We start from the raw sequence: 144,179 nt of genomic DNA, 5'->3' as shown, positions 1-144,179 counted from the left end.
TATGCTGGTCTCAAACCTGGTGTGGGCTTCCCTGGTAGCTCAGACGGTAAAGCGTCTGCCTACAACGTGGGAGACCCGGTTCGATAACTGGGTCGGGAAGATACCCTGGAGAAGGAAAGAGCAACCCACTCCAGTATTCATGCCTGGAAAATCCCATAGACCAAGGAGCCTGGTGGGCTACAGTCCATGGGGTCGCAAAGAGTCGTACATGACTAACCGACTTCACTTTCACTTTCAAACCTGGTATAAATAGTGATCTTGTACTGAGCAGAGTTTTCTCGCCTGTTTCTGTTGTCAACTCAGAGGCAACATGGAATATGGGCCCACAGGTTAGATCACCATCATGAGAGCCAGTAACCTGTAATCCAGGCTCACTGTGCCAAGTGATTTATAATGTGCTGTCCCATATATTCAACCACAACCACTCTATGGGATGGTCATTATAATTTCCATTTTATGATCAAGCAAACTGAACTTGATAAAGATGAAGAAAACCTGCTCAAAGACACTTCCAACAAAGGTTAGTCTGAGTCCAAAGCTGTGTTCCTACATTCTTATACTTTCTCCTAGACAAGCCATTCGTCCTTGGATCATGTGGCGAATCCTGGAAGAGAAGACCAGGCTTTACGTGCATGCATGTGCACACACACACAAGCACACACACACACCCTGTAGTCTAGCTTTGCTCCCAATCAGACAAGGGATTAGTGCTTGTAGAGCTGACTGAAGGGCGTCTCTGCTCTGCTTAAGGCATCAGATCTCTCCAAGACACAGCTCTTCCTTGATGCCTCACATGGTGATAGGCAGCATTAACGAGCAGTTTTGTTGAAGCCAATTCTCCATCTCAAGAAAGGAACTTTGCCTCTACTCCAACCACCTAAGGACCACTCTCCAAAAGAGAGGCTAAGACAGCTCTGTAAAGGCAGGGCATGAAGGATGCCTCTTTGGACAGGATGGAAGACATGTTTCCCGTTCTATTTTCCTGTCATGTGAAGGCTTGATATGGTGTGTAAGAGAAACTTCCTTAAGAGGACAGTCTCCTTTGTCAGTGATGGCTTCACTTTACCTACTTGACATATAAGATGGGCCCTCCTTACCAAATTCCTCTCTGTAGTAAAGAATGTTGTGAAGTTCCAGTCTACATTTAATAAATTTTCAAAGCAGTCTCTCCTCCAACCAAAGTCAGGAAACTCAGACAAGTAGCCATTTCTATAATACTGTTTTTTTCATTCATCCAGCAAGTATTTATTGAGCTCCAATTATGTACTAAGTACTATGTTAGATATGATTTTTTATAGCAAAACAGTCATTTGGTGCAAATTTTCTAAGAGATCTTTACAGTCACTTTTGATTAACCAGTTTGGTCTGAACTGTGCAATTTGGGAGACCTGAGTTCAATCCCTAGGTTGGGAAGAACCCCTGGAAGAGGGGATGGCAACCCACTCCAGTATTCTTGCCTGGAGAATCCCCATGGACAGAGGTTCCTGGTGGACTACAGTTCATGGGGTCTCAGAGAGTCAGACACCTCTGAGCAACTAAGAACAGCACACTGGACTGGACTGTACTATGAAAGTGAAAGTCATTCAGTCATACCCAACTCTTTGCCACCCTGTGAATTATAAAGTCCATGGAAATCTCCAGGCCAGAAGACTGGAGTAGGTAGCCATTCCCTTCTCCAGGGGATCTTCCTGGAGGGAAGATGGGGTGGCAAAAAGTCGGACACAACTGAGTGACTTTAACTGGAGTGGGTTGCCATCCCTTCCTCCAGGGGATCTTCCCAACCCAGGGATTGAACTCAGGTCTTCCGCATTGTGGGCAGATTCTTTACTGTCTGAGCCACTGGGGAAGCCCAAGAATACTGAAGTGGGTAGCCTATCCCTTCTCCAGGGTATCTTCCCAACCCAGGAATCGACCTGGGGTCTCCCGCATTGCAGATGGATTCTTAACCAGGGAAGCCCTATGGGGTCGCAAAAGAGTAGGACATAACTTGGGGACTAAACAACAACAGCAAATAGATTTATGGTTGTTGTTGTCCAGTCGCTCAGTTGTGTCTGACTCTTTGTGACCCTATGGACTGCTGCACGCCAGGCTTACCTGTCCATCACCAACTCCCAGAGTTTGCTCAAACTCATGTCCATTCAGTCAATGATGCCATTCAGCCATCTCATCCTCTTTCATCCCTTTCTCCTCCTGCCTTCAATCTTTCCCAGCATCAGGGTCTTTTCTAATGAGTTGGCTCTTTGCACCAGGTGGCCAAAGTATTGGAACTTCAGCGTCAGTCCTTTCAATGAATGTTCAGGACTGATTTCCTTTAGGATTGACTGGCTTGATCTCCTTGCAGTCCAAGGGACTCTCAAGAGTCTTCTCCAACACCACAATTCAAAAGCATCAATCTTTGGCGCTCAGCTTTCTTTATAGTCCACCTCTCACGTCCGTACATGACTATAGTCCAACTCTCACATCCTTCTTTTGGAGGAACTTCCTTAGATATGAGCTTACACCTGTTTGCTGCTTAGTCGGTGGCTTGGTCTGCAAGGTGTAAACAGAAAATCAAAATGGAGTCAGTGTGGCCAAGACAGCTCTCTAAAATGGAGCCCAAGTTCATTGAGGAAGTATAATTTATGCACATCTCAGCACGAATGGAATCTGACCTTGTGACCACTTATTGTCTTAATGCAGGAATCCAGAATATCTGTCCAATGTTCCAGAAACTCAAGATACTTATCAGACCCTGACCCTAAAACAGCTCACCACAGCCTATCCCTTCAGGGCAAATATTTCCTTTCTTGTGATAGAAAACAGTCTCATGGTTTTTGCCTTTATAAGGTCCTGACTCTTTCTCTTATTCTAAATATTCTTTCAGTTTTACTTGAATCTGTCTTCCAAATTGCAGTTATTAAGACCTCAAATATACTCTTTTCTTATTTGCAACCTTTGTTTTTCTTGGACAACATTCCGTGGTGTCAGACAAATGGGATGTGGAATGACCAACCCCCTCATCCAGCACCGTCACAAATTTAAGTAAGGTACCGACAAAATTCATTGTGCTCTGTTGTCTTCTGGGCAGCTCCAGGTCAAGATGGTGAGTCCTGCTGTACCCCAAAATTTGTCTCAGTAGAGGTTATAGTTCATTTGAATGTCCTCTGTTGGAAGATTCTGTTCTTAGGACTTCATTTCCCATTTTGTTCTGGTGAGTACTTAGTCTGAGAATAGTGGGAGATGTACTTTTTAAAGATAAGTTGACAGAGCAGCTTCCTTCTGGAACTTCTCATGATTTTATGTACAAGAACTACAGGCCAGCCCTCCTCCTGTAAATATTTGTCTCGCTGAACTTTGATTACCTGGAATGATTTATGTTAAGTTGGCCAACTTGGGTTCCTCTGTAATTCCAAAATTAGTCTGTCTAGTCGGTTAGCAAAAAGTTGTAAGAAAACAAGAACAAGAAACATATGTCAAATGGTATTTTGAAGCCTCCAAACATAATAATTAATCTACTTTTGCTCCCTTAGAGAAACTAATTCACAATTATCTCAAAGGATTTCTATATTGGAAAAATCCTCTGAGGCTTCTGAGAACTCTCTCTCTCTCTCTCCAGGCCCCTCTGTTCCTTCTTTCTCCTCAGTATGTTCACTGTAATGCTCTTCTCCTTGCTATCCTTCCTTTTTGCTATCCTATCTCTTGCTATCCCTCCTTGCTAAACTTTCTTTTTATAACATGGAGATTGATCCCATGTAGAAAGCTAGTCATACTGCCTCCACCCCTACCTCATCACCTCCCATAATAGCCTCTTTTTTTTTTTTTTTTTTTTTTTGATAGCCTCTTTTAAAACAAGGGGTAACATAGCTGGATGAGTAGACTAGCCTATGACGTCATTTAGGTAACATCTTACAAACCTTTGCAAAACTGGAAATCCAGCCCTACAGGCAGTTAAAATTCCATCCATTCCATACACAGATCCCCACACCTCCCCTATTTATCTAAAAAAAAAAATTGTAACCTGTCTGGGAACTCTGATCTAGACCATTTCCAATTCCTAAGATAAAAAAGAAAGAAAGAAAGAAGGAAAGAAAAGAGCCCACTTTAAACACAACTTACTAAAAGGACTCTCTTGCTCAAACAGCTTTCTTAAATTTCTTGTCGAGGGTCAATAAAGATATCAAAAATCTCCTGAGTGAGTAGTCTTAATTTTTTCCATTTGTTTCTTATAAGCTAATGAGCTTTATGTTATATCTGATTCATGAATAAAGATTTAAAATGAAAATTACTAGATCTTTGTGTTTACCTGTATGTATGTAGGTCTATGTATGCACATTATAGACAGGGATTTTTCTGTCTCTGGATGGTATTGCCAAAATTAGTTTGTGAAAGAGCTCTACTTAATTGGCTTAAAAAAGCAAGTGCCTATATAAAACTCTCAGAAACATTTTAGAAACTAACTCAAAGGAATTTCAGGTTAATGTGATCTAGGAAAGTATTTGGTATTAAAGTTAGTAAGTTTGTTGGTTTAATTAATACAGACATGTCTTTAGAATTATCAACTTTAAGTATAATACTTTTATTTTACCTAGGTTTACTAAAAGTCAAACAAGTTTATATTATCTCTTATAAAATTTGTCTACAAGAAAAATAACTTGGTATGATGAATTATCATAGGCAAATTAAATGTAAATGGATAAGAACTTTCAAATGAACTCTTTAACGACAATTATGTTTTATTATACATCTACTTAGAAATAGTTTTCCCAAATCTTTTTGGTAACTTTAAGCTTCAGAGTTTTGCTAAGTTAAGATAAATGATGGGAATTCATTGATTATCTAGATCATTTCCAAATAAGATAAAATACTGAAATATTAGTTGGTAAACAAGTCTAAGGTTATCTACTTTTGACCTCTTATTTCATAAAGACTAAATATGCATGGGTCTATTAGTAGATGTGAGTAGAAATGTATACATGTGTTTATGTGTACTCAGTCATGTCTGACCCTTTGCAACCCCATGGACTGTAGCTCATCAGGCTCCTCTGTCTAGAAGATTTTCCTGGCAAGAATATTGGAGTTGGGTGCCTTTTCCTTCTCCAATAAACATGTGTACCTTGTGCATTATTGAAAGATTGCAGCATGAAGCAGCATAAGTTTCTAAAAAGTATAAAATTTATAAGTTCTCCAAGCCACAAAATGTTAATACATTAACAAATGTTTGCTTCTTTATTGTCACTAATAAAGTAAGATTTCAAAGGATTAAGATTTCTAAACAATATAGGTAATTAAAGCTACTAGAATTAATCAGAAAAATCTTCCAGGCAAGGAAAATTTTTTAAAGGTATAAGGAATAGAAATTGATTTTATTAAAGGAAAAGAAGGTAAATTTGTCCCAAAGCTGGTAAATTCTAAATGGGAAAGAAAACAAGGGATAAATAAATGGCCATAGAAAGTTGTGAAAGATTTGGGGGAAAAAAGGGAATCTTTAGAGAGGAATTTTGTGTGTAGTCAGAACTGGCTAAAATTAGAATAAATTTAATGCAGTAAAAGAGTTTTAATATCAAAAGTAAGCTGGTATGAACCTTAAATTTGATTTTTATCTTTGCTTTTTTCATGTTGGCCTGCTTTTGACAATAAGAAATTATGAAAGGTTTTTTTCCCCCCTTTGAGTAATATAACTCAAAAAAAAAAAAAAAAAAAGAAAGAAAGAAACAGCAAAGATTTTATATCTTGTCAAGTTAATCTCTTCTGTTCTATGTTTTTTTATCAGATCTTTGACTACTTTAGTAAACTTTGTCCTCGATATTCAAAGAGCTAAGATTTCCTCAGAACTGTATCTTGAACTTTCTATATTTGTCTATGAGGTCTTTAATTGTTATTTTGGTTAAACAGATAACTAAGCATTGTTTCACAGTGATCTATGATCCTATTTGACCAAGTGTTTTTTAAAACTTTTGATATTTTTAACAAATGTCCTCAAATCGAATTCTAAATTAGGTTGTTTTGACTTAGAACTAATTTTGAGATATGAGATGCTTCAGAGGGCTCTGGAAATATCTCAAAGATTGCTCTCTCTTTATGGAAAGAGAGATTTTAAACTGATTAGGCTTATTTGATATGTTAAATTACATGGAAAGCATTGTCAAATTAGAAATAATACTAAGCCTTCTTTATGTTGTGTCTGTAAAGGTATATTAGTGTTTCAGGAACTATGTGAAATTCCTAAAAACCTGATAAATTCTTATATAATATTACCAGCTACAATTCTAGTTGTTATTTTTAAATGTTGTATACTACAGAAATAATTAAATTTTCCTGTCAATTGCACTGTAACCAAATCTTTAACTGTGTCATTTTAAGTCTTTTAGCATATATAAGCAGTTATTGTTTTACTCTGATGCTTTTGCAAAAATGCTTCATCTTTGAGAAAATTCAAAGAAAGGACATTTTGATAAATATAGGTTTCTGATAATATTCAGATCATACCACTAAACTGGGTAAAAATAACTATATATGTCTAATGGAAAATCTGATGGCTTCAAAAAACTGCTAACAAAAGGTCAAGGTTAAGAACTAATTATAACTACAATGATTTTTTGTTTTACACATTGCTGGTTCTTTTTTTAAATTAATTAATTAATTAATTTTACTTTACAATATTGTATTGGTTTTGCCATACATTGACTTGAATCCGTCATGAGCGTACATGTATTCCCCATCCTGAACTCCCCTCTCACCTCCCTCCCCATCCCATCCCTCTGGGTCATCCCAGTGCACCAGTCCCAAGCACCCTGTATCATGCATCAAACTGGGACTGGCAATTTGTTTCACATATGATATTTTACATGTTTCAGTGCCGTTCTCCCATATCATCCCGCCCTCACCCTCTCCCACAGAGTCCAAAAGCCTGTTCAAGACATCTGTGTCTCTTTTGTTGTCTCGGATACAGGGTTATCGTTACCATCTTTCTAAACTCCATATATATCCATTAGTATACTGTATTGGTGTTTTTCTTTCTGGCTTACTTCACTCTGTATAATAGGCTCGAGTTTCATCCACCTCATTAGAACTGATTCAAATATATTCTTTTTAATGGCTGAGTAATATTCCATGGTGTATATGTACCACAGCTTCCTTATCCATTCATCTGATGATGGGCATCTAGGTTGCTTCCATGTCCTGGCTATTGTAAACAGTGCATGTGTCTCTTTTGATTCTGGTTTCCTCAGTGTGTATGCCCAGCAGTGGGATTGCTGGGTCATATGGCAGTTCTATTTCCAGTTTTTTAAGGAATCTCCACACTGTTCTCCATAGCGGCTGTACTAGTTTGCATTCCCACCAACAGTGTAAGAGGGTTCCCTTTTCTCCACACCCTCTCCAGCATTTATTGCTTAAACTTTGCTGGTTCTTTTGTGTTTTGCTTTTCCAGATTTAAGGAATCTTTTTCTTTCAAACTATGATTTGCAGCAATTTGGTACAGTATACCTTTGTAAACAAAGATGAAGCATTTATCTTTTTCTCTCTACCTGACCCCTCCAGAATTCAGAAACTTAACTATTCTTATTTTAATGGCAATATAGTATTTGTAGAAGTAAAACAAAAATCCATTCTCTTCATAATGAATAACATTACCCAATCTGACACGGTCAGAAATATTAACTATGTCACCAAGGCTTTGACTTTAGAGTATACGTAAACTCAGATATGATCATGTGACTTTAAGGAACTAAGATTGACTTTATAGAACTAATAAAGCCCCTTGGGAAGGCAGCCTGGCTCCTTGCTTGCAAGATTCCTGGCATCCTAACTAAGTGAGTAAGGAAGGTCACTTCCTGGCAGGTGGAGGAATCTCAAGATATTTGGGATACCTGAAGAAGAGAGTGGACTTTCCTGGTGGCTCATATGGTAAAGAAGCCACCTGCAACGCAGGAGACCTGGATTTGATCCCTGGGTTAGGAAGGTTGGGCCTTGCAACCCACTCCAGTATTCTTGCCTGAGGAATCCCCATGGACAGAGGAGCCCGGCGAGCCGCAGTCCATGGGGTCACAAAGAGCTGGTCATGACTGAGTGACTAAACACACAATAAGAGAGTAATTCACCCAAATCTATAGATATTTCAAATGAAATCTGATGGAAAGTACTTGGATTTAAGAAAGTCTCCGATAAAGCAGATTTAAGAGTCTATATGATCAATCATTGTTCTTGGTACACTTATGTAAATAATCAGGCCAAGTTTATTGAAAACAAACTTATTTTGTAAGCAAAGTAGTCTTAATTTGGCTACATTTTGTAGAAGTTAGCATTATTTTTGAGAGAAAGATTATGTTTCAGTAATATGTGTTTGTGGATATTTTAGTATTAATTGTCTCTGAGATTTTGGTATTTATCTAAACTGGGTTAGATCCTAAATTCTTCTAGTTACCTCCAATACGTGGCTGTGACTCTCCAAACTAATGTTTCCAGTTTTTCTCCTTGAAATCATTGAGAACTAAAATTGCCTTTGCCCCAAAGCCATACAAGCTAAAATTATACAACTTGATATAAACCCCAGAGAAATCATTGTCACTGTCTTCATGTATAGACCATCCTCATGACTCTTGGTGTACGAGACATCCAGAAAGTTTACCTAAACATCCAATGACAGCATCAGAGACATTTAAAACTGCAAAAGATGCTTTGAACTTGACATTTAGAGATCTTTTTCCCCACTGGACTTGGTATCTTATTGAGATCTAGATTGCAACTAATTATACTGATAACGATTCTAATTTGTTTGTTTAAATGTTATTATTTTGTATCTCATCTTGCTGTACTATGATGCCCTCCACAGGAATAATGAAATCTCAGTGTCTGGTGATGATTAACTACTCCCATGAGATTCCTCCTGACGAAGATTTATGAACTTCTCCTGTTTTGAGTGCTGGCTAAGACTCACTTCCTGGATGGTTCCTTGTTGCTCACCTGTGGCCATAAACTCTCAACAGCATACCTTTCACACAGCCAACTCTTTCTCTCCTCCACGGTATATGCCACTCTGGGAATGAGCCTTCTCAGTGCTGGGACTTAAATGCCAAATAACTAAATGGTTGATCATCAATGCTTTCTAAAGAAAAATTTTAATCAAAAGGGAAAAATGTGAAAGGAAAATAAAGCTGGAGTCAGTATTGCTAAGAGCGCCTTCTAAAATGCATCTAGAAGGCCATCAAGGACATGTGGCTTATGCTCACATCTCAGTCTGGATGGAACCCCATCTTTTGAACACTTTTTGTCTTAACATAGGCATCCAAAACAATGTTCCAGAAACTCAAGATACTTATTGGACCCTTACCCTAAATAACTCATGACAGCCTATTCCTCAAGGAGAAATATTTCCTTTCTTGTGTCAGATTACAATCTCATAGCTCTTGCCTTTATAAGCCCCTGAAGCCCCTGATACTTACTCTTTCCTACAATACTCTTAAGGTTTTAGTCCAAATCTGTGTCTCTTGAATTGCAATTCTTAAGACACAAAATAAGCTCCCTTCTTATTTGTAGCCTTCTGTGTTTGTTGGTTAACAGAGGAAACTATAGTCAAAGGTTGCAGTTCTTGAATGCTGTGCTGTGCTTCATCGCTCAGCTGTGTCCAACTCTTTGCAGCCTCATGGACTGTAGCCCACCCGGAACTTCTGTTCATGGGGATTCTCCTGCAAGAATACTGGAGTGGATTGCCATGCCCTCCTCCAGGGGATCTTCCCAACCCAGGGTTTGAACCCAGGTCTACAGCAATACAGGAGGATTCTTTACCAGCTGAGCCACCAGAGAAGCCCGAGAATACTGGGGGGTGTAGCTTATCCCTTCTCCAGGGGATCTTCCTAAACCAGGAATCGAACCAAGGTCTCCTGCATTGCAGGTGGATTCTTAACCAACTGAGCTACTAGGGAAGCCCCGCAGTTCATGAATACATTGTTCTAAATAATGTTATAAATGATAGTCTGTCTAACATGATTTGGTCTTGAGTTAATTGATATTTAGTCATAATTTAGCTATAAGTTCTGCTGTGTTCCTGTTTGTATACTTAGTGTGAAACTATCCATTTTCTCCAGAGGCAATTCTCAAATTTTAAAGGCATGTTATTCTGAAGTTGGAAGCAGGCAATTTAAAAGTTCAGCAAAGTCATAGCCAGGAGAAAAGTGCAATTTGTATGCCTGGTTAGGATATGGATGGGTGATTCTTATCCTAAACATAAAAGTAAGTGAAGTAAAATAAAATGGGCCACAGAAATTGTTGAACCAAGTAAATGTCATCCATGACTCCTTGTCAGTCCTGAATATGGATTATTTTCAGAATAAAAATCTTCTTTTTATGTTTTTAAAGAGTGACATTAAAAAGATGAGACACAAAATAAAAGATGAAATAGTATAGAAAAATTAAATAGGGCAAAATAAGTCCCTTCACCTATGATAAAGGTTTTCAAACTTTAACATGCACCAGAACTCTCTAGGGAGTTTATTGAACATGCAGATTCCTGGCCCCACCATACGGCTTAATAGATCTCGGGAAGATTCAGAAATCTGCGTTTTTAAGAGACATCTAACTATTCTTATTCAGGTAGTCCAGAGATCATGCTTGAGAGACAATGAAGCCATACAAGAGGGGATTAATGTTGGCAGATGCTAATATAGCATTTCTTCAGACAGTGAAACTTATAGAAGTTGAACACAGAGACTTTGGAACCCACTTGTTGACTAAGGCTTGTATATTGTCTTATTCCTTCTGACTTATAAAAATTATACTCAGGAAAAGCAGAAAGCAGCAACAACACTCTACACACATGCACATCTATAATTTCTAAACTAAATATCTTCTACAAATACATTCTGAGATGCTTATTTCCTCATTAGTAGAGGAAATGTCCATAAATAAACCTTTGACCTTTCTTACTTTCTTCACATCCAGAATGTATAGAACAGTCCAAACTCGAGAGCTGACAAAGGACTTTCAGTTGAGCCTTACACTGCCCCAAGGCTGAGGGAAGCTGCAGGTCTTTTCTTCCTTTCCTTTCACCTACCTCTGCTTAGACCGGACTCTCCTATCTAAATCCTTTGAGGCAGATGACATCTATAAGCTCTAATCTGGTCCAGTCTTGACCCCATTTGTTTGAAATTAGCAGGATGTGAATAGATTTAGATTCCTACCTCAAACCAGCAGAATTTAATATTTAAATTACCTTCCATTTACTCATCATAATTTGAGTGCTACTCAGTATTTGAGTGCCTACAAGGTGACACATATGGTTTTAAGGCCTGGGATACATCTGTGAGTACAATAGAAAGACTCCTGACCTTGCAAAGCTTATCTTCCAGTAGGGAGACAGTCAACAAGCAGTAAACTTTACTCAGACAGCAATTGTTAAGAGGAATCAAGAAAACTAGAGCAAGGGACATTTATGTATATGTGTATGTGTCTATGTGTGTGTGTGTGAGTTGTAGCATTACATAAGAGTGGTCAGAGTAAGCCTTAAGAAAGTGAGAATTGTGCAAGAATTAAAAGGATGAGAGGGAGTTAGCCAGAGGATATTTATGGGAAGAGCTACAAAGAGCAAAAACCCTATGACACAGATGTGACGTGTGTGTTCACAGAACAGTCAGGAAGCCAGGATAGCTGGAACAAATTGAACAGGTGGATAATAGAAGACGATAAAACAAGAGGTGATAATGGGGAAAGTCAGGAATATATTCAAATTTTTTGTCTGATTTACCAGGAGATTGGAGTTGACATCAGCTGAGGGAAGGCGGAGGCATGGAGCAAGTTTAGGGAATGAGGGGAAACCAAGAGGTTTGCTTTGGAGATGCTGGGTAGGCACTTGAGTATATGAGCTTGGAGTTGAAGAGAGATTTAAAATATCGGGATTGTCAACGTACAGATTTTATTTAAATATACAGGACTGCCTGAGGTTATCAAGATGTAGATGAAGATAAGATTCAAAACCTGATCTCTGCAGTGCTCTAAAGTTAGTAGGATAAATTAAGAGAACCAAATAGAGGAAGAAACTGAGAAGAAACAGCCAGAGTAGTATGAAAGAGAATGTGACATGCTGGAGGGTATGAGGGAGAGGTAGGCAAGTCAAGCTGCTGACAGGTTGAGGCCTGAGGTCTGACCATTGTAATTAATACCAGTGAGTTCAGCCAGTAAAGAATCCATGTGCAATGCAGGAGACCCTGGTTCAACTCCTGGGTCAGGAAGATTCACTGGAGAAGGGATAGGTTACCCACTCCAGTATTCTTGGGCTTTCCTGGTGGCTCAGCTGGTAAAGAGTCTGCCCGCAATGCGGGAGACCTGAGTTTGATCCCTGGGTTGGGAAGATCCCCTAGAGATGGGAACAGCTACCCACTCCAGTATTCTGGCCTGGAAAATTCCATGGACTGTATAATCCATGGGGTCGCAAAGAGTTGGACATGACTGAGTGACTTTCACTTTCACTTTTCACTTGGACAAAAGCAATTTTGGTGGAATAATGGGGTTAAAGCCTGAAGCAGGTTCAAGGGGAATCAAAGGAAAGTAATTGGAGACAGTAAATATAGACAATTCTTTTTAGGAACCTTGCTACAAAGGGAAAGGAAGAGAAAAGAGGCAGTTGCTAATAAGGAGTTAAATGAGGTGTTTTTACAGCTGTCATTGTGTCATAGGCTTCCCTGGCAGCTCAGATGGTAAAGAATCTGCCTGCAATAAGGGAGACCTGGGTTCAGTCTCTGGATCGGGAAGACTCCCTGGAGAAGGGAATGGCAACACACTCCAGTATTCTTGCCTGGAAAATCCCATGGAAATAGGAGCCTGGAGGGCTACAGTCCATGGGGTTGCAAAGAGTTGGACACGACTGAGTGACAGCCACTTTCACTTTCACTTTTATGGCTGAGTTTTAAATGGGAGAAATATAAACGTACTAGTATATCTATTAAGAATGATCCAATAGAGAGGAAGATCAATAGTATGGAAGAGACAAAGGAAAATTGCTAGAGCAATATCCTTGATTAGATGAAAGAGGCTGGATCCCTCAAGTACAGAGACTGGTTTTGTAGAGCGTTCAGATAGTTCATTACGGTAACAAGCAGGAAAGCTGAATATCTGGAAGATGATGCTGGTTGGAGGGTACAAGAGATGGTATGAGTCCAGAGAAGTTCTCTTCTGATACTTCAATTAACTCAGTGCAGTAGGAAATAAAATATTCCCTTGAGATTGAAGAGGAGGATGAGGTTTTGGGGTTTCAGAAGAGAGAAGATGTGAAAAATTTGCTTGAGAGAGTGGGAGAATGAGTGAACTTGTAATAAGAGTTATGATTGCCTGTAGCCAGTAGGGACCCAGTTGTGATTCCTGGTCTAAATTTAAAGTGCAACTTGTCAAGAGTTTGTGGTTTTTCTCCAGTCACATTAAGTTTCATACACAGGTGCAGGCACAGAGCAGGTTTTCAGCTGAATTTAACTGAGGGAGAAAAGTGAGCTGACTCTCAAGGGGAGTGATTGAAGACAATTAAATGGTGGGACAGTCTTGAAAGGTAAGCGCAACATGAAAGGAACCAACAGCAGTGCAGAAGCATCCTAGGGATAGCAACAGCAGAGAGCTGTTACCACCCCAAGGCTGAAAGGGCAAGAGGAATAACAGTCATCAGAACTTTCTGAGCAGTATGGCTGCAGGGAAAAGGCCTGCTGATCTGGAACTGTGGCCTAAGAGAAACTTAGCCACTGCCGAGCTGCAGAATGTTACAAAGGGAGCAGGGAATTAATACCCCTACTTCTCTTTCTCCTGCCCTCCATTCTCTTGCTGGTGCCTCTCATTGGCTAAACCCAACTGGTAGCTAAAGGGTGAGGAAGCCATGTTGAAGCATCTATAAAGGGCAGCTCCCAGTGCACGGAGCAGAGTGTACAAGGATGCAGAGGGGATCTGCAGGAGCAAACACAGGAGAGTACTCAGTCTGACCAGAGCTGTGCTTCTGCCAGATGAGGACTCTGAAGTGAGAAAGAGCAAGGGAGGCAAGTCAATATGCACAGGAGTCATTATAATGATTGAATGTGGGATTCAGGTATAACCTAAATCAAATCCCTTACCATTATACAGTGGAAGTGACAAATAGATCCAAGGGGTTAGATTTGATGGACAGAGTGCCTGAAGAACTATGGACAGAGCTTCATGACATTGTAGAGGAGGTGAGGATCAAGACCATCCCCAAGAAAAAGAAATGTGAAAAGGCAAAGTGGTTGTCTGAGGAGGCCTTACAAAAAAGCTGTGAATAGAAGAGAAGTGAAAGGCAAAGGAGAAAAGGAACGATATACTCCTTGATTGCAGAGTTCCAAAGAATCGCAAGGAGAGATAAGAAAGCCTTCCTCAGTGATCATTGCAAAGAAATAGAGGGAAAACAATAGAATGGGAAAGACCAGAGTTCTCTTCAAGAAAATTAAAGTTACCAAGGGAACATTTCATGCAAAGATGGGCTCAATAAAGGACAGAAATTGTATGGACCTAACAGAAGCAGAAGATATTAAGAAGAGGTGGCAAGAATACACAGAACTGTACAAAAAAAGATCTTCTTGACCCAGATAAGCACGATGGTGTGATCACTCACCTAGAGCCAGACATTCTGGGATTCAAAGTCAAGTGGGCCTTAGAAAGCATCACTACAAACAAGGCTAGTGGACGTGATGGAATTCCAGTTGAGCTCTTTCAAATCCTAAAAGATGATGGTGTGATAGTGCTGCACTCAATATGCCATCAAATTTGGAAAACTCAGCAGTAGCCACAGGACTGGGAAAGGTCAGTTTTCATTCCAATCCCAAAGAAAGGCAATGCAAAAGATTGCTCAAACTACCACACAATTGCACTCATCTCCCACTTGAGCAAAGTAATGCTCAAAATTCTCCAAGTCTTCAACAGTATGTGACTGTGAACTTCCAGATGTTCAAGCTGGATTTAGAAAAGGCAGAGGAACCAGAAATCAAACTGCCAAAATCCATTGGATTATCGAAAAAGCAAGAGAGTTCCAGAAAAACATCTATTTCTGCTTTGTTGACTATGCCAAAGACTTTGACTGTGTGGACCACAACAAACTGTGGAAAATTCTTAAAGAGATAAGAATACCAGACCACCTGAGCTGCCTCTTGAGAAATCTGTATGCAGGTCAGGGAGTAACAGTTAGAACTGGACATGGAACAACAGACTGGTTCCAAATCGGGAAAGGAGCACATCAAGGCTGTATATTGTCACCCTGCTTATTTAACTTATATGCAGAGTACATCATGAGAAACCTTGGGTTGGATGAAGCACAAGCTGGAATCAAGATTGTTGGGAGAAATATCAATAACCTCAGATATGCAGATGACACCACCCTTATGGCAGAAAATGAAGAGGAACTAAAAAGTCTCTTGATGAAAGTGAAAGAGGATAGTGAAAAAGTTGGCTTAAAGCTCAACATTCAGAAAACTAAGATCATGGCATCTGGTCCCATCACTTCATGGGAAATAGATGGAGAAACAGTGGAAACAGTGAGAGACTTTATTTTGGGGGTCTCTAAAATCACTGCAGATGGTGACTACAGCCATGAAATTAAGATGCTTGTTCCTTGGAAGAAAAGTTATGACCAACCTAGACAGCATATTAAAAAGTAGAGACATTACTTTGCCAACAAAGGCCCGTCTAGTCAAAGTTATGATTTTTCCAGTAGTCATGTATGGATGTGAGAATTGGACTATAAAGAAAGCTGTGTGCCAAAGAATTGATGCTTTTGAACTGTGGTGTTGGAGAAGACTCTTGAGAGTCCTTTGGAATGCAAGCAGACCCAACCAGTCAATCCTAAAGGAAATCAGTCCTGAATATTCTTTGGAAAGACTGATGCTGAAGCTGAAACTCCAATACTTTGGCTTCCTGATTTTAAGAACTGACTCATTTGAAAAGACCCTGATGCTGGGAAAGATTGATGGTGGGAGGAGAAGGGGACGACAGAGGATGAGATGGTTGGATGGCATCACAGACTCAATGGTCATGAGTTTGAGTTAACTCCAGGAGTTGGTGACCAACCGTGAGGCCTGGCATGCTGCAGTGCGTGGGGTCGCAATGAGTCAGACATGACTGAGCGACTGAACTGAACTGAACTGTTGGATTCAAAAAGATAAAGAAGGACAAGAGGACATGAAGGGCATGAGGGACAGTGAGAATATAAAAGAATTGCCATCTGGTGAGGCGAGAATATAGTTGTCATTCAGGGAGCAGGAGGAGTGATGATGGGAGGTTAAGGCAGGTGGTGATGGTCAAAAAGTGAGATGGATAGAATTGAGATTTTTACAAATTATTTATTTATTTAGTTAGTTGCGGCACATGGGATCTTCCTTATGGTGCATGAATTCTCCTATTCTGGTCTACCAGCTCAGTAGTTGATGGCACCTGGGCTTAGCTGGTGGCGTGCAGGCCTAGTTGCTGTATGTTATGTGGGCTCTTAGTTCCTGACTGGGGATAGATGTTGCATCCCCTCCATTGCAAGATGGATTCTTAATCACTGGGCCACCCGGGAAGTCCTTAGAGTTTAGGTTATGCAGGAGATACAGTTACTGATGACAACAAATTCTAGATGTTATGATGTGAGTGAGTGGCTGGGTTAGGGTGAAAATGAAAGCATTGCCATTATTTCAGAGGTTGAACAAGATGGCAGAGGAGTCGATGGACATGGAATACATCTCTCTGCATGGATACATCAGGTATACAACTTCAGACACAGAAGTGAATACAGAACACCAGCTAAGAACAGACAGGAGTACTTGACCAGTGGAAAAGAATACATAGAATCACACAAAATTCGGTAAGACAAACAACTAGGGGGAAAAATAGGAGTGTTAGTTGAACTGGACCTGCCCTTGGCGGGTGGGGGAACTGAAGCAGGGGTCCGATCCCCACATCAGGGAAATTGTCTGAGTCAGAGGAGAAACATGTAAGAGTGAGGCAGCTGATCTGTGGCAGCCTAAATGGAATGAGAATCAGACAGTCCTTGTCACAGCCATACATACCCCGGACAGGGACGCAGGTCCCCTAGAAGGCGCAGTGACTGGGAGGTGGAGTTCAGGGATTGTGGAACAATCCCAGGGTGAGGGCTGCTGTTGACTGTGGAGAGACAGAAGGAAGGGATGTGAGGGAGGAGATTGTGATGGGAAATGCCTGTGGAGGAAAGCCCTGTAGCCATGGAAGCAAGGCGATGCTGCTGAGTCATGCGTAGGGGGTGGAGCCATCACCATAGCCTCTCTCATCCCACATGCCAGCATCAGCAGCTAAACAATAGAGAGGCTGGCTCATCAAATGCTTGATGCACTGAAATACAGAGTAGGACCCCAGCCAGGGGACCCCTCTATGTGCCTGATGTGCGGAACAACAGAGAAGGACCCCAGGCAAGGTAGCCTTCTAAGTGCCTGAAATGCAGGGCTACGGAGAAAGACTGGCCAAATAGGCCTTCTGATTGCCAGCTTCAAGAGGCTCAACAAAAGACTCTGATGAGGCCATAACTCCTGCGGTGAAGGCACTCCGTGTCCCTGCACACTTGGCTCTGCCAGAGTCTCTGCAAGCCAAGCAGCTGCACCGCCCTCACGCTCAATTCTCACTAGGGCAGAGCTGCCACAGGCAAAAAATGTCAAGCGTCTATGCGCACAGGTTCGCTTTGGTAGTGTCCAACTCATTGCGGCCCTGTAGACTGTGGCCTGCCAGGCTTCTCTGTTGGGGCGGGATTGGGGTGGGGGGATTCTCCAGGTGAGAATACTGGAGTGTATTGGCCAATACTGGTTGACATACTCTTCTAGAGAACTATATTGCTTGCTGCCCTAGCCACCAACTACCCAGAGTGCCTGTACTGCCAGAACCCCTGCAACTCAAGGAGCTGCACCACTTCCACAGCTGGCCCTCACTGGGGCAAACCCAGGTCCTCCAGGGCAGCCTCAGGAGCAAACCCCAGTGAATGACCCACATGCAGAGGTGGAAATAAAATCACCATTGAAACTGAGGGACAGTGTGACTAAGGAAGAAGGCCCCAAACCTTCCCACCAGTTGTACAAGCTGCAGATTAAATCCACACAATCAACTGGGCAGACTCTGTCTCTATGGAATATATAAAAGGTCATTGAGAGCTCCCACAAAAGATGCACTAGTTCTGATGGCTGTGGACATTGGAGGCAAGAAGACACAGGAGAAGGACCAGATTAGAGTCTGAGCTGCCCCCACAGCAGGTCCAGAGATCAGCAGAGCTTTGGAGGGCATCCTAGGGAGGTGAGGTGGACTGTGACTCCCAGCGAGGGAAAAGACTTTGACGGCAGTGATTCAAGAAAAACATTTATTATTCTTATGTTTTGACTTGTTCTGTAGATTCTTTGAATTTTTTTTTTCTTTTGTTTTCCTTTTCCCCCCCTCTGGTGTAGTTGTTGATTTTATTGGCACTATGAAGTCTAATTAAGCTTTTGAGATTTGCTTTTTTCCCCTCAGTCACATTTTTCATTGTTGTTATAGTTTTGTTTTCATTGCTTTATTCCCCATTTGGCACCTTGTTCTAGTTTTGTTTTCCAGTTTGTACTTAAGTTAGTTTTGTTCTTAACTGGTAAATAAAAAATTTTATTTCCTTTGTTCACCAGGTCAATATCCTGTCCTTTATTTTCGTTGGATTGTTTTGACTTTGCTCATGGGTATATATGTATATATGTATGTTCCATTATTTTAATTATTATTTACCTGATTTTGTAACTGCCATTTTTCTGGGGTTCGTCTTTGGTTTCTTGTTTTTGGATATTTGTTTTAATCTCACTTACTGCCATAACAAACCACTTGTGGAATGTTCATTCCTGACCAGAGATCAAGCCTTGAGCCTTTGGAGTGGGAGCACTGACTCCAAGACCCTAGACTACCAGAGAACTAACCATAGGGAGTATCAAATGGTGAGAACTCACACAAAGAAAACCACTTGAATGCAAGATTGGCATCATCAAACCACGAGTAGCACCCTGTGCAGAATACCTCATCTAAACAACAAACAAAACAAAAATATAAATCCAATCATTATCAGAGAGGATTACCACCTCACTCAGCCTTGTCCATCAGAGGGAAAGCAAACAAACAAGCAAAAATTCAGGACAAATCTCACCCTACATGAAGCCTACACAAACCACTGGACCAGCCTTAGGAGGGCGGAAACCAAAAGGAAGAAAGAATTCAACCCTGAAGCCTGGGAAAAGGAGACCTCAAACACAATAAGTTTAAAAAATAATGAAAAGGCAGAGAAATACTGCACAAATGAGGGGACAAACTAGAAACAGAGAAATCCAAATAAATGAAAAGGAAATAGGCAAACTGAAAAAGAATTCAGAATAATGATAGTAAAGATGATCAAAAACCTTGAAAACAAAATGGAGAAAATGCAAGGATCAATTAACAAAGACCTAGAAGAATGGAAGAATAAACATACAGAGACAAACAACACAATTACTGAAATTAAAAATACTCTAGAAGGAATCAATAGCAGAAAATCTGAAGCAGAAGAATAAATCAGTGAGCTGGAAGATAAAATGGTGGAAATAACTTCTGAAGAGCAGAATAAAGTAAAAAGAATGAAAAGAACTGAGGATAGTCTCAGAGACTTCTGGGACAACATCAAATGTACCAACATTCAAATTATAGGGGTCCCAGAAGAAGAAGAGAAAAAGAAAGGGTATGAGAAAATTTTTGAAGAGATTGTAGTTGAAAACTTCCCCAACATGGAAAAGGAAATAGTCAATCAAATCCAAGAGGCAGAAAGAGTCCCATACAGGATAAACCCAAGGAGAAACATGTCAAGACACATACTAATCAAACTAACAAAGACTAAACACAAAGAAAGAACATTAAAAGCAACAAGGGAGAAGTAAAAAGTAATATACAAGGGAAACACCATATGCTTAACAGCTGATCTTTCAACAGAAACTCTGCAGGCCAGAAGGGAATGGCAGGATATATTTAAAGTACTGAAAGGGAAAAATCTACAACCAAGACTACTGTGCCAGGCAAGGATCTCATTCAAAATTGATAGAGAAATAAAATTCTTCTCAGACAAGCAAAAGCTTAGAGAATTCAGTACCACCAAACCAGATTTACAACAAATGTTCAACAGATTTATGTAGTCAAGAAACACAAAAGAAGAAAAAACATCTACAAAATCAACCCCAAACAATTAGGAAAATTGCAATAGGAACATATATATCAATAACTACTTTAAATGTAAGCAGATTAAATACTCCAACCAAAAGACACAAACTGGCTGAATGGATACAAAACAAGACACACCTTTATGTTGTCTACAAGAAACCCACTTCAGACCTAAAGACATATATAGACTGAAAGTGAGAGTATGGAAAAATATATTCCATGCAAATGGGAAGCAAAAGAAAGCTGAAGTAGCAATGTTCATATCAGACAAAATAGACCTTAAAATAAAGAATATTACAAGAGAGAAGGAAGGACACTATATAATGATCAAGGGATCAATCCAAGAGGAAGACATAACAATTGTAAATATCTATGCAACCAACATAGGTGCACCTGAATGCTTAACAAACATTAACAGACATAAAAGAAGATATTGACATTAACACAATAATAGTAGGAGACTTTAACACCCCAGTCACACCAATGGACAGATCATCAAAACAGAAAATTAATAAGGAAACACAAGTCTTAAATGATACATTACACAAGATGGATCTCATTGATATCTTCAGGACATTCCATCCAAATGCAGAAGAATACACCTTCTTCTCAAGTGCACATGGAACATTCTCCAGGATAGACCACATCTTGGGTCACAAATCAAACCTCAGTAAATTTAAGAAAATTGAAATCATATTAAGTATCTTCTCCAGCCACAATGCTATGAGACTAGATATCAATTACAAGAAAAAACTGCAAGAAACACAAACACATGGAGATTAAATAATACATTTCTAAATAACCAACAGCTTGTTTCTTCAACCAACTGAAGAAATCAAAAGGGAAATAAAAAAATTTCTAGAAACAAATGACAATGAAAACATGACAACTCAAAACTTATGAGATGCAGCAAAAGCAGTTCTAAGAGGGAAGTTTATAGCAATACAATCCTACCTCAAGAAACAAGAAAAACATCAAATAAACAACTTAACTCTACACCTAAAATAACTGGAAAAAGAAGAACAACAACATAAAAAAATAGTAGAAAGAAAGAAATCATAAAGATCAGAGCAGAAATAAATGAAAAAGAAATGAAAGAAACAATAGTAAAGATTAATAAAACTGAAAGCTGGTTCTTTGAGAAGATAAAATTAATTAACCTTTAGCCAGACTCATCAAGAAAAAAAGAGAGAAGAATCAAATCAACAAAATTAGAAATGAAAAAGGAGAGGTTACAACAGACAATACATAAGCACAAAGGATTATAATAGACTACTATGAACAATGATATGGCAATAAAACTGATAACCCATAAGAAATGGACAGATTCTTAGAAAAGCTCAATCTTCCAAGACTGAACCAGGAAGAAATAGAAATTATGAACAACACAATTACAAGCACCAAAATTGAAGCTGTGATCAAAACCCATAAAACAAAAATCCAGAACCAGATGACTTCACAGGAGAATTCTATCAAATATTTAGAGAAGAGCTAATGCCTCTCCTTCTAAAACTCTTTCAAAAAATTGCAGAGGAAGGAACACTTCCAAACTCATTCTATGAGGCCACTATCACCATGATACCAAAACCAGACAAAGACAACACACAAAAAAGAAAGCTACAGGGCAATATCACTGATAAACATAGATGCAAAAATCCTCATCAAAATTTTAGCAAACATAATTCAGCAACACATCAAAAAGCTCATACACCATAATCGAGTTTATTCCAGGGATGCAAGGATTCTTCAATACACACAAATCAATCAATGTGAGATACCATATTAACAAATTGAGAGATACAAATCATATGATAATATCAATAGATGCAGAAAAAGCATTTGACAAAATTCAGCACCCATTTATGATTAAACCTCTTCAAAAACTGGGCATAGAAAGAACCTACCTCAACATAGTAGAGGCTGTATATGATAAGCCTACAGCAAACATTATTCTCAGTGGTGAAAAACTGAAAGCATTCCCCCTAAGTTCAGCAACAGGACAAGGGTGTCCACTTTCACCACTGGTATTCAACATAATTTTGGAAGTCCTAGGTACAGCAATCACAGAAGAAAATGAAATAAAAGGAATCCAGATCAGAAAAGAAGAAGTAGCTCTCACTGTTTGCAGATGACATGATATTGTATATGGAAAACCCTAAAGATAGTATCAGAAAATTACTAGAGCTAATCAGTGAACTTACAAAGTTTCAGGATACAAAATCAATACACAGAAATCACTTGCATTTCTATATACAAACAATGAAAAATCAGAAAGAGAAATTAAGGAATCAATCACATTTACCATTGCAACAAAACAAATTATATATCTAGGAGTAAACTTAACCTAAGGAGACAAAAGAACTGTATGTAGAAAGTTATAAGACACTAATGAAAGAAATCAAAGATGACATAAACAGATGGAGAGATATTCTATGTTCCTGGGTAGGAAGAATCAGTATTGTGAAAATGACTATACTATCAAATGCAATCTACAGATTCACTGCAATCCCTATCAAATTACCAATGGCATTTTTCACAGAACTAGAACAAAATATTTCACAATTCATATGGTAACACAAAAGACCCAGAATAGCCAAAGCAGTCTTGAGAAAGAAGAATGGAGCTGGAGGAATCAGCCTTCCTGACTTCAGATTATATGACAAAGCTACAGTCATCAAGACAGTATGGTACTGGCACAAAAACAGAAATAGAGACCAAGGGAACAAGATAGAAAGCCCAGAAATAAACCCATGCACTTATGGGTACCTTACTTTTGACAAAGGAGGCAAGAATATACAATGGGGCAAAGACAGCCTCTTCATTAAATGGTACTGGGAAAACTGGACAGCTACATGTAAAAGGATGAAATTAGAATGCTTCCTAACACCATACACAAAGATAAACTAAAAATGGATTAAGGACCTAAATGTAAGACCAAAAACTATAAAACTCTTAGAGGAAAACATAGGCAGAACACTCAATGACATAAATCAAAGCAAGATCCTCTATGATCCATCTCTTAGAGTAATGGAAATTAAAAAAAAGAAAAAAACTAAGCAAGTGGGACCTGATTAAACTCAAAAGCTTTTGCACAGCAAAGGAAACTATAATCCAGGTGAAAAGACAACCCTCAGAATGGGAGAAAACAGGCAGCAAATGAAACAACTGACAAAGGATCAATTTTCAAACATATACAAGCAGTTCATACAGCTCAATACCAGAAAACCAAACAACCCAATGAAAAAGTGGGAAAAAGATCTAAGCAGACATTTCTCCAAAGAAGACATTCAGATGGCTAACAAACACAAGAAAAATGCTCAACATGGCTCATTATTAGAGAAATGCAAATCAAAACTACAATGAGATATCACCCCACACCAGTCAGAATGGCCATCATCAAAAATCTACAAACAATAAATGCTGGAAAGGATGTGGAGAAAAGGGAGCACTCTTGCACTGTTGGAGGGAATGTAAATTGTTACAGCCGCTATGGAAGATGGTAAGGAGATTCCTTAAACAACTAGGAATAAAACCACCATATGATCCAGCAATCCCATCCTAGGCATATACCCTGAAGAAACCAAAATTGGAAGAGACACGTGTATCCCATTGTTCATTGCAGCACTATTTACAGTAGCAAGAACGTGGAAGCAACCTAGATGTCCATCGACAGGTGAATGGATAAAGAAGTTGTGGTACATATACACAATGGAATATTACTCCGCCATAAAAAGGAACACATTTGAGTCAATTCTGATGAGGTAGATGAACCTAGAACCTATTATCCAGAGTGAAGTGAGTCAGAAAGAGAAAGATGTTTTTAGTTGTATTCTAACACATATATACGGAATCTAGAAGAATGGCACTGAAGAACTTATTTAAAGTGCAGCAATGGAGAAACAGAGATGGAAAATAGATTTATGAACATGAGGAGAGGGTGGGATGTGTAGAAAGAGTAACATGGAAACTTACATTGCCATATGTAAAATAGATAGCCAACAGGAATTTGCTGTATGGCTCAGGAAACTCAAACAGGGGCTATGTATCAACCTAGAGGGGTGGGATGGGGAGGAAGATGGCAGGGAGTTTCAAAAGGGAGGGATATATGTATACCTATGACTGATTCATGTTGATGTTTGACAGAAAACAACAAGATTCTGTAAAGCAATTATCCTTCAATTAAAAACAAAAAAGAAAAGCATTGATGGTGGAGAGGTCAAGTGACTAAGAGGCCTGATTAGGATATATTCCTAGACCATCACTTAGTGTTATCACACATGACATCCAGGCCCTCCTGTTGCTCTATAAATTTCTTAGGAGTAACTTTAAAGGGAAGGTAGAGAACCTATATGAAGCAGATTGTAAAATCTTTCTGAAAGATATACAATAAGATCTACATAAATTGAGAGATATTTTTGTTTTGGATGGGTGGAAGTCTTGGACTCCAAAATCACTGCAGATGGTGACTGCAGCCATGAAATTAAAAGACGCTTCCTCCTTTGAAGAAAAACTGTGACAAACCTAGACAACATGTTAAAAAGCAGAGACAGTACTTTGTTGACAAAGGTCCATCTAGTCAAAGCTATAATTCTTTTAGTAGTCATGTATGGATATGAGGGTTGGATGTAAAGAAAGCTGAGAGCCCAAAAATTGATGCTTTTTAACTGTGGTGTTGGATAAGACTCTTGAAAGTTTCTTGGACTGCAAGGAGATCAAGCTAGTAAATCCAAATCAGTCCTGAATATTCATTGGAAGGACTGATGCTGAAGCTGAAGCTTCAATACTTTGGCCACCTGATTCAAAGAACTGATTCATTTGAAAAGACCCTGATGCTGGGAAAGATTGAAAGCAGAAAGAGAAGGGAAAGACAGAGGATGAGGTGGTTGGATGGCATCACCAACTCGATGGACAAGTTTGAGAAAGCTTCAGGAGTTGGTGATGAACAGAAAAGCCTGGCGTGCTGCAGTCTATGGGATTACAAAGAGTCGGACATGAACGAGTGACTGAACTGAGGACTCAATATTTTAAAGTCTATTCTTAATACTCTAAAAAATAAGATTAGTATACTGCCATTCCATCATGAATTTCAAAAGGCTTTAAAAAATCTAGGAAAATTTATTTTAGAATCAAGAGGCAAGATTAATATCTAAAAGTAACCAATACTTTTTGAAAAGAAGGATTAAGAGGGACTTGCCTTCCCAATTATTAAAGCATGAAATGACTGTAACTATAGCTGGTAGCACTGTGTTGCGTAATTGAAATTCACTAAAAGAGTAGGACTTATCTGTTTTCTCTTTCACACACACAAAAGGATAAATATTTGAGGTGATGGGAGTGTTAATTTACTAGACGAGAAGAATTCTTTTGCAATGTACATATATGTTTACTTGTGATGTTACACTTTAGATATATTACACTTTTGTCAATTTTACTTCAACAAAGCTAAAAAAGGAAAAATGTCATAAGTAAATTCAAACTGTTTTTAAAATAAAAAATAAAACAACTGGGACTTCCCCGTTGGTCTAGTGGCTAAGACTCAATTCTCCCAGTGCAGGGGGCCCAGCTTTGATCCTTGGTTGGGAAACTAGATCCCACATGCTGCAACTAAGAGTCCTCATGCCTGCATGCCACAACTAAAGATCCCATGTCTGCAACTAAGATTACAAGCAGCAAAATAAATAAAAAATATTTAGAAAATTAAAAAATGTTAAGATGGTAAATAAGAAAAGAACAACTGTCAATTAGATGGCTTTAGCATAGGACTAGAAAATTTGATAGGAAGAATAGAAAGCCCAGAAACAGATAAAAATATACTTGAAAACTTAACAAAAAGTGGACAGAGTGGTTTATATGATAAGTGGTACTGACTTACCAACCCACTAATCTATATGGTAAGTTATATCCCCACCTCTCACACACACAAATTTACTTCACATGGGTTGAAGACCTTAAATATTCTAAACACAATATGAACACCAAACACATTAGATGAAATTTTAAGAAGATATTTTTATTACTTAGTATTAAGAGAGAATTTCTTTATAAAGTCTAGAAATACAGAAAAACCTAAAGCCATCTAGTAAAAATAGCTATATTTGATTATATGAAAGCAGAAAATAAAAGGATTCAATATATCACAAAGTCCCAAAACAAACACAGCAGCCTGGGAATATTTTACAATACATGTAATAAATATTTTACAATACATGTAATAAAGTGTTCCTTTGTTCTTTTTTATAGGAATCAATTTTTAAAATCCTATTGGACAATTGGTAAAGAATATGAATAGGCTTTTCATTAAAAAGGAAATGAAAACTGCTAATATATGAAAAAATGATGAATTTGATTAACAGTTTAGAAATTTAAAATAAAAACAAGATCCTATTTATTGGTTACAACTTGGCAAAACTTCAGAAGTGTCAGACTTCCCCTGGTGGTCCAGTGGCTATACCTCTCAGTTCCCAATGCAGAGGACCCAGGTTTGATCCCTGGTCAGGGAACTAGATCCCATATGCTGCAAATAAGAATCTGCATGCTGCTACCTAAAAGTCAGCATGCTGCAGCAAAGACCCAGCCCAGTGAAATTAATAAATATATATATATTTTTTAACATGTCCCAGTATCCAGTTCTAGTGAAGATGAAGAAAAGGGGCAGATATATATTATTTGTGAGGAAGTGGATTATTATAATAATTTAGAGAGCAATTTTTCAATTTCTATTAAAAATAAATAAGCACAGACTTTTCAGCCCAGCAGTCTCACTTTTGAGATTTTTATCCTAGAGAAATAATACATCAATTTTCAAAGACCTGCAGTCTTACATATTTATTGTAGTCCTGTATATACTGGTAAAAACTGTAAAAATCTGTATGTCCATCATTAGGGGAAAGATTGAAAAAAATTATTTCTCTGGCTTTTTCATACCAGGAATTGCTATGAAATTATTCACAGAATGAGTTAAATCTATGGGTACTTTGTTGAAGGGATATCCAAGCTCTACTGTTAAGTGGGGAAAAAAATTAGATAATGTACTTTGTATTTACAGTACAATATATACTGTTCTAAGTTTTGGTTGTTGTTTTAATTAAGTCATTTAATCCCCCAGGAAGCCTATGGAATGGTTCTGTTATTACTACCCCAAAGGCAAAACCAAGCATCAAAATATTAAGTAACATGTCTGAGTTTGCAGAGCCAATACATATTTTTGGAATCTATGTGTGTAACTGCCATACTTAAAAGTATATTTCTCATGTTTAGTACTAGTCTAGTGGTCTAAAAACAAATTCAGCCCCACATCTATTTGAGATCTGTATGAGTGTAAGGAAAAAGCATTAATTACTACTGCCTCAGAAAGCAGACTATAAGAGAAGATTGGTAATTACTTCTTAATGCATCTGTACAAAGTTTGCCTTGTTGCAAGGAGGTGCTGATAATTTTTAAAATAGCTATCAAAAAAAATATTTCAAATTAAATTGAAAGATTTTGTAAAGTGGGAGAAAAACACATCTGGAAGCATAATATTGAATGCTGAATCTGATTATCACACATTAAGGAGGAAAATGATTTCATGTAAACACATTAATTTACTCATTCAACAATTATTTATTGAACACCTACCCTGTTCCAGTTGCTGGGATTACAGCAGTGAATGAAATAGACATAACCCTGCCTTCTATGCCATGGATGAGGAAATGGCAATCAGTTCCAATATTCTTGCCTGGAAAATCCCATGGACAGAGGAGCTTGGTGGGCTCCAGTCCATTGGGTCTCATAGAGTTGGACATGACTGAGCAACTGAGCATACTTGCACTGCCCTCTATGAGTTACATTTCATATAGGGACAGACATATCTTAAATAAATGAACAAAATAAAGCATTTCAGATGGAGATAAGAATTCTAGCATCAAAAAGAAAATAAGATAAGTGATGTAGGGCAATGTTCAAACTACCATACAGTTGTGCTCATTTTGTATGCTAGTAAGATCACGCTCAAAATCTTTCAGTAGTATATGAACTGAGAACTTCCAGATTACAAATTAGGTTTTGAAAAGGCAGAGGAACCACAGATCATAGAGAAAATGAGAAAAGAGAAAATGATCATATGATCATTCACTGGATCATAGAGGAAGTAAGGGAATTCCAGAAAAATATCTACATCTGCTTCATTAACTACATAAAAGCCTTTGACTGTGCAGATCACAACAAACTGTGGAAAATTCTTAATGAGATAGAATACCAGACCACCTTACCTGTCTCCTGAGAAACTTGTATGCAGGTCAAGAAGCAAGTTAGAACTAGACGTGGAACAATGAATTGCTTCAAATTGGGAAAGGAGTACAAAAGGCTGTATGTTGTTACAGCCCTGTTTGTTAAACTTAAATGCAGAGTACATCACATGAAATGCCTGGCTGAATGAATCAAGATTGCAGAGAGAAATATCAACAACCTCAGATATGCAGATGATACCACTTTAAGTTATTTCCTCTGCAGAAAATGAAGAAGAACTAGCCTCTTGATGAGGGTGAAAGAGAAGAGTGAAAAAGCGGACTTAAAACTCAACATTCAAAAAATTAAGATCAGGGTGTCTGGTCCCATCACTTCATGGTAAATAGAAGGGGTAAAAATGAAAGCAGAAACAGATTTTCATTTCTTTGGCTTCAAAATCACTGTGGACAGTAAATATAGCCATGAAATTGAAAGATGTTTGCTCCTTGGAAGAGAAGCTATGAAAAACATAGACAGCATATTAAAAAGCAGAGACATCACTTTGCTGACTGAGGGCTGTATAGTCAAAGCTATGGTTTTTCCACTAGTCATGTACGGATGTGAGAGTTGGACCATAAAGAAGGCTGAGTGCTGCTTTTGAATTATGGTGCTGGAGAAGACTCCTGAGAGTCCTTTGGACTGCAAAGAACTTAAGCCAGTCAATTCTAAAGGAAATCAAGCCTGAATAGTCACTGGAAGTCTATTGGTGAAGTCAAACCTCCAAATACTTTGGCCACATGATATGAAGAGCTAACTCTTTGGAAAAGACCATGATGCTGGGAAAGATTGAAGGCAAAAGTTGAAGAGGGAGGCAGAAGATGAGATGGTTAGATAGCATCACTGATACAATGGACATGAATTTGAACAAACTCTGAGAGATAGTGAAGGACAGGGAAGCCTGGTGTGCTGTAGTTCATGGGGTTGCAAAGAGTCAGATGCGACTTAGTGACTGAACAACAATATAGAGTGAGGTATGAATGTTAGATGAGTTGCTATTTTTAAACAGCATGGTCAGAGAAGGTCTTAGAGAAAGAGATCTGAAAGCAAAGAGGTTAACGTCCATGTGGATAAGTATGAGAAAAAGATAATAAGAGAAAGAATCAATTCAATTCAGTTCAGTTCAGTTCAGTCACTCAGTCATGTCCGATTCTTTGTGACCCCATGAACTGCAGCACCCCAGGCCTCCCTGTCCATCACCCCCTCCCAGAGCTTGCTCAAACTCATGTCCATCCAGTCGGTGATGCTATCCAGCCATCTCATCCTGTGTCGTCCCCTTTTCCTCCTGTCTTCAATCTTTTTCAGCATCCGGGTCTTTTCCAGTGAGTCAGTTCTTCACATCAGGTGGTCAAAGTATTGGAATTTCAGCTTCAGCATCAGTCCTTCCAATGAATATTCAGGACTGATTTCCTTTAGGATTGACTGGTTGGATCTCCTTGCTGTCCAAGGGACTCTCAAGAGTCTTCTCCAGAAAAGGGAACCCTCTTACACTGTTGGTGGGAATGCAAACTAGTACAGCCACTATGGAAAACAGTGTGGAGATTTCTTAAAAAACTGGAAATAGAACTGCCATATGACCCAGCAATACCACTTCTGGGCATACACACCGAGGAAACCAGATCTGAAAGAGACACGTGCACCCCAATGTTCATCGCAGCACTGTTTATAATAGCCAGGACATGGAAGCAGCCTAGATGCCCATCCACAGATGAATGGATAAGGAAGCTGTGGTACATATACACCATGGAATATTACTCAGCCGTTAAAAAGAATTCATTTGAATCAGTTCTAATGAGATGGACGAAACTGGAGCCCATTATACAGAGTGAAGTAAGCCAGAAAGATAAAGAACATTACAGCATACTAACACATATATATTCGGAATTTAGAAAGATGGTAACGATAACCCTATATGCAAAACAGAAAAAGAAACACAGAAGTACAGAACAGACTTTTGAACTCCGTGGGAGAAGGTGAGGGTGGGATGTTTCAAAAGAACAGCATGTATATTATCTATGGTGAATCAGATCACTAGCCCAGGTGGGATGCATGAGACGAGTGCTCGGGCCTGGTGCACTGGGAGGACCCAGAGGAGTCGGGTGGAGAGGGAGGTGGGAGGGGGGATCGGGATGGGGAATACGTGTAACTCAATGGCTGATTCATGTCAATGTATGACAAAACCCACTGAAATGTTGTGAAGTAATTGGCCTCCAACTAATAAAATAAAATTAAAAAAAAAAAAAAAAAAAGAGTCTTCTCCAACACCACAGTTCAAAAGCATCAATTCTTGGATGCTCAGCTTTCTTTATGGTCCAGTTTTCACATCCACACATGACTACTGGAAAAACCATATCTCTGACTAAATGGACCTTTGTTGGCAAAGTAATGTCTCTGCTTTTTAGTGGGTTGTCTAGGCTGGTCATAGCTTTTCTTCCAAGGAGCAAGAGTCTTTTAATTTCATGGCTGTAGTCACCATCTGCAGTGATTTTAGAGACCAAGAAAATAAAGTCTCTCACTGTGCCCATTGTTTCCCCATCTATTTGTCATGAAGTGATGGGGCTGGGTGCCATGATTTTGGTTTTTTGTATGTTGTTTTAAGCCAGCTTTTTCACTCTCCTCTTTCACTTTAATCAAGAGAAAGGATAATAAGTGCAAACGCCCTGAGGTCAGAGCATGCCTGATATGTTTAAGGAACAGGGAGGCCAGATTGGGGTGGATAGATAAAATTTAAAAATACCATGGAAACACCTCATGTAGAGAAGGACTTCAGCTTTTTCTGTGAGTAATATAGGAAGCTACTGGGGGATTTTAAACACTGATGTGACAGCTGCAACTTCAATACTTTGACCACCTGATGTGAAGGACTGACTCATTGGAAAAGACCCTGAAGCTGGGAAAGATTGAAGGCAGGAGGAGAAGGGGATGACAGAGGATGAGACGGTTGGATGGCATCACCAATTCAATGGACATGAGTTTGAACAAGCTCCAGGAGCTGGTGATGGACAGGGAAGCCTGGCATGCTGCAGTTCATGGGATTGCAAAAAGTCGGACAAGACTGACCTATTGAACTGAACTGTGACTGGTCATTAACTTATGATCTGAAGGATATTTAATTGGCCATTTCAGTTTGAAGGCAATACAGTATTTGCCATTCACTCCACATAACACACACAAACACTGCAGTGTCTCCTGCAAGGGCATTATGTGAAAAGAGGATGTGGCCTAGGAAGGTTTCCAGAGGATTCTGAGAGGGGCCTGAGTGGGCTTGTTGGGGGTACTTGGAAATCCTGTTGTCATTTGTGTGGGCCCTTTCTTACAAAACGCGTTGTTCTGTGTCATTTGTTTTGTGGCTATCTTGTTCAGAGAAAAGAAACTCTGGAAAATTGATAAGGATATTTCATCATCATTTTTTGACTTTGAATGAGGGGAAGAAGGTCCCCCAGGACTACCACCACTCCCCTCCCCCCAAAACCCAAAAGAACACAAAATCCCCAGGATTTTCATTTGTTAGAAAGCTCAAAAAGCTCAGATCATTTATTTTATAAAGTGTGTGTGTGTTAAGTCACTTCAGTCTTGTCCGACTCTGTGACCCAGTGGACGGTAGCCCGCCAGGCTCCTCTGTCCATAGGATTCTCCAGGCAAGAATACTGGAATGGGTTCCCATGTCCTCCTCCAGGGGATCTTCCCAACCCAGGGATCAAACCCACATCTCTTATGGCTCCTGCATTGGCAGAGGGGCTCTTTACCACTAGCGCCACCTGGGAAGCTGAGGCAAACTTAGTGTCTGAAGTCGGGTTCCCTAGGAGCAAATTCTCAGCAGAATTTGTGTAGGAATGCTTTATTAAGAAGTATTCCTAAGAAGAACCCTCAGGGGGGTCAGGGAGTAGGACTGGGAAGGGAAGGAGTCGGGCGAGGAATTGGACAGAACTGATCACAGATGTCTGGAGGAAAACTGCCCTGGCCCCCAGAGGAGCTATGCAGAGAGTAGGCATCCACATCAGGCATCTGATTCCACAAGGTTACCAAGCTGTGGTACGTCACACCTGCCAGTCATCGCTCATACGCTGCGGGAAATGCGGAGATTCTGCCTCCTCAGGCACGTGGGCCACACAGAGGGCGCCACCGCAAGTCTCTTAAGAGAAAAGATCCAGGAATAAGGACATTGTGTGCCAAAGGGATCTTTGGAAACTTTCAATGAAAACTAGATTTCACACTTTCGTTTCCACTCTTCCAAACCTTCAAGCTTTTCCACAAGAAAACATACCTATACCCAGATGTAAACTTTGATGTGTGAAAAGTGAAAAATAAGCTGCTTTCCCAAGCTGAAAAGACTGCTTCTCAACTACTGAGAAGAGCCATCTTCTCAACAGGCAGGGACAGTACATACTATTTCCTCTGACATCCAGTTTCCAAGTGCTGAGATAGTCATATAGACCTAGTTTTTTCCCAAAGCCTGAGAAGGAAATAGGTACCAGCTAGTGGTCAGAGACCTATCTCGTTCTCAGATGTTTTGTTTGATCTATGTAATATGTTTGAAAATTGGACTTTCCATATTTGCCCATAAAAATGTATCAAAAATTTTGCCCACAAAAAAAGTATCAAAAATTATTTTGTGTCCAGAGTGTTCATATTATGAACAAGAGGTTGAGAATCAAAGATAAAAAATAATCTATGCTTGAGGGAACAGTGAATATGGTAACATAAAATATCATAACAGTGGTAGGAATTTCACATCTTAGAGTTTTCTTAATAGAAGTAATAAGCTCAAGGTAATACACAGCCAATCTGAAGTAAGATAGTAAAACCAGTTTAAAAGGCATTTTTAGGGACTGGCTGTTTATCAGCATTTTAAAAAGAATGAAAAGGTGGCAAGAATAGACAGAAGATCTGTACAAAAAAGATCTTCATGACCCAGATAACCACAAAGGTGTGGTCACTCACCTAGAGCCAGACATCCTGGAGTGTGAAGTCAAGTGGGCCTTAGGTAGGGTACTATGAACAAAATTAGTGGAGGTGATAGAATTCCAGCTGAGCTATTTCAAATCCTAAAAGATGATACTGTTAATGTGCTGCACTCATTATGCCAGCAAATTTGAAAAACTCAGCAGCGGCTATAGGACTGGAAAAGGTCAGTTTTCACTCCAATCCCAAAGAAATGCAATGATAAAGAATGTTCAAATTACTATACAATTGTACTCATTTCACATACCAGCAAGATCATGCTCGAAATCCTTCAAGCTAGGCTTCAGCAGTACATGAACTGAGAAATTCCAGATGTACAAGCTGGATTTAGAAAAGACAGAGGAACCAGAGGTCAAATTGCCAACATATGCTGTATCATAGAAAAAGAAAGGGAATTCCAAAAAAAAAAAATCTACTTCTGCTTCACTGACTATGCTAAAGCTGTTGACTGTGTGGATCACAACAAACTGCGGAAACTTCTTAAAGAAATGGGACTCTCACCTGCCTGCCTCTCACCCGCCTCCTGAGAAACCTGTATGTAGGACAAGAAGCAACAGTTAGAACTGGACATGGAACAACAGACTGGTTCAAAATTGGGAAAGGAGTACATCAAGGCTGTGTATTGTCACTCTGCTTATTTAACTTATATGCAGAGTACATCATGTGAAATGCCAGGCTGGATGAATTACAAGCTGGTATCAAGTTTGCCAGAAGAAACACCAACAACCACATATACACAAATGATGCCACTTAAGTGGCAGAAAGGGAAGAGGAACTAAAGAGTCTCTCGATGAAGGTGAAAGAGGAGAGTGAAAAAGCTGACTTAAAGCTCAACATTAAAAAAACTAAGATCATGGCATCTGGTCCTATCACTTTATGGCAAATAGATGGGGAAAATGTAGAAACAATTCAGATGGTGACTGCAGCCACAAAATTAAAAGACACTTGCTCCTTGGAAGAAAAGCTATGACAAACCTAGACAGTGTATTAAAAATCAGAGACATCACTTTACTGATAATGTTCCATATAGTCAAAGCAATGGTCTTTCCAGTAGTCATGTATGGGTGTGAGAGTTGGACTGTAAAGAAGGCAGACCACTGAAGAATTGATGCTTTCAAGCTGTGGTGCTAGAGAAGACTCTTGAGAGTCCCTTGGACAGCAAGGAGATCCAACCAGTCAATCCTGAAGGAAATCAACCCTGAATATTCATTGGAAGGACTGAGGCTGAAGCTGAAGCTCCAATACTTTGACCACTTGATGCAAAGAGCTGATTCACTGAAAGGGACCCTGATCCGAGGAAAGATTGAGGACAAGAGGAGAAGGGGGTGACATAGGATGAAATGGGTGGATGGCATCACTGACTCAATGGACATGAATCTGAGCAAACTCAGGTAGATAGTGAAAGAGAGAGAAGTGTGGCATGCTGCAGTTCATGGGGTCGCAAATAGTTGGACACAATTTGGGACTGAACAATAATAACATAAAAGAACGATAGAATAAGATTTCTAAATTAAATACAAAGCTTTTGAGGTTTTATTTTGACTAGGCAGAAGTAATTTGCTTCTCAGACAAAAAACTATAAATTAACACTTAACATGCAATATTTAAAATTATGATTTCCAATATTTACACATTATATACAAAAATTATGCATTTCATATATAAATATGCACTTACATATTACAAATAGCATATGTAAGTATATAAGTACATATTACATTTAAATATTACAAATGTAATTATGTATGTTATAAGAAGCTATGGACTATCACAAAATCTGGGCCTATATAGTCAGTAGTGGATTTCCCTAGTGTCTCAGATGGTAAAGAAACTGCCTGCAATGCAGGAGACCCAGGTTTGATCCTTGGGTTGGGAAGATCTCCTGGAGAAGGGAATGGCTACCCACTCCAGCATTCTGGCCTGGACAATTCTATGGACAGAGGAGCTTGGCAGGCTACAGTTCATGGGGTCACAAGAACAGTTGGACACGACTGAGCGACTAACACACATAGTCAGTAGTACACATTCCTATAGATAATTAAATAATCTGTGGGTGGAGCTGATAAATAATGTCCCAGTCCGATATTATGTCTTTCTTTTCTTTGTCTTATTTTTAAGTTTTGGATAATTTTGAAAGTATCTCTCGTTATACCACTATAGATTTTTATGATTAAATTGGCCTGAGGACAGACTCTAGCATAAATCCTCTGGAGAAGGAAATGGCAACCCACTGTTGCCTGGGAAATCCCATGGGCAGATAGAGAAGCCTGGCAGGCTACAGTCCATGGTGTTGCAAAGGAGTCCTACAAGACTTAGCAACTAAACAACACCAACAACAAATTCACAAAATATATAAAAGCTATCCATCCTGTTTTGGAACTAGCTATGAAGAATCAAGCTGTGGTTGAATAAGAATCTTCCAATTAAAATTTTCTGGTGCATAAGATCAGAAAATGTCTCTAATTTCTATCTGGGATGTGGAGTTAAGCTAACTGGGAGCCTGAATATGAAAAATAGGGAGGTGGGGCTGGGTTTACTTGTGGGGAAGTGTTAACATAAGGACTGTTCAAGAGTATAGTATGAAGAGACAAAGAAACAGCCTAAAGGAAGCAGAAGCAGTGAAAAAAGAGAGACAGGAATACAAACTGAGATGAATAGATGAGAATCTGTTAGTATATTACTCATTTATTTTTGTACCTTCCTGTGAGTTAGAAAAATTCACAGATGTGGAATTGATGGGCAAAAGTTAAGAGTATTTACAATATTAACAGATATTGCCAAATTTAACTCTAAAAAGTTTGCAACAATTTACACTGTCATCAGCTGCATATCAAGATGGCTGTTTCTTACATCCTTACCAGAATTACCTTAGCAACTGCTTTAATCTTTGCCAGTATGAAAGTAAAATTTTAAAAGTTATATAAGTGTTCTAAACTACATTTATTTACCCATGAGTTAGATTATTAGATTGGGCACCATTTCAAGTGTTTGTTTCTTTTTCTGGTAGCTCCTTTTTACATTTTGGTAGCCCATTTTTCATGGGGATTTAAATTGTTTTCTTACTGATTTTTTAAAGCTTTTGATTCATTAAGGAGATGAGCTCTCTGCTATGTAGCCAAGGACTATGTAGGCAGAACTTTAAACTGTTTCTTTGTGAATACAGTTTAACAACTTTCAAACAAGAAAAAGTCAATGGAATGAATGGCCTCTCTAAAGTTCTAAATAGGAGCCAAACATAGAGACATCACCTCAAGGGAGAATTGTACCGGAAAAATTTTTGTGGTTTAGTGTGACTGTTTGAAGCCAAACATCCCTTGAGGTATTGAAACAATGACAGAAAGTCAGGCAAATTGGCAGAGGCATCACAAAGAGAGGATTAATTCTGCTACCAGTACCTTCTCTTTGGAATTTTACTCCTTTTAGAACTTCGTTCATAGATTCCCTAAAGGGGAACTCACCATGAGGGACATACAGAATGGAGATCTGGCATCAATATCAGGTTTAAATACCCAGTGGGGTGGAGGAGGGAGGGAAAGAGTTGACCCTGATGCCCTGTGCAGTCATAACTGGAGTCTTGCCTAAGCCAGACAGCCTGGAGGGCATGAGTTGGGAACAAGCTTTGGCAAACTGCTCTTCCTCGCTTGGGCTCCCAAGGTGACAGTCACCATAGCACTGCCTGCACTAGTCATCCTTCCTCTGTGGCTTCAGTCCTGTGAGTTGTGGACCAGTGAGTGCACCCTGCTAACAGTTGAGGCAAATTAACAAGCTGTGCAGTGCCAGTGTTCAACAGCGACAGTGTGGCAGCAGCAGGAACTGCACCGCAGTGGGATGAACGCCTGCTGTGAACAGATTAAATTCACTTGGAAGTTCGATTTTGCCTGGAGTTTGGAAGCAGGCACTTCCGGAGCTAAATGCCTCAAGGATTCTTGGACAATTTGGAATGGGGACTATCAAGAAGGAAGCATGGAGCATCCTGGTAATAAAATCAAGGGAATACTTTGAAAAGTTTCCACCTCAAATTTGAGAGTCAGGTCATAGAAGTCGCAACTGGCAGTGTAACAAATGTTAGTTTCATCTATTTGAATTTTTTTTTTTTCTGCACTTTGCTACTTTGTAAGTCATAGAGAGTTAAAAAATATTTATAGCTCAGTTACTTTGTGACCTCTGCATTTTGTATGCAGAAAGGCCTTCCCCTCTCCAAGATATTGCATATATAAGATACAGACATCCCTGTGTTGTTTAGTCATGTCCAACTCTTTGCAACCCCATGGACTGTACCCCACCAGGCTACTCTGTCCATGGAATTCTCCAGGCAAGAATACTGGAGCGGGCGGCCATTTCCTTCTCCAGGGGATGTTACTGACCCAGGGATAGAACCCGGGTCTCCTGCATTGCAGGCAGATTCTTTACTATTTGAACTATAGGGAAGTCCCACAGATATATAGATAGTGATAGGAAAACTCTGAAAGGCTTTGGAATAGGCAAAAAAGTTTACTGGCTGTCCTTTCAGTGGAATACTACATAGCTCTTTAAGGTTTTCTGGAAGAATAATTAAGATAGAATGGAAACCATTAGTTACCTAGTAAATTAACCACAGCTTTTCAGTCTCATTATTAAACAGGTTCTATGATTCTTGAAAGTTGTCTAAGGCCCTGCTATAAGCTGCAGGTCAAAGTCTGGATCTTTAGCAGGCATTGAAGAAAGTAGGGAAAACCACTAGTATGACCTAAATCAAATCCCGTATGATCATACAGCGGAAGTGACAGATAGATTAAAGGGATTAGACTTGGTAGACAGTGGCTGAAGAACCATGGATGGAAGCTCATAACACTGTACAGGAGGCCATGTCCAAAACCAAACCCAAGAAAAAGAAATGCAAGAAGCAAAGTGGTTGTTCAAGGAGGCTTTATAAATATCTGAGGAAAGAAGAGAAGCAAAAGGCAAGGGAGAAAGGGAAAGATACCAAACTGAATGCAGAGTTCCAGAGAATAGCAAGGAGAGATAGAAGGCCTTCTTAAATGAATAATGCAAAGAAATAGAGGAAAACCATAGACTGGGAAAGACTAGAGATATCTTCAAGAAAATTGGGAGATATCAAGGGAATATTTCATGCAAGGATGGGCATGATAAAGGACAGAAACAGTAAGGACCTAACAGAAGCAGAAGAGATTGATAAGAGGTGGCAAGAAAACATGGAAGAACTATACAAAAAAGGTCTTAATGACCAGAATAACCACTATAATATACTCACTCACCTAGAGCCAGCCATCTTGTAAGTTCAAGTAAGCCTTAGGAAGCATTGCTACAAAAAAAAAAAAAAAAAACTTGTGGAGGTGATTGGATTCCAGTTGAACTTTCAAAATCCAAGTGCTTCACTCAATATGTCAGCAAAGTTGGAAAACTCAGCAATGGCCACAGGACTGGCAAAAGTCAGCTTTCATTCCAATCCCAAAGAAGGGCAATACCAAAGAATGTTTAAGCTACCATACAATTATGCTCACTTTTCATGCTAGCAAGGTTATGCTCAAAATCCTTCAAGCTAGATTTCAGCAGTACATGAACTCAGAACTTCCAGATATACAAATGGGCTTAGAAAAAGCAGAGGAATCAGAGATCAAATTTCCAGCATTCATTGGATCATAGAGAAAGCAAGGAAATTCCAGAAAAACATCTACTTTGCTTCATTGACTAGGCTTGACTATGCTAAAGCCTTTGACTGTGTGGATCACAAAACAAATTGTGGAAAATCCTTAAAGAGATGGGAATACCAGACCACCTTACCTGTCTCCTAAGAAACCCGTATGCAGGTCAAGAAGCAACAGTTAGAACTGGACATGAAACAACAGACTGCTTCAAAGTTGGGAAAGAAAAAAAAAAAGTTGGGAAAGGAGTATGTCAAGGCTGTGTATTGTCACCCTGCAGAGAACATCATGCGAAGTGCAGGGCTGGATGAATCATAAGTGGGAATCAAATATCGACAACCTCAAATATGCAAATGACACCACTCTAATGGCAGAAAGTGAAGAGGAACTAAAGAGACTTTTTAATCTTTAAATTTATTTATTTATGTTTAAAATTTATTTTTTTTAATTGAAGGATAATTGCTTTATAATATTGTACTGGTTTCTTTCTGCCAAACATCAACATGAATCAGCTATAGGTAAAGAGCCTCTTGATGAGGGTGAAAGAGGAGAGTGAAGAAGCTGGCTTAAAGCTCAACATTCAAAAAACAAGGATCATGGCATCTGGTCCCATCACTTCTTGGCAAATAGAAGAAGAAAAAGTGGAAATAGTGATAGGTTATAATTTCTTGGGCTACAAAATCAGTGCAGATGGTGACTGCAGCCATGAAATTAAAAGACACTTGCTCCTTGGAAAGAAAGCTTTGACAAACCTAGACAGCATATTAAAAAGCAGAGGCATCACTTAATGCTGACAAAGGTCTGCATAGTCAAAGTGGTTTTTCCAGTAGTCATGTATGGATGTGAGAGTTGGACCATAAAATCTGAGCACTGAAGAATTGGTGCTTTTGAACTGTGGTGCTAGAGAAGACTCTTGAGAGTCCCTTGGACTACAAGGAGATCACACTAGTCAATCCTAAAGGAAATCAACCCTGAATATTCATTGAAAGGACTGATGCTGAAGCTCCAATACTTTGGCCACCTGATGCAAAGAGCCTACTCATTGGAAAAGACTCCGAATCTGGGAAATATTGAGGGCAAAAGGAGAAGGGGGCGACAGAGGATGAGATGGTTAGATAGCATCACTGACTCAATGGACATGAGTTTGAGCAAACTCCAGGAGATAGTGAAGGACAGGGGAGCCTGGAGTGCTGCAGTTTATGGGGTTGCAGAGTCAGACACGACTTGGAGACTGAACAGCAACAACAAAGCAGACATAGAGGTCCATTGTGTCATGGAAAAAGACTTGCCAAGTATATTAGACTACTGATACTTCATAGAATAGAATTTGCAGTACAAGTTTCAGGGCTGATGTGACTTAGATAATTTTCAAGGTGTACCTGTGAAGTGAGTGTGACTTCCCGTGACTCCTTTTAGTCCAGGAGCAGATAAGTTTATGTCAGCAGAACCTTAAACCAAGATCCAGCAGAGCAGAATTACACAGGATGGAAGGCACTAATGAGGAAAAGTTCTCTGTGGTTGTGTTGAGACTGTTTTAATACCCTTTTCAGGATGAACAAGGAAGCCATTTCTCTTTCTTTTTAAGCTATCTTTAATCTATATTAATTCACTAGACTCTGCTTTTGTAAAATGAAGTTAAACTCATTAATCTTCCCACCATCAATAAATTAAAAAGCTCCGAGTTCTTTTACTCTTTCATAGCAATGTATAGTTATTTGCATAGCTTCCTTTCTACCAGTATATAATTGGAAAAAAAAATTGTGTATCAATTTCTGGGAATGTTGTATTTGTGAAGGATGTTCCTTTAACTGAATACCTCTAGTGAACATAGGTTGATTTTACTTATGAAGCCAGTGACAACAAAGCCATCCCAGGAAAGCTGGCCTAACACCATCCTTATAGATTGTGAGAAAGGGCACCTTCTAGAAGACCAGGCTCCTTAGCAAATTTGGGAACTCACATAGAGAGGAATTCATTCAGATTTATGGGCAAAGTATGGTGGAATTTCTTGGGCTTGATTTCCTAGTCTTGAGAGTGAAAGTCACTCAGTTGTGTCTAACTCTTTGTGACCCCATGGATTGCAGCCCTCCAGGCTCCTCTGTCCATGGAATTCTCCAGGCAAGTATACTGAAGTGGATAGTCATTCCCTTTTCCAGGGCGTCTTCCCAACCCAGGAATCGAACCCAGGTCTCCCGCATTGCAGGTGAATACTTTACTGTCTGAACAACCAGGGAAGCCCTTCCTAGGTTTGAGCTGGCAAATAATAGAGACTCTCACAAGTGCAATCAGAGCTCCAGTAGTTATACAATACAAACCCAAGAAAGCCCTTTTGTTGTTTAGTAGCTAAGTCACGTTCCACCTCTTTGTGACCCCAAGGACTGTAGCCCAGCAGGCTCCTCTGGATTTCATAGGCAGGAATACTGGAGTGGTTTGCCATTTTTCTCCTCCAGGGGAATCTTTCAGACCCAGGGATGGAACCCGAGTCTCCTGCATTGGCAGGCATGTTCTTTATCACTGAACCACCAGAGAAGCCCCAAGAAAGCCTACCTGGTTAACTGACACCGCACCTATGTGAATTATCAGGTCAAACCTAACGAGGCCACCTTTTATTAATGACAAAAAATAATCTTAGAGACTTTTATGGTCAAAAGGGGGAAAGGTATTAAGAAAATTGGAAAGAATTTGAAGTTTTAAAAGGAGCAGAAAAAATTAGTAGGTTTTCTGTGTAATACTAGATGTCCCTTCTGAGTTCTGCTTCTAAACGAATTTTGCTCATTTTTTTGGTCATTGAGTTGTTTCATAACCCTGTAAATTGTAGAAAGCTGATAGAGACCAAAATTATTATTGCCCAGAGAAGCAAATGAATTCTGTCTGATGGAGATGTAATTGATTTCTCCCTGTGGAAAGAGCCAGTTTTGCATCTTTTAGCAAATTCACTTCAGCATCCCTGGTTGCTCATATATGTGTCTTTTCTTTGAATTCTCCTTGGAACCAGTTTAAAACATTTTATTCGTTCCTTTATTAATAATGAGCTAGATAAACATTTTGGCACTTGACTACTTTATATGAGAGTCATAGCACTACATTTGTGTAAAAAAAAAAAAAAAGACATATTTACCTGTGTGTCTTAAAGTCTTTTAGATGAGCATTTTTTTTTAACATATAAGGGACAATATAAGTATATAGCTTCATTATCTTCATAAAACTAAGTCATTTTTTTCATGATTTATTGAGTATCCCTTATTTTCCCCATTAATTTGAAAGGCCACTTTTCTGATGTTATTTGTGTTCTCTATTATGATCTATTCATTTCCACATCATAAGTCTGTTTTAAATGCTATTGCTTTATAATGCATTTTGATAATTTGGCAGGTTATTTCAATGTTTCACTAACTACTGAAGAACAGATTGTCCTGCCAATTTGGATTAGTCTAAAATGTGAAATAATGAAAGATAAAACACTAGTATACAAAAATTGGCTCAGTTATTTGGGCCTCATCAACTCCTTCTCAGACTATGCTAATGAGACAGAATCTAATTATAAATCTAGAAGGTAAGCAAGCACGTCTTCTTACTTATCAGTAAGTCCATAGTTTATTCCATTTTGGAAGTCCATAGTTTATTCCATTTTGGGTTATTCTCCCCATACCCAGACAATTATGTGTAAAATAGGGCAGAATAGAACATTAGCATGGAATGGTAGTAGAAGCAGTCAGAGCCATTAACAGTAAAATAGGACCAGACCTTTTGATTCATAACAAAACCTGCTCATATTCTAATGCATTTTTACAACTGCTTGGGTTTGAAAGTGAAATGACTCACGCCCTTTATCCCTGGGGTTTTGATTAATTAAGAAACAGAAACAGGAGGCACATAAGGATAAAAGTATCAGACTTATTGCTAATGAAGCTAGGTTGGAGTCCACAGCTTGGACTCCTGTCTCCAAATTTCCACCTTGAGATCCACATGGGCACAAAGGTGGCCCTGCAGAATGAGCTATCTCTTGGGCAGCCCAGTGAGGGTCAACAGCAGCCTCACACCCAGTCATACCTTGAGGTGCAGGTTGTTTCTGCACTAACCCTGTCCACAGATAAATGCATGCATCAGACTACGGCCATCTTGCCATGTTGGTCGGATAAACTTTCCTAAAATTAGGGGGAGGAGCCAATGATGGACAAGGGGAAAATCAGGCTATAGGAGCTTTCCCATCAATTGTTCCTGGAGAAATGGATGTGTTGATAGGATTTCCTATTTTATAAGTGGTTACAGTGTGGGCAGAGAAAGACTAGAGTCCCTCTTACAGGATGGCATAAAAACTGATACTCATAAAGATGAACTTGAGTTTAAGAAGAAAATATTATGTTCAACCTACTCTGATTATGAAGGATTGGAGAAATGTAATATGCTTCAGATCAGATACATTCCTATTGGAAGTATTTTTCTTTTTTTTTAGAATCCCCATTTGTCTTTAATCACCGAGTTTTAGCTTTTACAAATAATCTTAGAACAATGCAGTGAACTGAGGTTTGGGGGAACCAGTTCTTACTGGTACACGAAGAACTATTCAGTTCAGTTCCGTCGCTCAGTCATGTGACCCCATGGACTGTAGCATGCCAGGCTTCCCTGTCCATCGCCAATTCCTGGAATTTGCTCAAACTCATGTCCATCCAGTCGGTGATGCCATCCAAACATCTCATCCTCTGTTGTCCCCTTCTCCTCCTGCCTTCAAACTTTCCCAGCATCAGGGTCTTTTCCAATGAGTCATTTCTTCTCATCAGGTGACCAAATATTGGAGTTTCAGCTTCAGTATCAAGTCCTTCCAATGAATATTCAGGACTGATTTCCTTAAGGATTGACTGATTTGATCTCCTCGCAGTGCAAGGGACTCTCAAGAGTGTTCTCCAACACCACAGTTCAAAAGCATCAATTCTTTGGCATTCATCTTTCTTAATAGTCCAACTCTCACATCCATACATGACTACTGGAAAAACCGTAGCTTTGACGAGATGGACCTTTGTTGGCAAAGTAATGTCTCTGCTTTTTAATATGCTGTCTAGATTGGTCATAGCTTTCTTCCAAAGAGCAAGCATCTTTTAATCTCATGGCTGCAGTCACCATCTGCAGTGATTTTGGAGTCCCCCAAAATAAAATCTCTCACTGTTTCCATTGTTTCCCCATCTATTTGCCATGAAGTGATGGGACTGGATGCCAGGATCTTGGTTTTCTGAGGATCTTGGTCCACTAGAGAAGGGAATGGCGAACCACTTCAGTATTCTTGCCTTGAGAACCCCATGAACAGTATGAAAAGGCAAAAAGTTATGACACTGAAAGTTGAACTTCCCAGGTTGGTAGGTGTCCAATACGCTACTGGAGAAGAGTAGAGAACTTAGTCCACAAAGAATAAAGAGATGGAGCCAAAGCAAAAACAATGCCAGTTGTGGATGTGACTGGTGATGGAAGCAAAGTCCGATGCTGTAAAGAGCAGTATTGCATAGAAACCTGAAATGTTAGGTCCATGAATCAAGGTAAATTGGAAGTGGTCAAACAGGAGATGGCAAGAGTGAACATCAACATTTTAGGAATCAGTGAACTAAAATGGACTGGAATGGGTGAATTTAACTCAGATGACCATTGTATCTACTACTGTGGGCAAGAATCCCTTAGAAGAAATGGAGTAGCCCTCATAGTCAACAAGAGCCTGAATTGCAGTACTTGGATGCAATCTCAAAAATGAGAGAATGATCTCTGTTCATTTCCAAGGCAAACCATTCAATATCATGGTTATCCAAGTCTCTGCCCTGACCAGTAATGAAGAACTATTACACACTCAATTTTCTGTAAATAATTCAGTTGGTTGGAATAACATTGTCACAGGAACAAAATTATTTTTAAAGCCATAAACAAACATGCATTTCTGCTTACTAGTAGAACTGGAAGCATTTTTTAAAGTTTGGACACTTGAATATAAGCTTCCATGAACTCTCAGTGTCCCAAAACACTGATAAGTGTGGCAAATCTGTCTCCAACAATCCCAGATAGTGAGTATAGCAGGTACCCAATTACCCCCTTGCCCTTTTAATTAGTGTGTGTGTGTGTGTGTGTGTGTGTGTGTGTGTGTGTGTTCAGTCACTCAGGTCCAACTCTTTGCCACCCCCTGGCTCCCCATCAGGCTCCTCTGTCCATGGGATTATCCAGGCAAGAATACTGGAGATTACCATTTCTTCCTCCAGGGGATCTTCCCAACCTAAGAATCGAACCCGTGTCTCCTGCATTGCAGGCAGATTCTTAGCCACTGAGCCACCTTAGTATTGTACCTTAGAAGAAGGAACACAAAAATTCATAAATGCTTTATTCCACATTTTAATGTTTAAAAACTATGTTAACAGAGCAATTATACAATAGAACTTCTTACATGTCTTTATTTACACCACATCCTGGGGTGGGGGGAAAAAAAACTATGTGTTTAATCAACCATGAATGACAAAGTTTTGTGACGGGTGACTCACTTAAATCATCCATCTGAAATCATTGACAAGGTTTTACATTAGTAAATCAGTGGTGTGCTACAGGTAGATGAAGTCTAGAATACACTGAACTCTAGAGAGTAGATTACATACCAGTGATCAAGATTCAAGTGTTTTGGGGCAAAAATTACTTAGGACATCCTATGTTGGCATGGACACTGAAAAGGCAAACATGCAAGACTTTCAAAAGTTTGATAAAATAATAGTTCCTTTTCTTTCTTTCTTTCATATTTGTGCTCACAATTAATATTCAGGTCTAAGATTCAGGTCTTTCCCTTTTAAAGAGACCAAAGTTTGGGAAACAGAAATTCAATTTTGGAAAAAAAAAAAAGCCTCTTCCCCAACTTCTGTTTTCATAAATACTGTGTAGTAGTATCAGTGTTAACGCTGGAACAGTATTGCAAAGAAACAACTCATTATTTTGGGTATCCTATTTCTATATAGCAATAATTTGGGTCTAAAATGTTTCTTCTTATTTGTAGCTCAGAGAACTAGCTTTGAAATAATTAATCTTAATACCAGTATAAGAAATCAATGTAACATTTCTCAGACATTTCTCTCTCTAAACAAGTAAGATTTGTAGGTTCCAAGTTTACATTAAGAGAACTATGTTACCTGGGAGAGAATGTAAATTTTTCTAATTGCCAAACAAAACCACTAATATTAATGAAGACATTTATTCTTGATATGCAGATACTAGCGACTTCTATTTCAATGTGGATCAACAACTTCAAAAATATACAGCCTCCTATTTATTTACAATGTATTTACATACAAATGAAGTATTTCCTACAATAAGCCTCAACTGCATAGATTCTTCCTTTTAAAAACACAAATTCAAGCCTGAATGCACATGGGCCCAGTTTCACAGTTCTTCCTTACAGAAAACTCTAAAGAAAGAGGTCTGAGCCCTGTGAATTTTACATGCTTTTCAAGGACTTTCCCTTTAAGATTTAGTGGTATTTTTCAGTTATCAGCCACCCCGTCCCCAATTTTTCATCTGAAAACCTTAGGTCATTATAAATAATTCACTGTATTTTAGAGGAATGGTGTTTTGTTGCTAAAAGATTCTTACATTTGCCATCCCTAAGGAAAACATTAACATCCTTAAATGATACAATCTCAGTCTTTATTTTGAAAGTGGGTAGAAGTTTACCATGAACTGGAATGGAGGAATCATATTCTTAAGGTTTACATCCTAAGCCTCAAGCCAACTTACATTGGAAAACAGAGGGAAACTGATGGCTTTTGCACCAAAGGCATAAAATCAAATACCTGATCATTTCACCAATCTCCTCCCCACCCCCGACCCAACAAGATGTGCCATCCAGGACTCTGACCCGCTGAAACACAGTGGCGCGCTAACCTTGTCAAAGCAGTCTGTAGCCCCTTTCAGCAGAGAACTCCCTTTAAAGGGAGGACAGGACTGATCATCACATGATGAACCCAAACATTCTAGAGAAACTTCTGACCTAAATTCAGTATTTCCTCTAACAAAGGGTATATCTTTTAATTGCTTTCAAAAAAGAAAAAAAAAAAAAAAAACACCTAAAACACCCCCTTTTCATTTCTTCACAGCTGCCCAAACCGTAACCTTACTGTGTGTCTCAGGCCACGTGCAGGCAGCCTTACTTGCAATGATGCACCTCTACCAGCATTTCCAGTGGGAAGGGGGCTGCATTCCTCCCCTCCCTGAGTCCTGGCTCGCACTTCTTTTCCCTCAAGTCCCAGGAATCACCATCTGAGAATGACAGATAGGACTAATGGGGAGAAAAAGGAGAGACGAATTTGCTCCGTGTAGGTCTCTTAACTTGACCTGTGCCAAGATCACTGGGGAGGCCTTATAAAACACAGTTTGCGGGACCTCCACCCCCTAGTTTCTGATCTTATTTGGTCTGGACTGAGGCCTGAGTACGTGCATCCCGTCGAGTTCCCAGGTGATGCTGATGCTGCTGATCTGGGGATCCCCACTTTGAGGAACACTGACTTGGAGGCTTGAATCCAACTCTAGAAAAAAGCTAATTCTGGGGTGACTGTCTGAGGTGTCCTGTGAAATACTATGACACCCTATCACAGCCATTAGTCCACCCCAAGCCCCATGGCCATCACCCATGTAGGTCTTTCTCAACAGGGTCTGCAAATATGAGAGGAAAAGTGGGTAGAGAGGTTTTTACCCCTCTTTGACTACTGGGCAGTTAAACTATGGTTTCCTAGCACTAAATCCATTAAAAGTGCTGTGTGCTGGCTTCAGCGACTGGCATGCAAGAGAAGCTACGCAGTGACATCATTTATGGTAGTGAGAGTGAAGGAGATAAACTCCAGGAGCAAAAGGTCCTACAAACAGAAGCAGGCAGGCCAGGCCTGAGCCTCCAGAGAAAAGAAGGGGTAGCAGCGGAGAATGTCCCCGGTGATGTACGGCCCACCAGAGGCCCCTCATCCTCCTTAACCCTCCTCTTCCCATGAGGTCTCTGGTTGCCCTGGACCTGGTCCCCTTCCTTTGCTGGTGACCCAGCTGCAGGCCACTCTGGGCACTTCTAATTGGTGGCTTACTCTGGTGCCACCACCCAACAGGCAGTGTGAGGTTGGAGCGGCTGATCCAGATTCCACTAACACCACGAGGGACGGATTCTCGGCAACTCTGAACAAACATCTGCTAGGAACAAAAATCATATTCATTGCTTAGATTCCTTGGCAATCTTGCTAATACAGTATCCTGTTTCAGCTCAACGATGAGTTTCGATCATCTTTTCTAGGTGGCTTGGGGGCCGAACCATCATGTGTAACTTGGTTTCTGAAGGAAAACACATTCCAGGTTGCAAACAACCAACGGACAATTCTACACTACATTCTGCCTGTAAGTTGGGGTTCTGCACTAGCTTATAAACTGGGGACTGCCTATGATTAACAAGACTGCATTTCTTCCCTGTACATATGCTGCTGTCCTCACTTCCAATAAGTAACATGAAGGAAATTAGGGATTTACGGTGTGCTATGTTATTACAACTAGAGAACAGGTCATACCCCAAAATGTGAACCTAGCACTGTTCACTGGTGCTGAGGTCCTATCTACCCAAGGAAAACGTGCTGCTCCCAAAGGCTTAAGGTATAAAATTCCTTAGTCTACTCACATAGCAGAAAAACCTGTACAGCACTTGACTGTGTGATTTAAATTCTACCTAACATTTGTGGTACATGTATTTTTGGCTATGGGTTCACTACTCTGAATAATAAGAACAGCACACTTTACAGCTAATCCCACACAAATGATGAAATTAATCACTGACATCTGACAAATTACAGGAGGGGCTATTATATTCAGTCAACAATAAACTTAAATAAACATACAAAGAAGATTTTAAAAACCTGTAGTGCAGACGTCAACAAATGCCTCCTGTAAATAAGCATATTTTAAATAATTTAAAAAAAATCCCCTGTTCTGACACATAAAATCGAGATCCAAAAATATCACTACACACCCTAAGCCTCCTCTAAATAAGCATATTTTAAATAATAAAAAAAAAAAATCCTCTGTTCTGACACGTAAAATCCAGAGATCCAAAAATATCACTACACATCCCAAGACCTAATGATAATCTTCTAAACTGACTGTATAGGCAGAAAGTGAATTTTTATAAGTTAATGAAGAAAACAGGAAGTAGCCTAATAAAGCTTGCAAATAAAATTTGTATTTTTTTAATGGAGGGTCATCCACCAATCCACATGATTGGGTGCCCCGGCCAAGCTCCAAGGGCCAGGCATCTTGTTTGGTTGAGTTTCTCTTCTGCTTATCTATGAAAGACTGCTGAGAAGGGACAGAAATGGTTGTGGGTTTCACTGGGTTAGGAATTCATACATAGGTAGGTACTCATTTCTAAATACCTGAACTCTGATGTCTGTGGATGTAATTCTGGAGCATGACATTAGAAGCTATGATGATACTGCTAAGACAGGCAGAAAATAAACTTTCTTTTTCCCCCAAGAGGGTGAGGAATGATCTTGATGCTTGCTTTCTGTATGGGATGTTAGTCTGTCAAGGGGAGGGGACAGTTCCGTGTTACTCCCGGTAAGTGTGGAGGCCTCCGGGGATCTCAGTGCGGGAGGAACAGAGCCCAGAGTTAAGTGCCTCGAAACTCTGCCAAGAGTCTGTGGTTAGAAGCTGTTTATCTCTGGATAAGATATCTGTTCAGTGAACTGACGTGTTTGTTGAGTTCAACCAGGATGTAGGTATAACACAAGCCCTGTTTCGAGAGGCTAGGTCACAGGGTACACATGCTTCTCATTGTGTGACACAGACAATCCAAGCACAGGTGATGGTCCAGCGTAGGGGGGATGTGGTGCTGGGTTCCTATCCTGTCCCCAATGCCTTTTCAAGCTACCGTGCCCCAAACTTCTCTTCTTTTTCAATCTCTCCTGAATTTCCTTCACTTGCTTTTAGGAGAGGGGCTGGGGTAAGAGTGTCAGCGACCCTGTCCCGATGTGGGTCACATCAGGTGGGCAGTGACGGCCCACCCTTGACCGGGGATGAGGAGAGGGACAGCACTGACACCAAAGTCTCCATCTTGGGGGAGAAAGGTACACCGTGCTTTCATCACACGCTGTCCTCAAAATCACCTCTGAAGGCTCTTTCTCTTTTTGCAAGAATGGATGGATGGCTTGGAGTGGAGAAGAAATAGGAATGAGGCTTATTTAAGGTACAAAAATCTTGTATTTGCAATAACCTAAATTTATAGATACAAAGTGTTAGTCGCTCAGTTGTGTTCACCTCTTTGCAACCTCATGGACTATAGTCCGCCAGACTCCTCTGTCCATGGACTTCTCCAGGGAAGAATACTGGAGTGGGTAGCCATTCCCTTCTCCAGGGGATCTTCCCAACCCAGAGATGGAACCAGGGTCTTCTGCACTGCAGGCGGATTGGGTTCCCTTGGTGGCTCAGACAGTAAAGAATCTGTTTGCAATGCAGGAGACACCAGTTTGATCCCTGGGTCGGGAAGATCCCCTGGAGAAGGGAATGGCTACCCACTCCAGTATTTTTGCCTGGAGAAGGCCATGGACAGAGGAGCCTGGTGGGCTACAGTCTATGAGGTTGCAAAGAGGTGGACATAACTTAGCAACTAACACTTTTGCTTTCATAGATATAAAACAAATCTTTTAAAGACCCCCCTAAAGTACCTAATATAAAACAGGACTTACTTTCCCTAGATCACCCTTGGTTAGAAACACATGATTTTCTGTGCAAAAAGCTCATGGACATGAGTAGAAGCTGCTGGGTTTATAATTTAAGAGTTTTTCCCCCTTCAACAATACAGATGTAGGGCTGAAGGCTATCTGCATCTGAAAAATATTTCCTCATACATTTTGGACAATCTTTTTGTAGGACTCTTGCTTCTCAATTTGCTATAAAGGTGTTGTGGGTCTTTCCCAACAAAAGCTAACTCAGATTATATAGAGTAACTTTGACACAAAGAGGGAAACAAAACTTCATTTGCTAGATAACCCAGATGTGTAGTTCAGTATATTTACCAAGGTAAGAATCATTCCCACCCTTTTCTGAGCTGAGAACACTCGCCAGAGAAGGTCTCTGCACAGAGTGGATGGAATGTCAGCGAGGCCACGAGCTGCTGAAGCTCGCCTGCCAAGTGATCAGAGCTGCCTCAAATATTGGGCATTCTCTGAACCAACAAGGGTATGTGCCCTGTGACTCTCATCTGATTATCCCTATGTGCTATATTAACCAAAATAGGCAAATTATTTACGAAACCATTTTTTTCTGTAAAGCAAAATAAATATATACAATTCAAGATTCTTTTCTCTGCTAAAAAGGTACAGATATTATAAGCTGAACATCCGTAGGAAAATTATTTCAGAATCTGGATGTACAATAAATAAACACGATGGGTGATCATGTCTTCAAAGTTCTAAGAGACGATGAAATCACAAAAAAATTGTAGAGTGAAAAACAATCAACTGTGAAAAGTACTGGAAAATATGATTGCATGAAATTTGGAACCAAAAAAATCCACAATCCTTAAAGTTGATCCCCAATCCTGGAGGGGCATGAACCATGATAGAAACAGGTCTCTTGTTTTGCTAGCAAAGTATTACTTCATTGTGTATCTTGTAAATTTCTGTCTGCTTCTGTAAACTCGCAAAGGAAGTGATGAAGGGTTGCTGATGCCTGGTAACTTGACTGCTTCTTTTTCTCAGCTGGTCTCAGTGGCCTTTGTCACCATTTGTCGAGTAGGCCCAGTCGTAGATGACCAAGGGAATGCTTACCAAGGAAAACAACACCCCCAGACCCAAGAAAAGGGCAGCCTGGAGTAACAGAAAGGCAAGGGTTATTTTCAGGGAAGCAAACATTTCCCAAACACACCTGGGAAAAAACAGAAATGTTTTCCCTCTCTTTTCGTGTCCCCTCACATTTGGTTTGTTACATCTATTACCAAACTGTGAGATTATTTCTAAAGTTTTGTGCACCTGATTCTCTAAGGATGGGAACCTAAGAAAAACTAGCTGTGCAGAACCATCCTCTGTATCCTGCTCTTTGATTTCATGGTCATCTTAGAGTGAATCTGCTCTACAACTGACTGGGTATCACTCTTGCTAGCTTCTTTCAGGCTAAAGATGAAAAGGAAAAAAGAAAAAAGATCATCCTTAGAAAACATACAGGTCATTTCATCAACCAGCCTAGTTTATCACTGGCAGGTAAACATTTCTGTTTGAAAAGGTGTTAAAAGGATATCTAAAAGCAGAGTAGATTTGATCAAGTGAGACAGGAAGTGGGTATACAAAATTAAGTGATTTCAAGGGTTGATGAAGGCCCAGGGGGCAGGTCACGAAGTCTAAAATCTGGAGAACACAGCTTATAAATCGCTTGGCGTTGGGAGTTTCCAATGAGAGCTGAAATTCAGGGAGAAGGGTGAAGCGGCATGAGGGCCAGGGCAGGCCAGACTGGAGTCTGGAGGAGGAGACAGAGTTATGGGAAGGGGAGGGGGCAGAGAGTGGGCTTGAGAGGGCTACATCCAGGCTCACCATCACCGGAATGGTGTAACTCCCAATGAGCCCCTACATGGACTGGATCTCTTTGTCTAGTGCTATTTGGTAGATCCTCCCAGCGGTTTTATGATGGGAGCAAGGCTGGGGGGGCCCAGAGAATTCATGATCAGTAGGTCTCCACCACTCTCAGACTGAATCTTAAGTTTACTGCCAAAATTTAATCAAAAACCTCCAAGAAAACAAAAGTTCAGGACCAGAAGACTGCTCCTCCCTCTCTATCCTCATGAAGCCCCACGGGTCAGATTTAGAAGGATTTGAGATTTACAGCTTTAGGGACTGTCCTGTTGGGGAAGCAGATGCTCCAGTGGCATCAACGATGCTTCCTCTAAACACACAGGGATGTTCCCCCGTGCCTACGCCCCCTCATTGGGGGTCTGTTGACTCAGGTAATGTGTGCGATTGGCGTGCTTACACTATCTGGGAGGGCAGCTGAGAAGCCTTCTCCGAGGCCAAACATAATGGTGCTCCAGAAGGTACTCATGTAGCAGCCACTTCACCCCTGCTCCCCTCACTGTCTCCAAGTGCACCACCTTCAAGATGCCCTTGAACTTCACCAGACCTGGAAACAAGAATTCCAATATAGAAAGGTAGTTTCTGAATCCAGGTCTGTTGCTCCAAAGCATTTCTGTCAAATCACAAAAAGACTCAATGCTAACTTAGCTGTTTCAATTAAGGCACTGCAGGTTCCCTGGGCTGAAGGATGGAGTTACAGGACCAGGGACTATACAGAAACAGTGGACTGCAGAAAAGTTTTGAGCTCCTTTCCACTTCAGATCCTGCTAATAACAAGGCATCACCCTGGAGAGACACAGGATGATAAATGTCTAATCTCTTGGCTGGCCACTCTGACACAAAAGAAGCAGAACCTGAAGATATTTCGAGGGAATGGAGAAGATCCTGATATGATATTTTAAATCTCCTAAATGAGCAAACACTAGGATGACTGCCTCCTTTTGAGGTCACTGTAAGTACTAGATGGTGAAGATGGACTATTTATCTGGTATAGTTCAGTGAAAAACAAATTAGAAAAATGAGAGTGGCCGGCATGAGACATACCCAAATTCGTTGAGTTCCCTTATCTCCATCTTGGCTTGTGATTTTTAAATAAAGAGATGAAGGAAGAATGAAAATAAGCATATTGGCAGATGTAACGCCTGGAAAATAAGAAAAATTGAGGTTATCACTGTGAAAGTTTAACTTTCTAAACAGCTATCATAGAATAAGTGGCAGGTCAGAAAGCCATACCAACGACTCCAAAAATATCCTTCATAGAGGGTATGAAGATCACCAACAAGTTGATGATAACCAGGAGTATGAAGGTCACCAAGACATGACGACATAAATTAAACTTTGTTTTCTTAGCCAGTTCAAATAAGGAAGATCGAACCTGCAGAAAAAGAAAGCAAAAGGTTCTGTCATGCCTCCAGCTTGATGCCTTTCGTGTTTCTCATCAGTTATGGACGGACTGGGGCGCAGGTATTTGGACTTGTTAAGGTCACACCTCGTGAGTTTATAGATGACTTAATCGTCTGGGAAGCCAGGGGGCTGGACATAAGATGGAAAGTCCTTTTCTTTATGAGTAGGTAGTTTTTTTTTGCAGGGGGGACAGTTTTTATTTTATCTACGACTGAGCACTCTCTTCTGGTCCTTCTATATTCCCCTGTCTTGGATGACTGGGATTCAAACAGTCTATCTACATTTCTCTGTGAGGAAGAGGGATAGATTAATCAGAATTGATTCATCTGTCAGAAGGCTACTCTAACTCACTGATCCCACTTTCTTTCCAAAGACCCTTGAGATCCTTCCCTGAGGCAGTTTCAATGATGCAGGAGTTTCCCACAGAAGCCTTGTTCTGCAAGTGGCTCCTGAAGGCAGCACGGAAGAGGAGCCCTTGGCTTTTCTCAGGTTGCACTGAGGCCTTTTACTCACCGTGAAAAATAACACGGGCACGGTGAGGATGACGGCCACGATGACTGCCAGCCGTACCGTCAGGATAAGGATGTCGTCCTTACTCTGATACTTGTGGAGGAGGTCGGACTGCACGCTTTCTAAAATGAGGCGGAATGTGAAAGGGCATTAAGACAAGACAAAAGCATTATCATGGAGTGAGGGGTTTTCTGAACCGCAGAAGATCTGTAAACTAAAGGCGGCAAGGAAAGCAATGTTCTGGGAGCTGAAGTGTCTATTCAACCATTTATAAAGTTGAAGAGCAAAAATCCCCATATGAGACGTGCCCCGCCTGTCCATACCTGCAGCAAAAAGGAGTGTAAGAGTAATCAGAAATTACACAGAGTGGGGAGCTTCACTGACACTAAACTAAACCCAGGAGTGAGCTGAGGTTAGAAATACCATACGGTTGAAACACAAAGCCCTTCTTCATCTAGATCCTCCTCAATTTGGTGCCACTCATCCAACAATGCCCACCGGCCTCAGTCTCACTGAGTGGGCTGCAGGCCACCTGGAGCCTCTTTCAAAGTCTTCTGTTATCACTCAACATCCAAGCAGAAGTGCCCATGGCACTTCACTGCTGCAAGGAACTCATTCTTCTCTTCCAGACACGTTTTCCTCCTAAAGCTTATATACCACTTAGAACTTTTTCTTAACACTGAACTTCAGAAAGTGTCATTTCAAAGGCAATCAAAGCTAGAAAGGCAGTCACTGAGCAAGAAAAAGCTCACTCCTGCCTTTTTTAAAAGAATAATTGCTGTTTTTTAAAAATATCTATTGTTATTTATTTGGCTACGTCAAGTTTTAGTTGCTGTGTATAGAATCTTTAGTTGTGGCATGTGGGCCTTAGTTCCCAGACCAGGGATCAAACCCAGGCCCCCTGCATTGGGAGCGTGGAGTCTTAGCCACTGGACCATTGAGGAAGGCCTACTCCTGTCTTTTTTTAATCGATGACTGTACAACAGTTAGTTGTAATTTGGATGTGCTCTGGAGAGGAGCTAAGCTCAAGGTCCTTCTACTCTGCCATTTTGCCTTCAACTCAAAAATCCACTGCTTTGACAAGAGATCGTTCCCTTCCCATTTCAAGGTTCAGGGTGTGGAATTCCAGTTCCGTTTAACAGTCTGGGCCAGAGACAGGTCTCAATTTTAGAAAAAGGATCCTAGATTAGAATAAAAATCTCCTTAGTTCTAATTTCCTTGATTCAAAATTCATAACCATCTAAAATTAGCTGAGCTTTTTTCCTTTGACCTAAGAGTATTGAAAGGCTTTGGTATTCTATTCCATGTGGGGGAAAAAAATGGATTTGTTGGAAAAAATCATAGCTTGAACAAGGCAACAGTGAGACCAGTCAACTAATACTAGGCTCTCTCTCTCTTTCCCTCCCTTTACCCACCCCCAAGCCCTGCAGCTCGGCAGGAAACTTGAGAACACCATCTTTATGCAGAAATTAAAAGTGGTATTTATGGATTCATTAGACAATGCTCTTCTCCATTCTTGTGAACATGGTAATTAGGGAATTCCCTGGAGGTCCAGTGGTTAGGACTCAGTGCTTTCACTACAAAACTACGGTCCCAAAGCTGTGAGGCTTGTGGTAATGGTAATAACACAACAGTATAACCAGGGAAGCCTTTCCAGGCTGAGTTAATCATCTCAAATGTGTTTAAATTTTGAGACATTCGTGTTTATGAAAAAAAGTGCCCCCAAGAAATGTGATTTAATAGAGAATGTAATGTGAAATGTATGTATTCAAATTTAAACCAGGTCCCAAACTGTAATGATAATGAAAGATGCTGAATAAAATTGCAGGATGACTGCAATGGGAGAGGATGAAGAAGCAGTAAGGTAGACTATTCATACAGGGTCAATAAAAGCTACAAATGAAACTTTGTTCTTTTTCAGATTTCATTTAACTCTGTCACTGCTTCATATTGAAGCAAAGCTCCACCTGCTGCTGAACAATCAGGGGTTTTATTATTAATTAATGCACAGTGTCATGAGTGTAGCACTCCACTCTTTCTCACTTTCACAATCTGTCTCTGTCTCTCTTTTCTATTAATGGAAAATTACCCAGTTCACAACAGCAATTAGGAAAGCCTTCTCTGATATAGTTCTAAACCTTCCTTAGTAAAAGTGACATGCTTATAAAATGCATTTTTTTTTAAGGACAGTATTAGGAGAAAAAATTATGGTATATTATTTCAGTAATTATTCTATTGCATAGTCAGCATGAATATGTAAAGGAACCACAGCCATTTGCTTTAAGCAGAAGAGAAGATTAGTAAAATCAATGGATAGATTTGTTGCTTTTGGGGGTTATCACACTGAAATATCAGTACATATTTTGACACTGATTTTTACTAATTTACTTACTAATACTTATATTTAGGTACTGACAGAAGGTACTTACCATAGAATGTCAAGTAGCCAAAAATGGCAGTCAAGAAATACATAACAAACATGGCGAAAAAGGAGATATTTGAAACCATCTGCATCTTTTTCTGTGATCGACTAGAAACAAAGAAAAAGAAATTTGAAAAATTAAAAACTATATTATTGAATGTAAGCACAAATATTAACCCTGAAGAATGGAACTTAACTTTCTATCAGGCTTGGGCTGACTTGACCTGCTGTAATTACCCCCAGTAATTATAGCAAATATACCAGTTTCCAATAACCATCTTTACACTGATTGAGTATTGAGACAGAAAGAGCCATGGGACAAACAACCTCTTGAATGTTCTTCCCCATTCTTTTGAAAGATATTGAGTTCTCATCTGAAGGGCAAAGAGTATTTTTTTTAACTTTTGTTTGATACTATCTCCACACTTAGGATGCACAGGAAAAAGGCAGAATAAGTTCCAATGCTATTCTCCTGGCTCCAGAGATCAGGCGCTGAGCTAGAATTTAACCTTGGGAATTTTGTCACTAAAGCTGCTATTTAAGGTCTGATTTTCCCATCAAATAGCCTCAGGGAGGGTTTCCCAGGTGGCTCAGTGGGTAAAGAATTCACTTGCAATGCAGGAGATACTGGTTCCATCCCTGAGTCGGGAAGATCCCCTGGAGGACGGCATGGCCAACCGCTCCAGTATGCTTGTCTGGAAAATCTCATAGACAGAGGAGCCTGGCAGACTGCAGTCCACGGGGACGCAAGGAGTCAGACTAAGCACGCAGGTACTCACACAGCCTCAGGGAAGCCTGTATGTCTCCACAGCAGTGAGTGCCCAAGAACTCACAGCTGGGATAATGAAAGGCTCTCTCTTTCTCTCAGGTCAACTTTATCCTGGGAGTTTGCATGAACCTCTAAGTTTCTTTAGCCGCCTAAACAATTAATCTCCAAGACTTGTACTCAAGAGTACGCCACCAAGAAGCATGACATTTGACTGTGTCATACAGAAAGTATGGAAAACAGACAAATTGAGAAGTACCCACATAAGAAAGCTTCAAACTAAAAGCAGAACTATTAAGTTTAAAAGATGCCGGAGACATCTTTTGTTTAATTATCTCATGTTTAAATACCTTAAATATAAGATCATAAAGTAGGAGTAATGTATGCATAAATAGGTAGATGTAAATACTTCAAAACTTACGTCATAAATCAATTTAAAATGAAAGAGGAACAATCATGAATGAATTCAACCCTGAATAACATCACCTTTCTTTCAAAATGGAAATAGGTAACTATACTGTATATCTTTTCTGAGTTTAAGACTATGCCATGATGCCTATTTCAAGAAACAAGAAAAATCTCAAACAATCTACCCTGACACCTACATAAACTAGAAAAAGAAGAACAAAGTCCAAAGTCAGTATAAAAAAGGAAATAAAAATGAGTGGAAATAAATGAAATAGAAACTAAAAAGACAATAGAAAGGATCAATGAAACTAAGAACTGATTCTTTGAAAAGATAAACAAAATTGACAAACCTTTAGCTAGGCTTATAAAGAAAAAAAAGACAGAAGGCCCTGATAAATAAAATCAGAAAGAGAAGAGAGTAAGTAGCAATAGACACCATAGAAATACAAGGGAGTATTATGAAAGTTATATGCCAACACATTGGACAACCTAGAAGAAATGAACAAAGACTTAGAATCATATAACCTTTCAAGACTGACTCATGAAGAGACAGAAAATATGAATAGACCCATCACTAGTACAGAGATTGAAGCAGTCATCAAAAACCTCCGGAAAAACAGAAGTCCAGGACCAGAGGGCTTCACTGGTGAATTCTACCAAACATTCAAAGATTTAACACCTATCCTTCTCAAACTCTTCCAAAAATTTGAAGAGGAGGGAATGGTTCGTAACATGTCATGAGGTCAGCATCTTTGTGATACCAAAACCAGAAAAAGACAGCACAAAAAAGGAAAATTTCTGGCTAATATCTCTGATGAACATATTTGCAAAAATCCTCAACAAAATATTAGCAATGACAAACCCACAGCAAACATCACTCTAAAGAATGAAAAATGGAAGTTTTCCCTCTAAAATGAGGAAGAGGACAAGGATGCCCACTCTTAACCACTCTTATTCAACCTAATAAGAGAAGTCCTAGCCAGAGCAATTAGGGAAGAAAAAAAACAAAAAGCATCCAAATTAGAAAGAACAAAGTAAAACTGTCACTATTTGCAGGTGACATGATTTTATACACTGAAAACCCTGAAGACTCCACCAAAAAACAATTAGAGATAATAAACAAGTACAGTAAAGCTGCAAGGTACAAAATCATACAAAAATCCACCATGTTTCTATATGCTAACAATGAGATAACAGAAAGAGAAATTAAGGAATGGAAAAATGTAAATGGAAAAAATCCATTTACAAGTGCAACAAAAAGAATAAAACATCTAGGAATAAATTTACAAGGATGTAGCTCCAGAGAATAGAGCAGTGGTTACCAGCAGGGAAGGGGAAGAGGGAGGACAAGATGGGTAGAGACAATCCACTGTGTGGTGATGGATGAAACTAGATTTCTGTGAGCAGGACATAGTGTGTATGGAAATAGAAATATTAGGTTGTACACATGAAATCTATAAAAGTTGTAAACCAGTTATCTCAAAAAAAGTGACTATGGCTTGATAAATATTTTCATGTGGAAAGTCTGATAATAGTAGGCTAAGAAGAGAACCCATGAGGGAATTCATAAGCAGTCCTTTCATTTTCTTTAGCAGAGCAATCAAAAACAAATCCATAATCACTGTAATAGTTTAAAATGAACAACAATATTCTTCTGTCCAGGTTGTGGTCTTAACATTCATTTCTTCATGCCTGATTTACCAGCCTTTTCCAACTAAACCAAAAGGCAAATCACATTCAGTGTATTCAGTGGCTCACAGATGAATCTGAAGATTACTATTATTCATTTGCAAACTAATCACAAGTAATACAAAGCAACGCAAACACTTGAACTCTCTTGATAACATAGTATTTGAAAAACCAAATTAATAAGAAAAAGCCCACATAATAAATGCTTTTTATACACTTATGGCCAAAATATATGGCCATATATGTATAATGCAGGTTTCTGTCTTGCTCAAGAATGACAAAGTAAATGTTGAAGCTGGGCTGTGGAAGTTCATGATATGAGTCCATTTATTTTGATACAGCACTTGCCTAGTAATGAGGGGCTGTAAAATGATTCAGTTTGCAAAAAAAATTAAACAAATCTCTTACTCTTTAAGCTCACTGTAAATTGGCAGGACCGACGGGTGGCAGACGAAAGCGAATGCAATTGTTGGTAAAGCATACACGGTCTATTTGAAAGGAAAAAATAAACGTTACGGAAAGGCATTTTTACCATAAAAACTGTAGAGCCCCAGTATTTCTGAGCTGTCTTTTTATCTGACAGCCCTTCAGAATCCTTGGATTATTTGGTTATTAGGGGAGCTTTGATATCTAAAATAGGAGCAGCTTTTCTAAGACAGCTTATCTAGCTTGAGACATCAGACACTTGGCAGAGAGGGGTTTTACAGCCAGGCTCCCCTACAAGAGTATTTTACATCCTCCAGGCACTGTGTCACCTGTATTTATGTGGCACTAGCTGGTTACTAGCACTTTCCTCTGTTATTTCACTGAGTCTCCGCCCACAATCCTGAGACAGACCAGTGCTATTCTCCTGGCTCCCTCCAAGACAGGCGAGGCAACACAGCCAGAACATGCACCTTCATTTCACTGCTCTGTGCTTTGTGACAGGGTGCGTCAGTCAGGCTTAAATATGGCATCTAAAAAGAAAATGACTTTCTTAAAAGAAAACTACTTCACTACTTTGGTGTACCTTTAAGAGTTTAACGAGAACAGGTGAGAGATCAATCTAAATTAGTTTCTTAGAAAAAGGTAATTTAATATAGTAACTTCTTATGCAAAAAGAAGCTGGCAGAGAAGGGAAAAGTAACATTTCTCATGCCATAATTTTGCCCAAGCAAAGTTATCAGGCACATTCTAAGAAATCCTGTAAGGTACACAATAGAATCATCATTTTACAAATGGGGTTGACAATTTGCCTGAGGATTCAAATCCAAGCCTGACAGTTTCCATAGTTCACCCTTCCCCAATATGTTGTATGAATGTTCCTTAAGTGCCAGTTTGTGGTAGGGTCTATATTTCAACTGTACAAGCTGGGGAAGTTTGAGGTATTCCTTTCTGTCACCACGAGACAGAAGCAGTGAGCTGTGGGATGGGGATGGGTGGGAGGGAGGCTCAAAGGAAGTGGGTATACATATAGTCAGGACTGATTCAAGTTGTTGTACGGCAGAAACCCACACAACATTGTAAAGGAATTATCCTTCCATTAAAAAACTAATTTTAAGAAAGGAAGAAGCAGTGGGCTAAGGATGTTATTAATCTGTTTTTAAAGAATTATAAGAAACAGCAGAGCTGAGATAATTGTGCAGAAAGAGGTTTTCACAGAGAATACTTTAGGTTGTTCTACACTAAACCAGGTAAAAGGGAGCATGAAACACATGATTTGTCTATTTCTTCAAGGTCATTAAATGGACTGTGGCATTTGAAAACTGTGGTACCCTGTTCCTTTGAGAACCAATGCATCAAAGACAGTTTAATTAAAACAAGTTTAAGAAACACAATTTCCTTTGTAAAAACACTCCTATTTTTATGTCTAAAGGACAAGAAACTTACCTTTGAATTGAAGGTAACATATTTTGGCGTACACATGTCTGCATTTGTTAAATTAGGACTTGTTGAATTTAGCTCTGGAACAAAACAGGGAATTTGAAATTTCTTGTAGATAACCTGGAATTAAAAAAAATAAAGGAGAAACAATCAAACTTTATCAAATGAAGCCCAATAATGCACAATTCTTACCCAGCAACACTATGGCAAAACCAGGCCAACCATTTCAACCAGCACTTACCACAATTAGGAAAAAAGCCATACAGCTCAAGGAAAATCCACTAGTGTAGCCAAGATAACCTAAGAAGAATTTAAAGAATTATTACTATTATTTTACCCATCACTTCTTTCAATGCATTATTTCAAGCCCAGTTTGCGGTTCCAATAACATCCATATGTGCTAATATGAATATAAGATTTTCTATTTGATAGGGCTATCTTATTTGGCAAAAAATGGTGACTTTAAATTAAAACAATACAGTAGTATGTGCTCTGATTCCAGTTCTGCCTGACACACTAGAGAATGCAGATTTCCAGAATCCAGGGGAAAAGAGCCTCCCAAATTTGGCTGTAAGTCTCTGCTGCTGTATTCTAATGAATTCCTATAGCCAAATCCACTTACTCCTTGATCCATTCAGTAGTTCTTGACTATGTACTTATTGTGTACATACTGAATATGCACAGAAGAGAGGAAGTGATTTCTAGGGATAAACCGAGCCTGGACGCACTCGATCTTGTTCCCCTTAGAATGCCTGGGAGATCTCTGAGCACCGTAAGCTCCAGAAAGGCAGAGTTAAGTGGTCTCTGGGGGCTGCACAGTTCTCACCTCTGGGGGAGAAGAGTCTTTCTCCACTAGCACTAAAAAGAGCTATATATACACAGAAAAGCTTGAACATAGACTCAGAAACCAGAAAATTAAGTACCTTTAAAAAAAAAAAAAATCTACTTATAGGTCTAACAGAACAGCTACAGAGGTGTGGTAAGAACTTGAAATGTCTCCCTCGAATGAGCCCAGAATTATAAGGAAATGCATTTCAGAGGCACTGGACTGGATAGAGGTCTGGCTGCATTATTTCACACATGAAATTTTCATAACATCAGGGATTCCTGTCTCCAAACATAAGCACACACGCAAAAATGTCAAAACCAAGTGGATACGGCTTAGTGATTATCTACCACTTTTCATTTCTCTCTCTCCCTTCAGTGAGGCAAATCATTGAGACTGGTTAAACTCTGATCATTTAAGACTGATTCATAATATAATTTTTGTCTATTCACTCAGTCATGTCCTACTCTTTGGGACCCTATGGACTGCCAGACTTCCCTGTCTGTCACCATCTCCTGGAGCTTGTTCAAACTCATGTCCATTGAGTTGGTGATGCCATCCACCCATCTTGTCCTCTGTCGTCCCCTTCTCCTCTGGGTAAAAATATAAGCCACTTTCTGTCTGTATTAGATGTGAAATTTTGTCCATCTAAACAACCAGAGTGTGCAAGACCTTCTATGAGGAGAATTCCATTTTTTGGACTTTGGGCTTTTAGACAGAGCATTTTCTGCTGCTGGCCGCAGGACCCCCTTTACCCCTCCAAGGTTTAGGAGAGGGACTGCTAACAAAGTCACATACGAGCCAGTGTTTTTATCCCCTATTAAAGTCATGCCTCATTAATACTTATAATTTTTTACTCAATCTTTACCCTGCAAGTCAAAGTAGGGAGCAAAGCTGTTTGTTTTTATTAGGTTTCTGATTCATCTGAGTGCTGTAGAGACTGTGATAAAAGCAGGATCTTACCTAAGTTCTTCAAGAGACACAGAGGGAGAATTATGCCAAAGGTAACTACCACCACCAGAAAGCGGCCATCCACGTACCAGGCTCTGAAAGGCATTTAAGCAGATAGCCACATTTTCTTAGAGAGTGACTTTTTTTCTCACATGTAAAATTTCACAATATTAAAAAAAAAATTATTACTAATGTTTACCATTAATTGTAATTATTATTTAATTTTATCCAAACACTTTAAGCCAACCACTAGTCATTTACTATCATCTCTCTTTCCATGTGACTGAGAAAGAGATACTGCTTTTCCTCTGCTCTCCCCGACTGGCTAAGCGTGCCATCCCTCTGAATTATTTATATGACTTCAAAGCTGAATGCACACATTACATTCTGTCAGATTACAACTTGTCTTATCAATTATTTAAAGAGAAAGTTCGTTTTTGCTTGGCTTGGTGAATATTGTCAAAAAATAAGTCACCACAGGTAGGCATTGCTTTCTCCCTAATCGCTTGTATTTGACCTTGAATCCTGATGCTAGAACACTAGGAACTCTGGCTTCTATAATTCTCCCTTGAAAGAAGACAGAGGAACTAAGACGACAAGAACTGCTGAACAAGAGGTAGACAAAACATAATGGTGTGCCAAGTGCAGAGGCAACATTTCCCAAGGTTAGCTACATCTTTAATGAGGTTGGTTCATGTCAATTCTGCTCCCAAAATGTTCTGTCTCTTCTTTAAGGAAGAGTCTCGGGTCTTAATTTTGCATGTTCTATTTCAGCGTTAAAAATACTCCATATCTGTTCTATTTCACAGAAAATAGATGTTGATTTCAAGCTCTTGGGAAGTTGCAGGACTTAGCGTCTATAGCGCGGCTGATGAATTTATCTTTTAAATGCTCAGATTCAAACGGTTCTCCTTGCTTCCTTCATTAATATATCCCCAGAAACAACAAACCAAGAAAAAACAGACTAGGAAAAATTCTGCTTCTGCAGTCTTCATAAAACAAAAACTTAGGTTATTAGCCCACATTTCAATTAAAAACATTTTAGTTATTTTTTAAACAACAGTCTATAACTTACGAAAATTCCTCTTCCTTTCCCATTAGAAACTTTATGGCAGAAGGTAGCTCATTTTTTACTATGAAGAGGTAGCTCAGCATTGCTAGAAGAAAATGAGAACATTTTTAGAAAGAAGATACTGAGGCTCATGTTGCAAGCTATACAAAAGGTGACCAGACTGTCTCTAGACCAACCTTCAGTAGGACATAAAGACGGCTGTAGACACTGTCCAAGTACCCCTGGTTGTAAGTGTAAGTGGTTGTAAGTGACTACTGTCTCCGCTTCACTTTCATCGCACAATTTTAGCAATGAGAATGATACTGCTTGGATTGTGTTAAAATTCATGTGGCCACCCAACCACTGAGATTGGAAAAAATAGTAATAACATTCACAACTTTAATGGATAGAAAAAACAATCTTTTTACCTCCAGTGTTCTGTAGGGAGGTGGCTCCAAAGATGATGAGTTTCCCTGTTGTACCAAAGACCTGTTCTCCCAGCTTTTCATAAACCATGCAGCCTGTTTAAAAACCATCGTTGAGAACAGAGAAAACAATGAGTTCCCTACATTGAAAATAGCCAAGACCTCACCATTCTATTGGCTATTCCCCAAGTTACTGTGTCTTTTTCAAAAATCATATACATAGTCTTCTTGGCTTTGCAAGGATTAAGGCATTCTCAGTACAAAACAAAAACAACTTGTTGACCTTTTTTTTTTAACTTGTTGACTTTTTCAAATATCAGATATGACCACCAGTTTTTTTTTCAGGTAGGCTACAAAAGCATTACAAGTAAATGATTAGGTCATAAGCCTTATTTTTTATTTTAATTATCTCAAAAATCTCCCTACTTTACTGGGGGGAAATTCCTACTCTAATTTTATTCTCATGTCTGGTGTATATCATTAAAATAAAAATTTGATTTAAAAATAAAAACTGATGGCTGGGAAGAAAGGTTCCTTTTGAACGAATTACCTGAACTGATGAGGCTAACAAGGATTAATGATATTCCAACAATGCCTTGTGGGTTCTAAATATAATAACATAAAAACATGTAATAACTACAACATTAGAATTTTGATCTTTATTTCAGAGATTTGACACTCACAAAAGAGAGTAGCAGATAACTCTTTCAAGAGAATAATTTGGCTATAGCAAAATTCTAAAGTCTTCAACCGGCTCATCTCAACAAATACTAAAATGTTAAACCATTCATTTAAAAAATGGGTTTATGTTTCTTTGTAACAGTTCAGCTCACATTTTTCAAAAGGTTCACAGAAAGAAATTGGGTTAGACTATAATTAAACTTTTGTTTATTCTTTCATAAGACTGATGTTTAAACTAGACAACGGTTAGATCCACAGTTTATTACAAAATGTTCCAGTTAAATGGAGTCATCTATATACAGTAATGGTTGGCCAATGTGGTTTTAGCTAACGTAAAAGTCAAAGTATTACAAACATAATCCAGTGTCCCAGGAATAGAAAATAAACACTTCAGGTATAACACTGCCCAGAGAAGCTGAAGTCTTTTCACAGCACATGGACGCCCACATTGCTTGGGAGTCACATTTTCTCCTTGGAATATGCACAAAAGAGAATGAAGGCTCTGTTTATTCTTAAAACCTTGGAGCCTATCATATAAAAGCATGGGATCCTTGGTCTGAATTTATAAATACTTAAGGAAAAACCAAGGTCTTTAAAATGAAGTCATCTTAAACTAGAAGAGCAAGTATATTTGAGGGTTCTCTTTAAATTTCAATGTTAAAAAAATAAAAAAAAATAAATTTCAATGTTATTTGCTTACTATTCATAACAAGTGCATTTATATATTCCTGTATTTACTCTAAGTAAATAAGTAAATACCACTATAGGTCTTCCAGTGACAACAGGTTGAAGCACTGTTTTTTTTTAAATAAACAAGTTGTTGAACAGGGAGAGTATCACTTGTTCAAAATGTCACTGTGAGAATTTATCACTCTGGCTTTACAAACAGCTTACCTGTTTCCTTTGAACAGATCAACAGCAGGTTGATTGAATATATAGACAGCAGTGTTACTGAAGTCAAAAGTACCCTAAAGCAAAGAAAATAAGTCTTGTGATAACTATAAAAACTCTGACCTTAAACTGTAGAAAGGTCAAGGCTGATTTATAGGTTAACACTATTCACTGATAGGACCCAAATACTGGAACCTATTAGTCACACCCTCCTTAACATCTTCAATAAAAATGTTCTACCAAGTAAAGAATTGCTCATTGGACTGTAACTCCAAGAATTCAAATCTTTTACATAATTTTGAGCTTAAATATAAATGGCACTCTGGGATCATTTCAATGGAAGTGACTTTTAAAACAACATTGTGAAAGAAAGCTTTTGTGGTCTATGGTACACTTTCTGTGATATCTGAGAGAGGAAGTGTGAGAAGGGAGGCGTGGGGGCTGAGAGAGGAAGGCATGAAGCGACCTTTAGGTCAGTGACATGATTTTGGACACCTTGCTTGAGGTCTCCCATTCCTACATTCCTTGCCTATAATATAAAGGCAAATGGTGTCTAGGGTTCTTTCCATCTAATTACTCTATGGCTATTTTTGAATCTATAAATTAAACCACTGAGATAATTCACTTTTTTTTTTTGCTCCCAGTGTCTCTTAAAAGAACCTCCTTTAATGGATGGGAAAATTCTGACAATCAACTGTAATGAAAAGACTTTGTTGAATGATGAACTCATGTCTTTGTTTTAGTACATCTGGCTCACTGCCAAACCTTCCTCAAGAAAAAGCACAGTTAAAAATGATGTGGGAGATGACATAGATTTCGGAATCATTTGGTTAAACCAGACATAAGAACTGCAAACAAAGCTTATTTATTAACAAGAACAAAATTCCAGTCTCTGAGATGAAACCACTCACTTCCTGATGTTGGGAAAAATGTCCCGGAAACAACGCATTCGTGCAACTGATTCCATGTCTGAGTAATTAAGGCAATTATTTTTCTGCCAAGTACTGTTGGGCAGTGCTGGGCATCTTGTGCAGTTTTCTCTGCAACGGCCTCTTCCCAGACCACCCCACATCCCGCACATCTGCTGAACCCCTGCTCAGATGTCACCTCCTCAGGTGCCTGCCCTTGCCCCAGGCAGAAAGACAGCTTCTGAGCTTTCCCGTCTTGCAGCAATTTATTTTGCCCATGTTTCAACCATGGGGAGATAAATGTGGGGGGCAAAGACAGTCAAGGGCAGAGAAGATGAACGGCCAGAGACTAGCCAGAAAACATGAAAGAGTGACAGGGCTCGGCAGAGGTAAAACAAATACTGGAAGAAAGATCAGAAAACCTAACCCTTTGGGTGAAGGTACAACTGACCAGCTAATAAAGGGAAATTTATGTATGACTGTAAGGAAGTGCATCTGGATATATACTGACTCAGATCTCGGAGTAAGAGGGTGAATAAGAGGGTAAGTCCCTTATTACTTATTCTGGTTGAGGGACATGAAAAGCTGAGAGCAAGCATTTATTAAGCAATGGAGCAGCTTTGCGATAAGCAGCGGAACATGACTTGATATGCCACAGAGTAAGACAAAGGACACAACTATGCTATGATCTTTGTTTCATCTTGGGAGATAATATTTATGTTGAGGAAGCAGGCCTTGAGTTTCACTCCGAGTTCACTCACGGTGACACTGAACCCTAAACGGCAATTTCCACACATGCCAGGCCACAGAGGATTTATTTCTGTGTGGCACAGAGAGCTTGGGCTTCCCAACTAGGGGCTGAGTGGGCAGAATTTGAGGATTAGCCATGTGCTCTTCTGGAGTGACTTTGTCCTCTGCTCAACTGACTCTCATGGGACTGAGCTGGGGAGAAGGGTGCATGTTACCACTGGCCCCGAGCTATTGAGTAAAGAGCATGACCTTTCAAAATATGTACCTTGTAGGAGGGATAATTACAAATGTCTACCTAATGGTTAACCAAAGGCCCTCAGCCGAGAAGAACTGGGTCTTCAGAAGCAAAAGAAAGATTCAAAGGAAACATCTGTTCCCCCAGCTAATAACCCCAGGACCACGTGGTGTTCTCGGACCAGCTGCCTCTCTGCCTTTCTCTTGGGTGGACTTTCTTTGGAGACGATGCACTTGTATCAGGGCTTCCCTGGTGGTACCAGTGGTAAAGAACCCGTCTTCCAGTGTAGGAGACGCAAGAGACTTGGGTTCTATCCCTGAGTCGGTAAGATCCCCTGGAGAAGGAAATGGCAACCCACTCTAGTATTCTTGCCTGGGAAATCCCACGGACAGAGGGGCCTGGAGGGCTACAGTCCACAGGGTCATAAAGAGTCCACACCACTGAAGTGACTCAGCACGCACGCATGATATCGCTTCCTTTTCTTTTCCAAGTGGGAGAAAAGGGTTGATCAGAGAAGATTTCAGCAGGAAACTCAGCTATCTTCTTCCCCACACTTAACACTGGCAAACTGACGTCATTTCCACAGTGATGACAACAAGCCCCTTGCTCCCATATCTGAGAGCCATCAGGCCACAACCCCAACCAAATGACCCCATAGTAAGTCTGACAGCCAATCCCTGAAGACCCTTTTCTCCATCCCTTCCAACATATACACCTTCCCTTCCAAGACTGAAAGCTAATATAGAGCAAAAAGCTTTTTCTAAGTTGTCACTAAGAGGCAACTTCTGTATATATTAAAATTCTAAGACTGTTTTATCCTGTAACAGAATCTAGCACTAATGGGATTAAAACTTAGAAAAATTCACCTCCCTATTTAGATTCTTAGAAGAAGTGATAAGGTACCTAATTAGTTATCACATATCCCAGAACAGTTTAAGAGGCTCCAGTGGAAGCTGGCGTCTAGAAGAAAGAGCAGGAAGAGTGACTTGAGATACAAAGATGACTTATTTGAACATTTGTTTTGAGCATATCTGTGCCCCTATTTGGGCGTCTGCCTGTAATGTGGGAGACCTGGGTTCAATCCCTGGGTTAGGAAGATCCCTTGGAGAAGGAAATGGCAACCCACTCCAGTACTCTTGCCTGGGAAATTCCATGGATGGAGGAGACTGGTAGACTCTGGTCCATGGGGTCACAAAGAGTCGGACACGACTGAGCGACTTCACCTGTGCCCCTATTTGTCCAAGTAAACAACTGGACACATAGTTTGGTTTCCTGGAGGAGAAACATAAACTGGTGTTCCTGAACTAAGAGGAACAGAAGTGAATCATGTTGTTCATTTCACCTGGGCGTCATATAAGCTTTCATGCTGCTATGTGTGTGCATGCTCAGGTGCTAAGTCGTGTTCAACTATTTGAGACCCTGTGGACTAGAGTCCACCAGGCTCCTCTGTCCATGGAATTTTCCAGGCAAGAATACTGGAGTGAGGTGCCATTTCCTACTCTAGGGAATCTTACCCACCCAGGGATTGAACCCGCATTTCTTTGCATCTCCTGAGCCCGCAGGGGGGTTCTTTACCATTGCGCCACCTGGGAAACCTTTCCCATTGCTAACCACTGACCAAAAGTTTTCATATGGCTGGGGCAAAAGCTGCTCACTGAAAAAGGCCTGTTTCAGTGGGAAGCAAGCCTCAGCCCCAGGCAGTTGGCAAGGTATGAATAGTCCAGACTGATGTTCAGCCTGGAAGAGGAGGGGATCTAGAACATGACTGCACACAGTCCCTGGGGAAGCAGTGGAGGGGGGTCAGTCTTGTGAAGAAGGTGGTTAGGAATTTTGAGAACCCTCATCAGCGACACTTTGTAAACATGCTGCAGGGATATCCCACTAGATTGTCTGTCCCCTGAGAACCAAGAGGCTGGTTAGGAAACAGAATTCTAGACTCCTGGACTCAGGAGAGACCTTGAGAGACTACTCTGCCCAGCTTTTCAGCCAGGATGGGAGAACTCTCTGCTCTGTGCCAGCACAAAGGCATCTAGGTCTGCCAGGTCTTCTGTCAGGAGATACAAGTTCAACACATCCTGATTCTGGAAAGCGCTGCACACTGGAATTGAGGCTGAGCTGAAAGCAGTGCTGCGGGTCCTTATTTTACCCTCCAGACCCACTTGAAATCTAACCCTTCTTCCAACTCAGAGTCCATCTAACGGTGTTCATTTTACAGTGCTCATTTTAAGACGGTGCTCGTTGACTTGAACATCTCTAGTACTTTCAGCTGTTCATCCATCCTTTTTAATGGCTGTGTGCATGATGGTCTCACATTAGTTTTGGTCCAACAAGTGCAAAGCACAATAAGATTATTAACTTGTGCTGTACACCCTGCTTCTTTTAAGGCGACCTATTTTGGTTTCCATTTTTACGGAAGCAGGTCACACTTTTCATTCTTATTGAGTTTCTGGTAGGAACTGCTGTTAGGCCAATTTTCCTGGTTCCATCCTGTGCACTTTTTGAAAAGTCAAGTATAAGGGTCTGCACTTATTTTCATTACCTTATATCTTTCCAGTCTCCCGATATTTTTTAAATTCTTGATCCTTTTTACTTATGTATCAATTACCTCATCCAGCTTTCTATCTTGAGTCTGCCTTCATCCAAGTCTTCACCTAAGAAGACTCAAGCTTCATCCTGAGTATGGTTCTAATTCTGAATGGAACAAGACCGTCTGGAAAGTGGCCCCTTGTCCAGACAACTGTTCCAAGCAGACATCACCCCTGACTTCTCATCTACTCTCTCGTCCCTTGTGTCTAATTTATTGGCAAGTGTCTGATCATTTCTGCCTCCAAAATATAACCCCAATCCATACATACACTTCTTTTTTTTCCTATCTCCACATCCACTACTCAAATCCAAGTCACTATCATCTTTAATTTCTGGGCAGCTGTGATAATCTCTATGTCTCCTTTTTCTTGATTTTCTTGGATCCAGCAGCCAGAGGAATCTTTCTGTTTTATTGCTTTATTATGAGTCTCCGCCACTGGACTGTAAGACAGGCCATGATGGTTTAATTCATAGCCATGGCCTGTCCTAAGGCTTCCCTGGTGGCTCAGATGGTCAAGAATTCACCTGCAATGCTGGAGACGTGGGTTCAATTCCTGGGTTAGGAAGATCCTCTGGCGAAGGGAATGGCTATCCACTCCAGTATTCTTGCCTGGGGAATTCCATGGACAGAGAAGCATGGCAGACCACGACCCATGAGGTCACTAAGAGTCAGACACGAGTGGGTGACTAAGCATGCACTCATGGCCTGTGCTATTTACCTGTACTTACAATATCAAACACAGCACACAGCAGACTCTTAGCTAAGAATAAGTGACTTTACAAAGGTTAGAATCTCATTTTTAAGTCATGTGAGATTCTGCCAAATATCTTACAAAAATCAAGGTACACTCTGCTTAAGCCAGTCCTGTGACCTACCAGTTCACTCTTCTTAAAACTTTTATTGGCGTATAGTTGATTTCCAATGCTGTGATAATTTCCACTGTACAGCAAAGTGAATCAGTTATACATATACATGTATCCACTCTTTAAGATTCTTTCCCTTGTAAGTTATTACAGAGTATTAAGAAGTATTCCCTGTGTTACCAGTTCATTCTTCAAAAGATAAGTTAGTTTAGCATGACTACTTAGGATATACTTATTTGCCCCATGGAGCAATATTTTCTGCAGAAATTCCACATAAATAAGCTATTTAGTAATTTGCTCTGGAATGAAGTTTGGGCTCTACTTTTCACCACTTTTGAAACCTGGGATGAAATTTGTCTATTTTCAGTCCTCTGGCAATATATTTAGAGATATTTTTCCTCGATTTGCTGCAAGAAAATTTTGTCTCACACGTTAAACAATGAACACCTAAACGTCTACTTTAAAGACATTTATCTGTCATTGTTTGAAACATATTTATAGGACTGTGATTCTTTGTTCTTCTATAATATATACAAAGATTATATGACTGTTTTAAAATTTTTCATTTTTAAAAATATTTTATGCTAATGAAATGGAAAGCTGTGACAATAAATAGAACCAACGCTTAAGATGACTGAAATGTTCTATACCATGGCTGTAGTGGTGATTTCACAACTGTATTTGGGTAAATTCATCCAATCCTACATCCTTTAATTTAAATTAGGAATTTTATAAGGTATACCTTCAAAAAAAATAAAACCCAACCTCATAGCACTTTAAGGCAGATGAAACTATCTTTTTAACAGCCCTGCTATATAACAAGAAATCATATGACATCCTCCAACTGAGCGTCAGAGCCCTTGAAAGAGGTGAAGATGAAGCAGCCAGCACTGCTGTGGATCCTGAAATAGCTCAGATGGGGGTGTTCAAGGCTGCCAGGCAGGTGAGGGCTTTCAACTCATCCAGGCCCCACTTCTCTCAAAAAAGAGAGAATCCTCACCAAGCCTCCCAGCAGGACTCTCCCTGCCCTCTCCCTTGCCAGAGTTTGAAGCAGTTATTCTCAAGCTTCGAGTCTATCTGAATCTCCTTAGGTTCTTGTTAAAATGAAGATTCTCAGTCAGCAGGTCTGGGGTGGGACGTCAGATTCTGTATTTCTCCCAAGCTCCCAGGTAAGCTGATGCTGCTGGTCCATGGACTGCACCTGGAGTACCCAGGGTGTAAAGCTACAAGCTCTGGCCCCCTGGCGTGTCCATCTCAGTGTTTATTTCTCACAACCTCTGAACCAGTGCCACCAAATCACCTGCCACACTGTCTGCTGGTGCTCAGCGTGATTACCTGGGACACGGACCCCACCGCTGCCCAGGTGAGACTTGGCTGAAGGGAGGCATTTACAGCTGAACCAGTGCCATTCCTGTGGGGCCCTGACCGACTCTCAGTGTGAAAGTGAGTCCTGTCTGTTTCCTCTGGTTGACTTCATGAGGGTGTTAGGGCATGACTTACTTCACTAGGATAAGTATATTTTAAATTATTTTTAACTTCACATTCCTCCCCAACTGCCATGTCCTTTCCTCCAAAGGGGCCCTGAGGTTGACCACACTATCTAGTCCCCCCTCTTCTATCTAAACCTGGTTGAGAGTATAAAACCTCTTTAAAAAATAATGTCCAGAGATGCCTGTTTTATTTCTTACCAGGTGATGGCATTTCAGGCTGGTGACATAAAGCAACAGACTTCGTATAGCAACTAATTTTGTACCTCTTTAGTACAAATCCACAAGCCAGCTCAGCAAGGAGCAGTGGTGTCCACACCTAACTGGGAGGGCTAAGTGTGGGCGTGGGGGTCGGGGAGGGGGTGTGAAGCTGGATCTTCCAAGTAAAGGTCTTGGTTGGCAGGGTGCTGTGACTGGAATCAAGGGCTAGGCCTGAGACTGAGAGATCCTGACACCTGGCTGAGACAGGCTGAAACCCTGTGAATTCCTAGGCCTAGTCCTCCAACCCAAACCTTAAGAGCGCAGTTATTATCTTCCTTTTTGCAGTCAGTTCAGCCCAAGCAAGGAGCTGAGCTGGTCCTAGGAAAGTGGATCTGGGGCCTATTTTCGGCTGACTTGTCCTCTGCCTGCACTCCCAACCGTAGGGCGCTGCCCTTTCTGCAGGTTCTTAGGAAAAAGCTAGGCTTCTGGTAATTTCCTGTCTCTTTTCAGTTCTGCTTTCAGAAGAAAAGAGAACACGGGGGTAGCCAAGGCTGGCACAGGCATCTCGGCAGAGCCCCGGGGCCCCGGGCCCAGAGCCACGCAGAGTCGAGCAGTGCTCTTCTGGGAACACGGGGCCAGGGCACCCTCCTGGGAGGATGGCCAAGGGGAAGAATTTACCAACTGCATTCTACACCAGTAGGGGCTGTTCATCCGAGAAGGCAGAGGCTGGGAGGACAGCAAGGTCAAGGAAGAAGAGCTAGAAGGGAGGAATGAACAGCTCGTTCTTATCACAAAGGAGGCCGTGAAAGTAAGCAATTACTAGGTGAATTGTTACTGTTCTTTCCTCACCAGCTTCCTGTGAGATCTGGAGAGCCCCTGCCTGAGAAGCCAACGACAAGCTGGTGTTTCTCTCTCAGACCAAGTCACTCAGGAAACGATGCTCTTACTAGCATCCCTACACTCAGGCCTCAGGCGGCCGCGGACTCCTCCCTGTTCTGCATGCATGTGTCTCTGAGCTGTGGGGCTCTGCGCATGCACGCGGGCACCTGCGGTGGAGTCAGATCACCACTGCTCTGGGACTTGGTACCCGCGGAGGCTTTCTTGAATTGAAAAATATTCTGACATTCTAATGTTATTTTATCACACAAGTAGCTCTGTTTCTATATCCTTTGCTATCCCCAGTGCCTGGGAGAGTGTCTGGCACATAAAATGTACCAACAAATATTTGATGAACAAATGAATTATTTCCTTAAAAAAATATAAAACTTTGGTCATCCTCATCATTAGAATAGTCCACATGAAAACTCCTTCGCTGGACAGAAAGTGGTCTTTATTACTCATCCTGCTTTTACCTAACATCGTGTCCCACCAAACCGCAGCCCCTCACTCCCAAACTCATAGACAGAGATGTTGATTGAAGCAGAATATTTGCAAGAAAATGTAAAACCCCAGGACAAGGGGATTGAACAAAGTGTAGGAAAAGCTCTGTTTCCTGGCCAATTCTCTTTCTCCAGTCCTTCCCTGTGATGCTGGCCTCTCTCAAGCTCTCTTCTACCTCCCACCTTTCTTCCACATTTCCAGGCTGTCTCCACCTTCCCCATTTTCTCATTCACCTCTCATCTCCACTGACTCTCCCCACTCTTTCACTCCACCCTCAATTCTTCATATAAGAAATATCTCTATGAAGTGAATTCAGCTCAGTCACTCAGTTATGTCCAAATCTTTGCGACCCCATGAACCACAGCACACCAGGCCTTCCTGTCCATCACCAACTCCCGGAGTCCACCCAAATCCATGTCCATTGAGTCGGTGATGCCATCCAACCATCTCATCCTCTGTTGTCCCTTTCTCCTCCTGCCCTCAATCTTTCCCAGCATCAGGGTCTTTTCAAATGAGTCAGCTGTTCGCATGAGGTGGCCAAAGTATTGGAGTTTCAGCTTCAACATCAGTCCCTCCAATGAACACCCAGGACTGATCTCCTTTAGGATGGACTGGTTGGATCTCCTTGCAGTCCAAGGGACTCTCAAGAGTTTTCTGCAACACCACAGTTCAAAAGCATCAATTCTTTGGCGCTCAGCTTTCTTTATAGTCCAACTCTCACATCCATATTTTAAAATACTGCTGAAGAGAGCAGAATGCCTGCTGGGGATGAAGGAAGGGCTGGAGAGCCCAATGAGGAAGAATTTGAAATGTCATTCATCTGTGTGGTTAGGTTCAGTGCTTTTCCAGGCCAGCGTGACACAGCACCAGTGGTGGAAGGGAATTTCAGGCGTGGCGAAGTGAGGAGTTTAAGTGAAGGGCTGTGACATCTAAGCTGGACAAGGAAGGAAGCACAGAGGTCTTAAATGACATACAAGGCACAATGGGGAGTATCCAAAGGAAAGCCCCTGGAGGGAAGTTGAGGAGGCTATGGTCTGAAGCAGGGTGTCTGGGGGGTACGTGCAGAGTGGGTGGTACACTATAGCTTCTGGTCTGGGGAGTGATGCCCGTGGGAGAGGCTTACGTGGAGAGGAAAGGGCACACAGAAGTTTCTTTTTGATGAGAGCTTGAATGGAAGAAGACACGCCTGAAAATTGGGAGAGAGGGACAAGCTGTTCTAATTCATGAGGAAATTTTAAATATTTTGAAAAATTCAAAATTACTTTTTACGTAACAAATGCACCTCCTAGAGCTTTCATTTACTTCAATGAGAATCCAGTATAATTAACCACTTTGTTGATCTCTGCTAACAATAAATTTATATTAACAATAAGACCCTGATGCTGGGAAAGACTGAAGGCAGGAGGAGAAGGGGACGACAGAGGATGAGATGGTGGGATGGCATCACCGACTTGATGGACATGAGTTTGAGCAAGCTCTGGGAGTTGGTGATGGACAGGGAGGCCTGGTGTGCTGCAGTCTGTGGGGTCACAAAGAGTCAGCTGCGACTGAGCAACTGAACTGAACAGAACAATAAATTTAAATATTCACTCTGTCAGCCCTACACGAAACACTCTTAATAGTATTTTACTTATGAATAGTACTATTACTACCTATTTTACAGATAAGGAAACTAAAGTTCAGAGATGTTGAATATTTTATCCAAGGTCACAAAGCCAGCATCGTAGCCCTCAAACTCTGGTAGTTGAACTCCAGAGTCTTTATCCACCATGCTTTATTGTCTGCCAAAGTCAAATGTCCACAGAAGAATACCAGGGTGAAAAGCAAGACCCTAGCAGAAGACAAAAAAACTTAAGATTAAAATATATCCAAGTATTAATAACCGAGCTTGTTTTAACAGACTTTGAGTGATTTTTTAAATATTTTATACATTTTCAAAATGGCCTTTAATGATTATCTTACTTTTACAATAATAGTATTAAAATAAAAAATATAAAGAATCTTTCAAATGCCAGTACCATTATTCCAAACCCTTTTATGGGGGGTGTGCATCTGTTTAAGCCCAAAGCTCATTATTATAATCCCTATTTAATTTAAGGAACTCATGAAATACTTATGGAAAAGAGAAGAAACATCTAGCTATTCAGTCCCAAAATGGACTTCTTAGTCACTACATTCTGATTAAATTTCAACACTCTGAGGGTCAGAGGACCAGCACACTAGGATCTAGTAGCATGTGATTATTTGTAATATTTACAAAGTGAACAAGAGAATTAAAGGGCAGGGAACAGGTGAGGATCAATTATTTGTACAATTCCATTACTTTTCTCGTAGGCAAATATAAATTCTGTGGTGCAAAAGTTCTCTTAAACTAGACTCACTGTTGATTAGGTACTTTGCTTTGTCTAAGGCAAGGAATGTATATCACTGGTGATCAAATCAAATAATATCTAATATAATCCTAAAAAGAGAGAAGTATTTAAAAGAGATATACAGATAGAAATAGAGTTTACCAGTTTAGTTGATGCTTTTGAGAAGCTAAGAAAGTTAGCAGGAGGTCTGGGTTTAAATGAGGAAGTTGTACCAGCAAGAAAAAAAGCCATGTGCCACCACCACTTCCTGTTTTTTGCCTATAGTCGTTGATAGAAGGCTGCGGGTTTTGTGGGCGCTCCATTTTTAACTTGAGACATGGCTTCCTTCCTCTCCTTCCATTCCACAAGGATCACTGGCTTCCCTTCTCCTCAAACCTAGATCCTTACCTTTCAAAATGATGCCGCCTTTATTACACTCCAAAGCTGTAACCCCTGAGTGACGAAAGAATTCCATATAACCACTAGGTAAAGGAGCCTGCTATCCTTGACGGGCTGTGTGGACTTCCATTCCAGTACAACAGTGCAATACAGGCTCAATTCACACTTTTTCTGTTTCCAAGGTAACCACCCATTCACTTAAGGTGAGTTAAGAGGAATAATACGTCGCCCTCCCATCCCCCCTCCCACTCCCCACTGGTGTCATCCTGGGCAAGTTACTTAAGGCTCTGTAAATCTTAGCTTCTTTATTTGTAAAATGGGATGATAAATAGAATTGTTATAAAGATGCCAAGAAACAATGCATACTTTATAAGTATCTTCATTTTTTTAACCCTTAAAAAAAAAATTAAGCCATTCTCATCTAGCAAGCCATACAAATAGAGGCTGCAGCTGGCTTTTGTCTGTAGACTATAGTTTGCCGACCCTGATCCCGATGTAGATCCCGATGTAAATCACAGGCACAGTATGCCTGACGAAAGGTGAAGCCTGGGGCCATAGAACAAAGCCAGACTACCTGGCCCACAATGGGGCAGTTTCCCAATCTACTAAACTACCTACTACTCTGTGAGTTCAAGCTAATCTGGAAAACCCAAACTTCTGGACTATTTGGACCTCCCGTGTGAAACATCTGTCTTACTGTAATCCAGAAGAGTAAGTGTTAAAGGCATTCTATGCATCATGGCCATGAATAGTGCTGCTAAGACCTCAGACAGTTGGGTTAAGCTGCTTCATGCAGACTAAGAAAAACACAGGGCTCTAAAATGGGGCCACACTGATGTCCTTGGGTAGCACCAGGGCCCTGGATGCAACTCAGCACAGGAAGATCTAAGCGAAGGCTCAGTGTACACGCTGCGTGTTTATGTACACGTGCACACTCACACGCACACCGCACACCACTCCTGTTTCTCTGGGGCCAAGAGAATTGACTTCTCGGAAGCCTTTATCAGGCACATCTCAGATGATTCATCAACTAAGTATAACCGCTCAATTTTTAAAAACAGTGGGTGGGACCTATCTCTTACACTTGCCAACTCCTTCTGTTTACAGAATAGACACTCACTTTTAGCCCAACACTAACCCCTTTCCTATTTCCCCATTTCTGAAAAGCTTCCTCATCCAGTGAATTTCAATAGAGTTCAAGGGCACGGCTGCTGTCCTTTCTACATGTATTTCAAATGCTGGCAAGCTTGAATGTGCCACCGCTCCCCTTCCAGTATCATTATTCCCAAACAAGAGACTCTGAGGCCAATAATATTTGCTGCCAGCTGAAGGACAACAATTTTCTCTTCAAATCATTTCTAAGGAACAGAGACCATAACTCAAAGAATTTTGAAAACAAGTAAGTGACTGACAAGATGGAAGATGAGTGAGCCTCTACCCAGGGACCTCCTAGGATCATCAGAAGAGCAGCATTTCCTATTGACTTCCTCTTTATTGTGCCTGTTTTGATATCACAACATCCAATTTGGTCTTAGGAGCAAAGAACTGCCTGCGTCAGAGCCCCCAGAGAAGACAACTCAACATTTACCAGGAATGATTTGATAAATATCACACAGACCATCTCTGTTATGGCTAAGAGCAAAATTATCATCTTTGGTGGGTGTGATTCAAACTTTTAGGAATATATCTAAAAGAATAAAGCAATGACAGTTCAAGATCATGCAGAATATTTGCAAAGGTACATTGCAGTCTCATTGCAATTTGGTAAAATTTGCAGAAAAAGACTGAGAGACTCCAGAGAGCTATGCTGAGGCAGTTGTTTAAGACGGCAAATCTGCTGATAGAACAAGAAGCCCATAATTGTGATACAACAGTAATGAACAAATAACCGTAATACATGAACAGGACTTAGGGCAATGTGTTGATGAGTCTGTTGTTCTAATTCCATTTCTGCCTACCCCTTATGCAGGCTGAATTGTAAAACACTAGAGAAGGCATCTGGTAGTCTGATCTTGGCTTATAGCATTCCTCATTTTTAAGATTTATCTTTACTGAATGGCTATTTACTGATTTGTTTGCAAACACTGTGATTATAGACAATGCTGTGTTGCATCTTTTTGGTGAAGGATAATGATAACCCTCTACAAAGGTAAATATTAAGAAGAGGGACTTTACCTACAATTGGAACAAACAATCCACCACAAAGTGAAGGTAATTGCTGTAAACTGACAATGAAAATTACTGTCCTTTCTGCAAACAGCAATTTAGCAACAAATGCCCTTTTAGCAATGCAGTGCTAACCTCATACAGTATTTCTTAACAGTCTCTATTTTGATTTTTCAAATGAAGGAGGCATTCCCAGGAAAGTAACCAAAGGGTGGTGAGTCCCTTGCTAACCTTCTATAATTTTCATTACAACTCCACAGCCTACTTAAAATTGGAGGGTGAAAAAAAAAAAATTGGAGGGTGAACTAAATCTCATAGTTGATTTTTTTCCTTCTGATAAGTTTGCAAAATTATAAGGGACATTGTTTGCCCTAAAGCCTTTGTAAGACTAAACTAATTCTTACATAGTCATTCATTCATTTCAGGAAAACTTTATTGAGATCAGCTATAGGCAAGCACTGTTTTGGATTTTGTGGTGGGGAGGAGAGATAAGGAAGAATTAGACATTAATCCTGCCCTTGTAGGGATCAGTGCTCAACAGGAAACAGAATATATATGCCTACATAATGGAAGTAAGTGTGCTGTGCTGACTTGCTAAGTCATGTCCGACTCTTGGGCGATCCCATGGATGGTAGCCCACCAGGCTCCTCTGTCCATTTTCTAGGCAAGAATACTGGAGTGAGCTGCCATTTTCTGCTCCAGGGGATCTTCCCAATCCAGGGATTGAACCCATATTTCTTGTGTCTCTGACACTGGCAGGCGGATTCTTTACCACTGCGTCACCTGGGAAGCCCTAAATAGTGGAAGTGCTATTTGCTATAAAGGCTACACCAAAAAAAGAAGAAAGGGAGATCCTTTTTGCAGATGGCATCTGGCCTGGGTCTTAGAGGCACGTCAGGATTCAGAAGCACAGGGATGGTATGGGAGTGTGGTGGCCTCCACTGGGGAGTGGAAAGGCGAGGTGATGCATACAGTCTTGGAGGCCTCTGTGGCTGATGCAGAGGCAGTCTGCAGGGAGATGAGGGGAGAATGCAGACTGGAGCCCATGGCACTGTACTGATGGCTCATTCTAGCTCTTGTGGTCTAAATAACCACACTGAAATTTTTTGTTTTCTCAAGTTTTCTGTAGGTAAGAGAAAAAGTCTCATTGCAGTGGTTTTAAGTTCTTTAAAAAACAATTTTCTTAACTAGTTTCTTCCCCTAAAGCATATGGTGAAAAAGATACTTTAAAGACTGTAAACTTTCCACTCCCATTCCACCCCAGGCCCTGTGTCACACTCCCAAAGTAGCCACTGTCAACATTTTCTTGTGAACCCTCCCCATAAAGTCTATGTAATATACGTACATATACATAATCTATCCCCATGCTCACTTTCACCCAATATTCAGTTTGCTTGTACATAATAACATTCCTGGAAATTTTTTCCATACCAGGACATATAAGTCTGCTGCTGCTACTGCTAAGTCGCTTCAGTCGTGTCCAACTCTGTGTGACCCCATAGACGGCAGCCCACCAGGCTCCCCCATCCCTGGGATTCTCCAGGCAAGAACGCTGGAGTGGGTTGCCATTTCCTTCTGCAATGCATGAAAGTGAAAAGTGAAAGTGCAGTTGCTCAGTCGTGTCACTCTTTTAAGTAGTAGTCTAATATTCCATTTCATGGAACTGCTATGGTTATTTAATCAATTCCCTAATAAAGATGTTATTTGACTTTGCTATTTCTTGGTTTTCAATTCTTAATTACAAAAAATTTAGTTAAAGTCCTGGAAGGAATCAGGTTCAAGAGCAGTGAGCAATCTTAAATATCACATGAGGCAAAGGCAAGTACAGATAAAGACAAATATGAAGCAGTTCAGAAAGCCTACTGGTTTTACAATATCCTTGAAGTTTGTATAGGGTTTCCCAGGCGGCTCAAGTGGTTAAGAATCCACCTGCCTGTGCAGAGCCACAGGAGACCGGCTTAGGATTGGGAAAATCCCCAGGAGGAGGACATGGTAACCCACTTGAATATTCTTGCCTGGGAAATCCCATGGACAGAGGAGCCTGGCAGGCTACAGTCCACGGGGTCACAAAGAGTCAGATATGACCAGGCATGTATTACACTTGCTGTGAGCAGGAACCTGACCACCCCTGATACGCGATTTGGTATCCTTAGTATTTCTGAACTATTTTTACTACAAAAAAGGTGGGTGACGGTTCTTGGTGGGACAGCAGTCAAGTGGTTCAAGAATACTGTTTGATTTTACAAGGCGGTTTTTAAGAGTTAAGGGATAAACTTGCCCACTGATAAGAATAAGATTTGTCTCAAGAAGTACATTAATAATGTAAGTGTGGCTCCTGAAGGCATCACTAAAAGGCAGTACAGTGTTTTAGGTCACTCAGCTTCTAGAGTCAAGAGATTCTGAACGCAACTCTGGCTCCCCTACTTTCTAAGGTGTTATTAAATATCAGTTACTTCATCACTAAAGTGGGGGTAATACTTACCTCATAGTGTTGCTGTGGGGATTAGATGAGATAATATGGTATATATAGTTACCGTTCAACAAATGTTACCTACTATTTAGTAGCTACCTAGTCAATACTTTAGCAAATGCTCAGTACATAGTGTTACTATGTACCAGGCACTCCTGGTTATCTCTCCATCTCCCCTGCCCATCTATACTCACACTCATTAGTTTCTAAAGTGAGCCTGATGGGGTCGTTACTAATAAATACATGTCTTCTTGCATGTCACTTTTCAAAGTGTGCTTTTAGACACATTATCTTTTTTATTCTCATCACCACTACCTAAGTGAGACAGAAAACGGAAAACACCAAAAATAGGCAGGAGTAATAATCAACCAAAATAACATTTAAATTATTATTCCATACAGATTAGAAAGTTATTTCACAATGATCATTCTGAACAGTTTACAAACTCAGTGTTTACAATAAACTGTGACATCTCTTTGAGCTCCTAGGAATATCATGAATTACATTCTTCTTTTTCATGGTTTTAAACTTAAAGGTTACATTATTAATAATAATAAATGCTAAGAAGTTAAGGAAAAATATAAAGCATTTATTACTTTATCAGCTTCTATATAGCATAATTAACCTTTCATTCACCTGTCACAGTGAAGAGATGACATGCTCCTCAGAGATTAATTTTCTATAAAATGTAGGCCTCTAATAGAAATCTTCAGAAAATGCAACTTTCCTGTTTTGGGAGATGGTAATGTGAAATAGCAGACAAAACAAAAGCCATTATTCTTCCATGCTAATATTTACTTTTAATTCCTACTTTTGCTATGATGAAGTTATGGGGAAGCTGTGCAAAGAGATTAGCAAGAGAGGAGGAGGATGCAGCGCAGAGAGATTTCTTCAGCATCCATTGCCTTTCCCTTGGACCCCACTCTTAGGAAAACTCGATTCGACAGGAGCATCTCACCCTTACTTTGACGGGCTTCCCTGGTGGCTCAGATGGTAAAGATTCTGCCTGCAATGTGGGAGTTCTGGGTTCAGTCCCTGAGTAGGGAAGATTCCCTGGAGAAGGGAATGGCAATGACTTCAGTATTCTTGCCAGGAGAATTCCACAGACAGAGGCTACAGTCCATGGAACTGCAAAAAGTTGGATACGACTGAGCAACTCACACTTTCACACTATGCCTCGACACATCCCCAAATTGCTGCTTCAGGGAACAGCCCCATTATATATATATATATATATATATATATATATATATTTTTTTTTTTTTTTTAACAGAGAATATATACATTTGGAACAACTATAAGCTGAGATTCCCCATGACCATATTTCCTGTTTCTTAAGATGCCAATATAAGGCCTCAGAAATCTGGGCTTTGGATAACACAAATCCTCACAGTATTCTCATAATAGGGCAGAATTCACTGAATCTAACTGAATCAGATGTGCTTTAAACATGAATGATAGCCATTATAGTCAGGTCCCCCAAATAAGCCCCATCTCATCCAAGAAAGAGCAATCACCCCAGCAAGTTTCCAGATGACCCCAGTGAAGAGTCCAGCACCCAGCCTCAGTGAGACACAGAGGAGCCTTCCCAGATGCTTTTCTAAAGAAGCCTGGGCAGGCTTGGACTCATTCTCGGCATTGGCCAATAAGTCTGGAACAGGGCCCTGTACCACATGAATTATCTTCATCCTGCCAACTGCTTCTTGGCTTTGAGCAGCTGTGGGAGCAGCTGGTTTTACAACACAGAGTGAGCCCTTGTTCTGAGGTAGGAGAGTTCTGTATTCTGTGAAAAACTTGTAAGTTTGGGTCTCTTTACAACTACCTTCATGAGCACACATGCACAGAGATATTCTCCCAAGCCATTTCCCTCTACTTGGTCCCCAGAAAGATGGCAGCAATGGCAAAGATGGCCCAGGCCTTACAGGAAGGTCTCTGGGTGATGTGAACAGCCAAAGAGAAACTGACATGGCTGGTTCCCCAAGAAAAGGGCTACTGACAGCATCTTTAGTTAAGCTATTTCCAACAAGCCCCACTCACATATACCAGATTTCAATTAGCCTCGTTCTCCCCCCACCCCCAGGCAATTCTTGAATACAGCAGACAGAGAGGGAAAACCTGACATTTAAGGAAAGATTCTAAAATGAAAGAGTCCAAAACAGAAAAGTCGACTTGCATCACAAGAGGACAATCAGCAGAACTCAGATTATAGAAATTCTATAGGACCAATGTCCTAGTTTCTTCAACAAATAAATTGCACAGAAGAGGACAGAAGAGAATGGGGGGCCTACAGACTCAAAGAGACTTAAATCACATACCAAACATTTGTACGATATGGACCTTATTTGAGTATTGATGTGAACAATCCAATTGGTTTTTTAAAAATGAGATAACCAGAGCAATTTAAATATTGCTTAGATATTTGAAGATATTAAGGAACTGTGGCTAATTTTTGGGACATGACATATTATGGTTATGTTTTACAGCCCCAATATATTAGTGAAATACACTGAAATATTTTTTAATGAAATGATGGCTTGGATTTGCTTCACAACAACCTGGGAAAGGGGCTGAGTAAATTAGCAGGGTCATGAGACAAAGGGAACAAGGGAAGCTTTCAGATTCTCTACCTGGTGTTCGAAATTTTCCAAAATAGAGAAAAATGATCACTAGAATCCTCAGGGAAAACAATGAAATCATAAAATAGAAAAAAAAATAACATAAAAAAAGGAACATTCAAAGAAGGTTTAAAACCTCCTGTAAGTAAAAAATAAGAAGAAATAAAACACTCAGTAAAGAGCTGGAGAAAAGAAAAAAAAAAAAAAGAAAGAGCTGGAGAAAAACTTGATGGCGTATCCCAGAAAGTACAGTGAAAAAGTACACAAATTAAATAAAGAATAAAAAGTTAGAGGGCTAGTCCAGAAGGTCTAAAATCTTGGTAACAGTTTTAGAAAGAGAGAAAAAGAGAAAAAGCAGGAAGAAACTCATCAAGACAACAGTGTAAGAAGATGTTCCAGAACTGAAGACCATGAATTTCTAAAAGAAAAGTTGTACCAGTTGCCTGAGACAATGGATGAAAAGAGATGCATAGCAAGACACATCATTGTGAAACTGCAGAACATTAGGAACAAAGCGATTTGGCAAGTTTCCAGGAAAGACAAAATAAAAACAAAAGCCCTGGCTATATATAAAAGATCTGGAATCAGAAGTATTTGTGACTTCATAACAGAAAAAAACTAGGAAGGAATGAAGCAATGCCTTCCAAATTAGGAAGGAAAATGACTGCCAATAGAGAGTTTATATCTAGCCAAACTACCAATCAGTGACGAAGGTAGAATAAAAATATTTTTCAGATATGAAGGTCTCAGAAATTTTATTTCTATTTACCCTTTCTCAGCAGCAAAAGCAAGGAAGTAAATCCAGAAACAGCAAGAAATGAAAATACAGGGAACAAAGGATCTAGCAGAGAAGAAAGGAGGAGGGAATTACCAGGATGGTGACAAAGAGATTCCAGAATAAAAGTCTACTCTCCAAGCATCTGGAGAAGGCAATGGCAGCCCACTCCAGTACTCATGCCTGGAAAATTCCATGGGTGAAGGAACCTGGTGGGCTGCAGTCCATGGGGTCGCTAAGAGTCGGACACAACTGAGTGACTTCCCTCTCACTTTTCACTTTCGTGCATTACAGAAGGAAATGGCAACCCACTCCAGTGTTCTTGCCTGGAGAATCCCAGGGACAGGGGAGCCTGGTGAGCTTCTGTCTATGGGGTCGCACAGAGCCAGACACGACTGAAGTGACTTAGCAGCAGCAGCTCCAAGCATCAGTTTCCTTATCTGTCAAACTGGGAACTGACAGTGGTACCTACCTCATAGACTTGTCAGGACTCAGCATAAAACACTCTGAGTAGTTCCTGACATACAGTATAAGCCACAAGAGTTTTCTCATTATCCTCATTAAAGAATTGACACCTTGTATATTACAATAGCTAAAACGAAAGAAATCAATGTAAAACACTTACATCTAAACCAAACTTATTTCCAGCTTTGGAATAACTGAAAATTTTCACAGAACCATAGGGTTTTGGAGGTAAATAGGGTTGTGAGGTTTTTTCCTAGTGCAATTTTCTTGCTTCAAAGCATAGGGAATTCCAGCTCACAGTAGCTAAGACTGGACTACATAACCATTTAGAAGGAGAGACTAGCAGTCAGGTGTTTCATGTCAATGCACTGAAAATCACAAATGCAGCTACTCAAACTCCATCTATGGTATCCTCACAGGGTCAGAGTTTCACATATACAAAAAAATATATCACCATAGAAACATTTTGTTCAACTTCTGTCATTTTAAAACCTGGCACTTGGCTCAAGATATACATACAGAAAGACCACCTAGGAAGATTCAGTCTGGGCAATAAAGAGAAGAGGGTTTCCTGAATCAGGCTGACAAAAGGAAGGCAACATATTAGATTCACTGTCCTACGCAGAGCTGCTCTGATTCTAGGAAGGACACCTCTAGTGGGTTTACACACAAAAGTAAGAATATTAATCCCCATAGCACAGCCTGGATGGGCATCTTTGATGCCTGAGTAGTGGGATGGGTAGCAATGTACTTCTGTCACAGTTGTCTAAGTTTTCTAAAGAAATAAACACAATGTGCAGGGTTAGCAGTCTTTTCGGAACTGCTTCCAAAGAAATGATGGATACAACAATGAGGACAATTGGGCAAACCCAATGAACAGTGGGAGTGTTGTCAGGGGCAAAAAGGCAAGATCCCAGGAGAAGAGCATTTTGTACCAGCCTCATCAGGCAGAGCACCACTGATACTCCTCTGAGGTGCGAGAGGGGAATCAGACTGGGTAGGAATTTTCTTGGTATAAATGATGATTTCTATGATCTGCCATCTCATTCCAACTGAAATTAAGCCCTCTGTACATTTGCAGAAAGTCTTCTTCAACAGTTTGAGATGAACTTATTGTGAAAGAAAACTGTCCATTTTCTTTTCACTGAATCTCAGGGGGAAAGTACACCCTATTTTCTCATCTTTAAAACACTGAAAACTTCTGTGCTTCTTGAATATTTCTTACAAACAAAGTTGCAGTTACCTTTGGATATAGTTCATGTCCCACAGCAATTCAAATGCCAAAGTGGTGACTGGATAGATTAAATACCTCTTAATATTTTCACCATTTAGCTGAGATTTAAAGTGACAAGTCAAGAGTCCAAAAATACAAGTGCTATTTTCAAATCTTTCATCCTTTTCACAAGTGCTTATTTTGGTATTTTTGATTAATAAAACGATCTTCTATTTTTTTAGGTATACAAACATTAGGGGTTTCTTGGAAAAAAAACATTCAAACAAACAATACAAAAGTATGCATTAACTTAATCAAGCTAGTAAAACATAAAAAGAAATAAGAACCATTTAAAAATATTTCCAATGTCTTCTGGGTATGAACAGAAACATACAGAAAATGCAGTTTTTAAATGGAAAGTATGGCTGTGTCAACACTCACAGAAAAAGTAGGATTCCAGTGTTTGCCAGGGCAAAGGCGAGTCCTAAAATCCCACTGCCCATAATGGCGTTGCTTAGGTTAAAAACAGACATGCCCAAGGAGGTCGTTCCTGGAATCTGAACAGAGACACAGTCACACTAAACAAAACAGTCCTCCAGAAAGATCATCACTCCAAAGCCTTTAAAGCACTATCAGGAACCAACAGGGAAATGAAACTCAAGGAATTCTTTCTTCGTGGTCTAGTTATTTTTTCAAATGGGTTTCAGGAGAGAATACACAGGCTCCAAGGAATGTCTTGGTGAGTAAATAGCTATGCTTTCGGTACTATGCTGGATGAATTAAAAACATCTGTTGCAATTATCATAATTTAAAAAATAAGCAAACTTATTAAAATGACACTTACATAGTCATCACATTTCTTTTTTTCCAAGTGGCTGTTCGTGAGACTTCTTCTACTTTCACGATCAGAAATAAACTTGCTGTAAAGAGAGGCATAATGATTTAATCTCATTATAATGACTTGGGAGCTTAACATCATGACTGAATGATTTATTATTTACCAAAACATCATGCATGAAAAGCTATCAATCAGTTATCTAAGAGTTTATCGTCCTATCCAACTGCTCTCACTAGCTTGTTTGTTTTTCTTTGGTCAGGATTGTTCTTGTTGTTCAATCACTGTGTCCCATTCTTTCTGACCCATGGACTGCAGCACACTAGGCTTCTCTGTCCTTCACCATCTCCTGGAGTTTGCTCAAACTCATACCCATTGAGTTGGTGATGCCATCCAACCATCTCCTCCTCTGTTGTTCCCTTCTCCTCCTGCCCTCAATCTTTCCCAGCATCAAAGTCTTTTCCAATAAGTCAGCACTACGCATCAGGTGGCCAAATTACTGAAGCTTCACCTTCAGCATCAGTCCTTCCAATGAATATTTGGGCTTGATTTCCTTTCGGATTGACTGGCTTGGTCTCTTTGCTGTCCGAGGGACACTCAAGAGTCTTCTCCAGCACCACAACTCAAAAGCATTAATTCTTCAATGCTCAGCCTTCTTTATGGTCCAACTTTCACATCCGTATATGACTACTGGAAAAACCATAGCTTTGACATTATGGACCTTGGTTGGTAAAGTAATGTTTCTGCTTTTTAATATGCTGTCTAGATTTGTCATAGCTTTTCTTCCAAGGAGCAAGCGTCTTTTAATTTCATGGCTGCTTTTAATTTTTGTCAGGATTAGTTGCTCACACTCTTGTTTTACCTAATAAACTAAAAGTGCTCCAAGAGCAGACACTTTGCCTCATTCCTTTTTACATCCCTCACTCTACTTAGTACCAAACAATGCAAACAGTAGATGCTCATCTTTAGAGGAAACAAAAGACAACTCTAAGTCAAAAAGTTATAAATTTTGGGTAATTTTAATACCAATAAATTAAAACACTATATGCAATGCAAGTTAACTTTTATATAGATTTTTCTCTAATGGAACAATACATAATGTCAAAAATACTATAAAGCGGGCATTTAAAAAGAATACTGGAGACAGGTCTCTTCATAAGCTCACATTCTTGGAGTACAAAGTTATTACACAGGAATTCCCTCCTCTCACCCCTGCAAAAATGGAAAATAACTCTTTCCCCATGAAACATTACTTTAGCACCTGCTTATATACGGGCAATGTGGGAGGCGTGGAGGTGTGTCGCAAGTGACGTAGACACTAGCCCATAGGAGTTCAGATGAGGAAATTATGGTAGAGGAGGAGGGGCATATGGCCCATGGTCAGGGGCAGAGTTAGGGCTTAGAGGGATTCAGAACTTGAGTTCAATCCTCACTTGTTCTGAGGGCATGAGTATGCCACCCCAGTTTCCTCATCTGTGAAATGGGAATGACACTATTGCATTATCTCACAGTGTTACTGGGACAGTTAGATGAGAGCACATGTACAGCTCCAGGCAGAGAATGAAAGGAACACTTGCTGAATCTGGGGAAGATTCAGACAGGCTGAGTAGAGCCAAGTATATACAAAACATACAGAAGGAGGCAATCAGAATGCTCTAAGAACCAGAAAATATATTATTGGGATTAACATTAGAGCTTCATGGCTTAAATTTCTAATTTAAAAAATTTCCTATTTAAAAAAGAAGTGCTATTGTCAAGGAAAAGTTCACCCATAAGTAAACTGCTACATGTAAGAGTAAAACATGTTAGGAATTCTTTCTGGCTTTTCTGGAAATTCAATTATCTGGTTTTAGTAAGAACTAATCCATGAATTTTTCACTAATAAATATAAAGACACTTGAACTAGACTATTTTAAAGAAGCATGTATTTTTGAACTATACATTTTCAGATGCTTTTCTGAATGAAGCTGTATTTCACAATAAACCATTTTTTAATGAAAGATATATATCATCAATGTTGGTTTTATTTATCTAACTCTTTCATCTTGAGGTTTGCTTCAAACCATATTCTTCGGGTTTCCTTTTTTCACCTGGATAAACCAAAGGCAAGCAACATATAAACTATGAACCTCCCCTGAGGCCACCACCTGCTATGAGCAACACAATCTGTGGTTTATTTCCTTCAGCATCTGCATTTGCCCAGGACCTGTCTGGTGACTGTCAGAAATGAAAAGGAAGTGAAGAAAACCTTGGCCTCCTGAAACACAGGAGGCGCTGTTCCAGTTGAGGAGCATTTCTTGTAGTCCTGTACGGATGTGAGACCATAAAGAAGGCTGAGTGCCGAAGAATTGATGCTTTCAAATTGTGGTGCTGGAGAAGACCCTTGAGAGTCCAAGGAGATCAAACAAGTTCATTGGAAGGACTGATGCTGAAGCTGAAGCTCCAATACTTTGGTCACCTGATGCAAAGAGTCAACTCACTGGAAAAGACCCTGATACTGGGAAAGATTGAGGGCAGGAGAAGGGGGAGGCAGAGGATGAGAATGCTGGATGGCATCAACTGACTCAATGGACCTGAGTTTGAGTCAACTCTGAGAGTAAAGGACAGGGAAGCCTAGCGCGCTGCAGTCCATGAGTCACAAAGTTGGACATGACTTAGCGACTGAACGACAACGGACCGAAACACCAGAACAGGAACATCAGACCATGCAAAACGGAGATGAGATAAGGGAGCCAGAAAAGGAAAAACCATTACTGGGTGGGATCAGCCAGAGGAATCTTAAAGGCTGAGGTCTGGGAAATAGCATGGCAGGGTCTTAGCAAGAGAATGACATAAAGAAAGCCACTTCTCTGGAGACCCACCTGACAGTACTCTAACCTTGGCCCTTCTTTTACCCTTAGCATTTTAAATCTTTCCACAGAACTGCGGTTTACAGATCTGGCTGGAGAGGGACAAGGGAGAGCAGCCTTCCTTTTCATCCTGGCAGCCCAAGGAAACGGCGGTGCTGGACTTGCCAAAATGAAATGGACTCATATTGACTGCTGCTGTTAAATAAAAGACTGCATGTAATCAGGTTAATTTTAACAACCAACTTAAGTCTGCCAAATCATTATCCAAAAGGTCCCATTTGCCTTTCTTGTGGAGGGACTTGCTTTCCAAAGAGAATTTTCACTATTTTTAAATAAAGGGGAAAATCCCCAACAGTTTCAAATCAACTAAACCAAACACCAATAAGCCTCCAGTTATGGCAGCTCTAAGCTCCTGGCCTGCCCGTGCACCCCAGACTTGGGGGAGAAAGCTGACAGAGAGAAATGGATCAAGGCACCAGGATGCAGGGGCATTCCGCAGGGTCAGAGGCTGCAGCGGAAGGGGAGGAAGAAGAGGCCCCTGCATGCCTGCTAGCTCCCTGCTGCAACGTTTCCACAGGAGGAAAATAATGCATGGGACTTGCAGAGCTGTTGTGATGAGGAACCACGAAGAAGCTTATTAAAACACATTGTGCCTCAAGTGCCTCCTGACTCTGCCTCTTTCCGTCTACTTTATGCAGCCAAGCTTAATAGGTTCTCCCAAAAATCTTTACTAGCGCTCCTACTGAAAAAGTTTTCAGTACAAATTGCTTGGTCTGCAAATTCCAGGTACTGCAGAATTTGATTTGGCCTCGCTGTTCAATCTTAGCTTCCCCTGCTCTTCTGAATGGTCTTCCCAAGAGGCCGTGAGGATGGAGATAGGACCAGGGCATTCGGAGAATAGAGACTGAAAAACAGAATAGGTACTGAAAAACAGTACCACTAGGAATGCACTCTACCCTCAAGAGACCCTCCATCCTCCTCTAAGCCAGTGTTTTCCTGCCTGGTTCACGACTCTCATCCTCCGTGTGTGTGCTGGATACTCCAGATTGAATGGACTTTTCTGACTCTGACCTACATACGATTTTTCTGTGGCAGCAACCGTGGCAGTAAGAATTAATCTTGCATTCAGAGTGGTGGTGTCATGTTCTCACTCCTTCTTCCATGTACCTGCCCCTCTGATTAGCAACTCAGAAGAACCCTCCATAAACCTAAGGCTCCTCTTCCACTGAGGAACTAGACTGACTTAGGCTATAGGGAAATCTTGCTCGGAAAGAATGAAGTACTCAAAGAAAGTCTCTGTATTTTCTTTATGGTGATTCCACATTTTCTTTTTTTTTATTTTTCAATCTTTGTATTGCTGAAAACTTAAACACACATACACATAACAAAAACAATCTTTTTATGATGGAAAAGTCCATTTATAATAACTAGGTCAGCAGCTTATCACAAGTTTCCGTTATCTCATCATTTTAAAAATGCAATTGCCTGTTAAAAAAGCACTGACCTCTGGCAAAGACCTCTTTATTGACTTAAAAATGGGTTATTGGAGAAGGTGTCTTTGACATGTGGTCTCAGGATGATAAGAGTATTATTAAGAAAGAGTTTTCGCTGGGTCGGTCTGTACCCATAAAGCAGAATTCGATCAACTCTTAGGTAGGCAACTGTTCTGTGGACAAAACAAAACAAAAATCTACAGTGGCTGTCATGCTGACCCTTAATAGACAAAGCCTTAAAAAAGGATGTAGGCATTATACTGAGGTATATGAAGGAGGCAAGCAATATAGAGCAGTTATTTAAAACCAAAAATAAACCAACAACAACAATCCAATTAAGGATGGGTTGTACAATGGGAAAATAATCTTCCTATTTTAATCTCCACCAATCAGGTTCTTACTACATTACAGTGTTTCACTGGAGGATTTATAACACAAAAGAGATGAATAGCTGAACTTAAATAACCTTTCCTAGCTGTCCCCCTGAAACACTACCTTCTATACGAAGGAAAGAGAAAAGGAGGAAAAAAGCATCTATGAAAGAGGCTGGAAAACATGAAAGAATTAAAGAAACAGCAGGTATTTAAAGAGAATACTGAGGGGTGAACAAAGCCTTATTTGGTAGATAAAGTCTACTGAAAATAGGAGAAAACAGACTTCTGTTGCAGCAGGAATGATTAAAGCCAGGGAAGAATTTTCCAACATGAAAACTGAATATAAGAAGAAGTTATGGCCTCTTCCTCCCAAAGGTACAGAAAAGACATTAGAAGAAAAGAAGTGATAACTTTTCAAGAGTCCTCCCAACGATACAAACGTAGTTAATCAACTCTGAAAGACAAGGGACCAAGAGGAAAAAGGCTGATGCAAGTGTGTAGTGACAAGAGTTTCTCATTAAGGAAAATCTTAAGGAGAGATTCTCAGATTTTGTTACAAGCTTCCTGGGTCATAACAACAATAACTATACATGGAGATGAGAACAACAGTATATAAATATTAAAATATGTGACTATTTGCCTGGATACAGTTAATATCATCTATGAATATTTCAACAACTTTAGGATAACAATAACCAACAATCACCCCAAACCTAAAACAGTTTTGTCAGTCCTTGGTTGGAGAAGAAAGATGTGCTTGCCAAAGGAAGAAGTCTGTACTTTTGCTAGAGACTTTCCCATATCTTGCCAGACCCTGTGCCAAGTACTTTATATGAGTTTTCTCATTTCTTTTCACAATAATTAGCTCCATTTTAGAGATATAAAGTCACTTGACTCAAGTTACATTACTAATAACTAACCCATTGAGCCAGGATTGAACTTAAGCCGGCTGATAGTACAGCTTGAGTCCTTAACCTACAAACAGCATTGCGTTTAATATTCCCCAGCAATCCCAGGAGGTCAGGTATTATTTTCATGCTTGTGTTATAGAGATGGAGCCAAGGTTTAAGCACAAGATCACACAAGACCTATGGATGGAGCCAGCATTCAATACAAGTTGAAATTCAAAGCATGAACTTAACAGCTCGCTCTGTCTGTCTCTTCCATTTAACAAATACTTTGAGATGTTTGCCCTCTACCGGGCACCATTACAGTATCATAACAAGGTACAAGAGATATAAAGACAGTTAAGATGGTTCCTCCTCTCCAGAAGATCATATCTAGAGGAGTGTCTAGAGCTCCTTACTCAAAATGTGGTCCATGGACCAGTTGTAAGGGCATCACCCGGGAGCTTGCAGGAAGTCAGACTTTCAAGCCCAGTTCCAGAGCTGCTGAATCAGAATCTGCATGTTAACAAGTTCGCCAGGTGTTTCATATGCACGTTAAAATGTCAGCAATACTGGTCCAGTAGACATTTCAAAAGGTTTTGCTGTTCCAGGGGTAGACGTCTATGACTGCAGGGCTTCTGCTGTCTGGCTCAGACAGTAAAGAACCCTCCTGTAATGCAGAGAACCCAAGTTCGATTCCTGAATAGGGAAGATCCCCTGGAGAAGGGAATGGCCACCCATTCCAGTACTCTTGCCTGAAGAATTCCATGGACAGTGGAGCCTGGAAGACTACAGTCCATGGGATCAGAAGAGACTCGGGCACAATTTCTATGACTACAACCCCCAAAATTAGGGCATGGAATAAAACAACTGAACTGGAAGAAGGGCAGGAGTCCTAATACCCAAAGGGCTCTACTCTATTTTTAACTAAACTTTAAAAAATGCTTCTTAAAGTATCCTAGGGGGAGAAGTTTCCAGGCAAGGCTATCAGTTGGATGCCAGGTAATCAGGGTTCAACATTTGCTTTCAGCATTTTTTCTAGCTTTCTTACAAAGACGCACTGTTACCTAGAAGTTCACTGTTTGGGGAGAGGATTCTCTTAGATTCATATAATCAGGCCTACCTTCTTCCCACCAATGTGAAAAAGCTACCAGAAGAGTCAGAGGTACTCAGGTGTAGCTTTGCAGAAATCATGGGGGTGGGGGCTCTTTTCTGATGTTTATTTACCTTTTTGGCTTCATGCTATGTTATTTTTAATTTTTATTGGTCTAGAGCCAGAAATGAAACAAGATTCATAAACCATGTCAACGAAAGAGGGGAGATAAACAAATGCATCACACTACATCTCCAACAGTGGAATCAAATTCCAAAAAATACGAGGCTGTACAGCCCATGCCTAGTAGGCAAGTGGGCTCCCTTGGCAGGCACCCAAAGGGGTGAGAAGCGGTGTCTTCTCTTATGGGCAAGGGGTTATCACCTCCAAAACAATACTTTTTCATAGTAAAATTCTTAAAGATCAAGTTCAGAGCCTGAGCTGAATATCTTAAGGTCCTTAAGGCTTACACTCTTAAGGCTTACACTGATTTGGGAATGAAGTTGTTACAAACCCAAAATTTGCTACTTGTGAAACAGCTGATGGATGTCCCATTCATTGTTCAGTAATGACTACAGGAAATCGGTAGTCAGGAAATCAATAGTGACTACAGAACACCCCAGGAACCCAGAGCAGAAAACAGCACTAGTAGAGTTTGGCAGGGTTTAAACTGAGAGTAGGAACTATCCTTTTCATTCATGCTGGAGCATTTTAATCAGAAGTAGAAGAAGAGGGTAGAAAGACATGGATTTCTTACAGACCTGTATGTGCCCTTGAGCAAGTTATTTTATTTCTCTGAGCTTCCACGTTCTTACTGGTACACTGAATTTCTAAATTTCCTTATTTGCCAAACAATACATTGCATGATATTGTAAGGATTGTTATAAGGATATGTATAACATATAATCACAACTGGCACTCAAGAAATGGCAGTTATTCTTAATAATTACGCAGAAAAGGTGAAAGAAGCAAACTTGGGTCCAACAATAAGAAATATCACTGCACGGTAAATGATACTTGGATGGTAGTGAGGAAGTATTTGGGTTAGAGACTTAATCTCTGAGAACGTTTAAGGAAAAGAATAAAGAGGAAGGGGGGCTGAAACTTCTGAGTGTATGTAAATGAGGGCAGCCCAACCCTACCCCCGACTTTTAATTATGCATTGTATCAGAATGGAGAGTTTATCAGAAAGGATTGCTGCAGAGATGCCTGGTTAGCTGACAAAATGTTTTCATCCTCCTCCTTCCCAATTTCCTTTTGACCCTGCCCTCCCAAGTGCAGCATGGTCTATGTTCTCATAAGTAGTCCCCACATATTTCACTTTTCTCGCAGCCTTTTAGGAGGCCTCAACTCCAAACAAACCACACATAAACACCCAAGCTGCAAAGCTTTCTGATAGGGATCTACATAAGCTGCCAGCAACATGGATGAACCTAGAGATAATCATACTAAGTGAAGTAAGTCAGGCAGAGAAAGATAAATGCCATATGATATCACTTACGTGTGGAATCCAAAAATATGACACAAATGAACTTATCTATGAGATGCAAACAGACTCTCTGACATAGAGAACAGACTTGTGGTTGTCAATGGGAGGCAAGTGGGGGAGAGAAGGATTGGGAGTTTGGGTTAGCAAGTGCAAATTACTATATAGAATGGATAAACAATAAGGTCCTACGGTATAGCATACGGAATTATCAATATATTCAATATCAATATATTCAACTTATTCTATGATAAACCATGCTAGAAGACGATAAGAAAAAGAATGTATATACATGTAAAACTGAATCACTCTGTTATACACTAGAAACTAACGTAATATATAAATCAACTATACTTCAATAAATTAAAAAAAATAAAATCAGGTCAGATAATGCCCCGAATCATTAAAATATATATATATATATATATATATACACACATATATATTTATGTTTAGTCCTACTCTTGTAACTTAAGAAACACATAACTCAAGGGCTGGAAGAACTTGTGGTCACAGCTGAGGGTGAGCGCCTCCAGGCCAGCATTATTCTTATCTGCCCCCTACCTCCCCTCACTCACAGTATCTCTTCATTTCTCTATGTTTCATGTACTCTTTCTCCAGTTTCTCACAGAGGCATTTAGGTCTATGTTATTATTACTTAAAATCCATGTCACAAATGATGCTTGTAATGACGTATTTGTCATTTCAACACGGGAACGCTGGCAAATGCGACTTTGACCGTTTCTTAATTAAAATGTGGGCGAAGCCAGATGACTGTAGTACACATTCAGATATGGTGTGCAGCTAAATTCCAACAGTTGGTCTAATTCATAAGCATAAAGCTTTTGAAAAGTTAGCGCTGGTTGGGGTCCAATGTATTTATACATTTTTATTAGACTCAATTGAAAGATTCGAAAAGATGAATAAATTCCTTTCCTATTTGCTTCATCTGCTATTGCAGACTATGCCCAACAGATGTCACATATGAAATTCAAATTACATCTTCAAATGGAGCATAACTTTAGTCATGAATAATTCAGGAGAATAACTGAAAAACCAGAATAATATTTTAGAGACATTTCTTTCATTGGAGAGAAAGTGTCAGTGGAAAAATACTCACCTGTTTATCTGACCATTCTCTACTTCAGTGAAATCGTTGGAATCATTGCTAATGTTATCATCTTCGGGTACCGTCATGTTTTGCAACTCAGTTAATTCGAGTCCACTTTTGAAATGCATCATGTTTAGAAACTACCTGTCGTCAAAAACTGGGTCCAAATTCTCTTTTTCTGAGTGTATTTACAAATGAATAGCAGCAAAAATATCAGGTTGACACTCCTAAAACACAACACAAGGAAAAATAATTAAACACATAAATACCACTGATTAAAAATAAACAATTTACACACAATTTACTGATAACATAACTTTTACATTTTGTTATTCAATGTATTAAAGCAATCTTGGTACACCAAATTATAGACTGTAAATTTTATGTCCTTCATAAATCTCCCTACATTTTTAACTATAAAATGAGTCTTGTCCCATAATCTTTATGTTCATGTTTATAGAAATACCATGTCATCTTTAGGCAACAGAGATGCCCTTCTATGAAGCAGGAAGTTTAAAAGGAAAGCGATTCAGTTATTTTAATGCGTCAGACCACAGGGCACACACATAGCTGGGTACAGACTGAACAGACACAAAAGCACCTCTGATTTAGCAATCCCAGTTTAATAAAAATGCAAATCCTCAATAAATGGCATCATGCAGGATCAACCACCCAACCTGGAGGTCAAGCAGCAAAGGACAAATCTGTGTTTTGAAATTTAGCAAATAGTTTATCCATCAACTGCAAGAGATTAAATCAATCTCTTCAATGAAATCACTCCATGTCAGGGAATTAGGGAATTAAAAACTCATACTCTGGGGATTTAGGTTAATCCACCTGAAACTATATTTCCTCACAGAAATGAAAGACTTGCCGAGTTCACATTTTCCCCTACACGGATGATTGTGATTTAAATTTCAAAGTGGTCTCCATTAATATATGGCTTCCCAGGTGGCTCAGTGGTAAAGAATCCATCTGCCAATGCAGAAGACACAGAGGATGAGAGTTCCATCCCTCAGTTGGGAAGATCCCCTGGAGGAGGAAATGGCAGCTCGCTCCAGTATTCTTGCCTGGGCAAATTCATGGACAGAGGAGCCTGGCAGGCTATAGTCCATGGGGTCACAGAGAGTCAGACACAAGTGAGGCTTAGCAACTGAGCACTATCACTACAGAGTTTCAGACACATGGCATCACAAATCAAAAAGCAGGTGGCCACAGAGGTGTGGTACCATGATTTATCACAAAGTGAAAGTCACTCAGTCATGTCTGACTGAGTGACTTTCACTTTCCCTTCTCCAGGAGATCTTCCCAACCAACCCAGGAATTGAACTCAGGTCTCCCACATGGCAGGTGGATTCTTTACCAGCTGAGCCACAAGGGAAGCCCAAGAATACTGAAGTGGGTAGCCTATCCCTTCTGGAGTGGGTAGCCTATCCCTTCTCCAGCAGATCTTCCCAACCCAGGAAATCAAACCAGGGTCTCCTGCATTGCAGATGGATTCTTTACCAACTGAGCTATCAGGGAAGCCCCGATTTGTTATAAAAAATACATATCTGGTCTTCGTTCCTACTTCTGGCTCACAGCTCACCAAACCCTTAGAGCTCAGATAGTTAAAAATCTGCCTGCAATGAGGAAGACCCAGGTTCGACCCCTGGGTCAGGAAGATCTCCTGGAGAAGTGAATGGCAACCCATTCCAGTATTCTTGCCTGGAGAGTTAAAGGACAAAGGAGCCTGGCGGGCGATAGCCCATGTGGTTGCAAAGAGTTGGCCATGACTGAGCGACTTACACACACTGTAAGAGTGATCAATGTCTTTTATTATGTTAATGAGACAACTCTGGAAAAGCACCTAAGGATGGGGGCTGGCTGCCAGTGGAGTCAAACAGATGATTAGAGGACTATAATATTCAGTCCCATCCATGATTTCTGGGGAGAGGAGAGAACTTGAATCAATCACTCATAGCCAATGAGTTCAGCGATGCCTATGTAATGAAGCTGCAAAAAAAAATTAATAAAGGAGGTTCAAAGAGTATCCATACTAGGGACCCAGAACTCCCCCACGTCCTGGACCCCACACTCCACAAGGAGAGAAGCTCTTTTGTTGAGGGCCTCGCCACTGTACCTTTACATTTGGCTGTTGGTCTGTATCCTTTTGGGCTTCCCTGGTGGCTCAGCTGGTAAAGAATCTGCCTGCAATGTGGGAGACCTGGGTTCGATCCCTGGGTTGGGAAGATCCCCTGGAGAAGGCAAAGGCTACTCACTCCAGTACTCAGGCCTGGAGAATTCCATGGACTGTATAGTCCATGGGTCCAGGGGTCCCAAGGAGTCAGACACCACTGAGTGACTTTCACTTTCACTTCACTTGTATCCTTTGATATCCTTTGTAACAAATGGGTAAGGTAGTGAGTAAACAGGTTTTCCTGAGTTCTGTGAGCTGTTCTGGAAGATTAATGGAACCCAAGGAGGAGGTCGTGAAAACCTCTGATTTATGGCCAGTCAGGGGCACAGGTAACAACTCAGACTTGTGATGGTGTCTGAAGTGGAGGGCAGTCTCATGGGATGGAGACCTTTGACCCGTAGAATCTCATTCTATCTACCGGTAGATAATGTCAGAATCGGGTCGACAATTGTTGGTATGGGGAAGCCTACACACACACACACCCATGCACATGCACATGTTGGTACTGCGTCCAGGAACCCTTTCAAGAGGGAAATGCAGCTTTCAAAGTCAGGCCGGTAAAGGTATGGGAGCCTCACCTGGATAATCTCAGTGAGGTGACGGGGACCAAGGGATGAAGCAGAATGTCATGACATTTTTTTTTTCACCTCCAATGGTAAACCCCCTTGGATGATGTTTTTGATATTTTGTCTGACCCTGAATTCCACAACTGTAACCTAGTTAAGAGTGAAAACACCAATGTGCCCATGTAAGCATTCTACAACACCCAGGAAGTATTTTGCTAACTGATAACATTTTCTGGACCCTCAGAAAGTACCCTGGAATGATAATTCTTCAAGAATTTCTTTCTTCTCTTCCCAACAGCTGGGCGACACATTACTCCTTTTCATTCACACATTTAGAACGAGACTTCCCTGGTTCCAGGATCCTTTAAAGCTTACACAAGATAAATACTAATACCTCAGGTTCCAGAAGGCTCACCCTTTGTGCAGAGCAGGGCCTCTTCTGGAAACCAGGATGCAGGGACAAGAGACCGAAGCTCCCTGAGCTCCTGATCTAAAGCCAGCCTGGCAGCTCGGAGCTGATTCTTCCAGCCAGGGTGGCAGTGCTGGAGCTTGGGCCATGACTAATCACTCTTAGCGCCTTCACAGAGCAGCAATGTCTACAGCCTGTCTTTTCTTTGCAAGAGCTGAAGTGCATTAAAAAGGCTAAAGCCCCCGTCAACCCTTTGGCCCCCCCTTAAGAAAGCCACACAAGTGGACTGGACTGGGTCATTCCTAGGAGTCTTGCCACCCTGGCTCTCATCTAAATGATGCCCTCAGAGGCTACTGAAGAGATCCTGCAGGGCTTCTAGAAAGTTCACTCAGTGGATGGAGAGTTTCAAATCTGGGCTAAGGAGTCCTTTTCTCTCCGTAAACTTGTAGAAAATAGGGTACTAGACAAAAAATTTCTAAGGAGAGGAAAAAGTGACTAACAACAGATTTGGGTCTACCGTTTGTATTCAAACTTTTATATTAATATACATGTGTGTATACAAATATATACTATATACACACACACACACGCATGCACGCGCAATGGACAAAAGAGGAAAAGAACAGAAAGAAAAGATGAAATTCTGGCCACTAAAATGATGTCAGTATTAGGCAAATGCCAGTACTCAGTTAATTGCATAGAATACATTTATTTTTGCATTTGGCTTAAAGAGAAATTTACTTTTCCACAGTTCCAGAAGTCCAAAATCAGGTGCTGCCAAGTTTGGTTTCTCCTGAGGCCTCTCTCCTTGCCTTACAGATGGCTGTCTTCTTGCTCTGTCCTCACATGGTTTTTTGCCAGTCTCTCTTTTGTCTATATTGTAATCTCCTATATATTTTTTTTTAGAAGAAATTTTTATTGTTGTGAAATAGCCTATCTAACTTATTCTTGAAAACAAAAACTGGAAAAATGCGGAAAAGTAACAAAATTCGTGACATTTGTCACTAAAAAAGTTAAGGCCATACTTAGAAAATACCACCCATTCAATTTATCGTGTATTTACTGAATGCTAGGTGATGCAAGGATTTTAAAAGCTTGAAAAGGTCAAATTCAGAGATCTGAGGCAGTTTCACAGAAAAGTCACATTTGAACTGGCTCTTGAAAAAGGAAAAAAAAAAAGTCCTGGTTCTAGAGCTAATATACACCCATTGCAGAATCTTTAGAACAAATATTGTACAAGAAATCCAACGCCCAAAAGGGGCCACTGGTAAAGTTTAATGTGCTTCTTTTCTCCTTTTTCTTTTCCTTTCTTTCTTCCTTTTTAGCACTCTTTTATTAACTTTGGAATTTTAGTGTTTTTAGTCTATTGTTTTTCATGTAATACTACACAGTACACATCTGAAGAATAGACATGTTTTTAAAAAAAATATGTTAGTTCCATATTAATAAATAATATAAGTATAGAAAAATTAGAAAATACAAGCTTGCAAACGAAGGGAAAAAAAATAAAAAGAAAAAATCACCTGTTATCTCAGCAAGCAGAGATGATCACTGTATATATATATATTGGAGCATGAGCTCCAGGGGTTTTTCTATGCACACAGATATGGTGCCTGGCACACAGTAGACACTTGATAAGTATCTGTTAAATGAAAAGAATGAGTGCAGATTTTTTTAAAATATGTATACATTTACAAAAACGGAAATCATACCATAGGGTTTTTAAGACTTTTTTTTTCACTTAACAAGATACAGTCTCCCCTCCTGAGGCATGTCCATAAATATCGTTCTACATCATTACTGAAAATGCTCCTTCACCGCTTGACTGTGCCATGAATTGACATCCAGCTTGTGACGGCTGGCCAGTTGCAGTGGCCCTAAGCTGAGACTTCTCAATGAAGGGGAACGTGGCCAACGACAGAGAGACAGGAAGTGCAGGTCAAGTTTAAGAAACAAAAGAATTATAGTTTCACTGAAGAACAGAAGCAATTATCAGACTGTACAGTTAAAAGAGTGGATGAGATCATCACGTGAAGATCTTGATGTTAATCTAACTACAATGACGATCCCCCAGCATCTATAACAGGTTACAAATGACAGTTTACTAAGCACAGAACATTTCTGATCCTTCACCACAATCTTCAGAGATATTCTTAAGAAGCAGTAATATCTTGGTATGCTTATTGATACATTTTACTAATAGTACCCATGTAAAAAACATAAACTTCTCTACTCTTCATGGTGATACATATCAAAGAAGAGGATATACAGAGAATTTAACATTGCTTACAGGCTTCCTTGGTAGCTCAGCTGGTAAAGAATCTGCCTGCAATGCAGGAAATCTCGGTTCGATTCCTGGGTCGGGAAGATCCCCTAGAGAAGGGATAGGCTACCCACTCCAGTATTCTTGGGCTTCCCTGGTGGCTTAGATGGTAAAGAATTCACCTGCAGTGTGGGAGACCTGGGTTTGATCCCTGGATTAGGAAGATTCCCTGGAAAAGGGCATGGCAACCCACTCCAGTATTCTTGCCTGGAGAATCCCCATGGACAGAGGAGCCTGGCGGGCTGCAGTCCATGGGGTCACAAAAAGTTGGACATGACTGAGGACTAAGCACATACAGCCTACTGAAACAAGCAAGACCTTTTCATACAAAGTAACAATAATAAAACATTTGCATGATAGAGACCAAACTGTACAGCAAAACAAAGAATAAATTCAGAAAGATTTCAAAGACATACATATGTACATATGGGAAGGAAAGAAGGAAGGAAGGAAGCCGGAAGGAAAGAAGTTGGAGCCTGGAGAAATCAGGTAAGATTTTATAGTTAGGATATGAACTATGTTTAGAAATAAGATTTAGACTGGAGTAGGGAAGGCATTCCTTGCACTAGAAACAGCACAGGCAAAGACATGGTGGCCAAGTGTGCACAGAACACCCATTCAGATGAATCTAGCTGAAGCAGAGAGATCAAAGAACACATTCCTGAGTAAGAAGAGGTTATACTGGTTTGGTAAAAGCTGGCTAAAAATTGTAGAGAGGAAACTAAACCAAAGAATATACTATAATTTAAACATTGCCCAAAATTACTTTGGGGGATAAATAAGCAAAAATACATTTAGATTCCACTAACAGAAAGCAAAATTGGTGGAATCTAAATCCTCTCTAGAAGCATAGCTGCAAATGGAATGTGGGAAATGTAGTTTTCAATTTTTCATCCTCTGCAGAACTGGACTAGAAAGAAGTGGGAACAAATACTGACTGGGCCAATCTGTCACAAAGTGTCTTAGCAACTGAAATTTTATTTTTGCTTATTAATCCCCCAAATTGGAAGGAAAGTTATGACCAACCTAGACAGCATATTAAAAAGCAGAGACATTACTTTGCCAACAAAGGTCCGTCTAGTCAAGGCTATGGTTTTTCCAGTAGTCATGTATGGATGTGAGAGTTGGACCATAAAGAAAGCTGAGCGCCAAAGAATTGATGCTTTTGAACTGTGGTGTTGGAGAAGACTCTTGAGAGTCCCTTGGACTGCAAGGAGATCCAACCAATCCATCCTAAAGGAGATCAGTCCTGAGTGTTCATTGGAAGGATCAATGTTGAAGCTGAAACTCTAATACTTTGGCCACCTGATGCGAAGAACTGACTCATCTGAAAAGACCCTGATGTTGGGAAAGATTGAAGGCGGGAGGAGAAGGGGACAACAGAGGATGAGATGGTTGGATGGCATCACTGACTCAATGAACAAGAGTTTGAGTAAACTCTGGGAGTTGGTGATGAACAGGGAAGCCTGGCATGCTGCAGTCCATGGGGTCGCAAAGAGTCAAACATGACTGAGCAACTGAACTGAACTGAACTAATCCTCCAATCTACTGATTAGCAAGGTGGGATTTCCAAGTGGCTTAAACAGTAAAGAATTTGCCTGTAAATGCGGGAGATCCAGGTTCAATCCCTAGGTCACGAAGACTCCCTGGAGTAGGGAGTGGCAACCCACTCCTGTTCTTGCTTGGGAAATCCCATGGACAGAGGAGCCTGGTGGACTACAGCCTATAGGGTCACAAAGAATTGGACACAACTGAAGTGACTTAGCACTCACGCAACAGACAGCAAAGTGGTGGGGACCAGGAACCCATTTTGCTGGTACAATTTTAGCAGGTGCTGCAGACACCTCTGCAGCCAACAACTGTGGCGGCGAATTCCTGACCATCAGATGTGGCCTCAGTGATGTGTTCCCGGAGGATGCAGTTCAAACAATGAGAAGCTGGCTTCCTGATGAAGGCATAAGAGAAGACCTTTAGGCGAGTTGAGTGGTGGTACTCTGTGTTTATTCCTAGAGACTGAGCCCAAAGCCTGGGCTGCCATCTTTTCTAGCAATTTTACAGGCTTTAATTCCCTGTATTCAATCCCTTTTGCTTAACATACAAGAGATCTCTGTTTATATGCAGTTAAACCCTGACTGATATTCTTAATTTTATTTTCTTCAACCTCTGAAATTTTTTATTATGAGAACTTTTAAACATATATAAAAGTGAACAGAACATAATAATGAATCCCCATGTAGCAACTTCCATAATGATCATTTCAGGCCAATCTTGTTGAAGTTTTACTCCCAGCATCACCTAGAATTATTTTACAAAACATCCCACATATCATCTGTAAATATTTCAATACATATTTCTAAAAAGTCAGATCCATTTTAAAAACAATACCACCATATCACAATCACGTCTAAACCATAACAAGAATTCCTAAATGACACTAAATAGCCAGTCATGCATATGTGTTTAAGTCACTTCAGTCATGTCCAATTCTGGAACCCTATTGTACTATAGCCCGCCAGGCTCCTTTGTTCATGGGATTGTCCAGGCAAAAATGAGGTGGGTTGCCACGCCTTCCTCCAGGAGATCTTCCCTGACCCAGGGATCAAACCTGAGTCTTTCATCTCCTGCGTTGGCAGGCAGGTTCTTTACCACCAGCACCACCTGGGAAGCCAAATATCCAATCAGGTACACTTAACTTCAAATCTGCTATGAATGACTATTGTAACGAAGAAGAAGAAGATCACACCTCTCCTAGTTCAGCTCCTGGGAATGAATTATGACAGCTAGGTCAGTGGTTTTGAGAATGTGTTAGGTATAAGGCCAGTTATGGTTCTATCTTCCTGAAAACTCTTCCCATGACATCTCTTCCCACAACCAACCGAGTCTATTTACATACTGGGGGTCCCTGGCTCACCGGTCTCTCAGATGGCAATAATATGATCTATGAGCTGCTTCACTATATTTCAAAAGGCCTCAAACAGGCTAAACAGGTTAATTAAAATGTCATGAGTCCTTACTTTGGGCAAGACTGCCTTAACTTGGTGTGACAGTCCTAGACTCTGACTGGCAATGTTACATATCTTAGAGTAACAAAAGTGAGAAGTGAATTAATATAATTCAAGTTAAAGTCAAAACTCGCTAAACAGTATGCTTAAGATTCAGCTGTTGCACTGCATATAAATTATGCTTCAACTAAAATAAAAACTTAAAGTGAAAAAAAAAAAAAAAAACTTAAAGTGTATACAATCTTTGAAAGCCCAGGGTCCTCGGGAGGCAGGGAATGACCTCTGGTATGAAAGACTGGGATCCAGTAAGCAGTCTCAGAAGAGAAGGTGTTTTCTCTCCTCTTACTCAAAACTCATGACTTAGCCAGTGCTCCAGGTCTCAGCTTCGCTAGGACCTGGCCTCCCACTCTCCCTCTGCTGGCTCCCCCAACTTCTGTCAATCACGTTTAACTCCAAATTTGAAAAGTGACTTTGAACAACCAGCCTGCTCCAGTCTCTACTGCCAACAGTCTAAACAACTTGTCCCTGTTCTCATCACTCCCTTGAACCCTGGTTCCACTGGCAAATCCTGGCTCCACCCCTCAGGAGCTGTGCTGACTCTGGGCCAGGAGGTTAACATCTCTTTGCCTCAGTTTTCTCATCTGTAAAATGGAGATAAAGCAGTATTTACCTCGAAGGGTCGCTACAAAGCTTCCACGACTGGGTCCGTGCCTGCCCTGGTTCTGGTAAGCGAGGGCGACTGTCACTGCTACTATTGCTACCTCTTTCTAATCAAGGCAAGTGGCCTTTTCTCAGTTCTCAACCTGCACAGGAGGGACAGTTTCCTGACCCCCACCACCTTGCTTCTCACTGCATCTGCAAGCATCCGCATTCTCAGGGGAACCGTTTCCAGCCCCCACTGCCAGTTTCTGTCCTTCTCCCATCCTCTGTGCTCTGGGTGGGGGCCGCCCTACCCCACCGCCCTTCCCTCCACACACCCCAAACTCTTTCCTTTCTAAGTTTCAAGCCTGAAGTGTCAGTCTTCATCCCACAAGGGCGTCTTTCAGATCTCTTTCCCCCAGGCCTTTTCGTTTTACAAAACTAGAATTCCTCTAGAAATGAGGAGATAGGATCTCTGTCATACTTACCACTTGCTGATGGGCACGTCACTTAACATGCCATGTATTTCTTTATCTGTAAACTGAGAAAGCTGGAGGGGAGAGACAATCTCTCAGGTTCCCTCCTCCTGCACAGAAAAATTTTCACAAATTCTTTTCAGACCCCAGCCGCCTGGGAGACCTCTTCACATGAACGTGTGTTGTGACCTCCAACTCCACATGCCCCACTGAACAAACCATCTGACCTCACACATCAGCATTTCTATTTCTGTCCACGATAACGTTGGTTCCCCTCATCACTCAGACTTGGAACCCAGGTATCTAATCAGTCTCTGAGTCCTATCAACATTTCAAACCATCTCTTCCTTCCTCTTGTTCCTTCTGGCTCCACAATCGTACCCTGGCTGGTTGCTTCCCCCCTGCTGCCTACTGAGCCCAACCTACTCCATTTACAGATGCAGATTCTTCCTGAAAATCCATGTCTTGCGTATTCCTCTTTTCCCCTTGCCAATCCTAAGTGTTTCTACTCGTCGAATCCCTGGAAGAGCAAATTCAAAGCCAAGATTGCCCTTAACTCTTCTTTTTCCCCTTTTTATTTACTTATTTGGCTGTGCTGAGTCTTAGATGCAGCATGTGGGATCTAGTTCCCTGACCAGGTGTGGAATTCAGGCCTCCTGCATTGGGAGCGTGGAGTCTCAGCCACTGGATCTCCAGGAAAGTCCCCTCTTAACTCTGTAAATTTCTCTCCCAGGATGTTCCTTCTGAACCTTTCACTTCTGCAATGGATCTCCTTTGCAGTTTTCAGCTTTCCTCCCACTGCCCCCCACCTTGGCCCTGAACATACTTCTCAGTCACTTCCTTTCCCATTGAGCCTGTGCCCACTGAGGTATATTTCTTTCAAAAAGCCCAGCTTGCTGGCTGGTGTGGTTTTTAAAAAAAAAAAAAAAAAAAGATTATTTCAAGCCAGCCTTCTTTGTAAGGTCTTCCTCCAAAGACCAACTTGTGATTATTTACCTGAGATGACTTCTCATAGCACTTCTGTATATTCATTGGATTAAATGGAAGGGGTCTTATATGTGTTCATGATCTCTTTATGGAGTTATCCTCTTTCCTAATTACATTCTCAACTTCTCGAGGACAGGGAGCATAGATCTCTTAGCTCCCTAATACACAGTGATAGTAAAAATGTTAACAATAATGATGACTAAACTGATCATCTGCCTGCAGACAATACAGCACAATCCTCACGAACACAATTTCTCAGGAAAACAAAACAAAGATGAGAAGTTAAAAGAAGCAACATGTACAGCTGCTTCACATAGTTTTCATTAACTCTGCCACATTATTTTACATTTGATCTGAGCATGTACAAAGTATGTGATAATATATTTAAAATTGTCAAGTACTATATTAATGAAAGGTATCGATCATTAACAACCCAGTCACTATGGCTGGAATGTTTAAGAATTCTTGGTATGATTTCTACAAGCCCACAGAAAGGGTTATATTAAAGTAGTGCTTCTCAACTAGGGGCCATTTAGGCCCCCGCCCTCAATGGACATTGGCCATGCCTGGAGACGTTTTGGGCAGTCACAAGTAAGAGGGTATTGTAGGCTTCCAGCGGACAGAGATTAGAGGTGCTGCTAAACATCATACAATGCACAGGACAGCTATTCATATCAAAGCCATATCTGGCCCCAAAGGCCAGGAGCACTGGTGACGAGAAGCCCTGTGTTACAGGGCAATAAGGACTGACCACTCCTGCGTGGGGCAGAGAGGAACAGCTCACTTCCTTGTAATGATGGACCCCTGGTCCTGTCGTTTATAGTATCCCAACACCTATTCCACAAGAACTCTGTTCAGGTTCCTAGATGATGTTTTATTTTTATTTTTGTATTTAACTATTTCATTTTATTAGAAAATACTTGACTCGGTAATACATGTACACAGTACAGCCTTCATAAAGTACAAAAGCGTCTACAGTGAAGAAAAGCCTCCTTCAGTGCTGTGCTGTGGGCTCAGTTGTGTCCAACTCTGCGACTCCATGGACGGTAGCCTGCCAGGCTCTTCTGTCCATGGAATTTTCCAGGCAATAATACTGGAGTGGGTTGCCATTTCCTACTCCAGAGCCTTTACTACCTATCCCCCCAAAAGTTCCCTGCCATGTTTTCTTCTATAACTTTCACAATTTTATTTTTTACATTAAAATCTTTGACTCATCTAGATGGATTTTTCAAATGTCACTTATCAACATGCCCAGCCTAAGATGTCTAGGAGTTAACCTTCCCATTCAGATGTTTTGGAATTATTCTGATTTCTCAAAGAGAGAAAATACTAATAAACTTTAGAAGTTAATGAAGTTAACCTGCAACTCTGGATACAGGAGGACAGATTGTATTGTATATTACATTTAAAACTTTAATTAGAACAGTGAGTGTCTTTGAGCAGTGTAAATACACAAAAGTAAAAATCTTTCTCATCAACTGAAAATTAATAGATTTAATTAATTATGTACAGAGTTCAAAAACAGTCCCAAATATATTCCCATAACCTTTGAGAAAGTCTCTTTCTTTGCACATGTACTTTTTGCTCTAGCAATACCTCTGATCAAGAATTACTCCTGGACTAAAAACAATGAATGGCAACTTTTATTTATTTTTTTTTCAGTTCTAGCTAACTCCTGGAGAAGAAAATGGCAACCCACTCCAGTATTCTTGCCTGGAAAATCCCATTAACTGAGGGGACTGGTAGGCTACAGTCCATGTGGTCGCAAAGAGTCGGACACGACTGAGCGACGTCACTTCACTTAGCTAACTCCAAACAAAATACTCTAGGAAAAATAGAAATCATGACAAATTGAAAGCACCAGAGAGTGGTGCATGTAAAAAGGATCACTTATAAACATTTTAAAATATACCTTTATTTGAAAAGAGAAAATATAATAAAACACCATAATTCATACTAAATGATGTTACAGTCTTTGAAACAAGCTTTTTTTCTTTTTGGACTTTTTCTCAGAGAGAATGTGAAGTTTGGATTAATGGAAGCACTCTCAAAGATCTCTCTTGGTTCTAAAATCCTCTGGATTTATGATTCTATACGCTATTTCTTAATGGATCACTTTCAGATATAAGATGGGCTTGTAGACAAGTCTTTTGAACAGGTGACTCAGACTAGTAGTCCTCAATTCTAACTACACATATAAATCACCTTGGGAGCTTTGGAAAAACAACAGTGATAACATGCCCCCTAACACACACCAGTTTCTGATTCAGTTCATCTAGAATGGAATCTAAGCATGGATATTTTAAATGCTTTGAGAAGATTCTAATGTGTTGCCAATATTAAGATCTGCAGATTATATTAAAAGCTAAAAACAAATGTAGCTGGAGCCCAAGTAGGTAAGACAAATGAGCAAAGCAGATTGGGTACAAGAAACTGGGGAACATGTGTCTCATCTATTTCAGGAAAAATAAGACAGATCTTTTTCTTTCTTTTCAAGAAATGCCAGAAATCAAGTTTTAAGTGAAATTCAGATACTTAAATGTTGACAGCTAATTCCAAACAATTTTAAGAGAACAAGTCCTACAAAATACACCTACAGGTTTCATTTGGTTCTACAGTCACCAACATAATAAAACCAGTTCAATAAATCAAGCCCAACTTTTCCTCTGTGCTCTATCCTGCCATTCTCCCAACTCAAAGCCACCTCCTCCCAGACCTCAGGCAATAAGCTCTCCCTTTCCTTTTCCTTTCCATTGTTCCCTTCTTTCCCAATCTTCTTTGTCTTGGTCACTCCTAAGAGATGGAAACTGAGATCCACACATTAAATCTTTATGGTGCCCTGGCTGCATCACTCTGACAGGCTTCTTTACCTGGGAAAATTCAAGGCATAAATTGTAACTGGAGGCTGTGACTCCATGATGTCAACAACCAGTTGGTTTCGTGAAGTCAGGGAAAAAGCAAATCAAGCTCGTAACTTCATATTACCAAGAGGTTTATCAGATGATATATGGAAGTCGTCATTTAATTTCTGCTTTTGTTTGGCTTGTTTTAAAATCTAAATCACTTATAAAAAATTACCCTGGTGCTGTTTTTAAAAAATTCCCGTCTGAGCTTTATGCCAGGTCAACTAAATCTGAATCTCTGGAAATGGAGTCTGGGCATTGGTAGCTTTTAAAAGACTTTAGGTGAATCTGGTGTGAAGCCTGCTTTGAGAATCATTAATCTTGACCTATCTCCTAAACCTGCAGATTAGCAGAGTTTGAAGATACACTATGGCATTACCTGAGGCAGAGTTCCTTGACAGCAACCTGGGTGCTTGCAAAGTTTACCCAAACCATCGTGCTCTCCTTATCACTGGATTCCTTTATGTTTAGTAGGTAACCCTAACACACAGGTGGTGAGCTGAAATCCAACGGCTAAAATGCGATCAACTTCCAGATATAAGTTTTTTAAAAAGACTCAATTTAGGGCCATTGTTATAAGGTGTCCTTCTCTAAAATCTATGATGCTATTTGGATTTCACTTCCTTCTATGCGCTTGCCTCCCCCACCTCCATACACCTTTCATAGATGCACATTCGCCCAGAGACTGAAAAGTTTCAGGTAGTTTCCATTAAGACATTTTCAGAAAAATATTTTTAAATGATTAAATATTCATTGAACAATAGAGGTAAGGGGAACTTTCCTGATCAACTTCCCCTACCTCCTCTGATAGATGAGAAACCTGAAGTCTCTTTTAATTCAATACCTATGGAGCACTAACAGTGTGCCAAGCTCTTCACATCTGTTATCCTCATTAACCCTTCAGGATAACTCAATAAGTACTACTATCATCACCACCATCACTACCATTTAACAAATTGGGGTGGGGGGGAACTGAGGCTCAGAGATGCTAAACAGTTTGCCCAAGGTGTCTAGGCTGGTTAAGTTGAGACTGGGCATTTACATGTGACTCAAAGTATCTGTCCTTACTTCACCTTCCATCACCTGGACTGATAGTGCAAAATGTGAAAGATAAATATGAAAAGGCTAGGAGGTGATCAGTGAACACTTATTAGAAGAGGCAGAAAGTGGCACTTGGGCTAAGCCTTTTACAAATATACAGCATTTCTGCAGGCATTCCAGTTTGGAATCAGGATCAATACTGAGGCAGAAAGTGACAGGGAGGACATAGGGTGAACTGGGAGAAAGTGATAGAAAGAGGTGAGGAACAGATTGTGGAAGGTCCCAGGTGTCTGACTAAGGAATTTAGACTTTAACTGTAGGCAACTGATTTTGAAAACCAGAGGTTTTTGAAAACCACTGAAGGTTTTCAAAAGAAAGATTAGTTTAAAATTAGTTTTAAAAATACAGAGCCCGTGGAAGTGTTGAGACTGAATTAGGGGAGCAGAGCTTGATACCAAGGAGGCCAACTAGAAGCCCATTACACCTCCTCTACTGGCTACTTCACTCTTTACCCTTCACTGTGCTTGCAACTGCTCCCCTGAGTGCTGGTTTCTTCAAGGCACCTCCATGTCTGTTTCACCATTTTTGAATTCCAATAAACTCCTTAAACTGCCCTGTCTAAATCAAGTGATAGAGACCTGAACCTGGGCAATGGGAATGGAGATGAAAAGACAGGTTTATGCGTCATTTGCAGGTTCATGGTAACTGATCCGAAACGGAGAGAAGGCAAGAGAGAAGGAGAAGCAGAGTAGAAAGAGACTCCGATGCGTCAACTTAGCAGAGGAACAAATAATGAGATCTAGAAAGAAAGGGATGGTCAACAGTAGTAATAAGTGGTGAACAAGATGTTCTGACTAAGATCTCAATCCAACAGGCATTTTTTAAGCTGTTATTCTGTGCTGGGCATTAGGGAAAAAACCGTAAGACAAATTTTGCCCTCATGCATCATCCAGAGACAGAAAAAGACAGTCTAGCAATAATCAGGTGCCTGGTCTTAGTCATAGTCTCAGGACAAATGTACCCTCTTACAAAGACCCACCTAGAGGGTCATCTATCTCAGGCATCAGCCTTCCTCACAAGATTTGATCTGGTTTTATTTGTTCACTGCAAGAACAAATCTCCAACATTCATTTATTTATAGGTGTATTTATTGTCTGTTTCCCCCCAGGAGAAGGGACATCTCACAGAAACAGCAAATTTACCTTGCAGTTGCTAAGTGCCACATAAACTCTCAGCAGGAAACACTCATTGAATATGTTCAGGGGGAAAAAAGTGAATTCACCTCATCAAGGTTAAAATCTCAAGCCAAACCAGGTGAGTTTCCTGATGTCTAAGGAACTACTTAGAGAACTGAATAACTCTAAGGAGAAAAGCCAGTTTGAGGTTGGGGCCCAAACTGAAATCCAGGGGGCCTACCATGGATCAGAGCCCTGACGTGGCTGATAGATTTCAGGAATACCCAGCCGGCGAGAGATTCATTTAACAATGAGGCCAGCCAGCCACCTAGCTCAGGTTTTATTTCCGTCGTCGTTCTGACGTCAGAAAAAGCACGAGTTGCCGCAGTTTCTTCTATCAAGGTGACAAATTACAGTCTTGTTGGGCCCTGGAGTCTGCAAACGATGGATTTATTTTCTCCTTCCCCTTATATTAAAAAGTCTTAGACCCACGGCAGAGATGTCAGATCCTTTTCCAAACGCAAATAAATACGGTTTCCTAGCGCTCGGGTCTTTTTCAACTCATGAAATACATCACCAGGGATTCGTCGGCGAAAAGTATGTGATCCTGGTGGGAATTAGGTTTTCACCGGAGAACCAGAGCAATAAAAACCCGGTCAGACACAAAGGACTCTCAACTGTAGCACCAACTTCCCAAGCCGAAAGCAGCCTGCGAAAGGCACAAGCCAAACGCCGTTACCGCGAAGTTCCTTTTGCCGCCATATGTATACTTCTACCTTTTAACTACAATTCAGTCCAAACCCAGGGCTGGGCACTTCACAGGGAAGCGGCGCCCAGGCAGCCCTGGAGCCTGGGGGTCCAGTGGGTGCTGAAGCTCCGGGAGGGGAATGACGGTGGTGGGAGCGTGCACCGGGGCGAAGGAGCACTTTCCTCCGGGCAGCCGCCCGGCGAGGTTAAAGGACTATTGTAACATTTAGGGACGCGAGGCTGATTCGGGGGTCGGGGGAAGAGGTGGGAGTGCTGGGGAGGACCCTCGGCCCCTGAGCCCCGCGCAATCGGTGCCCTTTTGTTCGCCAGCTCCAGCGGCTCCCAGCCTTCAGAACTGCACTTCCCTCTTCTCTCCTTCCTTTGGGAAAGAAGCTCTTTGGGGCGGGAAAGGGCAGTGAGTCACTGCCAGCATCCCTTAATAACCCCCTCATTCCCCGTCCCCCAACCTCACAGCCCGCATCCTCTCCGTTATGGAGAGCCGGGCAAAGCTCGAGAAGGGCCGGCGAGCGTGTTCCTGTTTACTCGGGCTCCGCGGCCAGTCCCCGAGACCCAGCCGGCCGCACACTCAGCGCCGGGGACATCACATGCCTTCCCTGGGGCTCCTAAGACACAGCAAATTCCCCACAAATGCCCAGCACTCAACCACTCCTCGGGAATGCAGGGGAGCCCTCACCTCGGCGCGCGCTCTAGACCCGCGTGGTCCCTAACCCGCAAATGATTTAACCATAACTGGCACCACAATCTCCCACTAAGAAAACAGACCCCAAAAGTAAGCCGCAGGCCACGCAACGCTGAAACCAGGGGCTCCGCGCCTCTTTACACTGTCGCAGGCGATCAGCAGAACCGTGGATCTGACTTTTCTCCTGGTAAAAGCAAAATCCGAACGCATCCGGCTCAGCCGCGCACTCCTTCCTTTCACGCTCGCAGAGGTGCCTTCTACGTTACCGCCTCCTCTTACATCTAAAACGTCCCTTTCCTCCCCACCGCTGCTCCCTCAGCTCTCCCTAGGAACAGGAAATCCTCTTACCTCTGGCAAAAAAAAAAAAAAAAAAAAACGGGGGAAAAGTGGTATCCGCCCTTCCCGGATTTTCCCCCAGCCTTGCGGTGTCCTTTGTGTCAAGGTCTGGCTGCCTTGGCGGATGAAAGGTGCCCTCCGTCAGCGAGGGCTGGGCGGGGAGGCTCGGCGTGGCGTGGCGGATTTCCGAGGAAGGTGAAGGGCGGCGACCTTCTGGCGGAGCGGCGTGCCGCCCCAGCCCGCGCACTCCTGGCTCTCCTCCTCCTTTCGGGGCCGATTGCATCAGAAGCTCCCCCCACCAGCAACCCTTACCCACGCGGTGCTCGCCAGCCTCGCACTTACATCCGCCCGCTCGGCCGCAGAGGGTCGCGAGTCAAATCACAGTCATTCTCCTACTGGGGGACGCGTCGCCCTTGCGCATCCATGGCTCGCGATGGTTTAGCTGTTCCGGCTAATCATCCGCGTCTCGCGTGCCGTCGCCTCCCCTCCTGCGCGTCCGCTCTTTAACCGAAGCTGCGTGTCACTGAGCGCTGCCCGTCACATGGTGTCTCTTGCCTAGGCGGCCGCCCCTGGCTACCTCCTTGTCGCCGTCCGCCGAGGATGCGGCGACCGCGGCCGGCGGAGGTTGAGCATCGGAAAGAGAGAGGGATGAGAGGGAGCGAGGGAGGGGTTGCGGGGCGCTTGTGCGCCGGGAGCGCCGGCGGTGACACCGGGAGCGGAGTGTGCGCGCAGCCTGGACACCTGCCCCACGCCCTCCTGGTGCCCTGCGGCGAGCCCAGAGCCCAGCTGCAGCGGTGGCCGGAGGCTGGGAGCCCTCGGAGATGGAGGGGGGAGGGGGCCTGGAGGGCACGGAAGGAGGCGAGGAGGGCTGTGCGATGGGGGGCTGGGGGTGCACTGGGGGTACGCCGGGGCCGGGCCGGGGCGCGTGAGCGAGGGGAGTTGCATTGTGGGAAGGGCGCCGCGTGAGGATGGCCGCGGGAGTGGCTGCTCGGCTCACAGCCCTGCCGGCGGCGTGGGAGCCGCTAGCAGCGAGGGAGCGGCGTTGGAGGCTCCCTAAGGACGGCGCGGAGGAGGTCGGGGTCTGCGAGGAGCGCGGGCACCTCTGGAGAGCCTTTGTCCGTCACCCGCAGTGGGAGGCGCCTCCCCTCTTCCGGATCCAGCGCCCGCAGTCCCGGCCAGCCCCTACCCCGAGATCTATGCTGAGGGGCTCTGTTGAGGGGACTGGGCGGCTTTGCTGAGCCGGGGCGCGACCCCACGTGATCGAGCCCCGGGCGTGGTGCGTCAGGGGTCTAGAAGCCGGGCGCTGGAAGTCGGGGGTCAGCGGGGAGCGAGGGCGCAGGATGGAGGGGTCTGGGGCCGCTGGGCCCGTTTCCCTTTCTCTTGCTCTCTCTTTGTTCCGGGCACAGCCCCTCTGAACTGACTGGGCACTTCCTTGCCGGCGGTGTGTTTCCTTAAAATGGCGACAGGAAATCCCACCTGCGCGTCAGCCGAAGAGACAGTAAGCGCCGCGCGAATTTGCGGGGTGGAAACTCGAGCCTTCTATTGACAGGAATGATTGCGTCTCCGTGTTCCATCAAAACAGGAAAAGGAAGGTGAATCATCTTTCAAAAATTAATCTACCAGGCGCGTTTCAAAAAGGGCAGACGGAGTAGCCTCTGATGGAGTGGCTATGGCTTTTTAGTCACTGCTGGAAAAGCGAGAGGAAAACCAGACGCCTCATAACTAGAATACTCGTTCCGTCGAGTGGCAGAAATTGGTTAGTTCAACAATGGCTGTCTGAGAACCCTATTCAGAAGGCCAGCTCTTAAATAAACCGGAAAAACTGAAAGGCAGTGCGAAAAGAAAGGGGAAGATGATGATTGGGGAGCCTCGCTCAAACAGACCTGGGATCAAATTCTGCCTCTGACACTGCTTCTCTCGCCTGCTTAACGTTTGTCCTTAGTTTTGTTCCCAAGTTTGTAAAAAAAAAAAACAAACCAAAAAAACCCCACAGTTAGTAGTACCCATATCATAATAATATTATACATGTCGCCAAAAAGTTGGTTTTTCTCCCCCCTCCCTTCCTAGAGGAAGCTAATTTAGAATGAAATTGCTAATTGTAAGTAAAGTGCACTTTGCCTGGCAGGGATAATTCTTATGAATAAGAACATGCAAGATGATAGCCCGAGCATGGTTCCATCAGCTGGTTGAAATAGTTACCTTATCATCACTGGTATATTTCTCAGTGTTTAGAGAGCATGTCTGATCCTCTGATGGAAAGCTTATCTTTTGATGAGGGTTTTAACTTATTTCTGTGCACCTAAGGCTGCAGTTAGGTAGCATTAAAAAAACTTTTTTAACTGTGGTAAAAGTCACATAAACATACTATTTTAACTGTATTTGACTGTATAGTTAAGTGACACTAAGTACATTCACGTTGTTTTGCGACTCTCACCATCATCCATCTTCTGAATTTTTCAACTTCCTATACTGAAACTCTGTTCCCCTTAAACACTTAACTTCCCATTCCCCTTCCACCCCACCGACAATGTACTTTCTGAAAGCTGTTGTAGCTACCTTGTTTAAGTGGAATCAAGCAGTATTTGTCTGCTCTTAATATATATTGTAATACATTTTTAAGGTTAATTTATGTCCTGTAAACAGATTGTACCTTTTTTTCCCTCCCTGCTATCCCAGTAGACTCTCCGTTATCTATTTTATACAGAGTGAAGTAAGCCAGAAAGCTAAACACCAATACAGTATACTAACGCATATATATAGAATTTAAAAAGATGGTAACGATAACCCTATATTCAAAACAGAAAAAGAGACACGGAAGTACAGAACAGACTTTTGGACTCTGTGAGAGAAGGCAAGGGTGGGATATTCTGAGAGAATAGCATTGAAACAAGTATACTATCAAAGGTGAAACAGATCACCAGCCCAGATTGGATGCATGAGACAAGTGCTCAGGGCTGGTGCACTAGGAAGACCCAGAGGGATGGGATGTGGAGGGAGGCAGGAAGGGGGAGGGGGGATCGGGATGGGGGACACATGTAAATCCATGGCTGATTCATGTCAATGTATGGCAAAAACCACTACAATATTGTAAAGTAATTAGCCTCCAACTAATAAAAATAAATGAAAAAAAAAGATACTGATGAAAAGAGGACACAAACAGATGGAGAGATATACCATGTTCTTGGATTGGAAGAATCAATATTGTGAAAATGACTATCATAGCCAAAGCAATTTACAGATTCAGTGCAATCCTATCAAATTACCAATGGCATTTTTCACAGAATTAAAGCAAAAAATTTTGGAATTTGTATGGAAATGCAGAAGACCCTGAACAGCCAAAGCAATCTTGAGAAAGAAAAGCAGAGCTGGAGAAATCAGTTTCCCTGACTTCAGACTTCAGGCCACAGTAATCAAAGTAGCATTTTACAAACTGGATCCAGTAGTCAAATTGGGCTTCACTCCTTGCCAACTATTGTGCTACGCACTTTACATGTAAATATTATTACATGTTATCCTTTCAACTACTCAATACCATATTAGCCTGTGTGTAAACAAGAAAACAGATTTGAAGAGGCTAAGTTCACACTAAGACGATAAGTGGTGAAAGGGGGCCGTGAGGGATGTGATTCTTGTTCAGGCCCAAATTCAAAGTCCACACTCAGACTTAACCATGATTCTACAACCAATTGCAACTAGACACTCTTGGGCTTCTACTGTGGGAAGATCTTCACCCTCATCTGGGTTTTAGTTGACAATCTAGAAATGGAGTGTGGATATCCCCTTGGAGGCTGAAGTGAAGAAGCTGCTGTGGAGAGGACTGCAGGGAAGGAGGATGGGGATGGTATTCAGGAAGAGTGCCCAGCTGCTTCAGTGTGACTTTTCCTCCAAAACCACTTGTAGGTGAAACTTCCTGTGATAGGTCCTTTCAGTAGCTCAGCATTTAAACCCAATTGCTGTGGTCTCAAATGGAGGCAGGGGGTATTGTGATGATGACTTTGCTGTTCTCTGTGTGCCTCTCAAGAGCCAAGCAGCAACATAAGCACCTAATAGATGGTCTCTCATTTAATCCTCACATCATTCCTAGGAGGTGCAGTCCACTATAACTGCTGATTCAGAGTCTAATGAATTTATTCCAAGTCCACTCAGCTCTAACTGGCATATCTAGGTCTTACATCCAGCACTGATTCCAAAGCCAGTTTTCTATGCCTGGATCTAAAATGTTCCCTGATGCTGGAACAACCCCTTTGGAAGACCTAGAGGAGAAAGGATCCCCTGCCTTCACATGGGGACTGCTGCCCTATTTCCAGGCAACCCAGGAATCAGTTTGCTTTGTAATAGAGTTGTGAGCCGCAAGGGCATTGTTGATTGTATCTAATATTACTGTGGACCTTTGCAACTGAGTAGATTTCCCCAAATGATACTCACATAGTCAGGACACATTAATGGATTATACAGTGGGCTGCCCTATGATACTGAGAAAAGAAACATTACTGTATCTGAAAGTGAGGCTGGAGCAGGAATCTCTAGTGTGAAAAGAGAATTGAATCACCTCAGGTCACCTGGGAGTTTTCTAGTAGCTCTCATGGGCCCTTTCTGGAAGGTTCCAGGAAGGAGGGGCAGCTTTGTGAAGAAAGATCAATCACATCCCCAACAAGATTTGGCCTGAACTTGAGCCACGCCTGCTCTCACCACAGCTTCACCCTGCACTCACCTGGGTTGCACATGCTTGCTGTCTGGGTGCCCAGTAGGAGAGCTGTGTACTTACAAAGAAAAGGTGCTTTCCCCCATGAGTTCTCAAAGCTGTCCAAATATATCGGTAGATTGATCTATATATATATATATTTCTTGTGGATGAATTTTGAAATGGGATCAAAACTCTCTTCTGAATGTGTATAGTTTTTTTCTTTTTGATCAGTTATAGGACAGTCAGAATTTTGACAGTGATGAAAAATAGAAAGATCAGTACATACAGTTTTTGCAGAATAAGTGTCCTGAATATCCTCTATTTATAACAGAAGTAATATGGCCATCTATGAAAAAAATCTTACCTCATTAAAAAATAAGTTATTTGTTCTGAAATCAGTCTTTTACTCCAAGTAATATGGTCTAAAACATCAAATGGTCTTTAAAATTACCTAGTTTTTCTTTTGATGGATGTAATCACAATTCTTTGCCTAATTAACCATTTTACCAACTTCGATGTTCTTTGGATCTCATTCATAGATGACAATATTTTAACAATAAGAGTTAGTTAAAACAGCCACAGCAAAGGATAACTTTGCAACTTGAAAGAGTCCCCAGTCATCTGGGCCATCCTCGGAGCAGATACCCCCTCCCCTCAATAGAACTGTGACAGGGTCTGCTGTCATCTTTTCCACCATCTCAATAGACAATCTACCTCCCCAAATTTGTAACTGGCTCTGGCAGGAGGTCAACAAATTCTACTGAATCTAAATAGAATTTAAAATAAAATTGTAGTCCTCTTTAAAAATGTCTATTGTTCTTGATTTTGGCCCAGGTTAGCTTTGTAGGGTCACTTAATTTTCATCTGTTAGAGGAGCAGAAAGTAGGGTTTGTTCCATACTGTGACTGTATGGCAATATGGTCTCATTCACTGAAGCTAAACTAAAGAACCAGAGCCAGTGATCAGTCCCAGAGGTTTATTTACCTGACCTTTATGCATTGTTATGCAGATCAACATGCGTGGATCTCCCTAGCTTCTTACGAAATGAGGTAATGATACCCGTCTGATGTTTGACTCTGTGTCTCCAGAATCTTCACCTCAATGCTTGGCACATGGTAAGTGCACAATAGGTGGTATCTCTTACTTTCTTGCATGCTTTGGAGAAATAAGCACAGGGCAATGAATTTTCAAAGCCCCACTTTACAGGCATGAGTATTGCATTATGCTCATTCCATATTGAGACAGCTGTCAGACCAACACCTCTAATCCTATTCTCCCACTAAGGGAGTAAGGAGACAAAGTATTTATTGGAAAATAGTTAGTCCTCCATGTCCCCTCCAAACCTTAATTTTAAAGTGACAAAGGGAAGTTAAGCTCTACATACGAATGTGCTAATCAAAAAGTAGAAGTGTTCCAAAGTTGAGTATATTATCTACACTTGTTAAAGGTGCCAGTATAAGTTACTACAAGTTTTTTGTGATAAAATTAAATTTAATCACATTTAATTTAGTGATGAAAATGTGGGCCCTGAAGCAAAATTTTCTGAATTCTAATTCTGATCCCACCCTAATAACTGCGACCGTGGGTGAGTTGCTTAACTTCTCTGTTCCTCAATTTCCTCATCTTTAAAGTTGAAATAAACAATAACACCTACCTTATATGGTAATATAAAATATGTTTGTTAATATGTGTAAACATTTCAAGTGAGTCATAATGTATCTTAGGTATTTAATACATAACAATATTTGTTACTGGAAAATAATTTGGCAATAAATAGGAAGAACTTAGATCCCCTTGGTGTCACTTCTGGGAATCTACATCCTAAAAATAATACACAGAGATGTTCACTAAGAGCACAGGGTTTGGAATCAGACAAGTAAGGTAAAAAGCATGTTGTAAAGCATTCATTCAAAGTAAGGATAATATAAATTTAAGTGACAGGTCCGAATTAAATATTCAGGGGGCTAGACTCAGGGAGATCTTTAAACCCTCAAACCCTTAGAGATAGTTTGAGAAATGGAATACAGGGCTGACTGTTCCTTAGTTCTGAACCAGTATGATCATTCTTACTTTCTTATCAGTTTGGGTGTCCAAAAGCAAATACAATGGAGAAAGAATCTTCATCCAAGAGCCAGAGAAATGAAAGCAATAGTAGGGAAGTGATGAGAGATATCAAGGCAAGTGAGGATAGAGATAAGAAAATGGGAAAATGAATGACAAAATCAGAAGGCGTGAAAATTTGAAACAAGCCCTAGATGCATAGAGTGAGCTAGTTCTGGTGAGAACAAGGGCAAGGTCATCTCCGGAAGTTAAAGGGAGAGTATATGATGCTAAAATCTTGCTGGGCAGAAATATAGTTTTTGCCTTTTCTGCTGAGAAGGTAGCTTTGGGGAGGAAGGGGGTTTATGTCTTTTTTTTTTTTTTTCCTATTCCTTCTGGTAAGCAATAAAAGGGGAAGAACCCCATTCATTACTTGAGTAGAGTAACACACTTTACTAAAATAAATTTCTATTTTAAGTAATTGTTCTTAAAATAGGAAATATCCAGTGATTTTCAGTGTGCTTGATTTTGAAGGACTATGTATTCAGTTTTATTTTAGATATCCAATGCTATTTCATAATCACAAATGGGATAATTTTACTGAGAGGTTTATTGATATGTTTTTAGTTAGCTATACACACACATATGTATGTGCTTCTAAAATAAAATACTCCACAAGTTTTTGATTCAGATGCAGCATGTCCAAAATTGAGCTCATCCTTTTTAGCCCCCAGCCCAAACCCTCCTCTCCCCCACAGACCCCACCTTGTGAAGCTGTATCGTCATGGTCACAACTGTTCAGGCTAGAGGTAGCGGGGTATCTTAGTGTCTCCTTCACCCTTCAGATCCAACTGAATTCTTTGCACTAACATTTAGTAAATGTCAGGCATTCTGCTAGTCCTTCATGGAGCTTGGAAGGACCAACATTCTGCAAATGATCTCACCAGTGAATGAAGTTTGTAGAGGGAGAGAAGAGCTGTGAGGGAGAGGCCTCAGCATGACTCTCTGGGGTAACAGAGGCACATGCCCTGAGCTGGGAATCTGGGGAGGCTCCCCTGAAGACATGAGCTTTCCTTGGATGCTGTCCTCTTTATGTGGAGGATTTTACTAAGGAGCAGTGATGGACACGATCCAGTGAGCATTTTCAAAGGAATAATCACCAGTCCTGTCACTCCGCCCCTTAAATACTTCTGGCATTTGGTCCTTTTCCTTCCTCCTTATGACCATAGCTGGCATGAGCCTCCAGTAACACACTTCTGGAAACGTTCTCATCAAAGGGCACTGATAACATATGTCATCCTAAAAACATATATTTTTAAAATTAATTTAAGCTAAAGACACCTTGATTTTACTTCTGCAACATAATATGTACCTGTATATATTTGTCAGTCATCTATCTGTATTATTGTCCTATTTATCATATACATAAAAACATTCACAGAGCTTAAAGTTAGATAGCAGGATTTTATACTTATTTGTTATTTTTTTGTGTTACTAAAATATATTTCTAATTATTATTACAATATTAAGATATTTTAGTAAGATAATTTCAACTGAGTATACTTTATTTTTAAAATCTTAGTTGAACACTCTGTGATACAGTAATTCACAAATCTGGTTCCAAATTTGATTAATTTTGATTCTTTTATTTAATGGCTGTCACAGCTGGACAAGAAACCTAACAGAGACATGGGGACCCAACGGAAGCCAAGTACTATCGGCTATACTTATCAAACCAAGTCACTCAGTTCTTAATCCTATCCACTGATTTGCAAAGATCTGTTATTTCGTTGTTACTTTACAAATGTACACTTAGGTAAAGGTCATCATCAGTGGTTATAGAAGTGAACTCATGGACCTTACTTGATAATAATGAATTTGTTTTGATGGACTTCTTATCACATTTCATTGATAGTTATCGCTTTACCTTGCAATATGAAAAAGAACTCTCTAGGAGCAAAGTATGAGTTCTACTTTTTCGTATTTCCTTATGTTTGTATTACTATTATTTTTCATCTGAAGTTTCTTTAGAGGAATCTTTCAAATTTACTTTCACATTTTTGGAGGATAAGTTAAACTAGATAAAACAGAAAATATATTTTATAAACTCACTAAACCGAGCATACACAAATGCAATGCATTGCAATATACTGAGTGGGGACAAATTAACCAGAGCACTGGTATCACCCTCTGTGCTCCTTCCTCAAGATACCTTGGATGCTGCAATTGATGCTGCATCTAATGTGTAAGCTGAGAGAGGGCCATCATCGATCTGTTCATCTAAACAGGAGGAGCAATATTGTCTCCCTGCAGCCCACTTTGTCACCTCACTTTGGCTTTCCACAAGAACCTGCAGCTGGAGGACCCCTCCAGTCACTCTTAGCCACTTGATTTTGTCATGGCAGTTTAGAAGTCACTTGCCTGAGATGACAGTTTCTGAAACCCACCGAAATGACCTATTCAGAGATTGTCTCCCCCACCAGTCTGCTTCATAAGGGGAGATGGTATGCTTTTTAACTGTTTCCAAGCACCTTGGACATAATAGAAGCTCAATAAATATTTGTCCAATTAATGAATGTATGAATGAATAATTAGAATATCTTTATAGTTCAGTAACTCTAATTCTTTTCTATTGAATTTAAATTTCAGGTCCTTAAAATGACAAGGAATATAAAAATATTTATAAAATATTTATCAAATGTACATTTAGCTAAGTTTTTAAAGCCTGAGAGCCTATATACACAAAGCAAATGAATAGCCATTTTTGGAAACTTGTGGCTAATGAATTACCATTTTAAAACATCAAGGGTTGGAGAAGGAAATGGCAGCCCACTCCAGTGTTCTTGCCTGGAGAATCCAGGGATGGGGTCGCACAGAGTCGGACACAACTGAAGTGACTTAGCAGTAGCAGTAGCAGTAAAGTCTACTACTACTTTATTTAGAGGATAGATGTAAGTGAGAGCAGAAGTGAGTGGGGTAGACACGCCTGTCCCTGCTTTCCTCATCCTCTGGACCCTTCTTTGCCCTTGACTCTATTCCTCCCTTTCCCCAGCAGTCTATTTATTAACTAGCAAGAGGGCAAATAAGGGATCTTCTAGGATTGATTTTGCTAATTTTTTTGAGGATACCGAGTGCCATTTCACCATATTCTGTACCCTTATCTGACAGTCCCTCTCAGAACTGAGTTTTCTTTTCATCCAGGGTCCAGAAGGAAAAACAAAAAGCAAATCATATTGTCACCGACCAATAAAAAGTAAGCTGTCCAGATGGAAATAAAATCTAATTAGGCAATAAAAGTAGAGATTTTGAAAAAAAAAGGGTAAGAGCTCATGGAATGACACTTTTAAAAGGAAAAAAGGAACTTCAACCTGTGTTTAAAAAGTAATGTGTTGGGCTTCCTTGGTGGCTTAGTGGTAAGGAATCAGCCTTCCAATGCAGGAGACACGGGTTCAATCCCTGATCTGGGAAGATCCCACATGCTGCAGGGAAACAGGCCAGTGCATCACAACTTTTGAGCCTGTGCTCTAGAAGGAGCCTCAACTACTGAGCCCATGTGCCAGCAAATACTGGAGCTCATGTGCCTTAGAACCTGTGCTCTGTAGCAAGAAAATCTACAGCAGGGAGAAGCTTGTGCACTGCAACTAGAAAGTAGCCCCCGCTCACCACAACTCGAGAAAAGCCCGTGCAGCAGCAAAGACCCAGCACAGCCAAAAATAAATAAATAAACATTTTAAAAAAGTAATGGAAAACAATACATATATATTGGTTTCCCAGGTGGCACAATGGTAAAGAATTCACCTGCCAATGCAGGAGAAACCCACAAGGGATGTGGGTTTGATCCCTGGGTTGGAAAGATCCCCTGGAGGAGGAAATGGCAACCTTCTCCGGTATTCTTGCCTAGAGAATCCCATGGACAGAGGAGCCTGGCGGGCAACAGTCCATCAGATCTCAAAGAGTCAGCCCTGACTGAGTGCGCACGCACACACACCCCCACACACACGTATATATAAATGAAACTTAATAAATTGGCTGTACACCTTAAAACATTGTAAATCAACTATACTTCAATAAGAAATAAAAAATTTTAAGTAATGTATTTAGTTTAACAAGATTCTAGCTCATGGGAATTATCTAGAAAATTCAGAGCCCCAACCCCCTAAAAATGACCATTCCTTAATAGCAAGTGTGGTTTTTCTTCCAGACTTGTCTGGATATGTGCCAGCATGTCTAATTCACATTTGCTATATGAAATTCACATTTGTAAATGGATCTAATTAAATTTTGTGATTTAAAAGAACAGTTTTAAGTTATTTTGTCCTGTTGTTCTTCCTTGCTTTTCTTATAACAATTACTATTTAGACATCATCCTATAGTTAAGATACAAAGCACTTAGCAATATCAATTTTATAGTGAATTCAACAATTCTTTATATTTATTATTGTAACTTAGATCAAAAAAGAAATGCACTGGTTTTTCCTTTTCAATTTTGAAAAGGAGGAGAATGAAAGAAAATTGTCTTATTGCTTGGCATTTGTTCATTCAATACTTGTTCAGCGAATGTGTTCAAAGTTAATTCCTTTGGCAGTGCTCTTTATCTGACTCTCCTTGGGAAACTTACTCCTGCAATTATTTTTTTTTTATTACTGTATTTTCATCCTCATCTCTACTGACTGCAAAGTGTTCAAACTTCTCATATCATTAAAATAAAGAAAAAAAGAGGATGGAGGAGTTAAGGAGGTGGGAAAATTTGGAGGAAATTCCCCATGATTTTACATTTCTCTCTGGCTATAGCCCTTGTCTTCCATTTAAGTGTCAAGCTCCACCAAAGAATAGTTAACAATATGTTCCAATTCTTTTCCTCCCATTCACTTTTTAAATACACACATACACATACAACTGGAAGATTTATTCTCACCATGGAAAAGTTAGAAAATGCAGTCAAATGGAAAAAAGACAATCCAAACCATTTATAAGTTGATAGACTCTGCTGCTGCTAAGTCACTTCAGTCGTGACTGACTCTGTGTGACCCCATAGACGGCAGCCTACCAGGCTTCCCCGTCCCTGGGATTCTCCAGGCAAGAACACTGGAGTGGGTTGCCATTTCCTTCTCCAATGCATGAAAGTGAAAAGTGAAAGTGAAGCCGCTCAATCGTGTCCGACTCTTAGTGATCCCATGGACTGCAACCTACCAGGCTCCTCTGTCCATGGGCTTTTCCAGGCAAGAGTACTGGAGTGGGATACCATTGCCTTCTCCGTGATAGACTCTAGATAACCACTATTGACATTTAGTTCGTTTTGCATATGTGCATACCATTAGTACAATCAGAATCATGTGCAGTTTTGTATTTTTGTGACATTAAATTTTGATCATTTTGCTCTCATTAAAAATTCTTCAAAATCATAAAATTTTAAGATTATGAATTATTTCATCATATGGTTTTACAATTATTCTCATTGGTTTCAGATTTTTACTTTTTTATAGAAGTATATGGTACTTTTCCCGATCTCTGATTACTCCCATAGATAAATTTCTAGAAGAATTCTAGAGTTAAAATGTAGCAATGCTTTAAAATACTTGCTACAAGCTTAAAATCACTTTCTTGAAAGAAAGTGTGCATTGAAACATTAATAGTATGTGAAGGTAGTTATGGTATTGCTTCTTCAGCATTCTGGGTATTATAACTTTACTCATTTTTATTAATTTAGTAAGTGAAAAGTTTTTGGGTTTAATTTGCATTTCTTTTATTACCAGTTCTATTGAACTTTTTAAATGCACTTATTAGACCTTTTATTTCCTCTCTGAATTGTATATTATGTGTATTTTCTCCCAGTATTTTAGTGTTTTGAAATCCATTTGTGTATGCTTTTTATATTTTAAAAGTCATAAAATGTAGCTTCATTTTTTTCTGTTTTTGTCTGCCTTTTATTTTTTTATGTTCAGAAGTGGGAATTTTTATGTCAATGAATTGTTGAGGTTTTTTTTTTCTTAAACTTGCAAATTCGTTGCTTATACAGAGATAATATTCACCAGCGCATGGCTTTAGTTCTTATGACTTAGATATTTTTCCACCCGTTTACTTCCTTAATCCATCTAGGGAGACTTAAGAATCTAAACTGATTTGTTCCAAATCACTAAACTGTTATTCCAGTGCCAGCTGTGAAAATTCTTTCTCTCCTCAATTGTGGTGCCTCTTTTATTCAATGTTATTATTTATTGCAGTTTATTACACCAGATGAACTTAAGATTATTAAGTCAATAAAACAAAACAATTCAACTTTTGCCACACCTATAATTCACCTTAAACACACACCTAAAGCATTTACGATGAAAACGTAGACTACCCAAGGATTCTCTTAACATGAAATATGTATGTTGTCTTTCTATATTTTTCAAAGTGTAAAATGTTGCTAATATATATATATATAAAGATCTGAATACTTTGAGAAGTATACCACACTCCTGAACAACCCAACTATAGCAACTTTTCCTAAATTAATTTATAGAAATGGAACTTTGCCAATCAATTCTTACTTTTTAAAATGAAAACACAAACTGTCCTAACTAAGACACCATGCACAGCTAAGACACCATTTTTAGGTAAATTACATTTCTCTATCAGGTAGGCATGTATAGGAACTTTTCATGTAGTCAATTTTTAGCTATCCACAATATATTGATTGACATTCTTATTTTGTAGGTAAACATGCAGTAAAATAGATTCTTGGTCTAAGTCCCCAAGAATGTTTGAAAATCAACCATTCAGACTTCTGTCACAGGTTGGGTTCCCTGGGAAATAGTGTGAGACTGAGATGAATGAGTGTGCGGTTTATCAGAGATGCTCTTGGGGTCCACACTTGAGGAAGGGAAGGAAAACAAGCAAGATTCGGGAGAGGGGAGTAGTTGGGCTATAACACAGTTAGAGCGAAATCCTCAGCCAGCCCCACAGGGAGCTCAAGGCTGGGGTGGTCCTTCAGAGTTGTCACCACCACATGGACCAGTCATGGGATGCAGACTGCCCTGGGAAAGGAGTGTCGACTTTAGACAAATCAGCTTGCTTTCTCCAGATTCTTCCACAAGGGGGCAGATAAGTGAGGGTTTCTGCCAGCTGCAGTCTTGAAGGGGGAAGGGAGTGCTCTATGGCATAAACTTAAAGTAGTCCTCATCATTTCCACATTGCGAGTCAATTATCAGTGTCTACTCAGTAAGATTTGTAAAAGTAGAAAACAAATCTTGAGAGAAGTATTTTTAAAAACACACAGCCTAAACAGATAAGAACTAGATTAGAAAGGGTCCTAAAGTCCTCACTGTTGTGTCTTGTCTGACTCTTAGACACGCAAAACCAGAACAGAAGAATTTCCATTCCCTTTGCTTCTCATTCCCTTCTTTAGTGAAGTAGCAAAATACAAAGAAGCCAGGAAGAAATAGGAGCAGACCAACGTACACATACCTTCTTGATCAGGGAATGTTAATAATTATCTGTCCACATTAAGACAGAGCGCTCAGTTTTATGACCTTTCTGAAGTGGGGTTGGGGGATGGTGGACAGGTAGAGATGGAGGGGGGAATGGGGGCATTGCAGAGGTGGCAGCTGAGGACGATTGCAGAGGAGGAAACAGAAGGAAAATGACCAAACCCCTACTAGTGCCCACCTTTAGGTCACCTGCTTGTGTGTTGCCTGTTTTGCCTTCACAACAACCTTTAAGGTAGACACCGGTACTGCTCAGTCACTCAATTCTGTTAGAGTCTTTGAGACCCCATGGACTGTAGCCTGCCAGGCTGCTCTGTCCGTGAAATTTTCCAGGCAAGAAATACTGGAGTAGGTTGCCATTTCCTACTCCAAAGGTAGACACTATTGTGCCCAATTTTCAGAGGGATATGTGAAGGGCAGAGAGCTACTGTAACTTAGTCAAGATTTCATAGACAGTAGCTGAGCTGGAATTGAAACTCTCATCTGTCGGCCTTCTGCGCCCGTGTTTCTTTCTGTTATATTCTGTAAATATGAGGGATAGAATAGAAGAAAACAATTAGAAGCCATCCTGCCATTCTAGCATCATTCAGCTTTATCATCCATGTGGTTTAATGAATATTTATTGAGTGATTATCAGGCCCTTTAATATTTGTTGGGATTAAAAAGAGTAATATACAATTTTAGTCATAAGATGTATTGAGTTTATCAGTCCTATTAATTACTAGCATGTTGGTTTTGCTATTTTGTTCCCTACCAGCTGCAAAGTAACAGAAATTATTATCCTATTCATTTCTTGAATAGCTTGCCTGTGTTACCAAGCTGCCTGACCAGCTAGCATTTGAAAGACATTAAAAACATAAGGTATGCCTGACAGGTTTCCCAGGTGGTAGAGTGGTAAAGAGCTGGTCTGCCAGTGCAGGAGACACAGGAGATGCAGGTTGAATCCCTGGATCAGGAAGATCCCCCAGAATAGGAAATGACAACCAACTCTAGGATTCTTTCTTGCCTAGGAAATTCCACAGACAGAAAAGCCTTTCAGGGCTTCCATGGGGTCTCAGAGTTGAACGCAACTGAGATTGAGTATGCACATACCTTGACACAGATCTTTGGAGATGAAAGAAGCTGCTGGCATGGATGGGGACTCATCTTTCTAATGGAGGCAAAGTAAAAGATGTGATGTAGGGACTTCCCTGGTGGCCCAGCCGCTAAGATTCTGCACTCCCAAGACAGGGGGTCTGGGGTTGATTCCTAGTCAGGGAACTAGATCCTGTGTGCCACAACTAACACCCAGTGCAGCCAAATAAATAAATTCTTTTTTAAAAAAAGAATGTGATGTAAAGAGGGGAAAATGAAAGATGAGGAGGACATTCCTAATTGTTTGTTGGCTTCATTGAGGAACCTAAAAGAGTAAGTTAGATAACTGTTCATTCTTTCTCTTGGCATGGAGTCCTGGTTACAAGCAAAGGCTTTGCTACTAAATATTCCCAAGTTTCCGTCTGGTCCACATGCAAGATGCATGTATGGGCAAGTGACTTAACTTCCGTTACCTTGAGTGTCTCTGTACTTCTCAAACAAAGAATATTCATAGTACCCATCTCATAGACTTGTGGGGATTACCTGAGATACAGGCTTAGAGTCTGATACTTAGAGATTTCTACTTATTAGCTCTGATTAAGAGTTACTATGCTTTACTTGAACACTATTTAACTCTGTTTTATATTTAACACGGGAGGCAGTTGAGCCTGGTGGTTTAAAAAATGGTCTCTGAAACTGAACAGCCTGAATTCAAGCCCGGGCTCTGCCTTGTGCTGACTCCACGTGTGACCTGGAGAGAGTTACTTACCCGCACTGTGCCTCAGTTCTCTTGCCTGCAAAGCGGGGATTATAACAGATCCTACTTCAATGTTGTGAAGATTGTGAGTTCATGTAAGTAAAGCCTCTAGAACAAGACCATCTTGAAGACCTATGTGTTTATAGTTATCTACATACACATATATATACGTGCTTCTAAAATAAAATACTCCAAGCTCTTGATTCAGGCATAACATGTCCAAAATTGAACTCATCCTTTTTTCCCAACCCAAACCCCCCTCTCCTCCCAGAGACCCCATCTTGGGGAACTTCACCACTGTGGGCACAATAGTTGAGGGCACACAAGCCTTGAGACAAACAGACACACTGGAATGTACGCACACACACACACACACCAGCTCCAAACAGTCCGTGTCACTACAGTCCCTTCTCTGGGGAAGCAAGCAGCACATTTAATTCCTGTGCTGAATTTCCCTGGGAAAGGGACCTGACTTTTGTCCTAGAATCTAAGGGCAAGATAAGATGGCAGAAATGTGCAGCCTGAGGCACAGTGAGCCCAGGTCGGAGGTTCACCCTAGTGCCCTGCTCACCTCCCTTATCAGCCCGCTTTCCTTCCTTCCGTCATCCCACCCACCAGTGCTCCCCTGAGGCCTCTTTCTGTGCCCAGTGCCTGGTTTCAGCCAATTTCAGCAATGAGCCTTCACAAAATATGAACTCTAATTTAAAGTGTTTGCTGATAACTTCAGGTAGGAAAACTCCCCGGGGGCCTTTTCATTTTTTACGCAAGGAAAAGGCAATGCCTCCTTCACTGCTTCTGCCCCTCCAGCCCTTCCCCTTCGTCCTTAATATCTGTCTGGCTGGGGAAAAGCCCAGAGCAGGTGGAGCAGAGGTTCATGTGGTTTTGTTCTCGGGGCCGATCCTCTGGGGGTGCTGGGTTACAGGGCAGGGTTTGCCAGGACACAACCAACATCAGCTCTATTGCTCCCTTCCCAGATGAGGGGGCAAAGCAAGGGTCCTAGTTTTGGTTTAGGAAAGGTTACTACCACTTACCTAGTCAGGTTCTTTGACTATTCCCCCCTGAGACACTTTCACATTCTCAATTGGGGAAAAGAATAAGGAGACCTAGGTTTGGGTGAGGGCCTTGACAAGGTTTCTGAACAGGCTAGATGTGCCTTGGATATACCAGTGGCTAAATGAGTGCTCCAGTGGATCTTGAAAGCATAATAGAAACCTAGCATTTCAAGCTGGGATGCTGGAATTTCCTCCATAACATCCCTGATAAGGGACTTCTAGCCTCCTGGGACTATTCATTTCATTTTCAGTTTATCCTCTCTCTGTCCTTCACTACCCCCTTCCTCTCCTCTCCTCTGTCACATGACAAGCACTCCAGGTATTCGAGAAGAGCTATAGGTAGCCATTACCCTCCCCCCGGGCCAGTGACACCCCAGTCTGCCTTGCCTTCTCTTTCTCAGCTTAAGCACTCAATCATTCCCTATACTGATGTTGACAATATAATCTGCATTTTGAAATTTCAAGTATGTGATCTGTGCCACTTTTGCTATCTGCTGTCAAACCTATGTCCCAGACTTTGTTTGGAGAAGTTGTTATTCTGGACTCCTAGGCTACTCCAATTTCTCTCATTCTGACCCCCCAATCTTGCTGTCTTTCTTTCCCTTCGACCCATTACAACTTCTTAAATTCTTCACACAGATACTTGTAAAATCTGTTGACTTCTAAAGAACTCTAACCATGATTCTAAAATACTGATGGACATGGAATACAGGGGTGACCAGAACATATTAGGAGAGGGTACGAATAATAAATCTTACATGGTATATGGGTACAAGAGGGGAAGACAGAATGAGAGGAATACAAAAGAAATACAAAGGAAATACAAAAGAGGAAAGCGCATCCGATTTCAGTTTATACTTGAAATCCCTTAAAACTTTGGATCTTTATTTTCCTAGATCAGTATTTGTCTTTTGTAGATTATACTTGATTCCTTATCTCTTTATAAGTTAATATTTTTCTATGGTCCTCAATTAATTGTTCAACTTTTTCCTTAAGAATATCTATTCAACCTTTACTACTCAAGAACCAATACCACCCGGAGAACCAATACCATCACATGGGAGCCTGTTAGAAATGCAGAGTCTCAGAACCTACATTTTAACCAGATACTCGAGTGATTCCTATGCCCACTGAAGTCTGAGAGGCACTCTGTTAACCTTCACAACCACCTGCGAATACTCCATGCCTCATTGTCAGGGGCTGGAAAAATCTTAAAATTGTGTTCCAAAATTGCAGCAACACATACTAGTCATTTATCCTTGACTGCATGCATTGATTTTCCTCTCAAAGGTGGATATAGTTAAATTTGCTTCCCTGGTGGCTCAGATGGTCAAGAATCTGCCTGCAATGCAGAAGATCCAGGTTCAATCCCTGGATCAAGAAGATCCCTGGAGAAGGAAGTGGCAACCCACTCCAGTATTCTTGCCTGGAGAATTCTGTGGACAGAGGAGCCCAGAAGGCTCATGGACTCATGAGCCCATGGACTCATGGGGTTGCAAAGAGTCAGACATGACTGAGTAACTAACATAGCATAACAGAATAGTTCAATTCAGGGAAATTCAAGACATGGGTGACATAAATACTTCAAGAACTACAGAGATAGGGTACTTCACTGTACTTCTAGGAGAAGGAGATTTAAATCTTTGTTTTAGGATAAATTTGGTGATGGGGAAAGGAAGAGACATGAGCAGAATCTAAAGTAACCTCAGGACTGAAGCTGAAAGGGCAGGTGATGGACTTGCAATGGCCATATTGGGTGGTAGTGAGAATGAGTTTTCAGCCACTAACCCAATTCCCCTGGTTGAAAAGCAGAAGTAATGTAGGGGCTATTAAGAGACTATCTTGTAGATATTTAGCAAAGAAATACTGTGTATAAAAAGGATGCTATAATGTCTTAAAGAAGTTGTAAAAGGTGGACTGGGGAACTTTCCTGAGCCTCAGTTTTAGCATTTGTCAAATGGAAGGTCATTTCCAGTGTGAAGATTGTAATAAAGAATAAAAGCAAACCACGAAAAGTGTGTAGGCCAGGGTTGGCACATGGAAACGCGCTGAATGGGCACAGAGGTAGCTGGAGTTATTCTCTTACCACTCTTCAGGGGCTGAAAGCAGAGAACCCATCTAGGAAGCTCTTCTAGTATAATAACAATAGCAACAGTGAATAAATGCTCACTGTGAGTGGGTGCTTTTCTAAAAGTGCCTTACAGAAAGCAGCAGATTACTCCTGACTGCAGTCCTCTGAGACAGGTACTGTTAGCCCCATTTGTCAGTTGAAAACTGAAGGACAGGGAACGTGAGTGACTTGCATAAATTGTCACAGACAGAATTCAGATGTACGGTGTGACTTCAAATCCAGCATTCTTCACCACCAGGCTATTCCACTACATGTGTTCCAGTAAAGACAAAAAAGAGAGGTTTGGAGGGGGATCTAGAAAAGAAAAGGATGAGCAAAAGCCTACCAGGGAAGAAGAGATGGCAGTGAGTGAGCAAACAGCCCTGGATGAATAGCCAAAAGCCAAAATAACCCTGAGCTGATGAGCAAAGCTGGGAGGAAAATGGAACTCTTGCCAGGGATGGAGGCTTGTTCGGGTTTTGGCTTGTCATGCTTGGAATGTTTAAGGTTTGATCGAAATCTCTGGGATCATTTTAAAGCCATAAAGAATTATTTTTTAAAAATAAGATTGCTTTTGCTTTGTTGAACAAAGGACACTCCGAACCAGCCATTCACCTGAAGCCTGTGTGTTTAGTGATTAGTTCTGTACATAGGTGAGCATTTCTCAAGTAGCACATATTTAAAGAGCATAAGTGGCTTTTTTTCACACCCCATTTAATTTACACTGGTTTTACCTTCCTGCACAGATGGTCTGCTTTTCCTCTTCCTGTGCTTAATTCTCACTGAGCCAGATAATGTTAAATGCCCATGAGGATTCTAGTGGAGTGAAAGAATACAGGAAGAGAGTCAGATGGTGCTGATATTACAACAAATCTGCAAGGAATGTTTCTTTTTTTTTCTTTTAGGAATGTTTCTAAAGTTATAATACTATGTACAAAGCATTAAAAAGATATTTTGCTGCATTGTTAATAAAAAGATGCAAGTAATATTAACTGAAAATAAAGAAGGAAACTATATAGTATGCGCAGTATGATTCTTTCAAATGGTGAAAGCAAAATGTGTATAAATATATGTTTTTATTTATCACATATTCTTTAAAGGCCAGGAATTTATTAAAAACATATTAGTGGTTATTTCTAGGTGGTAGGATTTAAGGTGATTTTATTCTTTAAATTCATTTTTATTTTTCTACACTGAGTAGTTATTTTATAGTCAGAAAAATTCCATGCTTCAAAAAAAGAAAAGTGACATTTAGAGTCTCTGTTTTTCCTGTTAGGTGTTTAAGTCTGAAGGAAAGCTGAATTTTTTGCCTAGCAGGGGTGGTATTAGTCCCCAGGATCTCTGCAGTTGCCCTGTTATTGGGTTGTTTGGGAGAGCCTTAAGTTCGGGGAAGAAGCGAAGAGCTTGTCATCACCAGCTGTTGATTGTTTAGTGACATGAGGTAGAACCGCTCTTCCTATTAAGTGGAAAAGTCAGCCAAGAGCGACAGAAAGAGGGGGTGTTAGGAAGGAAGAGCCTTCAGAAAAACCTTCCTTTTCAGCATTTTTCAGTGATGATTCCAGGGGCTCTGTCAGCTGCAGCCTGCAGCTGCGTTTCCAGCTGTGCTTGAATGGGACTGGGTGATGCATCTGTCAAGCGCCTGATGGTCCTTCTCCAGGGCATGGAGACTCGTCATTGCATCCAGTGGGACTGTGGCTGCCCTGATACTCTAGGAGCAGGGCTTTCTGGACAGCTTTCAGAACACTGAAGTTCTGTTTCAGGTGTCAGAAAGATCAAGTGAGTCCATGTACATAAAACTGAAACCTACAAGGCACTATATTGATGAGATGATTTCAGTCCTTAAGCTCTACAACTTGAATGCTTAATCATGGTGACTTTCATAAATTCAGCAGACAAAAATTTTTATTGTTTAGCATATTTTAAAATTCTGAAAACAACATTACAGTGACCATAAAGTATGCTGTAGAGCAAGAAAATTGTGATCTATCACTCAAGAACAAAATTACTTCCATTTGGGGGACTTTAAAGTGTTTATGCTTATAGTATATAAAAGTCAAATTGCATTACAGAAATTCTGAAGAACAAAAAGTATCATCCCTCTAAAATTCCATGACCCTAGGACAACTGTCGTTAATTATGTACATTATCTTCCAAGTGTTTTTCTAGAGGCAGCATCTTTAAAACCTAAGTTGTAGCAGATATAATAAAGTTGTAATCTGATTTCCTTTTGTTTTTCTGTTTAACACCATATTAGGTAGGAGTCAGTTTAGGATAATGGTTAAAAAATCTCGTGCTCTGCAGTCAGGTAGGAGATTCTTTAAGGAGTTCTTCTATTAAGTGGAAAAGGGAAGTCACTGAAAGAGATTATTGAAAAAGGGCAGGGGAAATGAAAGAAGAATATTCAAAAGAAATTTCAAATGGGGTAATACCCATTTCATAGAATTACTGTGAAACAGCTATGAAGTAATATCCACAACATTGCAAATTTATGGTCTAGAACATAAAAAGCATTCAGTATATGGTAGTTATTGTATCATATGTTGTTATATAGACTTTAAATTAATTATTTTAATATCAGTATAAGATTCCATAGATAAATATACTATAATGTCTCTATTATTGACTATTTTCTTAAAATTTTTCAGTGTTATAAGTAATGCAGGACATGCCTTTTCTTACATTTTAGATTATCTCTTCTTGCGACCATACACAATTTATGGAATTACTATGTCAATGAACATTTTTTGGTTCTTGATACATTTGCTATATTTATTTCCAAACATGTTCCAATTTACAATGTCATTATCAATATTTGAAAGCAGTAGTTTTACTGCACCATTGCCAGGATTGAATATTAAAGTTAGCTTGTGTGTGGGCACATGCAGACATGTGTGTATTTGTGTATGCTCACTAATTTGGTAAAAAGCTAATGATGATGTATGAGGATTTTTGCTAAGTCAGGGCAAAGCCTCCAATAGGCTGGCATGTGGAATTAGGAAGCAATGCCCCCTAGATATATACTTATGGTCTGGGCAGACTAACTTTTCTGGCTATGGTAGAAAGTTCTAGAAATTTAACTCCAGTGGTATGTGCAGGATGAATGCCCAAGTGTGTCTCCTTACTTACATTGGTCCAGAAACTCAGTGGGAATGAATTAGTGTTCAGTTCATGAATGGGGTCAGCAGGTGTAAAAAGTTTTAATGGTAGAATATAGAACCTCCAATGAAGAAAGAAAGAAAAGGAGAAAGGAAAGAAGGAAGGAAGGAAGAAAAACTAAACTTCAGGAAGAGGCAACTGAGCCTTAGAGGAAAAATTCTCTTTGAAAAGAGGCATATTCTGATAAAGGCAGGATCTGACTGCTGAAAGGAATTGGTGCTCTTCTGAGCACTTAGAAGGAGAACATGATAATAAGAAAAGGAAAAATATATCCCCTGGGGTACAACACCTCTGCTAGAGGTAATTTTCCTCTAGCCAGGAAAAGTGGACTTTTCCATCCCAGTGGAGAGGGAGAAAAGCCCTAGAGTGGGCGGGTCAGGCTGTATGCAGTCTGTGGACCGCAGAGCATGAGCCCCAGTGGGGCAGGGATGGCCAACACGATGCACATGGAGGCAGGGACAACACTGCTTTGGGCACCATTCTGATAATATGTGAGGCAGCGGGCCTGCCTGTCGTTGCTTGCCATCCTCTTTCTGAAGTTCGGCTTCTGAGCTAGTGTCTTGGACACTAGACATCCAATCTTATCAGAATCATCAGTGAAGTAACAATAAAAAGTCCTGGGGAGATAGCAGAGTAGGAAGTACCAGAAATGTCACCCCACCTAGAAACAAAATTGCACTGGTAGAATCTGTCTGACTAACCTTTTCAGAACTTAGAAATTTGTCGAAGGCTTGAAACTTCTAAAGGAGGGTGTGGCTGTTAAATTCCAATTAATTTTAGTTAATTCCGCTCACTGCACAGCAGCAGCTACCTAGGACCCACCCCCCAGACCCTTGGTAGGCAGCCAGCCATGCACACATTCCAGGAGAAGCTTGTATATAGCTTGTTAAGAATCAGAGTGGGCAGTAAGGATCCTCTGTTAGGAATACCGGAGATCTGTACTCTGATTACTGCTTCTGAGCACAGAAGTACAAAGAGGTGGGTGGCCACTTTTGTTGCACTTTTCCTCTTTGTTGCAAGATCCTTCTCCTCTTCCTGAAGTTACTTCCATGGGATTTAAGTGCCAATGCCTTTCTTCACAGTAAGTTTTCTTTCTTCTTCCCTTCTGGGAGACAGATATTAAAGACTAAGACTTTCAAAAGTAACTGAAAAATAGGGAAGATTAGAAAGTTACTGTACATGCCCAGGGGAAGGCATAGGCTCAGGAGAGACCTGAGAAGATCTTAAGTTTACTCCTTGGCACAGAGACAGTCCGCAATAATCAAAACAATAAAGAAAGGAAAAAAATAAAGGAAAACAAGAGCAAAACCCATCAACCCTAGGGAAGGAGAAGAATCTGATCTCCAGAGTTTCTATGTTATTAGATTCAAACGTCCAGTTTTCACCACCACCAACAAAAATCACAGGGCATACAAAGAAATGGGAAAGTCAGGCTCATTCAAAAGAAAAAAATAAACCAAGTGAAACTGTTCCTGAAAAAGACTTTATGGCAGATCTGCTAGACAAAGTCTTTAAAACAAATGCCTTCAAGATGCTCAAAGAGCTAAAGTCAAGAAATGTACAGAAAGGAAAGAAAACTGTGTATGAGAAAAATGAAAATTAACTAAGGAAAAAGACTTCTGAAGTTGGAAAGTACAGTAACAGAAATTTAAAATTCACCCAAAAGGATTCAAAGTAGAATTGAACAGAGAAAGAATCACTGAATTTGAAGATAAGACAATGGAAATGATCAAGTGTCAGGAACAGAAAGAAAAAGATTGAAGAAAAGTGAGCAGAGAAAGCCTAAAGGACTTGGAATACACTGTTGAGCAGACCAACATATACATGATGGGAGTCAAGAAGAAGGAAGAGGAGGAGGAGAGAGATTATGTAAAGAAATAATGGTAAAAATCTTTCCAAATTTGAAGGCATGAAAACAAATATCAAAGAAACGCAACTGCTCCAAGTAGAATAAACTCAGCAACCCACACCAAGATACATTTTAATTAAACTATCAAAAGACAAAGAGAATCTTGAAAGCAGCTTGAAAGAAGTGACTTGTCACGTAAGAGGGATCCTCAATAAAATAATCACCAACTTTCTCATCAGAAACTTTGAAGGTCAGAAGGCAGTGGGCCGACATAGTTAAAGTGCTAAAAGGAGGAAAAAAAATCAAGAATCTTACATCCAACAGAACTATTTGTCAAAAATTAAGGGGAAATTAAATCATTTCCAGATAAACAAAATCTGAGGGAACTTGTTATTACTAGACCTGTCCTACAAAAAATACTAAAGTAAGTTCTGCAGGTTGAAATAAAAGGACAATAAATAGCAACTGAAAGTCATATGAAAAAATAAAGAGATCAATAAAGATAACTATATGAGCAATTATAAAATCTAGCACTGTTGTAAAAGTGGTTTGTAACTCCACTTTTTGGTTTCTACATGATTTAAGAAACATATTTTTATTAGAAAAAGATTTGTCTAAAAGCTAACTATTGTTGTAGCTTTGGTCTATAACTCTACATCTTGTTTTCGACATAATCCAAGAGGCTAATTTATGTTTTGAACACACCATATATTAAAATGTAATTTTATGGTAACAACTGATAAAACGGGGCAGAGATTTTGTATGTTATCATGGTCAACATGTCCAAATTAAAGTGTTATAACTTTAGGATGTTAAAAGTAATCCCCATGGTAACCACAAAGAAAAGAAAAATCCAATTCAGAAATGGGCAAATGACTTGAACAGACATTTTTCCAACATGGACAAGAAGCATATGAAAAGATGCTCAACATAATTAATCACCAGGGAAATGCAAATCAAAATCTCAATGAGATATGACCTCACAGTCATTAAAATGCTGTTGTGCAGTCTCTAAGTCCAACTCCTCGCGACCCCATGGACTGCAGCTCACCAAGCTTCCCTGTCCTTCACCATCTCCCTGAGTTTGCCCAAGTTTATGTCATGAACAGCACATGTATTAAAAAGGTATGGCTACTATTTAAAAAAAACAGAAAATAGCGAGCAAAAAATTGGAAAATTCATGCACTGTTGGTGAGAATGTGAAGCAATACAGCTGATGTGGAAACTACTATGTCAACTCCTCAAAAAACTAAAAATACAATTCAGGATGATCCAGCAAACCCCATTTCTGGGTACATACACAAAAGTGAAAGCAAGATCTTGGAGAGATGTTTCTACATCCATGTTCATAACAGCAGTATTCACAATAGCTACAACATGGAAGCAAACCAGGGGTCCATTGACAGATGAATGGAAAGGCAGAAAGTGATACCTACATACAATGGAATGTTATTTAGCCTTAGAAAAGAAGGAACTTCTCCAATATGTCACAACGTGGAGCCAGTCACAAAAAGACAAATAATGTATGACTCCACTTACATGAGGCACTTAGAGCTGTCAAATCATAGAAACAGAAAGTAGAATGGTGGTTGCCACAGGTTGGGGGATGGAGGTAATGGGGAATTATGGTTTAATAGGTATAGCGTTTCAGTCTTGTAAGATCAAAATAGTTCTGGGGATGGATGGTAGCAATGGTTACACAAAAATAAGAAGGTACTAAATAGCACCAAACTTAAATGGTTAAGGTGGTAAATTTCGTGTATCTCATTATGTATATTTTAGCACAATTAAAAAGTCTTTGGGAGAGAACCTGAGGGATTATCCTATAAGCAATGTGTATATATTTTACTGTATGGGGTTTATAAAATCTGTTTTGATCACATATAGGTCCTTTTAGTTTCTTTCCCACTCTTAGCTCTGTTCTATTCAAAGAAATTTGTCTAACAGCTGAGTTCTAAACAGGTGAGGTCCTTTGAAAAGTGTTTTTATAGATTTATTTTCCCTTATCCAGGTTCGTAACATAGAAAGGTACTATAAAGGAGTGGATAAAAATGTAATAGACTGGAGTCAAAAAAAGTCAGAAAGACCTGGGATTGAATCTGAGCTCCAGAAGTAACTACCTAAGTGACCTGGGGGAGTTATGCACCCTACATGGATATGAAATGATATGATGATGGTGCCTGGCACCAATAAGAGTTGGTGCTTATTGACCTTATACTGAGAAGCCCCAGCAGGAAGTGACAGCATTCACTCTTTCTCATTCTGCTTGGTGTTGAGATGAATATGTCAGTGTAACACAGCCAGTTCACTTTGCTGTGGGAATTACACACAGAGCACTGCTTAATGGACAATCAGATGATATCAACAAAATGAGGATTTGTAATGGATTTTGTAAAATATATATATATGATTTTTTCAATTAAATTTAGAAACTAGTCAAGTAGGGGGAAAAAACCTTATTTTACCCGAATTTACCTGATAATCACAAACCTGGCCTGAGTAAGCTAATGGCTTCTTGGAATAAGTCTTTCAAGACCTAGTTGTGCACAATTGGATTTCCCTAAAAGACCATAGCTTTGACTATACTGACAAAGGTTCATTGAGTCAAAGCTATGGCTTTTCCAGTAGTCATGTATGGATGTGAGAGTTGGACCATAAAGAAAGCTGAGAGCTGAAGAATTGATGCTTTTGAATTATGGTGTTGGAGAAGACTCTTGAGAGTCCCTTGGGCTGCAAGGAGAGCCAACCAGTCAATCCTAAAGGAAATTAGTCCTGAATATTCACTGGAAGGACTGATGCTGAGACTGAAGCTCCAATAATTTGATGTGAAGAACCGAATCACTGGAAAAGACCCTGATGCTGGGAAAGATTGAAGGTGGGAGGAGAAGGGGATGACAGAGGATGAGATGGTTGGATGGCATCACTGACTCAATGGACCTGAATTTGAGCAAGCTCTTGGAGTTGGTGATGGACAGAGAAGCCTGGTGTGCTGAAATCCATGGTGTTGCAAAGAGTCGGACACAACTGAGTGACTAAATGGAACTGATAAAACCTGGAGATCAGATATTCAAAAGAGATACTTTTAAAAACAACACTAATATTTACATTCGAGATTCATCTTTCTTAATTACTTTTAAAAAGTAATTTATTTACTTATTTTGTTTATGTATTTATTTTGGCTCTGCTGGATCTTCATTGCTGCACGCAAGGCTCTCTCCAGTTGCAGTGAGTGAGCAGAGGTTATTTTCTAGTTGTGGCACATGGGCTTCTCATTGCGGTGTTTTCTCTTGTTGTGAAGCACAGACTCTAGGCGCATGGGCTCAGAAGTTGCAGCTCACAGGCTTAGTTGCCCTGCGGCATGTGGGATCTTTCTGGACCAGGGATCAAACCCATGTTCCCTGTATTGGTATGTAGATTTTTAACCACTGGACCATCAGGGAAGCCTCTCTTAATTATTTTTTATTTACCCTCTGGATGAAGCCTTTACACACACACACACACACACACAGAGGTATACATTCACAGGTTTATGTATATGTGTAAGTGTGTGTATATGTATGTGTGTGTATTCTCAGTCTGCCTACTTAGTTTTTTTCACATGAAAAAGAAAAACATGCACTTGGAAGATAAGTGTGGTGAACTTACCGCTTCATTTTGTATAAAGAAAAGAGTGTTTGGGACTCTGGGTGACTATCCCTTTACCTCCCTTACTTTCTCTCTTTTTGATTTAGGCTTCAAGAAAGAAAGTATGAGTGTAAATGAGTATATAGTACCTTTCTTTCAGGAGAAAGCATACAGAAAGAAAAAGCACATCAATAAAACATCTATTTCTGCTTTACTGACTACGCCAAAGCCTTTGACTGTGTGGATCACAATAAACTGTGGAAAATTCTGAAAGAGATGGGACTACCAGGCCACCTGACCTGCCTCTTGAGAAACCTATATGCAGATCAGGAAGCAAGAGTTAGAACTAGACATGGAACAACAGACTGGTTCCAAATAGGAATAGGAGTACGTCAAGGCTGTATATTGTCACCCTGCTTATTTAACTTATATGCAGAGTACATCATGAGAAACACTGGGCTGGAGGAAGCACAAGCTGGAATCAAGATTGCTGGGAGAAATATCAATAACCTCAGATATGCAGATGACACCACCCTTATGGCAGAAAGTGAAGAGGAACTAAAAAGCCTCTTGATGAAAGTGAAAGAGGAGAGTGAAAAAGTTGGCTTAAACCTCAACATTCAGAAAACTAAGATCATGGCATCTGGTCCCATCACTTCATGGCAAATAGGGAAACAATGGAAACAATGTCAGATTTTAATTTTTTGGGCTCCAAAATCACTGCAGCTAGTGACTACAGCCATGAAATTAAAAGACACTTACTCCTTGGAAGGAAAGTTAAGACCAACCTAGATAGCATATTAAAAAGAAGAGACATTACTTTGCCAGCAAAGGTCCATCTAGTCAAGGCTATAGTTTTTCCAGTGGTCATGTATGGATGTGAGAGTTGGACTGTGAAGAAAGCTGAGCACTGAAGAATTGGTGCTTTTGAAGTGTGGTGTTGGAGAAGACTCTTGAGAGTCCCTCGGTCGGCAAGGAGATCCAACCAGTCCATCCTAAAGGAGATCAGTCCTGGGTGTTCATTGGAAGGACTGATGCTGAAGCTGAAACCCCAATACTTTGGCCACCTGATACGAAGAGTTGACTCATTGGAAAAGACCCTGATGCTGGGAGGAATTGGGGGCAGGAAGAGAAGGGGACGACAGAGGATGAGATGGCTGGATAGCATCACCGACTCAATGGGCATGAGTTTGGGTAAACTCCAGGAGTTGGTGATGGACAGGGAGGCCTGCGATTCATTCACAGGTGTGCTGCAATTCATGGGGTCACAAAGAGTCGGACGTGACTGAGCAACTGAACTGAACTGAACTGAACTGAACCAATACAAATATGTATTTAAAACACATTGGAATTGGAATTGGGATTGGAATTGAAAACATGTGTCCAAAGACTTGCACATGA

General features: G+C 40.5%; 1 protein-coding gene across 6 annotated transcripts; it reads right to left on the bottom strand.

Moving 5' to 3' along the window:
* Positions 1-45,745: 45,745 nt before the first annotated feature.
* On the bottom strand, positions 45,746-115,685 carry SLC38A1 (solute carrier family 38 member 1). Of its 6 annotated transcripts, XR_010663062.1 has the most exons (18): positions 114,711-114,939; positions 102,158-102,276; positions 97,490-97,707; positions 88,197-88,272; positions 87,794-87,909; positions 66,491-66,564; positions 64,919-65,011; positions 64,515-64,596; positions 63,452-63,534; positions 61,904-61,962; positions 61,669-61,782; positions 60,208-60,287; positions 56,944-57,044; positions 54,518-54,636; positions 53,834-53,975; positions 53,645-53,742; positions 50,648-51,847; positions 45,746-50,308 (listed from the first exon to the last, which is right to left on the bottom strand). XR_010663062.1 is itself a non-coding variant. In XM_065934562.1 (17 exons), the coding sequence occupies exons 3-17, from the start codon at positions 97,609-97,611 to the stop codon at positions 51,746-51,748; spliced, it is 1,461 nt and encodes a 486-aa protein (XP_065790634.1). In that variant the 5' UTR covers positions 97,612-97,707; positions 102,158-102,276; positions 115,306-115,685; the 3' UTR covers positions 45,746-51,745. The 6 variants fall into 6 exon arrangements, 5 of the variants coding, with proteins under 5 accessions (XP_065790634.1, XP_065790633.1, XP_065790635.1 ...); XM_065934562.1 differs by lacking the exon at positions 114,711-114,939 and adding an exon at positions 115,306-115,685 and having other exon boundaries at positions 45,746-51,847; XM_065934561.1 differs by having other exon boundaries at positions 45,746-51,847.
* Positions 115,686-144,179: the final 28,494 nt, after the last annotated feature.

The sequence above is a fragment of the Muntiacus reevesi genome, chromosome 4 (assembly GCF_963930625.1).
Source record: "Muntiacus reevesi chromosome 4, mMunRee1.1, whole genome shotgun sequence".
NCBI lineage: Eukaryota > Metazoa > Chordata > Mammalia > Artiodactyla > Cervidae > Muntiacus > Muntiacus reevesi.
The sequence above is the reverse complement of the archived record's forward strand: the minus strand, read 5'-3'. Positions and strand labels throughout refer to the sequence as shown.

Bases quoted from the DNA above. Each gene is read 5' to 3' on its own strand.
- SLC38A1 (XM_065934562.1), bottom strand. From the start codon at position 97,611: ATGATGCATTTCAAAAGTGGACTCGAATTAACTGAGTTGCAAAACATG. The intron at 66,565-87,793 runs GTGAGTGTTGAC...TCTTTGCTTTAG, and splicing joins ACTGGAATCCTACTTTTTCT to GGTACTTTTGACTTCAGTAA. The intron at 60,288-61,668 runs GTAAGTTTCTTG...CCTTTCAAATAG, and splicing joins ATGTTACCTTCAATTCAAAG to ACCGTGTATGCTTTACCAAC.